This window comes from Podarcis raffonei, chromosome 13, assembly GCF_027172205.1.
Source record: "Podarcis raffonei isolate rPodRaf1 chromosome 13, rPodRaf1.pri, whole genome shotgun sequence".
NCBI classification, from domain to species: Eukaryota; Metazoa; Chordata; class Lepidosauria; order Squamata; family Lacertidae; genus Podarcis; species Podarcis raffonei.
The window spans coordinates 33,901,493-34,004,885 of record NC_070614.1 but is presented as its reverse complement, the minus strand read 5'-3'; the positions used below and the strand labels follow the sequence as shown (position 1 = coordinate 34,004,885).

Below are 103,393 nucleotides of genomic sequence, written 5' to 3'. Positions count from 1 at the left end.
GCCCATTTTAACCCAGTGCCAATCTCCTATGTTTATTCCTATGTTTTCTGGTCCCTACTAAGGTGCAGGCAGCCTAACAACTTTCTATTTTAAAAAACGTTTTGAAATTCAGGAATGCATTTATGGCATCTGTTCATTTTAAAAAAGGCATTCTTACTGACACTTCAGCTAAAAAAAGAATTGGAATGGATTGCAGATTAATACAGAAGCAATACCATAAAATAAAACAAAATAATAGCTCAGTTGGTAGCGCATGAGACTTTTAATTGATGTCTGTGTCCTGTGTCCTGATATTGTCATGTTAGTGTTAGCTAGCATGATGATACTGTTAGTGGATCTCTCTGTACATATGTATCTTTACTTCAAAGACTGTTATCTAGTAGATAACACTATTTAGCTTTGTATCTTGTATCTGGAGACAAGAAATACTTTAGTATTCTGAAGTGTGTGGGAAAAGAGTTTTCCCCTTATCCTGGGACTCTGTACAAAGCTGTATGCTGCAGCTGCTGTTGTTGTTTAGTCGTTTAGTCGTGTCCAACTCTTCATGACCCCATGGACCAGAGCACACTTGGCACTCCTGTCTTCCACTGCCTCCCGCAGTTTGGTTAAACTCATGTTGGTAGTTTTGAGAACACTGTTCAACCATCTCGTCCTCTGTCGTCCCCTTCTCCTTGTGCCCTCAATCTTTCCCAACATCAGGATCTTTTCCAGGGAGTCTTTCTTCTCATGAGTTGGCCAAAGGATTGGAGCCTCAGCTTCAGGATCTGTCCTTCCATTGAGTACTCAGGGCTGATTTCCTTCAGAATGGAGAGGTTTGATCTTCTTGCAGTCCATGGGACTCTCAAGAATCTCCTCCAGCACCATAATTCAAAAGCATCAATTCTTCGGCGATCAGCCTTCTTTATGGTCCGGCTTTCACTTCCATACATCACTACTGGGAAAACCATAGCTTTAACTATATGGATCTTTGTTGGCAAGGTGATGTCTCCGCTTTTTAAGATGTTGTCTAGATTGTCATTGCTTTTCTCCCAAGAAACAGGTGTCTTTTAATTTTGTGACTGCTGTCACCATCTGCAGTGATCATGGAGCCCAAGAAAGTAAAATCTCTCACTGCCTCCATTTCTTCCCCTTCTATTTGCCAGGAGGTGATGGGGCCAGTGGCCATAATCTTAGTTTTTTTGATGTTGAGCGTCAGACCATATTTTGCGCTCACCTCTTTCACCCTCATTAAAAAGTTCTTTAATTCCTCTTCACTTTCTGCCATCAAGGTTGTGTCATCTGCGTATCTGAGGTTGTTGATATTTCTTCCGGCAATCTTAATTCTGGCTTTGGATTCATCTAGTCCAGTCTTTTGCATGATGAATTCTGTATATAAATTAAATAAGCAGGGAGACAATATACAGCCTTGTCATACTACTTTCCCAATTTTGAACCAATCAGTTGTTCCATATCCAGTTTTAACTGTAGCTTCTTGTCCCACATAGAGATTTCTCAGGAGACAGGCACTCCCATTTCTTTAAGAACTTGCCATAGTTTGCTGTGGTCGACACAGTCAAATGCTTTTGCGTAGTCAATGAAGCAGAAGTAGATGCTTTTCTGGAACTCTTTAGCTTTCTCCATAATCCAGCGCATGTTTGCAATTTGGTCTCTGGTTCCTCTGCCCCTTCAAAATCCAACTTGCGCTTCTGGGAGTTCTCGGTCCACATACTGCTTAAGCCTGCCTTGTAGAATTTTAAGCATAACCTTGCTAGCATTTGAAATGAGCACAATTGGAGCATTATGTGGCACTGCCCTTCTTTGAGATTGGGATATAAACTGATCTTCTCCAGTCCTTTGGCCACTGCTGAGTTTTCCAAACTTGCTGGCATATTGAGTGTAGCATCTTAACAGCATCATCTTTTAAAATATTAAATAGTTCAGCTGGAATATCATCACGCCACAGCTGCTGCAAGGACTTTGATGGCCCAAAATTGGAAATCAAAAGAAGTTCCCACCATTGCAGAGTGGCAGATGAAAGTGACTGGCTATGCGGAATTAGCCAAACTGAAGGGAAGAATCCGGAATCAGGACGACCAGAGATTCCAAGAAAATTGGAGTAATTTTATGATATATTTAAAAGACAGTTGTACAAATTTAAGGACACTGGCAGTATTGAAGTAACTCCTATAATGTAGATTAAAAAAGTGAAAAGATAAAATATGTGAATGGATGTGATATGGGATACCAACTGAAGGGAGGGAGGGAAGTCACAAGCTTGGCAGAGCTAAAATGCTTTTGTGTTGATTAAAATATTGTAAGAAAGAATATATAAAGAAAACAATAAAAAATTATTGGGGGGAAAGGAATATCACTTCCACTGCCTTTGTTATTAGCAATGTTTCTAAGGCCCATTTGACTTCACTCTCCAGGATGCTTGGCTGAAGGTCAGCAACCACACTACCTGAGGTGTATGAGACCTCCATATCTTTCTGGTATAATTCCTCTGTGTATTCTTGCCACCTCTTCTTCTGCTGCTTCTGTTAGGTCCTTTCCACTTTTGTCCTTTACTATGGCAATCTTTGTACGAAATGTTCCTTTCATATCTCCAATTTTCTTGAACAGAACTCTGGTTTTTCCCATTCTGTTGTTTTCCTCTATTTCTTTGCATTGCTCGTTTAAGAAGGCCCTCTTGTTTCTCCTTGCTATTTTTTGGGAATCTGCATTCAATTTCCTGTATCTTTCACTATCTCCCTGGCATTTTACTTGCCTTCTCTCCCCCGCTATTTGTAAGGCCTCATTGGACAGCCACTTTGCTTTCTTGCATTTCCTTTTCGTTGGGATGGTTTTAGTTGCTGCCTCCTGTATAATGTTGCGAGCCTCCATCCATAGTTCTTCAGGTACTCTGTCCACCAAATCTAAATCCTTAAACCTGTTCCTCACTTCCACTGTGTATTCATAAGAGATTTGATTTAGAGTGTGTCTTACTGGCCCAGTGGTTTTTCCTACTTTCTTCAGTTTAAGCTGGAATTTTGGTATAAGAAGCTGATGATCTGTGCCACAGTCAGCTCCAGGTCTTGCTTTTGCTGACTGCATAGAGCTTCTCCATCTCTGGCTGCAGAGAATATAATCAATCTGATTTTCATGCTACCCATCTGGTGATGTCCATGTGTAGAGTCGTCTCTTGTGTTGTTGGAAAAGAGTGTTTGTTATGACCAGCTTGTTCTTTTGGCAGAAGTCTATTAGCCTTTGCCCTGCTTTGTTTTGAACTCCAAAGCCAAACTTGCCAGTTGTTCCTTTTATCTCTTGACTCCTTACTTTAGCATTCCAATCCCCTATAATGAGAAGAACATCCTTTGTTGGTGTCATTTCTAGAAGGTGTTGTAAGTCTTCATAGAACTGGTCAATTTCAGTTTCTTCAGCACCGGTAGTTGCTGCATAAACTTGGATTACTGTGATGTTAAAAGTTCTGCCTTGGATTCATATCGAGTGTTTGGTTATCGTTTATTCCCTCCTACCTGAGCACAAAGGGAAAATACATGGTGGCAGTGGAGATTTTCTCTATTTTAGCCTCCAGTGCTGGACTGCTGGGTTGCATCTTTGCACCCAAATGTTACATTATTATATTAAGGCCTGAACTGAACAGCAAGGAACAGCTAATTAGGAGAAAACCTCAAATAATGTAATTGTCCATTTTGTTTTTCTGTAAATTTCTCTAAATTATTAAGCTGAAAATGGAATCAAATATTCTGTAAGAAATCTACAAAATATATTTAGTTTCATAATAGTACAATATCGGTTTCTTCTGCCGTAGTTGCTACTGAATAGAGGAAACAGTTTTTGTCTTCCTGTAAATGTATCCACATCAGCCTCTGAATCACAAAAAAATGTATTGATTACTCTTCTTGGTTTGAGGAGATTTTTCATTCTTTGGAAAGTCCTTGCTTTGACTGAGACAAATATCCTCTGTCAAATCAAGAACCTTTCTCTGACTAAGGAAATACCCCTGGAGACAAGTCATTCTCTTAGATGTTTCATGGCAATGGGGCAATGTGTTCTAATGGTACCTTGCTCATCAAATATAGTGTCAGTTAAATGGTTAGGTATATGGTTCTGTGTTTCTGCTAGCCAATGGTCACATGGTGCTATAATTTGAGGATGACTAATCCCCTCATAACTTTTATTGATGGATAATCCCTTAGGGAAAAAATGAGAGACTCAAGGAAGGCAATACACATGGACTTCTTCCTTTATACTATACTATAAGACACAAAACTGAATGCTATTACATATAAATGAACTGAAAAAAATATAAACTACTTTCAGCACCATTTTCCCCATCCAAGTCTTTTCTGGGAATCCTTGTATCACCCCTTTCTCAATTCAAGTCAATAGAGGAAAGTAGCTCATTTTTAGAGTCCCCATTTCAGTGAAGGGGTGAGTGGGTAACAAAGCTGCATTTGTAATCATTCTAATTTTGTCCTGAATAATAACTTGAACTGGAAAGGTGCAGATCAGAACCACAGTCTCTGTTAACAATTTCAAGGCCCTTGGAGATTCAAGATTTGGTAGCATGTGGAAGAGCCTTTTCAGTAGCGACTCCCAAGCTCTGAAACTCCGTCCTTCTGGATGGGCACCTGGCACCTATGTTGTACACATTTTGGAGACATGTAAAGGTGCAACTTTTCATCCGGTGTTTTGGGAATGGCTGAATGTGAGCTTTCCCTTCAGAATCTGATGCTGTATTATATCTGTATTTTTAGATATGACTGTATTTTTATTCTTATTGTACCTGGTTCTGATAGGGAAAGCAGTAAAAATATTTATTTCAAATAAAAAAAAATAAACATATGAAAGATATACATTGCCTACTGCTGTTTTGAAGAAAGGCAGCCCTAACATCAAACACTTTTCTTTCCTGAAGCTGAATGCTGGAAAATACAGGGCTCACCCAAAAAATGCATTCCTTCAGACAGCACGTGTATTATTAAATTAGCTGCGAAAAGAAGTGGCGATGTCATCAACTTGAAAGGCTTTAAAAGAGGATTAGACAAATTTATGGAGGCTAATTCTTTCAATGGCTACTAGCCACAATTGCTATATTATACCACTGTCAGAGGCAGTATACCTCTGATACTAAGGGGAATCACACATGGGGAGAGGACATGTTATCCTCAGGTCCTGCTTACAAACTTCCCATGAGCATCTGGTTGACAAGTGTGAAAACAGGATACTGGACTAATTGGGCCATTGGCCTGATCCAGGACAATATTCTTATGTTTCTCTCTGGCTCAGGAGAAAATTCTAGTTACTCTTGTGTGATTTCCCTACTATGTGTCACTCCCAACCCAGGTGTCCCTTGGTATCTGAAGCGGCAATTTGAATGGGTCAAATCGGTTTACTTCTGCAACTCCAGAGGGAATGTTCAACTTTAAATCAGTGGTTATTTTTCCTTTGATTGTGAAAAGGATAGTAATTAACTCTGCTGTTTTCCAATACCCCAGGAAAATAGCAGTGGCCTTTAGCAAAGCTGAATAATACAGCTTATGAAGAATGGTATAAAAAACCCCCTCCAGAAATCAGAACTGGGTCTAAGGGGGTAAAATTAGACAAAGCTGTATCAGTCTGATCTCAGATACTTTATATTTTAGTCCTGGGCCTTTAGAGATGGATAAAAGAGGAGTATCTGGTGCTAGAGACAACAGATCTACCAGGATGGTGTTATTAATTGCCTTGCTTTTGTTATTGCTTCCACACATGGTATGTAAGTCTCATATCAATAACTGCATGCTTGCTGATCCACACCCTCCACTTCATGAGTATCATCAGAGAGGAGACTTCATCATTGGAGCCATTGCTTCCCAGGCTTTCATCATCTCTGGTGCAATAACTTTTACCCAAGAACCCCCACCACCTTTGTTTGAAGAGCTTGCGTAAGAATTTTACTTTTTCTTAATAAAACAACTTCCTGTGAACCTGTATTGCTTTTCTTCTTTTTGCTTTGTGTACTGAAGGGTGCTAAGAGAATAGTGAAGTGTAACAAGAAGTTGGGATTTACAAAAGAAATAAAAGAATTAAATTCAAAGAAGACAATAGTATGTGTTTTAACCTCTTCCCTGACAGCGTTGTGCTAAAGTGCATGCAGGAATATTAGGAGAGCGAAGAGTTAACAATAGAAATAGAAATTGAGATTGTACAGGGGAAATGGTAAGAAAAGTTGATGTATCATACCTTTGGATGGTGCAAAATATATTTAAAGATAGTGTTGTCTTCTAAACTAACTCTGAATGGAGAGAGGGTCTCCACCTCTTTGTCGACTGGCACAGAACCTGTGCTGTCTTGATGACTTTCTTAATGGACATCACCTTCTTTTTTTCTTCCTAATCATCCTTCTCCCAGGATATTCTCTTGTCAAGAAACTGACCTCACTTGTATGTTAAAAATGACTTGATCCAGGAATAAGTGGGGTCCAGGAATTAGAAGGAGGGGTGTTCAGGAATTCAGCCAACCCCCATAGCTCATAACCAGGGTTGTAGCTAGGGGGTGGTGAGGTGGGCCCCCACCAGGGGCGCAGGTGATGGAGGGGTGCAAAATCGGCTAAAATATGTCCATAAATATAAATGTTGAATATTGCCCCATAAAAATGGTTTTAAATAGAGGGTGAATTGAAATTGTGGAGGGGGGGAGTTCGGAGAAGTGGAAAGAAGAGCTAATTTGTACGCGGCTATGGGGCTCAATCTGGATGGTTCTGCCAAGGGCGCAAGATTACCTAGCTATGGTTCTGAAACATTATGTTCTGAAAAACACAGATATCATTTGGGCTTTTCCTTTATTACATATACTACCTTAGGGTATGGTTTTGCTATAAAGAAGTATTGCATCTAAATACCATAATAAAGAACAATGAAGTAGATGTAGAAGACCACTGCAAGATTTTACAAGACCTGGCATTTCCTTATTATTAAAAATGCATCTTTAATTCTAGTGTCATTCCTAAGAATTATCAACATATCCTGGCATTGGCATTTGCAGTAAAGGAAATTAATGAAAACCCTCAGATCTTACCCAATTTCACTGTGGGTTTTTATATCTATGATAGCTATTTCACTGCTAAATGGACATATCATGCCACAATTCTCCTAATATACACCCTGAGAAGATTTGTTCCCAGCTACAAGTGTGATGTTCAGAATAACTTGTTTGGAATCATTGGAGGGCTAGACCCCTTAACCTCACTTCATGTTGCAAACATTTTGGACATTTACAAGATTCCACAGGTAGGATGTATTTGTATGTTGTCCGTATGTCATATTTTTCTGATTTGTTGATTTGGGGAGAGAATGATATGGGTGAATTTGTAATATATACATGGGTGTTAATTTATGCGTTTTTGACCTTAGCAACCGGTCTATTGCATTGGAAATCTTGCACTTCCACTTATAGGGTTATTGTAAAGATTGTTGACAAAATATGTGTAAATGAACAGTGAAAAGTAATACATGTAAATGGCATTGTTATTGCATCTATCCCCCCATTTGCACCCATTTATCTGTAGCTCATATATGGTTCTGCTCCAGTGATGAATGACAAAACTCCTGGCCTTCCCTTCTATCAGATGGCTCCCAAGGAAATGCTTCAGTATGAGGGAATTCTGTCTATGCTCCTGCAGTTTAGGTGGATGTGGATTGGACTCCTTACTTTCAATGATGAGAATGGAGATAGATTTTTGCAAACTGTATTGCCACTTTTTGCCAAGAGTGGCATCTGTTTTGCCTTCATACAAAGGAGTCAAACATTTTCTTTTGTCACAAAAATTAATGATATGATGAAAAGGGGGGCAAAAATACATGATGCCATCATTGATAGTAATGCCAACGTAGTAGTGCTTTATGGCGAATCTTACACCATTGCACTTTTGAGGTGGTTTCCATATTTGTCAGAACAAGAAAATATAAGAAATAAACCCAAAGGCATAGTGTGGATAATAACAGCCCAGGCGGACCTCACTTCAATGGTCTATCAGAGAACATGGGATACAGAAATAATCCATGGATCTCTCTCATTTACAATTCACTCCAATGATTTGCCAATATTTCAACAATTTGTTGCCAGCAGAAACCCATCCAGCACAACAGGAGATGGTTTTATCAAGGACTTCTGGCAACAGACTTTTGGGTGTGTTTTCCTAACTGCAGATGCAGGGGAGGTGAATGGAGATATTTGTACAGGTGAGGAGAAGCTGGAGAGTCTTCCTGGGACCTTTTTTGAAACGATTATGACTGGCCACAGCTATAGCATCTACAATGCTGTCTATGCATTGTCTCACGCTTTGCATGCTATGTCCTCATCTAGAGTCAAACATGGTGCAATGGTGGACAAAGGACAGAAATATCAGAATCAACACTTGTGGCAGGTAAAGTGTCATATCTGTGGTTGTAAGAGCAGGATTTAAATTGCCTAGCCATCTTCCCAAATTCAGTATGGGTTCAAACACCATGTTAGACAAAAAGATCTCTGCATTGCAAGGGATTGGGCTACATGACCCTCATGGTCTCTTTCAGCTCTATGAATCTGTGATTCCTAAAAGCTCCTAATATGGCAAATAGTTCATGGAACCAAAATATACTGGGTGTTGTGTGTTTTTTGTCTATGAAGTTTTAAGACGTGTACAATGTTATTTTTTTATTCATGTGTTATCCCATGTGTGCTTAAAGCAGGTTCCCCCCATAACAATGAGTTTAGTTTTATTTTAATTTATTGTATTTCGATATCAATTCACTTTATGAAGTAAGAATGCAGAAAAATAAATGAAATCGTGCAGATTTTACATACTAAAAGTATTCATCTAGAGGACAAGTAATCTAAAACGGTATAAAATATATAGTAAAAGCCCTTGCTGGCTCCACCAAATATGAGTTGAATTTACTTTTAGCTTATTTCTCTCTCTCTCTCTCTCTCTCTCTCTCTCTCTCTCTCTCTCTCTCTGTATGTGTGTGTGTGTTTGTACTGTACACACGCGATCAATCACTCCACACATCCAGCACAAAATACACATGAAAATATATGCAATGAAGGGAAGGGAATTTTCAATCATCTAAGGCAAATATACCTAACTCTGTGCTTATTTTCTAACTTCACCTTTTTCTCTTCACTTCAGCTCCATCATTTTCTGAAAGGTGTATTTTTTAACAACAGTGCCGGGGATAGTGTCTCCTTTGACCAGGATGGGGAATTAGCAGCTGGATTTGATATTATTAATTGGATTTTTTCCTCCAACCAGTCCTTTAGTAAGTTGAAAGTTGGGAGGGTGAATCCGCAGGCTCCTCCAGATCAAGTGTTCACCATCAACAAGGATATCATAACATGGCACAGGGGCTTTAACCAGGTACGGTTGATTGTCAATGACTTGAGAAGCACACTGCATACTCAATTTTGAAGGAAGATTTCCCTAACGATAGACGTTCGGAATACCACTGGTTTAAAATAATTGAAATGAGCTTAGATTAGCCCAGCAGCAATATACTAACTCCTGACTACCAAGGATTCTCATTACAGTACTGCAACTTCCCCATCTTTTATCAGCTTCAGCTTCTTCACTGACCTTGTTTACAGCAAGTGCATAATTTATCTGGAGACTTGATATCAACAGCATAGTTTGCAGTGTAGCAGGGAACTCTTAGCAACTATACAACTACACCTTTCACACCCTTTGTGATACTGATCCATATTTCTATAACCAAGGGCATTCAGAGCAAATACAGGCCAAAGTGCCTGTTGCACTTCACAGTGGAAAGAGTTGAAAATGAAACTAGTTGGATGTATCTTTTACTCCCATCCTGTCCAGATGAGGAGCAATCAGGATTTCAACATTTCACTGCTGGGTGGGTTGAAGCCAAATAATAGCAGCCTTCATGACAGCTAGATAACATGTGGCAGGTCCCCCACATCTTGAGAATTCTTAGCTCATTTTCCTTCTGATTATTTTATCCCTTTTTATATTTGGAACATTAGGCCCAGCCTCTTTCTCTATGCACTGAGAGCTGCCATCCTGGTACTAGCAAGAAAGTGAAAGAAGGGGAGCCATTTTGCTGCTATGATTGCATCCCATGTCCAGAGGGAAAGATTTCAGACCAGCTGGGTAAGAAATAGCATGCAGAACCTTATCACAGAGATGCGCCTGACTGCCTTCCCTCCAATTTGATTCTTAGAAGCTTGGGTAGTTTCTAGAGCACCAGTGAGCAATAATGGATGAAATATTCATAAATCCTGCAATTTTAATATACAGTTCTCAACCAGGTATATGACCATTGTATTACACTTTATTTGGATTTGCATTTGAAGATAAAAGAACTGTTAAATAGTATGATTCCCCGAACCTTAAAAAGTTTCTGTCTCTACACACATGAATGCACTCCTCTGATTGACAAGGTATGGTGCTTGAGGGTGCTCTTGGACTCATCAATGCCTGGAGAAGTACAGGTAGTGATGGTGGCCAAGAGTGATTTGTTGCAAGCTCTGACTGGAATGCAGGTCAAATTATTTCCATGCCAATACACTTAACATGGAACTGGAGAGGATGCAAAATGTGACTAGAAAACCAAACACAAATCTAATTCAACACCACTAAGTTTCCAGGTCCACACAATGCAATATTCACATGGCTATTTTGCTTAGTGAATAAAACACTACTGGGTTGCTGCCACCAGAGCTAGATGTGGAACCCCATCAGATGACTATTTTGAAGACATTTTAGAAAGTTCAAGTAGTTTAGAAGGGTAATTATAGAGAAAGATACATTGGCCAGGTCTCCCCTTGATTCAACAAGCTGGTTTGGGCTATTAAAAAGCCTACATTGGATTTGGCTAGTGGGCTGGATTGTTTTCTGAACTACCTCCTTATGAGACAACAAGGACATGGGTGGTGCTGTGGTCTAAACCACTTAGCCTCTTGGGCTTGCTGATTGTAATGTCGTCAGTACGAATCCACATGACGGGGTGTGCTCCTGTTGCTCTATCCCAGCTCCTGCCAACCTACCATTTCGAAAGCATACCAGTGTGAGTAGATAAATAGGTACAGCTGTGGTGGGAAGGTAAACAGCATTTCTGTGTGCACCAGAAGTGGTTTAGTGATGCTGACCACATGACCCAGATAGCTGTTGGCAGACAAACGCCAGCTCCCTCGGCCTGAAAGTGGAGATGAATGGCACATCCCATAGTCAAGTTCAACTGAACTTAACCATCCAGTGGTCCTTACCTTTACCTTTTACCTTCCCTTCCCTTTTACCTTACCCTTCCCTTACGTGACAAGTTTGACAAGTGGGGGAGGGGGGAATTCATCACTCTTTTCTGGTCTAAACTTGGAGGACGAACTTGAAATCTGTCAGAGGGCAGCAATGTATAAAGCATAACCTTTTGTTATGCAACGGGCACGGTCAAGGGGATCAAGAGGGTTATTTTACTTTTATCTCCCCCAGAGGATTTACTAGCACCATAGATTATATCCTAACATCTAATAATGTGCCACTTAACCGAGATACCTTCAGGATAATTCCCAAAGCTGAAAGTGACCACTTTCCACTTGAGTTATCTCTGACATTATTCTTTTCTCCTGCCTTTCCTAAATTATTGGATGAAACAGAATATCTGATACTTGGAAATAGAAGGCTAAAATGGAATGCACAGGTCCAAGAAAAAATGATTCAGATCCTGGATTCCTATGAATTTGCTTTATTAAAGGGGGAAATGTTGTTAGAAACAGGAAACGTAATTGGACTTTATGAGAACATAATCAACCGAATGCGCCCACTGATGACCACAGCTAGGGTGATAAAAAACAAAAAGTTTAAGACACAGACTTGGTTTGATAAGGAATGTCAGAATAGCAAAAAATCCCTAGCTAGGGTACTTAGAAAATTGAAGTTAAAACAGGATAAGCACAATCTTGCCCTACAAGCTGAGGTAGCCCAGTTACGAAACAACTATAAATTATTACTTAAAAGCAAGAAACAAATATATTATGAACAACAGTGGAAAGAATTGGGAGATGCAGCACTTAAGGACTCACGGAAATTTTGGCATCTGGTTGCCCAAGGCACAAATGGGCTGGGCTACTCGTTAGAAGCATCTGTCCAAGGAAAGGATTGGGTGACATATTTTACAGGAATATATGGCCCCTGTCCTGACCTACCCCCACTAGTTTATTATACTCAGTTATCAGAACTGCCAGAATAAGAGGCTAATCGCAAGCCAACTAGCTAATAAAGCTCCAGGAGAAGACATGATCCCAATGGAGATCTATAAGATAAGACCTGATTTCTGGTCACCCATATTTGCAAAGTTGTTTTCATACATTAACAGCTCAGGTCGTATACCTGAAGGGTGGAAGTTGAGTATAATTGCCCCAATATATAAAAAGGGCGATAAGAAAAACCCTGCCAATTATAGACCCATTAGTTTGTTAGATGTAGCCTCCAAACTATATGCCAGGCTCCTTCTTGGGAGACTAGAAGAATGGGCAGAAACAAATAAGGTGATATCTGAAGTCCAGGCAGGTTTCCAAAGAGGGAAATCCACATTGGACCAGTGCTTTGTGCTGAACTTTCTGCTATGTAAATACATCCATAATTTGAAGCAAAAATTATATGTTGCTTTTATCGATCTAAAGTCAGCTTTTGATACGGTCCCAAGACATGCATTGTGGTAAAAATTGGAAAAGACAAATATAGACCTCCGTCTATTATTTCTCATCAAAACATTATATACTGACACATCAATACAAGTAAAGGTGGATCTGGCTGGCCATCTCACCACTAGAATTAAGACCACTACTGGAGTCAAACAGGGATGCATTTTGGCACCTTTCCTGTTCAATTTTTATATTAATGACATGGTTAAAGAACTGGAGGGCCCACAGTTTGCCCCTGTCACAATTCTTGACCAAAAACTCTCAGTTTTAATGTATGCTGATGACCTAGTACTGGTATCTAGAACCCAGGTGGGCCTGAGACGGCTGCTTGCAAAATTAAGTTCATATTGCATGAGGAATGCTTTATCTATAAACTATGATAAGACGCAGGTCATTGTATTTGGGAAGCGTTCTAAAAAGCATGTTTGGCACCTGGATGAACACATCATAAACCAAGTAAATACGTTTAAATATCTGGGATTGATTTATTCAGAAACGGCATCTTGAAATACACAGCTATCCAATATTAAATTGCAAGCCTTTAAATCAGCAAAAGCCATTCTGAAATTCGCTGCATGTAAAGGTGGAAATCTGGTCAACCCGGCTCTATCTGTGTATAAAGCAAAAACAATGGCCCAGATTTTATATGGTGCAGAGGTTTGGGGTACCTCAAAGGTCTCCGGTCTGGAACCCCCACAGAATTATTTTTTAAGAGTTCTTTTAGGTTTACCCAAAGACGTGCAATCTGCCATGGTCAGGTTGGAAACTCGCATGTTGAGCATAGAGAGCCAAATAGATAAAAGAATTCTCTGTTACTGGTTTAGAGTTCAACAGATGGATAACACTAGGCTACCAAAAAAATGCCTGATTGAGCTCTCAAATGGATTACCCCTTAAAAACTGGGTACATCATGCTGCCCAACTGATGGGCAAATATGATCTCTCAGTGACTGAGATTAAAGAACTCCCCTTATATTCACAGAAAAATATTTTTAAACGAACCATAAGGGCAGTGGCAACTAAAAACGATCTAAACTCTATGTGCACATCCACATGCGCCCCATTGTATTTTAAACTTAGAGAGGTCAATGAACACATATCTTATTTTAATGAATTGACTTTTGCACAGCTTCGAAAAGCTTTTACAGAGCTACGACTAAATACAATAAGCTCTGCTTATAGAGATGGGAGACATAGAGGCATACCAAAAAACGAACGTGTTTGCATTAGGGGATGTTCTGAAGTAGAGGACCTTATGCATTATATCTTGCACTGTCCGTTATATAATGATGCAAGAAAAAGATTTTTGGTACCTATAATGACAGGGTCCCCTGGCCAGAACCCCCTTGATATGATGTTATATCTCCTTGCAGACACAGATAAGTATGTGACCTGGCGGGTAGCACTTTTTGCAACTGCTGCTAGGAAAATTAGAGCAAATTATATAGACAAGGTAGCCATTAGCTGTAAAGGAGATGAATTTATTTGATCCTATCTATCTACCTCAGGCTATGCTCTATCTTTGTCACCAAACTCTGAGTATAAATTGCACACTGTATTAATTGATATTGTTTTTAACATTCGTGACCATGTGATGATTTTAGCTTATGAATTTTATTGTTTAATGTTTTTATTTGTACATTGGGGTACTTTTATAGCTTTGTTTAGAGTACGTAATGTTTTAACAATATAAATGTTTTAAGTCTTTTTTTACCAATTCAGTATATTTTCTTTTAATTGTCAAATAATTCTGTGTACATTGTGGCAGCCTTTGGCTATGTGCAATAAAACTGACTGAGACTGAGACTATTAGCTAATCCTCATTACAAAGCAGAGCACATGAAAGTCCAAACTATCAGCTCTGCATGGAACTGATTAGCACTGCTTACAAATTCTCATTGACCCAGCCTCATCTTTACCCGATTTATCTCAGATGTACGGCAGGTAGATAATAAATCATAGAATCATGGAGTTGGAAGGGACCATCAGCATCATCTAGTCCAACCTCCTGCAATGAAGGAATCTTTCACACAATGTGGGGCTTGAACCCATGGCCATCAGGTTAACAGTGAAAGTCCTGTGAACTAAACACAGAGGTCTGGTGAGCCAAGATGACCATGGGCGAGAGGTTCCCCACCCATGCTATAGATGAACTTGATCTCAATTCTATCAGAAAGAATTTAGCTCATATACAGTTAAGAACAGTAGGAAGAACATTGTATGTCATTGTGCTTTCTGATATTTTTACTTTTTGAGATGAAGACTATATCTTTTCTTTCTCAGATATGAATGACTGCCATAAATGCACAGAGGGAAATTATCCAAACAGAAACCAGAATTCATGCATTGTCAAGCATATAAGCTTTCTGTCTTACAAGGAACCTTTGGGGCTTACTTTAGCCTCTCTTGCTTTTTGCTTTTCTTTGATTGCAGCTTCAGTGCTTGTAATATTTTTCAAACTCCATAATACTCCAATTGTCAAAGCAAACAACCGGGAGCTCACTTATACTCTCCTCATCTCCCTCCTGCTCTGTTTCCTTTGTGTTTTGTTGTTCATTGGACAACCTAATAAGGTGACCTGTCTCATCCGACAAGCTGCTTTTGGCATCATCTTTTCAGTGGCTGTATCTTGTGTTCTGGCGAAAACCACCACAGTAGTTCTGGCTTTCATGGCCACCAAACCAGGATCCAAAATGAGGAAATGGGTGGGGAAAACACTGGCCAATTCTATTGTTTTCTCCTGCTCCCTTATTCAAGCAAGTATTTGTACTTTATGGCTAGCAACATCTCCACCATTCCCAGATGCTGACAGACATTCAATAATGGATGAAATTGTACTAGAGTGTAATGAAGGATCTGTGATTATGTTCTACTGTGTCTTGAGCTACATGGGCTTCCTGGCAATTGTCAGTTTAATTATAGCATTCTTTGCGAGGAAGCTGCCTGACAGTTTTAATGAGGCCAAGTTTATCACTTTCAGCATGTTGATCTTTTGCAGTGTTTGGTTGTCCTTTGTTCCAACTTACCTGAGTTCTAATGGAAAATACATGGTAGCCGTGGAAATCTTTTCAATCTTAGCCTCCAGCCTTGGTTTGCTGGTTTGCATCTTTTTCCCAAAATGTTATATAATTGTGCTGAGACCTGAGCTGAACAACAAGGATCAGTTAATCAGAAGAAAATCTGAAGGGGTTTAGTCATGTGTGCATTTTGTTAAATCTGTGTATTATGTGTGCATTTGCAACATTTTGCAAAAATTTTGCATCTTTACCTTGAGGCCTAAACTGAATAATAATAACTTGCATCTAATAGGAGGGAAGTATTGAAGAATGCAAATGTTTGTTCATTGAGCTTTACTTTGCAATCCAGGGAGGAGAGGCTAAAAGCCCTGAGTTTCCTCTTAACCATTGCTTGATACAACTTTCTCAAAGCTGACCTTTGTTTTAATGTCCCATTGGAAAACTGAATCAAAATTAAAGGAAAACTGTGATGTAAAAATATTGGTGCACACGTGTGTGTGCACACGCCTGGGCACGCACGCACGCACATGCACACACTACAGAAATTACCCTCAGGTGGTTTCTAGTGACCAGATGAGGGAAACATGCATTGCCTACTATTAGGCAAAGCGAGGTGGAAGTTTGCCATGTCTCCCTCTCATGCAAGAAGTAAAACCAGTCTTTCAATCTTTCCAGAAAAATCATTTCCAAATCAGTCAAATCCCATGTTCAAGGATTTAAATCTCCCCTCTGGCTCTATGGCAAGAACATTTAATTCTAATGTATTTTCCTTGCTTTGGGTCAATCCAAGCCTACATCACAATTTCCTATTCCAACTAGGTACAAAGTCAAAAATTCTGTTAACATACAACAAAAAAATTATTTTAGTAAGAAATGCTACATAGAATCCCTACGTTTGACTTGGTGGGTTCCTTAGCCTTTAATTATCATAAAGGTTGTAATTAACTTGGATGTTTGTCTCAAAAAGCAGACACAAAAATACCAAATCACTAGGGGCATTCAGTTAACAGTAAAAACAACTGTCAAAAAAACCCTCCCTCATGTTAAGGATAATTCCATAAATATATGCTCTATATTTCAGATACAGGTCTAGGGACTAGGGACAGGAGCACATATACCAATAATATCACCAGTAATGGGATCTAGATTTCATTATTGATAGAAGACTATCTGAACATTCAGATCAGAGCGTTGCAATCATAGAGATGTTCCTGAAAGTGTTATAGATGGAACTGGGAAATCTGCATATATAAAAGAATGATTAGCATATGTAATCAGTATGGTGATACTAGTGACTTTGCTTCTGGTAATGCTTCCTCAAATGGCATGCAAGGCTCACATTCTTAAGTGCAGGTTCCAATATCCACACCATCCTTTCCACAAATATCATCAGGATGGAGACCTTATAATTGGCGCCATTGCTTCTCAGAGCTTCATTGTCTCCAGTTCAATAGACTTCACAGAAGAACCCCTCCCAACACTACATGAAGAGTTTATGTAAGGAATTATAGGTTTATTTTCATTTTCATTTACTTCCTTTTCACCCTGTTTTTCAGGGGGAGTATCAAAGTGAGGTCAGATCCAGGACCTTACCTTAATTGTGTACAGCCCCATAAGATGTGCTAGTATCCCTGTTAAAGAATGGGTCTTTGGCACCAGAGAAAGGGCATCTATCCCTTCCTCACATGCCATTTTCTAAATCTGAGCTAACTACCCTTGCAGCATGTGAAGATGCACTATCTGAAAGGGGGGGCAGTGTTCTGAATCTGATTTCTCCATTTTAACTCCTATTAACATTTTAAAAATTAAATTAGAGTCTGCTCAAGGATATTGCCTCATACCCTGTAAGACAAAACTCATAAACAGTCGCATTTGTTGTAAATATCACAACTTTGTCAATGAGTGTAGAAGATCTGGAGAAAGGCAACAAGAGTGGGGAATGAACTCGTGGGGGAGACAAAGAGCATACTCATGCCTTTACTCATCACTGTTCAACAGCCCAGCTCACTTTCAGCAAATGAAAGCAGCTGCTACCATCTAATTCTTCATGTGAAAGACCTGTATATTAAAGTGTATTAGTTCCTCCATTCAGTTTTATTACATTTTCTTCAGAGGCAGATTTAGAGGGAGTGCAACTGGACTGTGAATGGGGTGCAGGAGGCAGTGTGCATGGCCTTTTACCAAAATTTCTGGGTGCCCAGCCTCTTTATGGGGAATTTTGTGGGTGCTTGGGCACCCAGGGAGTGCAGTAAAGGAGTTGGCACCTGTACCTTTTTGTTTTAGGGAAATTCAATAAAAAGAATTAAATAATAATACATTGGGTGATGAATGCTGCTAGTAGAATAGATCACAATTGCAAAGACTAGATATGTGTGAAATAGGTTAATTTCTTGCAGTCTACTCTAAATGGTAATTTGCTAAGTATCTATACCACACCACATCTTTTGATGAAATCATTGATACTATCATCTGCTCAATATTCTGATATATCACTTTAGAATAAGATTAATTCAATAAAGGATGTCTATAAATGCTATAATTGTAAAGGAAGGCAGATTTTAAAGAGTGGCATTTTGTCATTGTTGTTATATTTTTGTGATACAAAATTCAGCTCTCTTTTCCTAGCGTAGTACCAAAGAATTACCAGCACATCCTGGCCTTGGCCTTCGCAGTAAAGGAGATAAATGAAAACATTATGATCTTGCCCAATGTCACCTTGGGCTTCCACATTTATGACAGCTATTTCAATGCAAAGTCAACCTACCATGCTACAATGCTACTTACATCCACACTGGAGAGATTTGTCCCTAATTACATATGTGATGTCAGGAATAATCTAATAGCAGTCATTGGGGGACTGGACTCCCATATCTCCCTTCATGTGGCAAATGTTTTGGATATTTACAAGATTCCACAGGTAAAATGTATGTCTTGTGGTTGTAGTTGTTTTGTTCTAGCAGCACAGAGTGCATGGCAAATAACAGATAAGGCAAGTCCACACCCCAAGGAACTTCCTGTGCAAAATGGATACAGAGCAATGGGTTAAATTGTGACATAGTTAGAAAGGGGAATAATATGTGATGAACTCTGTTACTCATGCTTTTTCATAGTTGCAGTAAGGACAAGGGAATGTTCGAAAAGCTTCCTGGAAAAGGTGAAATTTGAGGATGAAATTACAAGAGATAAATAAAGAAGGTTGTTGCATGCAGGAAAGCACAAATGAATCATGGGGGGGGGAGAGTTTCAGTAAAGAATATTTTTGAATGACTGCAGGTGATGATGCTCGGAAAGTGATGGTCAAAGGAAGAAGCTGCTAAGAGGTCTTTTTTTTTGTACTTCAAACAAAACAAAACAAAAATCCCTGCAACTCCAACTACCTCTGTTCGTAGTCTTTTTGTTTGCTTGCTTGTTTCACTTCTTTCTTCCCCCCCCAAGAGAAAATATATTTTTATTTTATTTTTGATTTTGACAAAATAATAATCATAAATAAATAAGAATAAAAGTGTGCACCCCACCACCAAGACCATTCCATTGTAAGTATCCAGCCTCCCCAAATTTCAACACGTCTTGCGATGGTTTGACCCCTTTCCATTTTAACAATACAAATTCTACAAACACCTTCCACAGGTCCTCAAAATAATCTCTCCTGCGTATTCCCCGTCTTACCTTAATGGCACATGTTAATTTATCCTTAATAGCTACATCCCACACCTCTTTATGCCATTCTTCCATTTTATATTCTGCTTGCCCCTTCCACTTCCTAGCTATCATAATTCTTGCAGCTGTCAATAAATTTGTGAGCAAGTCCTTTACAGCCTGCAAACCTTCCACCCCATTGTAAATTGATAATAATGCTACCTCCGAACTTTCAGCCAGCTTTAACCCAGTGATTTCTGTTATTTCCTTAAATACCCTTTGCCAGAAAAATTGTACATATTTACACCCCCACCATATGTGAAGATAATTTCCAATTTCCTGGCATCCCCTCCAACATAACACCAAATATTCCTTGTTTATTTGATTTAATCTGACTGGTGTTAAATACCATCTCCAAACTAATTTATAATAATTTTCTTTTTTTCTTATAGGCAACATTTTCAATGCACGATTCTCCCATATTTCTCCATCTTTGACAATCTATCTGCCCTGTTGCCTCCTTTCCCCTCACCTCTATTAACTAATCTTCTTGATCCTCCATTTCTACTAATATTTTATAAATTTCACTGGTTACCCCTTTTATAACTGTATTTTCTTCTTTATCTCCCCCTTTTATAATCTCCCCCCCCAAATTTTGTGTATTCTTTGTAGTTCTTGTTTTCCCTTAACCACTTCTTTGACAATTGCTCCAGTTGTACAGTATACAGTTAAACCAAATTATTTTGCAGTGGTACCTCGCAAGACGAATGCCTCGCAAGACGAAAAACTCACAAGTCGAAAGAGTTTTCCGTTTTTTGAGTCGTTCCGCAAGACGAATTTCCCTATGGGCTTGCCTCGCAAGACGAAAACGTCTTGCGAGTTCTTGCGAGTTTGTTTCCTTTTTCTTAAAGCCGCTAAGCCGTTAATAGCCGCTAAGCCGCTAAGCTGTTAATAGCCGTGCTTCGCAAGACGAAAAATCCGCAAGACGAAGAAACTGGCAGAACGAATTAATTTCGTCTTGCGAGGCACCACTGTACTTTCTGTTAGAGCTTCTCTTATTTGTTTTCTCCACCCAATCCTTTATTTTAAATATTTTCTTCTCTTTCACTTCTTTTTCAATTTCCTTTTTTAAAATTTACTGGGAAGTCTTCTATCATCACCACCAGAGCTGGTGGGGAATTTGCTGATATCAATTTTCCTTTATCTTTTGCCCATATCTCAATGGTATTTTTTAATAAGGGATTTTTAATCTTCTGCCACTATTGCCTATTTGGGTTGATAAAAAAATATATTCACTAACTCCTCCCTCATTTCCTGTGTAAAACTATCTAACCATTCTAACACTCCTTGTTCTGTTATCCCATCTATGATATATCTTAACTGATTTGCTATATAACTTCATGTTGGGGAGGCCCAGTTCACCTGTTTTCTGGGGTTTATACCATCTTCTTTTATTAATTCAAGGTTTCTTATCCCCAATACAAAAATTATTGATCATACCTTGCCAACCCTTTATTTATGTCTCCAATATCTTAATGGATAACATTCTAAATAAAAAATATATATATTCTAGACAAAATTTTCATTTTAATTATTGGTATTCTTCCAAACCACGAAAGCTTAATTTTCTTATATTAAAATTCTCTTGTTACCTGCATATTTTCCAATGGATTTTTGATTGTTTACATGGTGGCATCTGCAAATAAGCTTATTCTCTCTTTTTCTTTATTGCTTATTTCTTTTATATTTCCACCTTCTCTAATTATATTGACCAGAGTTTCAATGACCAATACAAATAAAATTGGGGAAAGGGGGGCATCCTTGTCTTGTGCCCCAGGCTAGTGTTATTTGTTCTCTTATACCATCATTAACTATGATGTTTGTAGTCTTATTGGGATCTTCATGCACTGTCTCTGTCTCTCTGATTACTGCATTGATTTAACAATGAATAAATGGGACTAATAGGAGTGGTGAAATGCCCAATCCAAGTCTCCCTTCAATGTGGAACCAATAGATTGCCAAAGGGAATCCACAGCTCTCTTCATCTCAGTACCAAATATTTAGAAGAAATGTTTAAAGTGTACACCTACTTTGCAGGGTAACTGTAAAGACTATTCATATAAAGCTATTGAAGTTCTTTGGATACCTGAGAGTTTTACAGAAGTGTTATTATCTTCTTTTCAATCTCTACTCTTCATTTATCTTTAGCTAATATATAGCCCTGCTCCAGTGATGAATGATAAAACTCCAGGCCTTCCATTCTACCAGATGATCCCCAAGGAAGTCATTCAGTATAAGGGGATTCTCTATTTACTTTTGTATTTTGGGTGGAAGTGGATTGGACTCATTGTTATGGATACCTCAGATGGAGAAAGGTTTGTGCAAACTGTGGTTCCAATGTTTTCCCAGAATGAGATCTGTTTTGCTTTTATAGAAAGAATTCCAACATTGACTTTTGTCACAGACATTAAATATGCGATGGAAGATGGTGCAAAAATACACGATAAAGTGATGGGCAGCAAAGCCAATGTCATAGTGGCCTATGGAGAATCTTACTCCATGGCTTTTTTCAGATTTCTTCCATATCTATCACAGCAAGAAAGCATGGCAAATAAACCAAAAGTGTGGATAGCAACAGCCCAGGTGGAACATACTGCATTTGTTATTCAAAGGACTTGGGATGATGAGCTATTCTATGGTGCTCTTGCCTTCAAAATTCACTCCAGTGAACTCCCACTGTTTCACCAGTTTGTTCAGAGCACAAACCCATCCAGCACCACAGGAGATGGTTTCATAAGGGACTTTTGGCAAAATGCCTTTGGCTGTGTATTTCTAAATCAAGCTCCGGATGAACAGATGGAGGATATCTGCACTGGGAAGGAGAAACTGGAAAGTCTTCCTGATTCTTTTTTTGGGATCAGCATGACTGGTCACAGCTACAGCATCTACAATGCTGTCTATGTTGTGGCCCATGCTTTACATAAAATGTCATCATCTGTACACAGATCAGTGATGAAGGAAGGTGGACAGACCCTTCACAGACAACTGCCATGGCAGGTAATGAACTTAACATTGTCAGATAAAACACAATATTATGGAGATGTAGTAGTTCATGAACTGTGACTAAATGTTTGCTGGTTTCCCCCCTGAGGTCTCCATTTCATCTTCATTCCAGAAATGAATTTGTATTATTTTCCTTCCTTGAAATGACAAACAAATTAATTAATTTTTATGGTGGTTGGCTGCTCAAATATGTCTTAGAAAAATTAAACTTCATTGGAAAATACTCTACCTTTGAGGTTTCCCTGTTGAGGTGGAGGTAAAGTAATTGTGCACATTTGTGTGCCTGTGGAGCAGATATCTGTGGTATTTGGCATTAACTTTAAGATTAAGAATTGGCCTTTTCTCCTTCCATTTAACACACTCCCACCCCCCCAAATAGCAACAGACTCATAAACATGTAAGCATCATAAGGCATTTATACAAATCTAGAATGTGGCCAAACTTGGAATACTCTATACTCGAATTTGCTTCCAGAAGAAGTAGTGATTGATGTTCTTCTAACTGTAGGTCCATTATTCCCTGAGAAGTGTCTCATTTAACAACAGTGCTGGGGACAAGGTTTCCTTTGACCAGAATGGACAGCTAGTAGCTGGATTTGATGTTATCAACTGGGTTAGTTCCTCAAACCAGTCTATAGTGAAAGTTGGGAGGATGGATCCCGAGGCTCCTCCAGACCAAGTGTTTACCATCAACAAAGATGCCATAACATGGCACAGCTGGTTTAACCAGGTAAAAGGCATCCATCAGCAATTTGTTAGCTGTTCTTTGATACCTTTGTAAGTGCTAAGTCACCATCATGTTGTCTAAAATTTATTTTAAACATGAGCAAAAGAAATATATATGTATAGAAACATACAGCAACTGACCATCTGAAATAGAATTTTATTGATTTTGTATATGTGATGAGCCTGTTATAGTGTTCCAGGACTGGTACAATATTGTGGGATGAAGCCATAGCATAATCAACCACATGTAGTTTTCATATCAAAAGGCTTTCTCTCTCTTATTTATGATTAGGCACAGCCTCTTTCTGTCTGTACTGAGAGTTGCCATCCTGGTTCTAGCAAGAAAGTGAAGGAGGGGGAGCCATTTTGCTGCTACGATTGCATCCCATGTCCAGAAGGGAAGATTTCAGACCGTGAGGGTAAGATTGGGTACAAAGTTTGAATGCAGTCCAGGAAAGCTTAAAGACCTCATTTATTTTCTACTATTTGGAATGGATGTGAACTAGACAAAAAATAAATATGATCTGTACATTTTTGTGGAATCATACATTCCGCCAAATAGTCAAATAGGCGTTCTGCCTGGATACTTGAATGCAAACAAATTTATACAGGTGGGGGCATGTCTGTTGTCCCCTCGGAAACTTCACCAGTAAACCTCCTTCTCTCCTGACCTTTGTGTGATCAACAGGAAGCTCTAAAAGTGGCTTCTGAATACATGCTTAAAAACCATGCTTAAAATCTGGAACCCTCATAAAGTAGCATTCATTTTCATGAGGATACTTGAAACATAGGAGCCAACTCCAGGGGACTCTGGGTGCTTGGGCACCCACAATAATAAAATTGTGGGGGCCAGCCATCCACAAAGACAATGAGAAAAGTGGGAAGCAGCAGCAGTGCTTTCTTTGGGAGAGAAGCAGTTCAGTTCCACCCTCCACAGGCAGCATCTTACCCTGCCTCTGAGTCCAAGCTCCGTTCTTTGGAAAAGGGTGACTTGCTGTCTGCAGAGAGGAGGAGGAGGAAGAAGAGTCGGAGTCCCTGACTGCCAAAACGCAGATCCCAGATAGTTATAATGTGGTCATTTTTCTTATCCACACCCTGGGCTCAGAAGCAATAGGCTCCCTGTGCTTGGATACAATAGTGGTCTGAGTGTGACCTTTTCTTTTGACACATTTCACGCATGCTCAGAGGTGCCTGTAACTTATGCTATTGACATTTTGGTGAGATTGATAGTATTAACTGAGAGTGTGGATATAAATAATAACAACATTATGAACTCCATTATGAACTTTGAAAGAGCTACTCTCAGAAAGTTGGGCACACAAACACACACATACACAGTATACATATGGAATGTTTGTGTGTGTGTGTCACATAAGATATTTGGGAGATTTGTGACATTTATCCAAGACTGCTAGCAAATATTTTCTTTTTCAGATATGAATTATTGTTACCAATGCACCGATGAAAATTATCCAAATGAAAACAGAGATTTATGCATTCCCAAGGATGTAAGCTATTTGACTTTTCAGGAACCATTGGGGCTCACTTTAGCCTGTTTGTCTCTTTCATTTTGTTTGATCACAATTCTCATGCTAGGAACCTTTATGAAGCACCATGACACCCCTATTGTCAAAGCTAACAACCGGGACCTCACCTACACCCTCCTTTCCTCCCTGTTGATCTGCTTCCTTTGTGCTTTGCTATTCATTGGCCAACCTCAGAAGGTGACATGTCTCCTCCGGCAAACTGCTTTCGGCATTATCTTCTCAGTGGCTGTTTCTTCTGTACTGGCAAAGACCATCATGGTGTTTCTGGCTTTCATGGCCACAAAACCAGGATCCAGGATGAGGAAATGGGTGGGGAAAAAACAAGCATATTTCATTGTTGTTTCCTGTTCCCTTGTTCAAATGGGCATTTCTACTGTGTGGCTGGTGATATCTCCTCCATTCCCAGATGTTGATATGCAGTCAGTGACTAAAGAAATTATACTAGAATGTAATGAGGGTTCTGCTATGATGTTTTATTTTGTTCTGAGTTACATGGGCCTGCTAGCTATTGTCAGTTTCACTGTCGCTTTCCTTGCCAGGAAGTTACCTGACAGTTTCAATGAAGCCAAGTTTATCACTTTTAGCATGTTGGTCTTTTGTAGTGTTTGGCTCTCTTTTGTTCCAACCTACTTGAGCACCAAAGGGAAATACATGGTAGCCGTGGAGATCTTTTCTATCCTAGCTTCCAGTTTTGGGTTGCTGGGCTGCATCTTTTTTCCAAAATGGTACATTATTTTATTGAGGCCTGAGCTGAATAACAAAGAAATGCTAATTAGAAGAAAGTGTTGAAAAATTTATCAGTCCGTATCTTTGATTTAGTTTGTGCATTCATGAAGCATTGAATATTTTGTTGCTTTATGAACAAACAACATGTGTGTGTATCAAACTCTTTAGTTTCAAATTGGTTCAGCATTTTTTCTGGAGTTCCATAAACAACAAACCCACCTAAAAGCAACATTGTTTAGTCCACATTTTACCAGCTTCTCTGCAAGGATATCATGGGAGAAGTTTGTCAAAAGCCTTACTGAAATCAAGATGTGCTACATCCAGATCATTTCCCAGATCAATCAAGATTGTAACTCTTTCACAAAGTTGGTCAGAAGGAAGGAAGGAAGGAAGGAAGGAAGGAAGGAAGGAAGGAAGGAAGGATTGTCTGGCCTGACTTGTTCTTGTAAAACCTATGCTGGTTCTTGGTAATTACAGCATCCTTTCCTAATTGCTCAGAGACCAACTGTTTCATTATCTGTTCTAGAATAAATCTCCGTGTTGATTTCTCTGTTTCTTGGTTCTCCAATCTTATATTCAGTTTTCTTTCTTCCCTTTTTTATATAGTAGATTTTATATAGGGGGGGGGAGCTGCATTTTATATTATCAACTGGATTCCCCTGCCCCCCCACAAAACCCCCCAATCCTTTCAGAGAGTGGAATTTTGCAGGACTGATCCCAGGGCTTCTCCAGATCAAGCTTTTATGTTCAATAAGATTGCCATAACATAGCACAGCTGATCGGGTCAAACTGTCAGCAGTTTGAGTCCTGAGGTCTGATCCTTGAGTTCAGATTGAGTCACTGTCCAAAATTAAATTCTTTATATTCCTTTTAAAAATCTTGCTATATATAAAAACCTACAGTAAAATCACACATGCATTCTGAAAATTTAATATCAGTATTGAACCATGTGTAGTTACAACATGTGACATTATTTATGTTGTCACAATGAACCACATAATTTTGATAATGATGAGCAAGAGTTTAGATGAGCTGTTTTTTTCACCAGTAGAAATGGATCTATCAGTTTGTAGAGCTACTTTTTTATTATGGGCCGCTACAAAATTTATTCTCTTCTTCATGGACTATTGACAATTGACTATTTGGAAGAATGTATTTAAATCTGATGGTTTACTACTTTGAAACTATTTTGCTGGGCATCAACTATATCATCCTACCATTTATAACACTGGCTTGTATATGATGGTATAGAGTGACATCATGGATTAGTGGCTTGCATGTAGCTTCAAAAAAAGTGCAAAGATCCAAATCTGAAGGAATCCATGTCCATTATTCCCAAGGTTGCTATTGTTTCATATGTTGCTCAGGCCCAACCATCCTAGTTCTAGTAAGCAAATGAAGTTCTAGTAAGCAAATGAAGCATTTTACTACTATGATTGTATTCCATGTCCAGAAGGGAAGATTTCAGACCAAAATGATGGGAAATTTAGTATGAAGAGTTATCATGTTTGATCATTGCATATATATATATATTTTAAAAGATATTTATTTGAGTTTTACAAAATGAAAAAAGAAAAAAGAAAAAATACAAATAAAAAACAATTCCATCTTTCCATCACATTCTTTCATTTGCTTGATTCCCGAACCTCCTCAAACCTCCCTTTTTGTATTCCAATTTAATTTGTTAGTTCAGCAAATCCTTCCCCTCTTTACTTATCCTAATCTTTAATCTTAAAATAATGTAACATTAAATTTTTGTCTATTAATAATCCAATATTTTCATACTCCTTATAGCATTGTAACTAAAAACCATATAACTTTTCACCCAACATCCTTCTAACATTCATTAATTTTACAATATTTCCGTAAGTAGTCTTTAAATTTCTTCCAATCTTCTTCCACCGACTCTTCTCCCTGGTCTCGGATTCTGCCGGTCATTTCTGCCAATTCCATGTAGCCCATCACCTTCATCTGCCATTCTTCCAGAGTGGGTAGATCTTGAGTCTTCCAATACTTTGCAATAAGTATTCTTGCTGCTGTCGTAGCATACATAAAGAAAGTTCTGTCCTTCTTTGGCACCAATTGGCCGACAATGCCCAGAAGAAAGGCCTCTGGTTTCTTCAGGAAGGTATACCTAAATACCTTTTTCATTTCGTTATAGATCATTTCCCAGAAAGCCTTAATTCTTGGGCACGTCCACCAAAGGTGAAAGAATGTACCTTCAGTTTCTTTGCATTTCCAGCATTTATTATCGGGCAAATGATATATTTTTGCGAGCTTGACTGGGGTCATGTACCACCTGTAAATCATTTTCATAACATTCTCTCTTAAGGCATTGCATGCCGTGAATTTCATACCTGTGGTCCACAACTGTTCCCAGTCAGCAAACATAATGTTATGTCCAACATCTTGTGCCCATTTAATCATAGCAGATTTCACCGTTTCATCCTGAGTATTCCATTTCAACAGCATGTTATACATCTTTGACAAAGTCTTAGTTTTGGGTTCTAACAGTTCTGTTTCTAATTTTGATTTTTCCTCTAATTTTGATTTTTCCCATGTTTGATCATTGCGTATAGTGCAGTGATGGATATCTACACCATAGTTTCTTTACCTTCTTATTTCAAATGTGGTGGAAAATAAATGGCTGTGGGGAGGAAAATCTGCCACATACCCCTTTTGTAAGATATACTGTGAATTGGGCAAATGATTTCAGAGTTGTGGCATCAATTCTCTGGAATGTTATTTTCTTAGAAATGAAGGAACCATGGCAATACGTTTTTGACGTTTGTTTAAAACCTTCATTTTTCTTCTAAGATTTCCCAAATTAGAACATTTCATCCCCGCAGTTTTTAATTCTTGTTTGGTTTTATGTTTCAATACTGTTTTAGGATTAACTTTATACTTCAATTTCTGTACACCACTGTGGTATTTCTTGAATGCACTGCAGTTTATAAATTTGTTTGCTTATTCCTTCCTTCCTTTATATAATGATAGACCTGTCCAGACACTGCAACCTAATGGTCAAAGAAAGAGACAGACAGAGAGGCTGGCCTAAACTAGGGCCACTTTATTTCAGAATAAAACTCATTAAAAACTCCTGCAGAGGAAAAACAGTACTGGGGCAGGAGAGCGCCTGAACAGATGGGCGAGGTATAAATAATAAATTATTATTATTATAAATTATTATTGCAGCCTCTAAGGTGGCCCAAACCCCTGCCTGCAGGAATTGTAGGCATTGCTCTCCAGCCTGCCTCCCATTCCCAGGCCACATCATGAAGGTGTGTAGGAAAGCCTATGCTGCTACACTTCCCAAGGTTTCATAACTTCATGTCAATGAAGGGATTTAGCCTCAAGGGCTATCAAGCTGTATCCTACCCCAGAGTCCCAGACCAGTGAGCTATGCCCTAATTCCTTAGGCAAGGTTGGGTCGCCCATTGGCTATAGCTATCCAGTTAAGTTCATTCCCACCCCAAAGTCATCCCCCTTGGCTGATTTTAATTTAAGGTCTAAATACCAGTGACCCAGTTCAATTCCAGCTCATGTGTCTGCCTATTGGGACAGAATGTATGAACACAATTTCCCCTTCAAATTGTGTTTCAGAAACTGTTCTTAAATTGTATGAATGGCATTACAATGGATCTCCATGACAGACTGGGGTGGAGAGAGAAAAAAAATCTACCCATTTGAGCAAGTGCCATTTTTCTCCAAGGATCATTGAGGGTGGCACGCTTCTGCTTTCAACTATGCATTTAGGGGGTATTTTTTTCCTATGAAAAAGAGATGTCTATGTATACAGGGCAAGTTTTGAGGCAAAAATGTCCTTGTGACTGTTTGGATGTGACACCTTTTTTTTTTAAGCTGTCCAACTATCTTTGTTTAGGAATTCCACATGGAATCTTTAATTTTACTTGGTTATTACCTTCCCCTTTGATTATATTGAGGACTGTAATTAATTTTGCTGCTTGTCAAAAAATTCATAGGGATGTAATTGCAGCTTCCACTATTACAATTAATAACACAATACCTGAGAGCTACTATAAATATACCTCTTAGTTTTCAGAGACAGGGCTAGGCGTAGGAGCTGGTGTGTATATGACCACTGATTCTTTGTAATTAGGTTTGTAGATTTCAGACCTGGAACAGGGCTATCATGGAGACATTCATGAAAGACTTGTAAATTTGTACTTGTAGTCAGGATGCTGGCATTATTGGTCTGGCTGCTGTTTCTGCTTCCTCACATGACTTGCAAAGCTCACATGGCTAAATGCAGGCTCCAGTACCCACAGCAACCACTTCACAAGTATCATCAGAAAGGAGACCTCATCATTGGTGGCATTGCTTCTCAGAGCTTCATCATCTCCAATTCAATAGCATTCACTGAAGAGCCTCCTCAAGCACTGCCTGAGGAGTTTGCGTAAGGAGTTCAGTACTTTAATTTTTGTTTGCATGGATGTAGTGGCAGACTTTGGACTGTCAAATTTCAGCGGCACCCTGTTCATAAATGAATGAATGAATAAATAAATAAATAAAATCATTAAGTGCTGCCCATCTTTCCAAAGGTGTTACATAGGAATATTTCAAAGTAGCCGAATTTGAACAATTGTTTTAAGTTATGGGTCTCCAGAATCTATTTTCTAAATCTGAATTGCCTCCCTGAAATGTTATTGTCCTTTCATGTAAACGTACAGACACCACATACACATCAGGGACACAAAATTTCCTGAAGCTGCCTAGCACAGTGTTGTTCTGCAGTGATTTGTAGATTCCATGGTTACGTATCATTTGACCTGAATCTTTAACAGAAGAATCTCTATTTTATTATGGCCAATGTTGAAACGTCTTATATTTTATTTGTAACACAACTGTATACATGTCTACTCAAAGGTTAGTTTTCTTGAATTGAATAGAGTTATTCCCAGTCAACTGGAGGTAGGATTGTAGCCCTAAGATTTTCCGCTGTCCCCTTTACTAGTGCCCAAATCATGCCAAGTAGTTACACACCCTTCTCGGTTATCTTATAACTTTATTTTCACCTGGCTTTCCTTCTCATACTGTTTGAAGCACAGGAAAATAATTGCTTGCTTATTTTTAATGGCCATGTATCTGTTTGCTTTCTTTGATGTCATAATTTTGTTGAATACTATCACATTGAAAATGCCTTCTTAAGAAACTGAGGGGTAAGTTATAAGTACAAGTAAAATATGATTAGAATGTACTTGGAAATAATATTAATTGCTGAGGGTGCATAGAATGACATTTTCTAATGAGTTTGAAGCACATAGATCAGCTTTGGTAAGTACATTACCAAAGAAGTAGTCACAATTTCATGTTTTCACAATGTACACTGACTTTGTTAGTTGTTGAATCTTTTAGCAGACATTTCTTTTAGAATAAGTTCCCCTAATAAAAAAATATGTATATGGCAATACTTTTATTCAGGATAGAATCACCTTCTGATACTGAATGTAACTCTAATTTCAGTGTAGTGCCAAAAAATTACCAGCAAATCCTGGCTTTGACTTTTGCTGTAAAGGAGATAAATGAAAACTCACATATCCTACCAAATCTCACTTTGGGCTTCCAAATCTATGACAGTTATTTTAATGCAAAGAGGACCTGTCATGCCACAATGCTTCTGATGTCCACCCTGGAAAAATTTGTCCCTAACTACACATATGACACCCAGAAGAATTTAATAGCTGTCATTGGGGGACTGGATTCACAAACCTCCATTCATGTGGCAAATGTTTTGGATATCTACAAGATTCCACAGGTGGGATATACCTATATGTGTATTAAGTTCTGTGAATATGTGGTTTAGGAAGGGAACATATCCTTTGTCCTTCTAGATTGGTCCTGGTGTTTTGGGACAATCATCTGGCATGAATTGTATTATTTTTTTCTGCTCATTGTAAGTATAAAGTTTATCCACCCTTAAGAGCCACCATGCATGGTCAGTATGGGGACCATTGTTAGGATTTACACAGTCGGAGCTGTAATTAATATGTTAACAATTGCAAAATGATATTTTAAAAGAACCTCTAATGGCTACCAGTACAAACTGTGCTTCTGTCCTTTTTGTGAACATGTATTTAATCTTAACATAAGATAATGAGAAGTCCGTGAGAATCAACACAGTTTCATTTCTCCTTTTTATCTCCTAGTGAAGGGTAACAGTTGGCATGCCAAAATTTGCTTCAGTTCTAAAACTGAAATCAAAATGGCACAGATAAGCTGTCACATCCAGGAAGGAATGGAATGCCATGCAACCCTACCTTGCAATTTGTGCCTAAAAGGTGTATGCAAGAAAACTCTATATTGGATTAAAATTAACACTTTATTTTGTGCATACACAGCCATGTATCCTTGTCAAATCTATAGGTCTGACATCTTAAGCAATGCAAGAGTTAATGAATAGGAATTATCAGCCAAACAATCTCAATTTCAGGTATCTCACACAGCAGATGCATGCAGGCAAACCATTATCCAATCAATCAAAGATCTAAGGCTGTAGATTTATTTATTTTTTAAAAATAAATAAAATAAATAAACCTTAAAACTATAGAAATATTAATTCTTGTTTTGTTCCAAATCTCTCTTTAGCTTATTTATAGCCCTGCTCCAGTGATGAATGATAAAACCCCAGGTCTTCCCTTCCACCAGATGGTCCCTAAGGAAAATCTTCAGTATAAGGGAATTCTCTCTTTGCTTCTGCATTTCGGGTGGACATGGATCGGGGTTATTGTAATGGACAATAGCAATGGAGACAGATTTGTGGAAACTGTTTTTCCAGTGTTTTCCCAGAATGGTGTTTGCTTTGCCTTCATAGAAAGAATTCCCACATTAACCTTTGTCACAGATGTTAAAAATGTGTTGGAAGAGGGGGCAAAAATACATGATAAATTGCTAGGCAGTACAGCCAATGCATTGGTGGTTAATGGGGAATCATATTCCTTCACATTTTTTAGATGGTTGCCATATCTAACGGAACAAGAACTCATAACGACGACACTAAAAGGCAAAGTGTGGATAGCAACAGCCCAGCTGATGGTTACTTCATTTGTTTTTCAAAGGACTTGGGATATGAAAATATTCCAAGGTGCATTAACCATAACAATTCATTCAAATAATCTAGAAAATTTTCACAGATTTCTTGAGAGCAGAAACCCTTCCAGTGCAGCCGGGGATGGTTTTATCACAGAATTTTGGCAGAATGCCTTTGCCTGTGTTTTTCCAATGCAATTTCAGGAACAGGCCCAGGGCAATATTTGTACTGGTGAAGAAAAGCTGGAAAGCCTTCCAGGAACTTTCTTTGAAATGAGTATGACTGGCCACAGCTATAGCATCTACAATGCTGTTTATACCGTGGCCCATGCTTTGTGTGAAATATCTAAATCTAGAATGAGACACAGAGCAATGGTGGAGGGAGGTGGACTGAAGCTTCAGAAAGAACCATCATGGCAGGTAATGGACTTTATTTTGTTCTGTGACACAGCAGAATATTTTGAGTGAAATAGCACACCATGGAGCCATGGCCTCGATGCTTGACATCCCAATGCAGGGTAGGGTCACAAATCATAGTGCAACCTCACACTACCTGTAAAATCCCTGAATGTAATGTGGATTTTGTTCATGGAAAGACCATGGGGTGAATATTCATAGGTAAATGTTGAATGCTCTCAACCAATTGGGACAAGTGCTTGAAAACCATCAATATACCCATCCTCCAAATATTTTCTTTCATTGCCCATATTAAGAGGTCCCCCAGGGGCAGAGAAGAATTCCTGGTGGAAGGGGCAATGCCCAGGCTGCTGCTGTCATGTCTACCTGTGGCCTCTGCCAAAGGGTGACCACCACTGATGGCCATGGGAGCTGATTCTTCATGAGCTCCAGAAGCCACCCATGCAGTTATATTGTGAGGAAGAGCATCTGTGTCATCCTGGCAGCCATACTAGGCACTGTGAGTGCTGTAACAAAAGGCAAAGAGGCAGGAGTAACTAGTGACATGTTGTTGTTGTTTAGTCGTTTAGTCGTGTCCGACTCTTCGTGACCCCATGGACCAGAGCACGCCAGGCACTTCTGTCTTCCACTGCCTACTGCAGTTTGGTCAAACTCATGCTGGTAGCTTTGAGAATACTATCCAACCATCTCGTCCTCTGTCGTCCCCTTCTCCTTGTGCCCTCCATCTTTCCCAACATCAGGGTCTTTTCCAGGGAGTCTTCTCTTCTCATGAGGTGGCCAAATTAGTGACATAGCCAAACTGAAAGCAAGTTAGTTGTGAGTGTAGTGGAATACTCACTTGCAATAGTTACAAGTGAAGTCTCCACTGGACGGGGAAGGGGGTGTATGGACAGCTAAGTTCACTGCAAGCAGGTGCTGGAACTACTGCAAACCCATCTAAGGGTGCTGAACCACTGTGGGGTATTGCAGGAACTGGTGCAGGTGTGGAAAGTAAAGAAACAGTTACTGGTGTCTCCATAGCAATAGCTCAGGGGATGGGTACAGATGTCACAGCTAACCCTCAAGAACAGACACCCTAGCAAACAGTTCACAGTATAAATTGGATTTTGATGCTTTATGTGTGGATCTCTGCACACTGGGTTATCCATTAGGCTTCAGAATGAGTGGAATGGGCTTTTTCCAGTGCCCCTACCTTGGCCAGTAACACAAAGATGGTGGTGGGATCTGGCTGCAACTACTTGGGGGCTTTCTTGACCACAGAGACCCCCTTTTTGCAGCTTATGGGTGATAGCCTGTAAAGAAACATAAATAAAATACAGCAGGCAAAGCAACAGTAAAATTGGCATACAGGACAAAGGACTGTCTAACTGAGTATTGTTCATGTAGCAGGCCCAACTGAGAAGCCAGAGGAGAATACCAATGAGAATGCATGTGGTTATGCAAATGAACTCCTGTGAGAGATAATCCTTTCAAAGAAACCAACACAAACAAGGGGAAAGGGGTGAGGTGGGAAGTGAAAACAAGAACTGCAGTGAAAACTAAGGGAGTGGGTTAAAGTTGGTGGTTGGGAGAGCTGACATACAGTCTGCAGGAGAACTTGTGGCGCCAGAGATCAATAGCTTATGGGGTAGGAAGGCAATCTACTACAGCACAGTATTAAAGACAAGACTCTTGAGAGTCCCATGGACTGCAAGAAGATCAAACGCATCCATTCTTAAGGAAATCAGCCCTGAGTGTTCACTGGAAGGACAGATCGTGAAGCTGAGGCTCCAGTACTTTGGCCACCTCATGAGAAGAGAAGACTCCCTGGAGAAGACACTGATGCTGGGAAAGATGGAGGGCACAAGGAGAAGGGGGTGACAGAGGACGAGATGGTTGGATAGTGTTTTCGAGGTTACCAGCATGAGTTTGACCAAACTGTGGGAGGTAGTGGAGGACAGAGGTGCCTGGCGTGCTCTGGTTCATGGGGTCACGAAGAGTCGGACACGACTAAACGACTAAACAACAACAACAACAACAACAAAAGTAAAGAGAGTGGATTGCAGGTGGTGGGTACTCAGGTAGTTATCAACTGAAGCGCCTCCTCTTCTTGGAATCCCCATAAGTGACCCACTATGAAAAAGGTGGCTGCTGCTGATGGAGATGGACATAAATGCTTTGGCTTTGGCCTAGTTTGGGTCAATACGATACTGCACTCTCCCTATCTGTCACAAAGAAGATGGGGGAGTTGCTTAAGTAGCCTGATTTCCACTTCTCCCACCATAGGGCCAAATAGCCACACATGGTTGTACCACACTCCTCCCTGCTGGGGATGATATTTCTCCTTTTCTAGAGTGAGCAGGGTGGGGCAAATGTGTTCCTCTCCCACACACACACACACAAGGATGATACAGAATTGCCAGTCCTATGCTCAGTGCTTCGGAAGCAAGATTCAGAAAGTCCCGAAAGAATGCTTACAGAGTTCATGAAGTGCCATAGATTTCAATCAAATTTGTTTCTTAAGATATGTGTGCATAGAGCAACACAGCCTAAGTAAGCCTAAGTGGGGTTTTTTAATCCTCTTTCCCATTCCATATTAAAATAGCAAATTAATTGTCCTTAGTCTGAAAAATACAACTAGAGCATTTTATAAACTTTTTCCTTTCCCTCCCTAATCTAGCTACATCATTTTCTCAGAAGTGTCTCATTTAACAACAGTGCTGGAGATGAGGTTTCTTTTGATCAGAAAGGAGAGTTAATAGCTGGATTTGATATTATCAATTGGATTGTTTTCCCAAACCAATCTTTTCAGAGAGTAAAAGTTGGGAGGATTGATCCTCAAGCTTCTCCAGGCCATGCCTTCACAATCAACGAGGATGCCATAACATGGCACAGCTGGTTTAACAAGGTAGGATTGAGCTATCTTTAAGCAATAACAGGCAACACGTGGCTTATAATGTTCTCTCTCTCTCTCTCTCTCTCTCTCTCTCTCTCTCTCTATATATATATACTTATGCATACACAGTGGTACCTCGGGTTACATACGCTTCAGGTTACATACACTTCAGGTTACAGTCTCCGCTAACCCAGAAATAGTGCTTCAGGTTAAGAACTTTGCTTCAGGATAAGAACAGAAATCGTGCTCCAGCAGCGCAGTGGCAGCAGGAGGCCCCATTAGCTAAAGTGGTGCTTCAGGTTAAGAACAGACCTCCAGAACGAATTAAGTATTTAACCCGAGGTACCAGTGTGTGTGTGTGTGTGTGTGTGTGTGTGTGTGTGTATATATATATATATATATATATATATATATATATATTCTGTATTATTTCACAATTCTTAAACAGAGAATATATGATGGAGATACAAATAATAAAATAAATCAATATTGTATGAACAAAATTAGAGAAAGTAATCAATCAATATCACAGAGGCAAACAAGCCTTTCAATAGCCCCAATCCTGTAATCATGCGATAATAGAAGCTCCAAGCGTAGCAATTCTTATACAGAGAATATGTAATAGAATCACAGAAAATAAAAGTCTATCACTGTTGCACGAACAAAATTAGACAATATAGTCCACCGGTATTGAAAGAGGCAAACAAGCCTTTCAACAGTCACAATCCTGTACCTGTGCGATAATGGATGATCCAAAAATGTAGTACAGTTTTTCCAGGCGACAAACGGTTTTGATAGTAATTCTTCATCAGCTGGCGATGATGTAAAATAAAATCCATTATATTTGCATACAATATAAATATAAGAATGACAATCCTGTAAACATATAACTGGGAAAATCAGATATCTTCGAGGACTGGGGGAAATTTGTTGAATATCTGAAAAGAACGTGTGATGTGCAAACAACGCTAGTGGGGTTCCAAGAAGCACTGTGAAAGTTGAGATATGTTGTTTGAAAGAAATAGAAGTGGGAGGGAAGATTAATGGCAATATAAACAGAAGAAATGCGTAACTGGGAGGCAAATATGGATGATTGTCAGAGAAACTGAAGGAAGTCCAAATAGAGTTAAATTTGGGGAAATTCTGATATGATTGTTTATTTGTGTTGGAAAATTAATAAAAATTATTATTAAAAAAAGACAAACCTGTAAACATAACCAATCATAAATAATGAATATATACCATATGAATGGTCCTAACAGGTACCTCAAGTAGCATAAGATCAGCACTCACTAAGAAGTGTAGAAAGCTGATACTGAAGGCTGAGGCATTATATAGGCCATCCCGAGAGTACAAATCAGAAAATTTAAAGATACAGAATCCAACATTTAATGCAGTGAATGATAGCAGTAGCCATATAATCAGAACAATTAAATAAAACAATTGAAGTCTAATTTCATGTTCAAACACCCAGGATACAGGGATTTGAATAAGAAAAGTAATTTAGTTTCTTGTTGATGTAGCAATCTAATGTGATCTCTCCTCATTCTGAGTTATCTCTGAATTACCCAGAGAACCATGTAAAGAAGGTCTGTGTCTCTCTGCTGGTGTTTCACAAAAAGTTCTACCTGTGGTGAACCCATAACCCGATTTCTAATGCGGGAATGATGCTCTCCTATTTGAACACCGCTCAGTCATGTGGTTGATCCAATATAGAGTAGATTGCACTGGCATCTTATTAGATATACAACATCTTTAGTCTAGCAGGTGCTGAAATGACGGGTGGTAAATCTAAAATTAGAATGAGCATCATAAATCTCTTTTGTCTGTAAAACCAAAGGACAGGAGACACATCCACCAGGACTGAGCTATCAGCAGTTTGAGATCCTTGATGTAAAGAGTAATTTGCTTTCTTTTCCTTTTTAAAAAAAGACATTTGCTATATAAAAATAAACTAATTGGTCAATACACATATAAACATAAAGTATGGATCAGGTGTAAGCATTCTCTTTAAAACACACAAATACAAACCCAGGTATAGGATGAAGTCATGAATTAGTGGGTCTTGTGTAGTCTCAGTAACATCTGCTCCGCAAAGGTCAGAATCTGAAGGAACCCATGCCCTTTATTTATTTATCTATTTTATTTAATTTCTATACCACTTTATATTTCTAAGAAAAATCTCAAAGAGGTTTACAGCATATTAAATCAATAAAACAAAAATAAAACAATCTGAAGAAAGTCAAATATAGAGTATGCAGTCAAAGCAACATTACAAAAAACTAAAATATTATCTTAAAGATTTCAAAATAAAACATTACAAAGGCGGTTAACTACAGAATACATAGTAGGGCTGGTGAGTCTGGGCCCCGCCCCCTAGGCCAGGTGGAAAGGCCCTTGCAGGGAGCAGCCTTCACCCCTCACCTTATTCTCAAGGTTGCTATTCCTTCATATGTTGATTAGGTCCAACCCCTATCTTTGTGTACTGAGAGCTGCCATCCTGGTTCTAGCAAGCAAGTGAAGGAAGGGGAGCCATTTTGCTGCTATGATTGCATCCCATGTCCAGAAGGGAAGATTGCAGACCAAAATGGTGATAAATTTATTTATTTATTTATTTATTTATTTATATTTTTATTAACAGGCCAATCAAATCACATTAATTCCAAATCACATTAGTTCCAAATTATACAGCCAAATTTTTAAAATTTTGTTGGGGGTACCCATACTTCGAGCTCCGAAAGGGATCCAAACATCACTCTTGCTGCTGCTTTAATTACACAGTTCTGTCCAGTTCTGTCCAGATAGTCTCCTTGTTATTTTCCTCATCTTCTTGTTGTTATCATATATTCCTTTCTTTGTGATCTCTGATAATCTTCACAAGCGGGTTGAAAGCAAACATATCCTATGTGGATTTTACACTCTCCAAGAGCCATATCACATAAAGGACAGACGCCATTTCCACACCTCCATAAAAAACATTCCCACAGTCTGTCCGTTGATTTCCACAGGCCTGCCAATCTGTATCTCAGGAGGCCCTGCCAGGTCAAATTCACATTCTGATAACCATACATTCACATTCCGATGACCATGGCCCTTCTCCCCCTCGTCCTCCTGTGGGCAGGCCTGTCTTAACGAATCTCCATTTGTAACTGTGTCACAAAGCTTTCTTTCCATTCCCGATGTTTCCACCAGTCCTCTCTTTGATCAGTAATTCATTTCCACACAGTTCTTAATCTCCTGCTTGTGATTAGTAATTTGCAACGATTCTTTCTCTCTGGGGGAGAGGGTTATTGGGTACTCACATAAGACAAAAAAAGAAAAGTTTTTTCCACCCCCTTTCCATTTCGCTCCGACATACCAATCTTTTAATGATGAGTCTTCACTTGATTTATTGTCCAGCCCGTCGCTCCGCATCACAGAGATCCCATTAATTAGCAGTCTTTACTCCTGATCTTCACTTGAAGTATGTGCATTTGCTTCTTTTCCAAATATATATTTCGAACTGATGCAAACCAGTGCGCGATCAGAGACAGCGTCCGGGAGAGCCGACCCCACCCGAGGGCTTCGTGCCTAGTGCCCTCACCCCTGGCCGGGGGTGAATTATGGACACAGCAGGCAAGGCAGTGCCCCCCATTCCCTTGGGGGGTAAGGGAGGCTGCATACTCCCATATCAGCCTCTTAATTACCGCGTGTGGGTCAGAGAGATGTTATTGTCGGCCATCTTCCAATGCGCGCCCTGGTGGCCCTCAAAATGGTGAGAAATTTAGCATGCAGTTATCAAACAGTTTGCATGTGGCCCAGTTATGGATATCTACACCATAGTTTCTTATCTTTCATGTTTCAAATATGGTGGAATATTTATAAAAGAATGGGCTAGATGGAAATAATCTGACTAATATATGTTTGGGTTACCATTTCTCCCCGGTTTTACACCACATTTCAACCAATACTATCCTTTCCAGTTGTTTATTCCCACCCTTAAATATTTCATCTGCTTCCAGCTCTGAGGTTTTTAAAAATTGTTATTTTAAAGACATTTGTTATAAGGTGCCCTGATATTTTGTAAATGTAATGAAAATAATAAACATATAATAAACTTGCAACTGTCCAAGCTGTGGACTTGGGGTGAGATTTGTTGCATGTATTAGAATATCACCTCTTCTCTTTTTCAGACATGGGTGACTGCTATGAATGCACAGATGAAAATTATCCAAACAAGAGAAAGAATTTATGTATTCCTAAGGATGTAAGCTTCTTGTCTTTTGAAGAACCTATGGGGATTTTTTCAGCTGGTTTTGCTCTTTCCTTTTCTTCAATTTCAGCTCTGGTGCTTGCATTGTTTGTGAAGTACCACAACACTCCTATCATCAAAGCCAACAACCAGGATCTCAGCTACACTCTCCTCATCTCCCTCCTACTCTGCTTCCTTTGTGCATTGCTATTCATTGGTCATCCACAAAAGGTAACATGTCTCCTCCGACAAAGTGCTTTTGGCATAATCTTCACAGTGGCTGTTTCTTGTGTGCTAGCGAAAACCATCACTGTGGTACTGGCTTTCATTGCTACAAAACCAGGATCCAGGATGAGAAAATGGGTGGGAAGAAGACTAGCCAACTCCATTGTGATTTGCTGCTCCTTTATTCAAGCAACCATTTGTATTATGTGGTTGGCATTTTCTCCCCCATTCCCAGATGTTGATAAGCACTCAACTTATGGAGAAATTGTTCTAGAATGCAACGAGGGTTCTGCAACTATGTTTTACTGTGTCTTGGGCTACATGGGTTTTCTGGCTATGGCCAGTTTCAGTGTGGCTTTCCTTGCCAGGAAGTTGCCCAACAGTTTCAATGAAGCCAAGTTCATCACTTTCAGCATGATGGTATTCTGCAGTATTTGGTTCTCCTTTGTTCCAACGTACTTGAGTACAAAGGGAAAATATATGGTAACTGTGGAGATCTTCTGTATCTTAGCTTCCAGTGCTGGATTGCTTGGATGCATTTTTTCTCCCAAATGTTACATCATTTTGTTGAGACCAGAGTTGAATAACAGAGAACAGGTAATGCTGAGAAAATGTTGAAGTTTATGTGCAGTATATCTGTGTCCTTGCTATTTTCTGCTATCCAGAGCTGTATGTGCATTCACCACAGTTTTTATGATTTCCTCTCCCATTAGCTGTCTTACATAAATCTTCACCAACAGTATAGATCATAGATGATTAATTTGAAACCCTGTTAAAATAAAAAACATCATGTATGCATACTCAAGCTCTTCCCTTCAAATTGTGTTACAGCAGCTCTTCTTAAAATTCCAAAACATTTTTTTTAAAGAATCAGATGGGTTTATAGTCTTTGCTGATGCTGAGACGTATGCAGCTAGTAAATTCCTTATAGACCATAGCCATAGAATTTATTATCTCAGGGTACTCTCAGCTATACAATAGCAAACTACCACTAGTGGAATCTATTCTAGGAGAAGCAATTATTTTTTGTCTTTTGAACCATTGGTCTTGAATGTTCTGAGCTATACCTTAACTAATGCTGCTTTCACATCCCAGGAGTGAGGCATTTCAGGAGTCTTTATATTAAATAAGAAGTCTTGATAGCTTTAGCAATGCCACTTCTGCTCTTTTGAAGAAGGCATTTGCCACACAAATTCTCTATCTTGGAAGAAGAGATTAGTTGGTGTGTCCCATAGGGAGGAGATCTTTGCGAGCACATGGGAAGCAGTGCCCAATGGGCAGGGAGAGATCAGGCTGCTGTTTAAACTTGCTTTGCCCCTCCTCCTCCCTCTTTTGCTGCACCCACCCTCACTTGCTCTACAGCAGGGATGTCCAACAGGTCGATCATGATCTACTGGTAGATCCCCACGAGGTTTTGGTAGATCACGGTCGATCTCTGGCTCCCTTTTCTTAGCGCTGCTAAAACTGACTCCTGCCCCGCCCGCCATTGTTGTTTTATCTCTGGAAGGGAAGATGGAGCTTTCTCTGTGCTGCTGTTTTCATACATAGTGATCTTTTTGTGAGTGACTTTACAACTTTGTCTCTTGCCTTTACCCCCCCCAAAAAAGCTGACCCCCCCCCAAAAAACAGGGGTAGATCACTGCCAGCTTTTGATTCTGAAAGTAGATTGTAGTTTCTTGAGAGTTGGCCACCCCTGCTCTACAGTATGGAATTATTTTTCTTTCTTTTTTGCACGGCAGAGTTTGATGACAGTTGAGGAATTCTGAGTAGGGGCTTAGTAGGAACATTTGGTGAGCTCCTGATTGGTCATTGAGACTCCTCATTTTTGGCTACTCCACATCACATGGTGTTTTGATTTTCTGATCATATGTATACTTATTTGATCTTGTCATTCAGTGTGGGTAGGTAAGGGAATTTAATAATTGGCAGAAACCCTAAAGCATGATTGGGTTAAGAGCACTCTTGAGTTATCTTCCACAGCCTGTAGTATCCTTGGGCTGCCCTTTGGTGAACACTGGGCAGTAGGACGTGAGAGCACATGTTGTGTTCACAAGCCTGAGGCTCTTTTAGCTTTGAAGGAGATTTTTCTCTCAATCCCTCTAGAATGTGGCTGTTCACATGCCCAGTGAAGTAGAAGGATGCTTTGAGAGTACACATTTAACAATTTAGATTATTGTCGCTTTGTACATGAATATACAATGCAGCCAGTTCATGCACATACAGAGCAACTAGATTTGGACATCTGCTTTACTGATCAATAACACAGCATGCTCACCATCTCATGCTAACACTCTGAGCATGAGGGCCATCATTATTAAATGATGGATAAATTTGTATATTGAACCAAATTGGGGAGGATGTCAGTGGCATTACTATTTACTACTGAGGAGGGGGGTGTTGCAATGCCTAACGGTCAAGCAAGGGTTCAAAGCATTCATATAGTCAGACTCAAATTCAAAAGCAGGCCTATCTTATTATCAGATGTTAATTCAAGTATTTTTGGTATCCTTTACTCTTGACGGGTCATTCAAACCCCAAGCGTCTTACAACACCCTGTCAAGCATAAAAATGAAAGCTTTTGTTCTGATCTCGGAAAAATCCCCCCTCCTCCCTGAAATTCCCCAGAATGACTCTAACTTTAATTTGGTGATTATAGTACCCTGCAGTTAAAGACCTATAATTATTTTTGTTGTCTTTCAAAAACCCTTGGGGAGCTGTAGTTTCCACTAGTAACACAGCCTGCTAAATGTCAAATAAAATTACCTAGCATTCAGAAACAGGTCTAGTGATTAAGAATGGATGTACACTGTACTTTGAGATTTAAATTTCTGGTTTATCAGGCCATTGTAATAATGGTAACACATGTGGCATTGCTGTAGATGGAAATAAGAGAATCTGCATATAGAATGAGTATTTGCACTTGTGCTCAGAATGATGGTCCTTGTGGTGTTGCTGCTCATTCGGCTTCCTCATATGGCATGCAAGGCTCCCGTTAAACGCAGGGTCCAATATCCACACAGTCCACTGCACAAATACCATCAGAAAGGAGACCTCATCATTGGTGTCATTGCCTCCCAAAGTTTCATCATGTCCAGCTCAATATCGTTCACTGAAATACCACCTCCAGTATCAGCTGAAGAGTTGATGTAAGATTTTTTATTTTTTCCATTTTCTTCATTTGTGCAGAGTAAGAAGTGTCATGGTGTGATGAGATCAGTCCTATGAACGTTACTTACTTACTTACTTACTTACTTATTTACTTACTTCTCCAAGGAGCTCAACATGATTCTTTTCCTCCCCATTTTATTATCACAGCAACCCTGTGTGTTCACTGAGAGATTGTGACTGGCCCAAAATCACCCAGAGAGTTTCATGTCTGAGTGCATATTTAAACCCTTGCATCATAACACAGTGCACATCTTCAGTGATCTGAATCTGTCCTTTTCACTTTGTCTCCTATTAACTACTTAAATACCAAAGGAAATCCTGATCATGGATGTCTTCTCTCTCAATTGACCTTAACGTTTATGCTTGAGGAAAATATCTGCTTCTTATCATGGATGGGGGAGGCAGTACTAGAATCAATCTAAGCTCCCAACCACCCAAAAACTCTGACCAGTTACTACTTCATAGCAAACTTCTCTAAAATTACTGTATTCGAGCTCACATTTTTCTCTCTCACCTTAATTCTAAGTCCACATTCCTTCTGATATTGCTTCACACACAAGTAGTTTGTTTCTTTAGTCTGATTTATATCATAAAAATCTTTAAACATCTGTAATTGACCATTGTCACACATAGAAATAGATTGTAAATGTTAAGAGTATATAATAAGAAGGTTATTCGTATGAATGTACATACTGTAGGATTAGAACATAATTAGAAATATAGTTAGAAACATTGTTTATGTGTGAGGGAATCCAAGCTATTTTGAATCATATACCGGTAGATTACAGTAGAGCCTTCTCTACATTGGTAAATTATCAAGACATTATCCAGCATTCCAAATTTCCAACACTGATGATATTAAGCAACTGATACTATCAGTGTTCATCAAAATGCGAAATTCTACATACTGTCATGGTATTGTATCTATTATCTTCAAATATTATTTTTTGTACATCACATTATAATTAATTAGGCCCACAATAGTTGTATTCCTGTCAGGGACTGGGCAGAGGAGGAATGGTGGAGAAATAATGTTTTGCCATGTATATAGAGCAACCTGACTTGTTAAATAAGTGAAGATGCCTATAGATGTGTAAAATAGGTGGAATTGCTGAAAAGCAAATAAAAGGAAGGTAGCCTCCTCTTTAACAGAGTTGTTCAAAAAAACATTTATTGTAGCATCTTGCTTCATTCAGCACGTGTTGTTATTTTTATTCTTACTACTAAGTCAGTAGTAAGGGAATGTAATAAGGTAGAACTGTATATGCATAGCACACTCTACCACATTAAAGGGCATGGGAGTGAGTAATAAGAAGAAAGGGTCTGCCATTATAAGCCCCTGTCAGGGACTGGGCAGAGGAGAAGGGATGGTGGAGACTGGCTCCCCATTCTGACCCTTCCAGGAAGGAGGAATAGGAAGACAGCATAGTTTCACAACAGTGATTTGAGAGAGGTCACAGCTCAGAGGCAGATGAGGCAAAAGTGGTGAAATAATGGGAGAGGAGGAGGAGGAAGCACCGGGGGGGGGTGACAGCTGATGGACACAGGTCTTTAGAAAGCATTCCAGACCCCCCCTCCCAGAACCTGGCGAACCTTGAAAGTAGGAGACAAAGAGCTCAAAGACAGAGGGCACTTAGCAGCACCCGTAGAAGAGATGATGAGATTGATGTGGGAGAGATGTGTTTGTTTGTTTGTTTGTTTGTTTGTTTGTTTGTTTGTTTGTTGTGTGTGGAGATTCACTCAGCACAATGCCATTATCCAAAAAGCTGGGTTCTATAGCCCCTCTCTGTAAATACGTACTGAATAGAAAGTGGAGGGTAAGAAACATTTCCTTGTCTTTGCACATTCTGGGGCAACCTGCCGGGAATCACAGAGAGCAGCCTGACAATTCCTCAGTAAGAAATATTGTAATTAATATTTCTGATGAAGATATTTTAGATCAGAGTGTTAATTTTATTCAGTGTAGAATAACTGGTACACTGATATAGAATAAGTAATAAGTGATGAATGTGAGATATCCTTCTTATACAGAATGTAACTCTTGTTCTAGAGTAGTACCTAAAAATTACCAGCATATCTTGGCCTTGGAATTTGCAATAAAGGAGATCAATGAAAACCTTCAGCTCTTACCCAATGTCACTTTGGGTTTCGACATCTATGACAGTCATTTTACTGCAGTGAGGACCTATCATGCCACCATGTTACTCATGTCCACATTGGAGAGATTTTTCCCTAACTATGTATGTTACACCCCGAATAACCTAATAGCTGTCATTGGAGGACTGGACTCTGAAACCTCCCTTCATGTGGCAAATATCTTGGATATCTACAAGATGCCCCAGGTAAGATGTTTATGGGTATATTTTTGTGTACATGTCAATATATGTAAAAGGCTATCATAGAACTGTAACACTTCTGCACACATGCACAATCCTTGCAGATTACACGTCATGTTTGAAAATAGAAATAGGTGCATTTCATGTACTCAATATATATTTGAATGCTATATGTCAAGTCAAGGACACTTGTACATTCACAATGGAGAGGAAGAAAAATTGTTGTGAATTTAGACTATGTTGGTGACTTTTTTGAAAAAATGACCAGAATGCTTACCACCCCACCCTGTTCACATTGTAAAATGATAGATTAGAGCTGACCTTTCCCTTATATGTTTAAGTAGCTAATGTGTCAGAACAAAAGATCCAGCCAGAATCTATCTCTGATTCTTAAGAGTAATGTAGCTGTTAATGAATGAACATGATCCTCAGCAACTGGTATCCAGAGCCATACTGCTTCCAATGCTGGAGGCAATATATACACATAATGACCTAAGAAATATAATGTTTAATGAATTGACATTATGAGCTGGGTAATCCCCATTCCAATACTTCCCTCAGAGATAAATATATGGAGCAGAGGTATTTCAAAAGGCAATATGGCAGTTGTGTTGCAAAATTGGACCTAGTGGTCTTCACACTCTTATGTGTTCCCCACCTGATGGAAGAGTGGAGCCCTATGAGAATGTGATTTTTCAGTGGTGAAATCATATGTGGGGAATACTGTCCCTAGTGTGACCTGCCTAGCACCATCCTTGTCTGCCTTCAGTCTTCAAGACCACTTTCCTTACCTTGGGCTTTGGTTAATTAATGTTGCCTCCAATGGTAGTAGTGGTTACCTTTTATTTTTTTCATAATTCTTTTTATATTATTTTCCCCCATTTTAACAATATAGGATATTTATATACTCCCAATCTGAAAAATACAAGAACAAATACATACAGTGGTACCTCTGGTTACAAACGGGATCTGTTCTGGAGGCCCGTTCACAACATGAGCAGAACACAACCCACGTCTGTGCGGGTCATGACTCACCGCTTCTGCACATGCGTGTGACGTCATTTTGCATGTCTGCACATGTGCGAGCAAAGAAACCCAGAAGTAACCCTTTCTGGTACTTCTCGGTTGCCACGGGACACAACCTGAAAACACTCAACCTGAAGCAAACGCGACGTATGACTGTATAACAAATACATTATTCTTGGTTTTGTTCAAGTGCTTACATTTAAGTGGGGTGGGTAGGACTTCTACTTGTTAATATGTTACTAGATGAACATTTTAAGCATTCTATTGTATTGTTTATTAACTTAAATTGTTATGTATTAAATTTATTTATTTTTTATTTTTTCCCCCAAATTTATTTTACGTGACATGTTTTTTTCTGTGCAAATCACTTTGAGAATTATTATTGTATAACGTGACTGATAAATGCAAACAACAACAATTATAATGATTGCTGTTATAAAGAAAGCAAATGCCTCAGAATACTGGAAAGGCCCATGGAAATTGTATAGTAGGGTGGTTGACAGAGGGACGCGCATGGCGCTGTGGTCTAAACCACTGAGACTAGGGCTTGCTAATTGGAAGGTAAGCAGTTCGAATTCCCACGACGCAGTGAGCTCCCGTTGTTCAGTCCCAGGTCCTGCTAACCTAGCAGTTCGAAAGCACGCCCCAAAGTGAAAGAAGATAAATAGGTACCGCTCCGGTGGGAAGATAAAAGGTGTTTCCATGTGTGGCTCTGGTTTCGCCAGAAGCGGCTTAGTCATGTTGGCCACATGACCCGAAAAAACTGTGGATAAATGCTGGCTCCCTCTGCCTGTAAAGTGAGATGAACTCCGCAACCCCAGAGTCGTTTACCTTTACCTTTACGTATAGTTATTTTATCTTCATTTCCTTCTCTCTTAAATCTTCTTTTAGCTAGTATATAGCCCTGCTCCAGTGATGAATGATAAAACACCAGGCCTCCCTTTCTATCAGATGATTCCAAAGGAGACCATTCAGTATGAGGGGATTCTGTCTTTGCTTCTGCATTTCAAATGGACATGGGTTGGGGTTGTTCTTATGGATACTACAGAAGGAGAAAGATTTGTGCAAACTGTGGTTCCAATGTTTTCCCAGAATGGCATCTGTTTTGATTTCATAGTAAGAATCCCCACACTAACTTTTGTCCCCAACATTAAAGAGATGTTTGACGAAGGGGAAAAAACATATGCCCAAGTGATGGCCAGCAAAGCCAGTGCTATGCTGGCATATGGACCGTCTTATTCCATGGCATTTTTTAGATTTTTCCCATTTTTATCAGAAGAAAAGCAGGTGTCAGATTATCCAAAAGGCAAAGTGTGGATTAGAACAGCCCAGGTGGAGCTCACTTCATTTGTTTTTCAGAAGGATTGGGATATGCAAATTTTCCCTGGAGCCATATCCTTACAAATTCACTCCAGTGATCTCCCACGTTTTCACCAATTTGTTGAGAGCAGAAAACCCTCTAACACGGCAGGAGATGGTTTCATCAGGGACTTCTGGCAAAATGCCTTTAGCTGTGTGTTTCTGCATCATGATATGGATGTGGTGGAAGGGGACATTTGCACTGAGGAAGAGAAGCTGGAGAGCCTTACAGCACCATTTTTTGAAATGAGTATGATTGGCCACAGCTACAGCATCTACAATGCTATCTATGCTGTGGCCCATGCTTTGCATGCCATGTCCTCCTCTAGACTCAAATACATGTGGTTGTTGAATGGAGGGAGACTGAGGCTTCAGAATCTACATCCATGGCAGGTAATGTAGGAAATCGTTGCCAACTTGGGCTCTTTTGGGAGGAAAGGTGGAGTATAAATGTAATAATAAAAACAAAATGCTTAACATCCTCATATGGCAGTAAACACCTTTTTTGGGGGGGATGAAACTACACCTTCATCCATGTACTAAATGTCTCCCCAAACTGTATCAGTGTTCACATTTTTAGCTTCCTTCTACTCTCTACAATTAAATTATCTGTTTCCATTATCTCTGCGTGTAACATAAGCACAGTACAGTGTATATGTCTGCACAGGGCTTTTTTCAGCAGGAACTCAATGGAACGTAGTTCCTGCACCTCTCTAGTGAGCGTGATTGCCATTGAGTTGGGTTCCAATATTTATCATCAAAAGGGGTCCATTTTACATTTTGGCCAAAAGGGATGTATAAATAAACCATCCATTGAATCGAACCCCTAGTTTTCCTGGGTTCACCTCTTCAAAGCTGCTTCAAATAGAAGAGCCTGAGAAAACCTTAGCTAGGAGCAGAAGCCCAAGCACAAAGAAAGCACAGTGATCAGATAGGTATGAGACGATCAGAACTATACATAGAGAGGCCAGTTTTACTTAGTTCAAAGAGAAATAGCAGCACTGGAATTAGGGCAGTGCAGGCAGTTCCCACACACAGCAGCAAGCCGATGGGGGCACAAAATAATAATGAAGAAAAATGAATTGTTGTTAAAACAAGAAATATTTTGGGGGCACCAAATTTTGTCCTTGCCCAGGGTACCATATTACTGAAGTCTGCCCCTGGACATAGTCTTAGATAATCGTGTGTGAATTTGCAATGAAGATATGTAACAGCATTTCTCCCAATCTACCCTTTCCCTTTTCAATTTAGGTCCATCATTCCCTGAGAACTGTCTCATTTAACAACAGTGCTTGGGACACAATTTCCTTTGACAAGAATGGGGAGCTAATGGCTGGATTTGATGTCATCAACTGGATTTTTTCGTCAAACCAAACTAAACAGAAAATTGGCCAGTTAGATCCTGAGGCTCTTCCAGACCAAGCGTTCACTATCAATGAGGATGTCATAATTTGGCACAGCTGGTTTAACCAGGTAAATTGCTGCTGTTGAGGAACTGAGCTGTTGAGGAACTGAGCTTTGATCCCTATGTGGCTGCTGACCTCCTGTGCAATGTGAATTTCCTGGGAGTTTTCTGGCTTTGTTTATCTCTGAAGTAACAATTTATAATTCCCCAGCCTCCAGCAACTTGTGATAACCTTGATGGTTTCACTGATGATATGAATAATTATTCTACATGTTTTATGCTGCATTGGTGGTGCTCTATTAAGTTCTATCATGTTGTTATTATTTATCGTTTGTAAGGCGCTTTCAGATTCATTTCAATGAAAAGCTGCATAGAAATATAATCAAAGAAATAGTGGATTAGTACCTTCTCAGAACTTAACAATCTTTTCGGGGCTTACGAAAGCGCATTGTTTTCAAAACTGCTATTCTCTTTCATTTGCCTTCTTAGACTCGTCCACTCTCAGTTTGTACTGACAGCTGCCATCCTGGTTTTAGCAAGAAAGTGAAGGAGGGGAAACCATTTTGCTGCTATGATTGCATTCCATGTTCAGAAGGGAAGATTTCAGACCGTGAGGGTAAGAAATACACTCTACCTAGAATCGTTGTAATTTGGCAAAACATGAATTCTGGGGTTGCTTTTCTTTGGTATTTACATTGGGTTGCCATACATAGGGAAAACCCAGACGTATGGCAGCCCTAATTTACAAGTTCCATACAAATCTTTGTTTAATAGAATGATTTAGTAGGTCTGGATGGAAATTTAAAGAAAAATATAATTCTGATCATATTTGAGGACAGAGTACAATATGAAATTAAGATCCTGTCCAGCTGTACGAAAAGTTCAAAACCATTTCAATTTAGATTCAGGTCAAAGAATTAATCCCTTCTTTTTTTCTAAGCCATTTTGAATGGTTGCTGAGACTCATTGGTAAGTTGACAACAAAAAGAGGGATGTTGGGTAATGTGGAAGGCACCTCTGTTCAGTGTTGCATATTCAGTTTTACTTTTGACTTTTGCTTTGAACACCATCAGTAAAATGATGAGTCATTGCCATTTGCAAAAGCTATCATTTTTTTTAAGTCTTCAAATACTTTAATTGAAATATCAAACTCAAAGTGCAAAACAGTAATGTTCATTTCGATAAGAAGCTAATTAATTGTTTCCCATGTTTTGCTTGTATCTGTCTGAACATTTTTTAAATGGAAAGGTGGAATATAAATGACAAATAAATCCCTTGTATCTACACAAGAGGAACTGTTATGGCATGTTGAATAAATTTAGTACACATATCTGAGAGTGAGAGCACACCTTTATTTTTCAGACCTGAGCGACTGTTATGAATGCACAGATGAAACTTTTCCAAATAAAAATCAGGATCTATGCATTCCCAAGCGCATCAGCTACTTGACTTTTGAAGAACCTTTGGGGATCATCTTAGCCTCTTTTGCTCTTTGCCTTTTTTTGATCACAGCTTTGGTGCTGGGAATATTTGTGAAGTGGAAGGATACTCCCATTGTCAAAGCCAACAACCGGAACCTCACCTACACCCTTCTTGTTTCACTTCTGCTCTGTTTCCTGAGTGCTCTACTATTTATTGGCAAGCCTCACATTGTGACATGTTTCTTCCGGCAAACTGCTTTTGGCATCATCTTCTCAGTGGCTGTTTCTTGTGTGTTGGCAAAAACCATCACAGTAGTTCTGGCTTTCCTGGCCACCAAACCAGGATCCAGGATGAGGAAATGGGTGGGGAAAGGACTGGCAAACACCATTGTGTTTTCCTGCTCCTTTGTTCAAGTAGGACTCTGCATCACGTGGCTGGTAGCCAATCCTCCATTCCCAGATGTTGACATGCACTCATGGACTGAACAAATTGTACTAGAATGTAATGAGGGATCGGTGACTATGTTTTACTGTGTTCTGGGCTACATGGGGCTCCTGGCTTTTGTGAGCTTTACTGTGGCTTTCCTTGCCAGAAGGTTGCCTGACAGTTTCAACGAAGCCAAGTTTATCACTTTCAGTATGTTACTTTTTTGCAGTGTTTGGTTATCCTTTATTCCATCCTACCTGAGCACTAAGGGGAAGTACATGGTAGCAGTGGAGATCTTTTCTATCTTAGCCTCCAGTGCTGGGTTGCTGGGTTGCATCTTTTCCCCCAAATGCTACATTATTTTGCTGAGACCTGAGCTGAACAACCGGGAACAGCTAATAAGAAGGAAGCCTTGAAGAATGCATATTTCTGAGTCTTTGTTGTTTGCTGTTAAGTGGTGTTTCCACAGCAAAAAACAAAATAAAAAATTAGCTAAGATATATAATGCATCAAATTACATGTGAACGTTTGAAAGTCGCCCACGATCCTGTCAGTGTCGAAAACATTGTATGAAAAGGATGCATGTATGTATATGGAAAGTTGGCACAGCTTAAATGCAAACATATATACATACAATGAAAGAAAAAAAAGAAGGCTGTTGTGAAATTTATTAAGATTTTTTAAAAAATTTTTTAATTAATTTTCTAAATTATTTCAAATCAAACCAAATTACTTTAATTTAATATAATTTCTCAAAATCAGGTCTCCTCCTCCTGTTGCAAACATAAGTCAATAATTTCCTCCCTTAGCCGCATCATCTCTTATTTAATGTCCAATTGATCCTTCACTTGTTGTTAATCCATTCTTCCAGCTGACCACATTATTTTCCCTCCTGACAAACAGTGCCTTTGTTACATCTTTTAAATAAAAAAATCCATTTCATCTGTGTAGTCCTTCACATACGTTGTTGTTTCAGACCTGGTGTGCTGGAAGAAGCAATCTTCCATTGTTCAGTTCTTTGCAGTGCTTATCTAGATGGGACAAGGTCACATTCCATGCCTTCTGCTGTTTACATGTCCATGTCCATGTTCATGCCCACTCTCCGCCATTAAAATTCCACTGTGGAGTTCTTTCTTGGCACACAGTTAAAAGCAAAATCTTTTCTCAAATTCAGCCTCTTGACAGACTTATTCAGCAGCCATTCAATCTTCTTGCTCTGCATTGTTCCTTCACACTCCTGCTCCAATCCAAATATAATTTTCAATAAAGTCCATTCAACCTTGGTCGAGGGGGAAGGGCATAATAAAACCTTGTTAAATTCCTTGTTGAGCATAAATCAAAAGCCTCTCCCCTCTTTTCCATGGTAGCAGCCAGAATAACATAGCTACAGGTTCACACATCTCTTTCATTTTATAGGGGAGGACAAGAAAAAAGAGCATTTGAAAACCATATGAAAGCAAAAAACACCTTGTCCCCCCGCCTCCTTCCCTGGCTGTTGTGAGGCTAGTCAAGCTTCAGAAATAAACATTCAAATGCCTTCAAAGAGCCAAGCCCAGTCCTTTTGGCAGCTGCTTGATTGCAGCCCATTATCATGTCAGTCCAGGAGCACCTCTTGATTAAACAACAATATTCCAGATTAAGGAGGAACCAACCACAAATCATGCTGGAGACAGAGGCTCGTACCTGGCAGGGGCAGACTCCCAGGTCACACCCACTCTTTCTTTCAAGTTGGCAGACACAGGCTTGAGCAGCACAGTGGGAAGCAGCGAGCTCCCCAGACCCCATTGGGGAACATTGCTGGGATTTTTGCCTCATAAATCCAGGCGTTCCCCTGCCTGAACCTTCCTGCTGCCTGTGGAGGGCAGTGGGGAGCTATCGCCATTGACTTGTGACATAACCAGAAACTGAAATCTATTAAAACTTTAGCTGCTCCAGAGACACTGGCCTCAGCATGAATGTTGAAATATTCAAACCAGGTTTTATTCACTGGTTCTTCGTTCCAGCTCTGCTATACACATAGCAGGAAAACAACCATGAAAATAGAATTTCTAAGCCATATAGAGCCAGTGAAAATAAATTCAGTAATTTAAAAAGATTGTAGACTCCGGAATAAAAAATATTAATGTACAGTCGTACCTCGGAAGTTGAATAAAATCTGTTCTGGAAGTCCTTTCAACTTCCAAAATGTTCAACTTCCAAAGTGTGGCTTCTGATTGGCTGCAGGGAACTCCTGCAGCCAATCAGAAGCTGCGGAAGCCCCATCAGACATTCGGATTCCAAAAGAATGTTCGAAAACCGTAACACTCACTTCCAGTTTTTGATCGTTGGGGAGCCAGCACGTTCGACTCCCAAGGTGTTCAGGAGCTGAGATGCAATTGTATCTTCATATGTGGCAGTTCTGTCACAAAATAATATATTTATTATCTCTTGCCCCAGAACCAAGTGTTTAGCTGCATTCCTTGCAATGATTCAAGACTATCCAATTACTGAAGATGTGGCAAACATTATTCAGCAGGATTACAGGGAATACACAACTTTGTGTTAAGTAATGTGTGATTATTAGAACAACTACAATGAATTGGGCAACCTGCTAATTTACCTGTGGAGTACTCAGACATTGAAAAATAAGGCATATATAACCCATTACTATTTGAATCAGAAACCTAGAAACAGAGAAAGCATGCAGTAGAGGTGAATAGAAGACTCTTCAGTCAGATGTAAGATTTCTGTTCAGGATAGGGATAATAGTGATATGTGCTGTTGCTGATTCCACACATGGTGTGCAAACCTGTTTTGATATCTGCAGAATGTGGGCTCCCCACCCCATTCATCACTAGTACTTTCAACCAGGAGAGCTCATCTTCAGTGGCCTTTTTTATCATACTTTCTTTATGAGCACTTCAAAGGCTTTGAATGAATGCCCTCCAGAGCGAGCACATGTTGCGTTCACATGCCCAAGGCTCGCATAGCACGGAGGGGGATTTTTCTCTCAATCACTCTAGAATGTGGCTGTTTACATGCTCAGTGATGTAGAAGGATTCTTTCAGAGTACACACTTAACACTTTACATTATTGTCTTTTTGTACATCTGCTCTACTGATCAACAACACTGCATGCTCACAGTTTCATGCTAACATTCTGAGCATGAGGGCCATCATTATTAAAACATGCTGGATAAATTTGTATATTGAACCATATTGGGGAGGATGTCAATGACATCACTAATTATTACTGAGTAGGGGGGTGTTGCAGTGCCTAACTGTCAAGCAAGGGTTCAAAGCATTCACATTGTCAGCCTCAAATTCAAAAGCAGGCCTATCTTATTATCAGATGTTAATTCATCTACTTGTGGTAGCCTTTACTCTTGATAGGTCATTCAAACCCCAAGCGCCTTTCAACACCCTGTCAAGTATAAAAATGAAAGCTTTTGTTCTGATGTCGGAAACATCCCCCCTCCTCCCTGAAAATCACCAGAATGGCTCTAACTTTAATTTGATGATTATCATACCCTGCAGTTAAAGACCTATAATTATTTTTGTTGTCTTTCAAAAACCCTTGGGGAGCTGTAGTTTCCACTCATAACACAGTCTGCTAAATGTCAAAAAAATAATTTCTAGTATTCAGAGACAGGTCTAGTGATTAAGAAGGGATGTATAGATATATATACAGTGTATTTTGAGATTTAGATTTCAAGTTCATCAGGCCATTGTAATAATGGTGGCACACGTGGCGTTTCTGTAGATGGAAATAAGCGAATCTGCATATAGAATGAGTATTTGCACTTGTGCTGAGAATGATGGTCCTTGTGGTGTTGCTGCTCATTCGGCTTCCTCATATGGCATGCAAGGCTCCCGTTAAATGCAGGGTCCAGTATCCACACAGTCCACTGCACAAATACCATCAGAAAGGAGACCTCATCATTGGTGTCATTGCCTCTCAAAGTTTCATCGTGTCCAGCTCAATATCGTTCACTGAAATACCACCTCCAGTATCAGCTGAAGAGTTGATGTAAGATTTTTTTATTTTTATTTTTTCCACTTTCTTCATTTGTGCAGAGTAAGAAATGTCATAGTGTGATGAGATCAGTCCTAGAAACGTTACTTACTTACTTACTTACTTACTTCTCCAAGGAGCTCAATATGATTCTTTCCCTCCCCCTTTTATTATCACAGTAACCCTGTGTGTTTATTATCACACTCTACCCTTATTATAGTATATAATAAGAAGGTTATTCATATGAATGTACATACTGTAGGATTATAACATAATTAGACATATAATTAGAAACAGTGTTTATGTGTAAGGGAGTGCAAAATAGTGTTTCCAAGCTATTTTGAATCATATAGATTACAGTAGAGCCTTCTCTACGTAAGTAAATTATCACAACCTTATCCGGAATTCCAAGTTTTAACACTGATGGTGTTAAACAACTGATAGCGTTCATCAAAATGTGAAATTCTGCATACTGTCATTGTAATGTATCTATTCTAATGCAGAATGTAACTCTTGTTTTAGAGTAGTACCTAAAAATTACCAGCATATCTTGGCCTTGGAATTTGCAGTAAAGGAGATCAATGATAACCCTCAGCTCTTACCCAATGTCACTTTGGGTTTCGACATCTATGACAGTCATTTTACTGCAATGAGGACCTATCATGCCACCATGTTACTCATGTCCACATTGGAGAGATATTTCCCTAACTATGTATGTTACACCCCGAATAACCTAATAGCTGTCATTGGAGGACTGGACTCTGAAACCTCCCTTCATGTGGCAAATATCTTGGATATCTACAAGATGCCCCAGGTAAGATGTTTATGGGTACACCTATGTCTGTGAACAGACTTTTCCCCGAATGAAACATCTGAAATCTCCAGCCAGAGCCAGATCCAGACTAACTGATGAACACTTGCATCACTTGCTACGACTAGCAGTGATAAATATGGAACCGGATATTGACCATCTCATTTGCCAAAACCAGGCCCATACTTCCCATTGAAATACTTATAAGTTCATGTTGATTAAAGTCGTTCTTCATTTTAAAAATTGTATTGATTTTCCTGTTTTTTGTGCACTACAAATAAAATATGTGCAGTGTACATAGGAATTCATTCATATTTTTTTCAAACTATCGTCTGGCCCCCAACAGTGTCTGAGGTACAGTGAACTAGGCACCTGTGTAAAAAGTTTGAGGACCCCTGCTTAAGAGTAATGTAGCTGTTAATGAATGAACATGATCCTCAGCAACTGGTATCCAGTAGTATACTGCCTCCAATGCTAGAGGGAATATATACACATAATGATGGAAGAAATGTAATGTTTAATGAATTGGCATTATGAGCTGAGTAATCCCCATTCCAATACTTCCATCAGCCCGATGAAGCAGGGGTATTTCAAAAGTGTGCTGCCAATACAGCAGTTGTTTTGCAAGATTAGACCTAGTGGTCTTCATCAGAGTTGCTTCTATGTGATCCCCACCTGATGGAAGTGTGGAGCCCTATGAGAATGTGATTTTTCAGTGGTGAAATCATATGTGGGGAATACTGTCCCTAGTGTGAGCGGCCTAGCACCATCCTTGTCTGTCTTTAGTCCTCAAGTCCACTTTGCTGACCTCGGACTTTTGTTCATTAATGTTGCCTCCAACGGTAGTAGCGGTTACCTTTTATTTTTATTTTCTTCATAATTTTTTTTATTCACCCCCCCATTTTAACAATATAGAACATTTATATACTCTCAATCTGAAAAATACAAGAACAAATACATATACAAATACAAATACATATACAAATACATTATTTGCTCTTGGTTTTGTTCTAGTGCTTACATTTAAGTGGGGTGGGTAGGACTTCTACTTGTTAATATGTTACTAAATGAACATTTTAAGTATTGTATTGTTTATTAACTTAAATTGTTATGTATTAAATTTATTTTATGTGACATATTTTTTCTGTGCAAGTCACTTTGTGACTTTTTATTAGATAAAGTGACTGATAAATTCAAGCAACAACAATGATGATGATTGCTGTTATAAAGAAAGCAAATGGTTCAGAACACTGGAAAGGCCCATAACAATTGTATACTTACTTTATATATATATATATTATCTTCATTTCCTTCTCTCTTAAATCTTCTTTTAGCTAGTATATAGCCCTGCCCCGGTGATGAATGATAAAACACCAGGCCTCCCATTCTATCAGATGATTCCGAAGGAAACCATTCAGTATGAGGGGATTCTGTCTTTGCTTCTGCATTTCAAATGGACATGGGTTGGGGTTGTTGTCATGGATACTACTGAAGGAGAAAGATTTGTGCAAACTGTGGTTCCAATGTTTTCCCAGAATGGCATCTGTTTTGATTTCATAGTAAGAATCCCCACACTAACTTTTGTCCCCAATGTTAAAGAGATTCTTGCCCATGGGGCAAAAATATATGTCAAGGTGATGGCCAGCAAAGCCAGTGCTATGCTGGCATATGGACCGTCTTATTCCATGGCATTTTTTAGATTTTTCCCATTTTTATCAGAAGAAAAGCAGGTGTCAGATTATCCAAAAGGCAAAGTGTGGATTAGAACAGCCCAGGTGGAGCTCACTTCATTTGTTTTTCAGAAGGATTGGGATATGCAAATTTTCCCTGGAGCCATATCCTTACAAATTCACTCCAGTAATCTCCCACGTTTTCACCAATTTGTTGAGAGCAGAAAACCCTCTAACACGGCAGGAGATGGTTTCATCAGGGACTTCTGGCAAAATGCCTTCGGCTGTGTATTTCTGCATCAAGATATGGATGTGGTAGAAGGGGACATTTGCACTGAGGAAGAGAAGCTGGAGAGCCTTACAGCACCATTTTTTGAAATGAGTATGATTGGCCACAGCTACAGCATCTACAATGCTATCTATGCTGTGGCCCATGCTTTGCATGCCATGTCCTCCTCTAGATTCAAATACATGGGGCTGGTGAATGGAGGGAGACTGAAGCTTCAGAATCTACGTCCATGGCAGGTAATGTAGGAATTCTTTGCCAACTTGGGCTCCTTTGGGAGGAAGGGTGGAGTATAAATGTAATAATAAAAACAAAATGCTTAACATCCTCATATGGCAGTGCACATTTTTGGGGGGTGAAACTACACCTTCATCCATGTACTAAATGTCTCCCCAAACTGTATCAGTGTTCACGTTTTCACCCTCTTTCTACTCTCTACAATTAAATTATTTGTCTCCATTATCTCTGTGGGTAACATAAGCACAGTACAGTATGTATGTCTGCACAGGGCTTTTTTTCATCGGGAACTCAATGGAACTTGAGAACCAAGCTATTCCTGATTAAATTGGAAAATAGTTTCATTTGTTGCTGAAGGAACCCAACTGTTTCGGTTGTTTGCTATGGAGTTGATATGGGCAACTGCCTATAGCAAAATTGAGTTGGGTTCCAATATTTATCATCAAAAGGGGTCCATTTTACATTTTGGCCAAAAGGGGTATATAAATAAACCATCCATAGGATCGAACCCCTAGTTTTGTTGGGTTCACTACTTCAGAGCTGCTTCTAATAGAAGACTATGAGAAAACCTTAGCTAGGAGCAGAAGCCCAATCCCAAACAAAGCACAGTGATCAGTTAGGTATGAGATGATCAAAACTATACATAGAGAGGCCAATTTTACTTAGTTCAAAGAGAAATAGCAGCACTGGATTTAGGGCAGTGCAGGCAGTTCCCACACACAGCAGCAAGCCGATGGGGGCACAAAATAATAATGAATAAAAATGAATTATTGTAAAAACAAGAAATATTTTGGGGGCACCAAATTTTGTCCTTGCCCAGGGTGCCATATTACTGAAGTCTGCCCCTGGACATAGTCTTAGATAATCATGTATGAATTTGCAATGAAGATACGTAACAGCATTTCTCCCAATCTACTCTTTCCCTTTTCAATTTAGGTCCATCATTCCCTGAGAACTGTCTCATTTAACAACAGTGCTGGGGACACAGTTTCCTTTGACAAGAATGGGGAGCTAGTGGCTAGATTTGATGTGATCAACTGGATTTTTTCGTCAAACCAAACTAAACAGAAAATTGGCCAGTTAGATCCTGAGGCTCTTCCAAACCAAGTGTTCACTATCAATGAGGATGTCATAATTTGGCACAGCTGGTTTAACCAGGTAAATTGCTGCTGTTAGCAGTTGAGGAACTGAGCTTTGATCCCTATATGGCTGCTGTCCTTCTGTGCAATGTGAATTTCTTGGGAGTTTTCTGGATTTCATTTATCTCTGAAGTAACAATTTATAATTCCCCAGCCTCCAGCAACTTGTGATAACCATTCTAGCATCTTGTGAAATAAGCTGTAGTCCACAAAAGTTTGTGCTCAAATACATTTGTTCATCTTTAAGGTGTGAAAGACACTTTGGTGTTTTTGTTGCAAGAGAACAAATTTGCACCTCTGGTAATTATATCAAATACCATTTTGAATTCTCCAGCCCTAGGAGCCTTCATAAGGGAGCTATTCCCAGAGGAAGAACCTTAAATGGAGAGAGATTCTGTGTTGGCCATCACCTGTGGTTCTTCTGCTCCAGCAGAAGAAGCCTTCAGAAGAGAGTTGCTGCCATGGGTGTTATGTGTATCTTAATGAGATGAATAGGGTGAAAGATTATGAGTCCTGATGGTATGGAGAGTGTGTATGAACTTAGCAGTGCTTAGTTTATTATTTGGTTGCTATTTGGTAATATTGTTAGTATGGTTTTCAGATGCTGTATTGATTAGTTAATCATACAATACGACTTTTCCTTTAATTATGATGTTCAGCTTATTTTTTTAGTTGTTGCTTTGTTAAGTCTTTTCTGGATGGTTTCACTAATGATATGTTAATTATTCTATATGATTTATGCTGCATCGGTGTTCTATCATGTTGTTGTTGTTGTTTGTTTGTAAGCCACTTTCGGATTCATTTGAATGAAAAGCTGCATAGAAATATAATCAAAGAAATAGTGCATTAGTGTTTTTATCAGCTCAGAACTTAACAATCTTTTCTGGGCTTACCAAAGCGCATTGTTTTCAAAACTGCTATTGCATGTCGAGACCCCGCAGCCACCCCCTCGTTGGGAAATAACTCACACAAGGACATGGATATTAGGTTTATGTTACTGGGCAAATTTGGGCAGAACTTTATTGAATTACAGAATATAAGTGATATCGGCTTAGGCATTGATTGGACCTGACTATATCTGACTCCTGCCCACTGCACAGAAAGTCTGGTAAAGGTAAACTACCGGAAGGGGGAGCTCCCCCTAGTGTTCCCATCTGGGTTGTGTCATGGCCCTAGCCCCTGACTGGGCTTCGGACAAGATCAACACCCCCAGATTCCTTTAACAGGATACCTTTAAGCATGGAGGGGCAGGTGATGGCCACACCTCCCCTCCCCCACACAAGGTCAAACAATGCCTAACCAACACAATTCTCTTTCATTTGCCTTCTTAGACTCGTCCACTCTCAGTTTGTACTGACAGCTGCCATCCTGGTTTTAGCAAGAAAGTGAAGGAGGGGAAACCATTTTGCTGCTATGATTGCATTCCGTGTCCAGAAGGGAAGATTTCAGACCGTGAGGGTAAGAAATACATTCTACCTAGAATGGATGTAATTTGGCAAAACATGAATTCTGGGGTTGCTTTTCTTTGGTATTTACATTGGGTTGCCATACATAGGGAAAACCCAGACGTTTGGCAGCCCTAATTTACAAGTTCCATACAAATCTTTCTTTAATAGAATGATTTGGTAACTCTGGATAGAAAATTAAAGAAAAAGATAATTCTGATGATATTTGAGGACTGTTCAGTGTTGCATATTCAGTTTTACTTTTAACTTTTGTTTTGAACACCATCAGTAAAATGATGAGTCATTGCAATTTGCAAAAGCTATCATTTTGTTTAAAGTCTTCAGATACTTTAATTGAAAAGAAATGTCAAACTCAAAGTGCAAAATAGTAACATTCATTTCAATAAGAAGCTAATTAATTGTTTCCCATGTTTTGCTTGTATCTGTCTTAACATTTTTTAAATTGAAAGGTGGAATACAAATGACTAATATATCCCTTGTATCTACGCAAGAGGAGATGTTATGGCATGTTGAATAAATTTAGTACACATATCTGAGAGTGAGAGCACACCTTTATTTTTCAGACCTGAGCGACTGTTATGAATGCACAGATGAAACTTTTCCAAATAAAAATCAGGAGCTATGCATTCCCAAGCGAATCAGCTACTTGACTTTTGGAGAACCTTTGGGGATCATCTTAGCCTCTTTTGCTCTTTGCCTTTTTTTGATCACAGCTTTGGTGCTGGGAATATTTGTGAAGTGGAAGGATACTCCCATTGTCAAAGCCAACAACCGGAACCTCACCTACACCCTTCTCGTTTCACTTCTGCTCTGTTTCCTGAGTGCTCTGCTATTTATTGGCAAGACTCACATTGTGACATGTTTCTTCCGGCAAACTGCTTTTGGCATCATCTTCTCAGTGGCTGTTTCTTGTGTGTTGGCAAAAACCATCACAGTAGTTCTGGCTTTCCTGGCCACCAAACCAGGATCCAGGATGAGGAAATGGGTGGGGAAAGGACTGGCAAACACCATTGTGTTTTCCTGCTCCTTTGTTCAAGTAGGACTCTGCATCACGTGGCTGGTAGCCAATCCTCCATTCCCAGATGTTGACATGCACTCATGGACTGAACAAATTGTACTAGAATGTAATGAGGGATCGGTGACTATGTTTTACTGTGTTCTGGGCTACATGGGGCTCCTGGCTTTTGTGAGCTTTACTGTGGCTTTCCTTGCCAGAAGGTTGCCTGACAGTTTCAACGAAGCCAAGTTTATCACTTTCAGTATGTTACTTTTTTGCAGTGTTTGGTTATCCTTTATTCCATCCTACCTGAGCACTAAGGGGAAGTACATGGTAGCAGTGGAGATCTTTTCTATCTTAGCCTCCAGTGCTGGGTTGCTGGGTTGCATCTTTTCCCCCAAATGCTACATTATTTTGCTGAGACCTGAGCTGAACAACCGGGAACAGCTAATAAGAAGGAAGCCTTGAAGAATGCATATTTCTGAGTCTTTGCTGTTTGCTGTTAAGTGGTGTTTCAACAACAATAACAACAACAACAACAACTAGCTATGATAAATAAATAATGAATCAAATTACATGTGAAAGTTTGCAAGTCACCCATGATCTTGTCACTATCTAAAAGTATACATATATTTATATGGGGAGTTGGCACAGCTTAAATGCAAACATATACACATACAATGAAAAAAGAAGAAGGCTGTTGTGAAATCTTTTAAGACTTTAGCTGCTTCAGAGACACTGGCCTCAGCATGAATATTGAAATTACTCAAACCAGGTTTTATTCATTTGTTTTTCATTCCTGCTCTGCTATACACATAGCAAGAAAACAACCATGAAAATAGAATTTGTAATCTATATAGAACCAGTGCAGATACATTCAGTAACTGAGAATAAATCTTGGTTATCTGTATGTTTCCTGAATCATGATTTTACTTTAGGAAGGTTTCATTGTCTGTGCAAAACTCCATTCTTTCCTACGGGAAACTTTACTGATAACAGAGGATTAGTGTGCTGATCTGTACTGCAGGTATTAAGAGGTCCAGATACTTAGTTATAACTTCCTGGTCATGATTAGGATAAAGACAAGTACCAGGTTCAAGATCGTTCATTGAGTGTCTTCTGTATAAACTACAGAAGAAGTTCAGATTGGCATGCACCATTACAATTATATTTGTTAACACTGCAGTGGTACCTCTAGTTGTGCTTCGAGCCCCCAAACCCATCCTGAATGGAAATAAAGACACAGTGGAGACAGAATTTAGTTTAAATGTTAATGGACAAATTTTGGCCACAACTTTATTAAAATACACAAATATGACTGGTATTGGCTTAGGCATTGGTATCAAACTATATCTGGCTCCTGCCACACCCTACAGGAAGTCTGGAAGGGTAAACAACCAGCAGGGGGATCTCCGTCAGTGTATATTGACTGGTTCTCACCCCTGGGGTTCCCATGGGTCCTGGCATGGCCCTAGCCCCTCTCCAGGCTTCAGATGAGATCCAGACCCCCAGATTCCTTTAATGGAATACACTATTCATTGGAGGGACAGATGATGGCCGCACCTCTCCTTCCCACATTTCCCTAAACCAATGCCTAACCGCTAAACCTTACAAAGTTGTGACGATTGCTAAGAGGTAGGCGAAAACCAAGTGGCCACAGCCAATCTGCCACATTGGAAAAAATTCCTACCTGGCCCCCATTCCAAAAACAGGTGACCAACCGAAGTCCAAAGCAAGGCCAAACACGACCTAATTAACGGGTGGGTGGGCGGGTGTTCGGCAGCGTGAAGCAAAAGGAGGTCCCTACATTGTGCTGCCAAATAGATACCCCTAACCCCCAATCTTGCCATTCCGCTGATTGGCTAAAGGCCATTGGCATAACTGTGGCACCACCGGCTTGGAGTGGGGCAAGCCCTGCCCACAAGCTGGTTAGGGAAGAGTTTCAGGGCCGAGCACAACATGGACCCTCTGTTAGGAGGATCCAATTTATGAACTTAATTCGTTCCGGAGGTCAGTTCTTAACCTGAAACTGTTCTTAACTAGAGGCGCGCTTCTGCTAATGGGGCCTCTTGCTGCTGCCACTATGCTGCTGGTACACAATTTCCGTTCTCATCCTGGGGCAAAGTTCTCAACTTGAGGTAACTCTTCCAGGTTAGTGGAGTCTGTAACCTGAACCGTTTGTAACCTGAGTCATTTGTAAATTGAGGTACCACTGTAGTTGAATTATGGTTGCTCCTGCTGCTGTTTTTAAAATAGGATGTAGTTTTTTCTTAAGCATTTTTACCACTTGAACTTCATTAACGCTACTTAATCTTTACAAGAGCCTTCTTCTGTATGTTTAAGCTCAGTCTCTCCATATACTTAATGTCTGGATTCTAGAGCCACTGGGTAATGTGGGAAAGACATTGGCCTAATGTCCACCTGTGGGGTAATGGGAGTAATGTCACTACTTGAGTAGCATGATAATATGGTAGAGTTAGGAGAGTATTCATTGCAATGCTGCTCCTATCGTTGAGTGGGGGTAAATCTGCCACATCCCAATTTTCATATGGAGATGACATAAGTTTATTTATAATATATTGCCTTTCATCAGGGGATCAGAGAGTGGTTTACAGTAAAAGGTGATGTGTTCCAGCGGAGGAACATGGATAGGCATGCAGATCCCAACTGGCCAATCAAGAAGGGGGAGGAACCAGATTGGCTCCACATCCAAACTCTTCCAGGCACAATTCTTTTTTTAAAAAAATAATTTTTATTAACAGGCCAATCACATCACATTATCCAAATCACATTAGTTCCAAATTATACAGCCGAATTTTAAATTTTGTTGGGGGTACCCATACATCAAACTCCGGACAAGTCCAAACATCACTTATATTGCTGCATTAATTAAACACTTCTATCCAGTTCAATCCAGATAGTCCTTTATTACTTTCTTCATCTTCTTGTTGTTATCGTATATTCCTTTCTTTGCGATCTCTGATAATTTTCACAAGCAGATTGGAAACAGACATGCTCTGTGCGGGTTTTGTACTCTCCAAAGATCATATCGCTCAGGGACAGCCACTGTTCCTCACTTCCATTAAAAAAAAAAAAAAATCTTCGGTCTGTCCTTTACTTTTCTCAGACTTGCCAGTATATCAGGAGGCTCTGTCAGGTCAAAATTACATTCCAGAAATCCTTCTCATTCCAATGGTCCTGATTCTCCTCCCCCTGTCCTTCTTTCTCCGGCAAGCCTGTCTTAGTGAGACACCATTTTCTGACTGCGTCATAGAATTTTCCTCCGTTCTCATTGTTTACCAATCCTTTCTTTGGCTATAATCCATCCCACACAGTTTTTAACTCCTGCTTGTGATTAGTAAAACGCAACGATCTTGTTTCTTTCTGGGGTGAAGGGTTATTAATATCACATAGTACAAAGAAAAAAGTTTTTTTCCTCCACCCCCCCTTCATTCCAAACATACAGTCTCTTAATGGTGATTCATCAGAAGATTTATTTATCCGTCCATCACTCCCGGTCACAGAGATCCATTAATCAGCAGTCTTATCTCTCGAGCGTTACTTGATGTATGTGCTTCAGCCTCATTCCAATCATATATTTCCAATTATAATTCCGAGCTGAAGCTAACCAGCACGCACTGCTTGGAATCGGCGTCAGGAAGAGCTGACCGCATCTATCTATCATCTATATAGATATAGATATAGATATATGTATACATATATACATATATACACAGTAGGACAATGACTATAGCTTTTCTAGATCTATAGGGTAGGAGGGAAAAACATTTTGAATAATTAAACATGGCAGATGGCCATCTCAGTTACGAAGATGCAAGCAAGAGAACAAGGGAAAAGGTGCACCTCAAAAAGCAGAATAATACTTGAAATTTATTTAAATATGAGGTGACTGAAGTAGTACTTTCTGAATGTCCTGAATCATCATCAGATGTCTATGAGTTCCAGTGTTATGAGAGAGGGAGAAACACTTTTCTCTATCCACCTCCCCTATGCCAAGCTTAACTTTGTAAATTTCTACCAAATCACCTCTCATTCATTTTTCATTTAAATTAAAGAAGTCCCAAACCTGTAACCTTTCTTTGTAAGGGAGTCACCCCATCCACTTGATTGTATTAGTTCCCCTTTTCCGAACTTTCCCCAACTCTACAATGTCCATTTTGAGGTGATCTGAACTGTACACAGTATTCCAAATGTGGTTGCACCATAGATTTGTGTAATGGCAATACGATTTTGGAAATTCGATATTTTATATTTTATTAGCCTTGGTGTCACAGGTCTATTTTTTCATGTGGGTAGGGCTGCCCACCTCTTAATCATATGACATCATTAGGATATAACATGATAGTTGGACAGCTCCACTGCCCACTTCTCAAAATCTCTTGTGCAGGGATGGGAAACCAAATGTGGCCTAGAAACCCTCCCCAATTTGCACCTGAGGCAAATTGTTTTGAACTGTGTTTTGTTCAGAGCATGCCCATTTGTCCCAGACCTCATATCATATATATCATATGTGGGAAATGTAGAGATTTACCTGGATCCAACCCACCTATTAAATTTGGCTTCTTTTTTGGTAAACAAAGATCTGGGCCCCCTCTGCCCTACAACCTCAGAACTTCCAAGGTAATAATATTAAAATATAATTGTTGTCCTCTTTCATTTGTGGATTAGACACGACCTCTTTCCCTATGCACTGAGACTTGCAAGCCAGGTTTTAGCAAGAAAGTGAAGGAAGGGGAGCCATTTTGCTGTTATGATTGCATCTCATGCCCAGCAGGGAAGATTTCATATGAGGGTAAGACCCAGAGTTTTTTTAATATGATTGGCTATATGTAAAGAAATAGGCCTCTAAAATAAGGAACACAAAGTGATTGTGGTAAGTCTGAGTCAGAGGGACTTGTTGGAGATGCAAAAATCCAATATGGTTTTCTTGGTGGAATCATTTGACCTTGTTTCGAATGTGAGCTGGTCGCCCATGGCCTCCTTGCCTAAACTTCATCCCAAGACCTCAGAACAGGTAAAGAGAGGGGTTGGTCTCATCTGACATCCTTGTATGAGTTTCTGTGTTTATGAGCAATCTCCTCCTTGAAGTCTCATTCAGGTCCACAAATGCAGTGTGGCTAGTTATTTATCGACTCAACAATAGGGAAGTTGGGATAGGCTTGGAAGATTATGGCCTCTGTGGTTCATATTTATCTTCCAAAATCCTGTTGTCTCATTATTGGCAAACAAGAGGGTTGGCTTCTGGAAATTTTGTTTATATGAAATACAGTTGCATATAAATGTTGGCTGTTTGCAGTATGGTAACGCTGCAGAGAGCTTGCTGGGGAGACCATGCATTAAAAAAAAATAAAGGACTCAAAAATAACTTAAACAAGGCTTTAATAAGAAAAACAAAAACTCCTTTTACACTAAGTACATTAACAACCAAACCAGACCCAACCACCAACCCATCCCCCAGGGTAATGGGAGAGCTAGGTGCTGCTCCTTATATACTACACCCAAATGCTGACACACCTTAATCAAATACAACTCAGCAGCACCTGCTACGTTTCACAGCTGTAAAGCTGGGTCTCGTTATCTTGCTCTGACCCTTGCTCTGGCCCCTTAAAGACATACACATTGGGTGCAACAATGATGAACCTTTACATTTAAATAAACCATTCAACATTTCCCCTGCGGTTCATCATTGTGGAACAAAAACATAAAGCATATTTTGTACATGTCTTTCATGTGTAACCTTTGGAAGTGCTTTAGTAAAAATGTCCGCAATTTGATTGTCACCTGGAACATATTCAAATACAATCATTTCGTCAGCAATTAGTTTCTTTACAAACTGCAAACGTAACCTTAAGACTCTAGTGCGCTGCGTATTGGTCTCTGAACACAGGATAGCAAGTCCGCTCTGGGAATCAAGGTAAACTTTTACTGGTAGTGTTACTTGCATCTGTAGGTCTGCGAATACTTGCAGATACCATTCTACATCACAAGTGGCCTGAACGCATGCACATAATTCACTCTCTGTTGTGGAGAGACAAATAATGGTTTGTGTCTGGGACTTCCATTCAAATGGACAACCGTTATAACAAAACACCATACCAGATACACCCCTGCAATTATTTTGTTCCACTGCATGAGATGCATCGCAGAAAATTTCAAAACCTTTGTCAATACATGTTGTAAACTGCAACCTATAATGTTTGGTGTGTTTAAGGTAATTTCTGAACATCATTGTAGCTTTTTGGCTCAAAAACTGCCTTATTGGCATACACAGTATTAAAATGTTCATCTGCAAAACGTTGGGGCTTCTGTCTCTTTCTATCTGAACGTCTCAGTCCGGAAGGAGAGTCAGACTCCTCAGACTTAATGGGACTAAGTGAACCACTAGTTTCAGGTTGTAAATCATTGTCAGATTGAAGAGATGCCTGTAGGCTAAGCTCACGGTCAGAAAACTCAAGAGAATCTAACCTCCCCTCGGGTGCCTTTAACTTTAAATCATCAAACAAATCAGATTCAACAGACTTTTTGTCTTTTTCCATTAATTCAGAAGCACCATTTCCTGCTGCTGCTGCTGCTTCTTCCTCTTCTTCCTCAGTATTATCTATACCATCAGTATCTTGGAAGACAGCAACTCCATTCCAATTTACAGTTTGTATTATGCTTCTGGTAATATGAAATTTGCCAGTTGCTGGTATGTAAATTCTGTACGCCCCCTGCTGGTAGCCCATTAATTTTCCCTGGACACTACGTTCACCCAATTTCTGCTTAGCGGGATAATGCATAATTACATCTGAACCCCAAATGCGTAGGTATTTCAGATTAGGGCATTTTTTAAACAGCTTCTCATAGGGGGTGACATCTAAACCAGAATGATAACTGCGATTTCTAACATAACAAAACGCATTAAGCGCTTCAGCCCAAAAGTCTTTGGGCAGATTAGCATCGTGCAGATACGTTTTAACCCCTGCCTGTAGGTCACGCTGCACAACTTCAACAAGCCCATTTTGCCAGGGACTTCGGGGGCAAGATAACTCATGAGTAGTCCCCTGCGCTTCCAGGAATTTCTCAAAATCCTCAGAAACAAATTCCCCGCCCCGGTCAGAAAACAGGTTCTTAATTGATTTGTTAAAGTGCGTTTTTACCCAGTTGCAAAAAACTTTGTACTTCTCAAATGCTTGGGACTTCTCAGCTATTGCATAAGTCCAACAATATCTACTATACTGGTCTATCAGAGTAAGCCAGTACTTAGAACCTCCTAATGATGGTGGGAGTGGCCCAACTAAATCACAATGTACATGCTCAAATGGCTCAGTTACTTTCCTATCTGAGCACCTACCCTTGCGTGCAACCTTAATCTTATTCTTGCAACAGGATAGACATTGCATAAAGAATTTACATGGTTTTAAGTTGAGGCCATTAACAATATTCTTTGTCTTAATTACATCAGCAAAATTCAGGTGTCCCAGAATTCTGTGCGCCTCATGGACACACCCGGAATGTGGCCTTACATTCCTCAACCCCTGGCTTGACTGTGCTGCTCTGCAATTTATAGGCGATTGGGAGTAGGTGCGAAAATACAGTCTATATAAACCATCAGATTCCCGGGCATATAATAGACGTTTGTTCCCATCAAAAAACTCACACATTGACTTTAAGAAACACACAGTTATGCCTTGACGAGCAAAACACCTTACTGATAATAAATTGTCCACTGACGGGCAGTAAATGCAGTTCGCTATCGTAATGTTTAAAGAGTCAAGTTTAACAGTACCCCTGCCAAGCGACTGCAAGACTTGTGAATTAGCTAAATGTACATTACCAATTTCCTCTTCGAAAGAAATAAACAAGCTTCGATCGTTGCAAATATGCTGAGATGCTCCTGAGTCCACAACAAAAGACTTCCACTTGGCACGTTTAAGTCTTTTACGATCTGTTGTCCTAGCATGGAAAACTCGCGGCTCGTTTCTGTCTCTACTATACGATGTCGGCTGCTGGGCTGACAACCGTGACTGACGAACAGAAACAGGCTTGGGAGTACTTTGCTTTCTTTTGGATCTGCAGTCCTTTGCAAAATTTCCTTGTTTATTGCAGAACCAACAACGCTTTGCAGCTTTAAATGTAGTTGTATCACCACAGGTTTGCATATGGCGTTCCTCATTCTTTCTGGAAATAGGAGTGCTTATGGCACAAGCCTCCCTTCTGTCCAACTCGCCCATTAATCTTGCCGTCACCCCTTCCACAGTTAATTGTGCTTGTGGAACGGCAGATATCTGGCTAGCTATGCCATCAAAGTCGTCATTAAGGGAACATAGAATGATAAAAACATACTGAATATCAGGTATCTCCATGTCCCTTCGAATTAATTCGCAGCGTATTGCCTCCAGACGTCTCAAGTGTGCTGCCAAATCACCACCAGGCTGCAACTTCGTCTGGTACAACTGCTTGAAAAACGTCAATGCAGATGCTGACTCTTTTCTAACATGCACTGCTGCAAGACTGTCCCACATTTCTTTGGCAGTTTTCTTATTTCTTATATAGACTACTTGCTGGTCGCTGACTGCCAAATTAATTATCGCCCTGGCTTTTGCATCTCCTTTCGACCAAGCATCAGTCACAGGGTCAGGAGGGTCATCAGTTACATAGGTCCATACTTCTCTAGAGGTCAAAAGCGCCTCCACCCGAAAAGACCATAAACTATAGTTCTCATCTGTTAGCTGTGGGAAGACCAGAGCCTTCTCAGCTTCAGGAACCCGGTCAACCATTCTGGAACTCTTCCAGACCCACAGAACTACGCTAACAGGAGAAGGAGTTTTCAAACCTTTCTCAGAGTCCAAAAATATGCAGTCATCCACTCAGCAGCTGGGCCCATAACCAAAGATGTTGGCTGTTTGCAGTATGGTAACGCTGCAGAGAGCTTGCTGGGGAGACCATGCATTAAAAAAAAATAAAGGACTCAAAAATAACTTAAACAAGGCTTTAATAAGAAAAACAAAAACTCCTTTTACACTAAGTACATTAACAACCAAACCAGACCCAACCACCAACCCATCCCCCAGGGTAATGGGAGAGCTAGGTGCTGCTCCTTATATACTACACCCAAATGCTGACACACCTTAATCAAATACAACTCAGCAGCACCTGCTACGTTTCACAGCTGTAAAGCTGGGTCTCGTTATCTTGCTCTGACCCTTGCTCTGGCCCCTTAAAGACATACACATTGGGTGCAACAATGATGAACCTTTACATTTAAATAAACCATTCAACAATAAAAATATGCAATATACATATTAATCGGCTGGGTGAGGACTGCAGGGCCTGCTCCCTTCCAGGGCCTTTTCCAACTGGCCCAGGGGGCGTGGCCCAGGCCCTTTTTGGAACAAACTTTTTGGGAAGGGTGGGAAGTGTTCTGCCATTGCTTCCCTGTTCCAGGTGGTTAATGTGCTTTAAAATGTCCTCAAGCAGTCGGTGGCAATTTAAATTTTTATTTCTTTTTTCCTTTTTTCCTTTGTTGGGGGTGGGTGGGATGGATATTTGGTTGGGGATTAATTTTAGTATAATTGTTCTGTTCTTTTTTGTTGTTGTTGTTTTATTGGTTCTGTATAGTTTGCGTTTTGTTTTTAAGGGGCGGGATCAGGGCTGCCTGGGAGTGGGGCCCCAGCCAACACGATGGCTGGGACAAGTTCCACAGGGGGGGAAGCACTGGGACATCCGATCTCGGTGATCATGGGCAGGAGGCGGAGTTACGCTAAGACCAGATCATGTCATTACCGAGGAGGCAGGTTTAGTCGTTGTCTGAAGACTATCCCTGCCTCCGGGTCTGGCCTTGACCGGATGGATACTGGAATCAACAGGGGAAACCTACATGACCTGAAGGTGTTGCTGTGTAATGCCAGGTCAATGATGAATAAAACCACTGCCATCCACGACCTGATTGTGGATGGAGGATTTGACCTGGCATGTGTGACGGAGACCTGGTTGGAGGAAGCAGATGGGCCTGTCCTTGCCGCTGCTTGCCCACCAGGTTTCTCTTACACACAGCAACCCAGGTCATGTGGGCGGGGAGGGGGGGGTTGCAGTGATTTTTAGGAAGTCACTAGCTTGCACCAGGCGTCCTACTGGGAAGATCCAGTTTTCTGAGTGCATGTTCTGGAAGTTGGGCAATAGGGGCAGTACAGGATTCCTTTTGGTGTACCGACCTCCCCGCTGCACCAAGGATTCCCTGTCTGAGCTGCTTCAGGTCGTGGCGGATTTTCTCCTGGAGACACCTAGTTTGGTTGTCCTAGGGGATTTTAACATCCATGCCGACACGACCTTACAAGGGGCCGCTCGGGACTTCGTGGAAAGCATGGCCTCCATGGGGCTGTCCCTGAATAAGTTTGGCCCAACTCATAGTCATGGACATGCCTTAGACCTGGTGTTCACCTCTAGTGACGTGGGTGATCTGACACTAAGTAAAAGTGAAACAAAAGAAGTGCCATGGTCAGATCACTTCCTGGTGCAACTGGACTTCTCCGCGACCCTTCCCCTCTGCAGGGAGGTGGGACCAATTCGGATGGTCCGCCCCCGCCACTTAATGGATCCAGATGGTTTCCAGAGAGTGGTAGGGGATGCTTTATCCCATGTTGATGGCCTTTCAGCTGATTCCCTGGTGGCCCGCTGGAATGCGGAGTTAACCAGGGCTATCGACTGTCTGGCTCCGAAGCGCCCTCTCCGATTGCATGGAGCCCGGACAGCCCCGTGGTTTTCTTCGGAGCTGAGGGCGATGAAACAATCGCTGAGACGGCTAGAGCGTCGGTGGCAAAAAACTCACTCCGAATCTGACCGGACACAGGTTAGAGCTCAACTTCGAGCCTACCAAGTGGCGATAGCGACGGCGAAGAAGACTTTCTTCACCGCCTCTATTGCATCTGCAGAAAATAGTAGCAGGAGACTCTTTCAGGTGGTTCGCAATTTAACGGAACCACCTTTACCACCGGGGCCTTGTAAAGACCCCAAGATCTCCTGCAACGATTTTGCAAAGTTTTTTGCAGATAAAATCACTCATATTCGGAAGGAGCTAGACACCACCGTGGGAGCAGGGCTGGGGCGGGAGAGTGCTAGAGCTCTGTCTGGTCAAGTTGCATGGAATCAATTTCAATCCGTTACCCCCGAGGATGTGGACAGGCTGCTTGGACGCGTGAAACCAACCACCTGTCTCCTTGATCCTTGCCCATCCTGGCTAATAAAAGCAAGCCGGGAAGGGCTGGGCGATGGGCTCTGCGGGGTGGTGAATGCTTCCCTCTGTGAGGGAACATTCCCAGATCCGCTGAAAGAAGCGGTCATTAAACCGCTTCTTAAAAAACCATCTTTAGACCCGGCCAGTATGGCCAACTATCGCCCAGTCTCAAATCTTCCATTCTTGGGCAAGGTGATTGAGCGCGTGGTTGCTGAACAACTCCAGGCACGCCTGGAGGATGCGGACCATTTGGATCCCTTCCAATCAGGATTCAGGCCTCATCATGGGACTGAAACTGCCTTGGTCGCGCTGGTTGATGATCTCCGGCGAGCTAGGGACAAAGGTGAGAGTTGTTTCCTGGTTCTGCTGGATCTCTCAGCGGCCTTTGATACAATCGACCATAACATCCTTCTGGACCGTCTAGAGGGGCTGGGAGCTGGGGGCACTGTTATGCAGTGGTTTCGCTCCTTCCTCCTGGGCCGTGTTCAGAAAGTGGTGGTGGGGGATGAGTGTTCAGACCCCTGGGCCCTCACTTGCGGGGTGCCTCAGGGTTCCGTCCTCTCCCCCATGCTTTTTAACATCTATATGAAGCCACTGGGAGAGATCATCAGGGGGTTTGGACTGGGTGTCCATCAATATGCAGATGATACCCAGCTCTACCTCTCTTTCAAATCAGAACCAGTGAAGGCGGTGAAGGTCCTGTGTGAGTGCCTGGAGGCAGTTGGAGGATGGATGGCGGCTAATGGATTGAGGTTGAATCCTGACAAGACAGAAGTACTGTTTTTGGGGGACAGGGGGCGGGCTGGTGTGGAGGACTCCCTGGTCCTGAATGGGGTAACTGTGCCCCTGAAGGACCAGGTGCGCAGCCTGGGAGTCACTTTGGACTCACAGCTGTCCATGGAGGCGCAGGTCAATTCTGTGTCCAGGGCAGCTGTCTACCAACTCCACCTGGTACGCAGGCTGAGACCCTACCTGCCCGCGGACTGTCTCGCCAGAGTGGTGCATGCTCTGGTTATCTCCCGCTTGGACTACTGCAATGCGCTCTACGTGGGGCTACCTTTGAAGGTGACTCGGAAACTACAACTAATCCAGAATGCGGCAGCTAGACTGGTGACTGGGGGCGGCCGCCGAGACCATATAACACCGGTCTTGAAAGACCTACATTGGCTCCCAGTACGTTTCCGAGCACAATTCAAAGTGCTGGTGTTGACCTTTAAAGCCCTAAACGGCCTCGGCCCAGTATACCTGAAGGAGCGTCTCCACCCCCATCGTTCTGCCCGGATGCTGAGGTCCAGCGCCGAGGGCCTTCTGGCGGTTCCCTCATTGCGAGAAGCAAAGCTACAGGGAACCAGGCAGAGGGCCTTCTCGGTAGTGGCGCCTGCCCTGTGGAACGCCCTCCCATCAGATGTCAAAGCGATAAATAACTACCTGACATTCAGAAGGCATCTTAAGGCAGCCCTGTTCAGGGAAGTTTTTAATCTGTGATATTTTAGTGTATTTTTGGTTTCTATGGAAGCCGCCCAGAGTGGCTGGGGAAACCCAGCCAGATGGGCGGGGTACAAATAATAAATTATTATTATTATTATTATTATAATTTCCCTTCTGACACACTCCGCCTCCCAGCCTCTGGGTCCTCATGTAGGGTCCAAACAAACTCTCAGCTCACCCACAAAAGTCTTGCAATGAGAAGAGTTCCTGGAAACAGTGGGCATCACCCTAGTCTCTTGTTTCTTATGAGCAGGCACAAGCGGGATGGTACTTCCTCAGCCTGCCCACAACTATGTCCCATTCAGTTGCACTCTCCACAACCAGTTCCAGGAGCAGCAGGTTTGTTGAGTTTCTCAGGTGGTCCAAAGAATGGGGAAGGGATCCCCTCACTCAGAGCCCCCCTTTTGTATTATTATTGAATTTATATACCGCCCTATACCAGAGGTCTCTCTCTTCACCTCTGTCCTTTTCTCCTCCAGCTGCGAGAGAGAGAGAGAGAGAGAGAGAGAGAGAGAGAGAGAGAGAGAGAGAGGTGTGACATGAGAAGCGAGCACAATGTACTAGTTGAGAAGAAAGTATACATTTTAATTCATTTTAGATTAAAAAAATGAAAATAGCATAAAGAGTAAAACAAAACAAAAAACAGCATAACGGTTTACTAAATTGTCTTCAACATTGATTATAAACTGCCTTGGAAAAGGAAAATCAGGACGTGGTGTAACATTGTCCTTGGTAATAAACCACATTTGAGGTTTTGTTGTATATATTCAAAAATGCCCAATTCTCATAGATAAGTCATTGCTTGGAGTCTCTTGGGATGACAGGATTACATAAACTTTAATCTATGCAAGATTAGCATGGATTGCATGGTTTGGGACACCAGTACAAACCTCATAACTCACTGCTTCCTCTTCAGATATGAATGACTGTTTTAAATGTCCAGATGAATATTATCCCAACAAAAAACAGGATTTGTGTATTCTGAAGGAAATCAGCTTCTTGTCTTATGAAGAACCTTTGGGGATCAGTTTAGCCTGTTTTTCTCTTTCCTCTTCAATCATCACAGCTCTGGTGCTAGGGACGTTTCTGAAGCACCACAACACTCCCATTGTCAAAGCCAACAACCGGGACCTCACCTACATGCTCCTCCTCTCCCTCCTGCTCTGCTTCCTTTGTGCATTGCTATTCATTGGACAGCCTCAGAAGGTGACATGTCTTCTGCGACAACCTGTTTTTGGCATCATCTTCTCAGTGGCTGTTTCTTGTGTGCTGGCAAAAACGATCACAGTGATTCTGGCTTTCATGGCCACCAAACCAGGATCCAGGATGAGGAAATGGGTGGGGAAGAGGCTGGCCAACTCCATTGTGATTTCCTGCTCCTTTATTCAAGTAACCATTTGTATTATGTGGTTGGCATTTTCTCCCCCATTCCCAGATGTCGATAAGCACTCAACTTACGGAGAAATTGTTCTAGAATGCAATGAGGGTTCTGTAACTATGTTTTACTGTGTCCTGGGTTACATGGGCTTTCTGGCTATTGCCAGTTTCTGTGTGGCTTTCCTTGCCAGGAAGTTGCCTGACAGTTTCAATGAAGCCAAGTTCATCACTTTCAGCATGTTGGTCTTTTGCAGTGTTTGGTTATCCTTTATTCCCTCCTACCTAAGCACTAAAGGAAAATACATGGTAGCTGTGGAGATCTTTTCTATCTTAGCCTCCAGTGCTGGGTTGCTGGGGTGCATCTTTTCCCCTAAATGCTATATCATTGTTTTAAGGCCTGAATTGAACGATAAGGAACAGCTTATAAGACAAAAGGCTGGATGAATGTGTGGGTGGGTTTTGCTCTAGTCTGCACAACCAATGGATATTTGGTTGTTTGGGTGTTTATAAATTATTCTCTTGGTAAATTTGTTCTATCTCAATTTTCTGTGGACCTCTCTATCTTTTAAACATGTATACACACAATCTCTTTCCTAAAAAACAAAACTCTTGCACTCTGTAGCAAGATCTCCTTATGTATTTACATGTGGCCATAAACCTGAATTATTTAGAGCAAGTCATCTTGCAACCCATGAACCTATAATATATCTTGAGCAGAATTTTTCAACTTATACTCTAAGAGTAAGGGTTTGAATTTAGCCAAATAATAATTGTGCATAACATATTACACAGTAAAAATGTTATAAAGACCAAAGGCCTGGTTATACAGGAAAGATTTTGCCTGGTGCCTAAAGTTATATAATGACGGTACCAGGTAAGCCACCCTGGGGTGAAAACTCCACTGCAGAAATAGGAAGAAGGGCCTCAGATGATGAGCACATGGTCTGGGTCAGTTCCTTTGGGGAGAGGCAGTCCTTGTGGCATTGTGGTTCTGAACAACTGAAGGATTCATGGTCAAAACCAGCACTTTTATTTGGCCAGGAAACTAATTGGCAGCCAGGACAGTTGTGCCAGCATTGGTGTTAGATGCTCAAACTTTCTTGCACAAGTGAGCAACCTGACCACTGAATTCTACACCTGCTGTAGTTTCCAAAGCATCTTAAGAGGCAGCCCTAAATATAACACATTGCCGTGATCTCACCTGCAAGTTACCATCCAAGTCCTCATCCAAGCCAAAGCATCCTTTGATACTCAAGTAGGTGGAAGGAAAGAGGGAATCTTCAGATGTAACAAACAAGTTTCCTTCTGCAATCACACAGAGGAACCTCAACATTGACTTTGGAATTATTTTCCTCTGTCATTACAGCAATTACTATTATTAATTATCTTGCATGCTGCACCCCTGTGGAATCTGAACTGGAAATAAATTGAAAGTTGTTTTTTAGTCAATATACCCATTAGAATTTATAACTACTGCTAGGGATTAGTGGTATTTATGCTTCAGGGTTCTGGCCTATTTGAAAACTGAAAAAACATTTAAATCAGTCATTGCAACTGGTGACATTGAAATAAGGGAGTTTTCTGTGGAAAGAATGTCATGTTTCTCAAGTGAAGACTTGCCCTCACACTCAGAATGGCGACTTTTGTTATGTTGCTGCTGGAAATGCTTCCTGAAATGTCATGCAAGACTCACATGGTGAAGTGTCATGTCCATGATCCACATCCTCCACTTCACAAGTATCACCAGTCAGGAGACCTCATCCTTGGTGGTCTAGCTTCTCACAGCTTCATCATTTCCAATGCATTAGCCTTCACTAAAGAACCCCCACAGGCATTGCCCGAAGAGCTTGCGTAAGGAGTTGCTCTTTTTTTATCTCTTTCTGTTTTTCTTAGCTTCTTTCTCTGAATATTGAAAGCTATGGCATATGGATTTTTAAACATAGAAAGTATAAAGAATGCAATTAAAGATATGTCCCTTGTTCCCCATAACAAGATAATAGAATATGATAAAGATAAATTTCTTTCACTGACTAATGTAGGCTTGCATAGACTAGTTCCATATCTATTTTGAAATCTGTTGTGGTCCATCTTAACAGGGAAAGGAATTGTGTTGCCTGCCATATTTCACCTTGTGGTGCAGAGGCCAAAATATGTGAACTGGTGGGGTGAATAAAGCATAAGCTTAAATAGCACAGCGGGACTCTTATACAGGGGATGTGATTTTCAATTTATTGATACAATTTGGAAAAACACACATGAAATAAATACTTTTAATTTGAAGAGAGGCTAATGATGCAGGTCTCTCGTTTATCAAAGGACTTGGGATAAAGAAATAATCCACGGGGCTCTGTCCCTTGCAATTCACTCCAATGACATATCAGGATTTCAACAATTTACTGCTGCCAGAAAACCTGCCACCTCAAACAAAGATTATTTCATCAAGGACTTCTGGCAGCAGGCCTTTGCCTGTTCATTTCCAGGTACAGGTGCAGAAGATGTGGATGGGGATATCTGCACTGGAGATGAGAACGTGGGGACTCTTCCTGGGCCTTTCTTTGAAATGAACATGATTGGCCACAGCTACAGTATCTACATGGCTGTTTATGCCATGGCACATGCTGTTCATGACATGTTCTCATGGAGACTGAAATCAAGAATGTTAAAAGACCAAGGGCAGTTGTTATTACAAAATCAAGAGCCATGGAAGGTAATGAAGCCAATTTTCTCTTCCAGTACAGCACCGTATCATTGGTGCTGAAATAGTCCATGGTTTGTTCAATAAATTATCTTCCTGAGTTTTGTTTGTTTGTTTGTTCTTTTTTGAGACTGTTGCCACTGAATATATTTCTAAGACTGATACACATCCTCTTCTTCTGATTTCCTTTTTCAAATATAGTTCCATCATTTCCTCAGAGCTGATAAGACGAAAGGCTGGATGAATGTGGGTGTGTTTTGCTCTAGTCTGCACAACCAATGAATATTTGGTTGTTTGGGTGTTTATGAATTATTTTCTTGGTAAATTTGTTCTATTTCAATTTTCTTTGGACCTCTCTATCTTTTAAACATATGCACACTCTCTTTCCTAAAAAACAAAACCTTTGCACTCTGTAGCAAGATCTCCTTATGTATATACATGTGGCCACAAACCTGAATTATTTAGAGCAAGTCATCTTGCAATCCATGAACCTAAAACAGATCTTGATCAGAGTTGTGCAATTTAAACCCTTAAGAATAAGGGCTTAGGGAATTTAGCCAAATATTGCATGGCCTGGTTATATAGGATTTTGCCTGGTGCCTAAAGATATATAATGACGGTACATTGCTGACACCAGGTGAGCCACCCTGGGGCAAGCACTCCTCAAATAGAGAATCACAGCAGAAAAGGCCTGTTCTCGTGTTGCCACCCTCTGGACCTCTTGTGGAGCAGGCACAGTAAGAAGCGCCTCAGATGATGAGCACACAGTCTGGGTCAGTTCATTTGGGGAGTGGAAGTCCTTGTGACATTGTGGTTCTGAGTAACTGAAGGCTTAATAGGTCAAAACCATTACTTTTATTGTTCCTGGGGAACCAGTGCAATTGTGCCAGGATTGGTATTGGTAAACTTTCTTGCACCAGTGAGAAACCTGGTTACTGAATTCTACACCAGCTGTAGTTTCCAAACCATCTTCAGAGGCAGCCCCACATATAACACTTTGCAATAATATAACTTACAAGTTACCAAAGCTTAGACGAATTACATTAGGCCTTACTTGTCCAGATAGGAGCACAACTGGGCCACCAAGGCCACCTGAGCTTCAAGTGACAGCAGTGAATTGATAATTATTCCCAGGTTGTGTACAATTTCCTTCAGAGGGAGTGTAACAATCAAGAGCAGGCCACCTTCCATCCATACAGTCTAAGGAGCCCCCCACTAATGTCCTGCAATGGTAGATACTGCCATACACTAGCTCTTCAAATACACTAAGAATTGCATTACATGGTAAAGAAATATGGGCCATAAAGGCTGCAGATTAAAAGAAACCCAGAAGATCTGAAATTCATAGAGTAAGCAGTAGTATAATCACCTGGTGTTAAGCACTAAGGCAAACACAGTGACTTGCTGGGTTGTCACCTCTCAAGGCTCCAGAGCTCTGGTGGAATCCTCATTAACTTGTGCATGGTGCCCAGTGCCAAATCCCTGAACTGTTCCAAGTGAAACAGAGAAGGTACTGCATTATACAACTTTCAGCAGTTGCTGGTCTCATCTCTTTACCCTGGCTTTCGACACTTGATATGCCAATTTCTACCACCCCCATATTTACTAAATGCTAAGTTGTTTAAAATACTGCTTCATTTGTTGTAACCCGCCCCTGAGTGGGAGGACAAGAAATGTAATAGAGGGAACAAGCAAAACCCTTGTGAAGCTACAGACATGGGCAAGCTTCTTGGGACCCTACATCAGTGCCCTCTCTGTCTTCCCAAAGGCTAAGGGGTTCTTTCTCTGGCATTCAGAAGCAAGACAAGAAAGAAGTGGCAAAGGAGGAATTTGAGGCTACAGATTGAAAGGACTCAGCAGCTGGGTTGCTACCAATTAGGCCTTGCTCTTGTAAAAGTAAGACTCGCTCTGCCTTCCAACTTCATTGATGAGCCCGCCCACCACATTTCCTAATTAGAAAATGCCTCCCTCCCCACAAGCTGCGGTATGTGTTGGTAGGTAAAGGTAAAGGGACCCCTGACCATTAGGTACAGTCGTGGCCGACTCTGGTGTTGCGGCGCTCATCTCGCTTTATTGGCTGAGGGAGCCAGCGTACAGTTTCCAGGTCATGTGGCCAGCATGACTAAGCCACTTCTGGCCAACCAGAGCAGTGCACGGAAACACCGTTTACCTTCCTGCCGGGGTGATACCTATTTATCTACTTGCTTTCAAACTGCTAGGTTGGCAGGAGCAGGGACCGAGCAACAGGAGCTCACCCCGTTGCGGGGATTCGAACAGCCGACCTTCTGATTGGCAAGTCCTAGGCTCTGTGGTTTAACCCACAGCACCACCCGCGTCCCTATGTGTTGGTAAGTTGCCTTTAAATCTTCAGCACAGTGCTCCTAATACAAGTTTAAGTGTACATTAATGCCAAACTATGATGTTATACGTCTGAAGCCTTGTTGCCTCCCTCATCCAAGCCAAAGTATCATTTGATACTCAACTAGGCGGAAGGTGTGGGGGAATCTTCAGATGTAACAAACAAGTTTCCTCCTGCAATTACACAGAGGAACCCCAACGTTGACTATGTAATTATTTTCCTCTGTCATTACAGCAATGACTATTATTAATTTTGTTGCACGCTGAACCCGCTGTGGAATTCGAAAAGGAAAGAAAAAAAGAAAGTTGTTATTTGGTCAATATAAACACTAGAATTTATAACTACCGCTAGGGCTTAGTTGTGTTTATACTGCAGAGTTCTGGCCTATTTAAAAACTGAATAAGCATTTAAATCAGCCTTTGCAGCTGTTGACATTGAAAAAAGGGAGTTTTCTGTGGAAAGAATGTCATGTTGATTTGCCTTCACACTCAGGATGGCGTCTTTGCTTATATTGCTGCTGACACTGCTTCCTGAAATGACATGCAAGACTCACATTGTGAAGTGTCGTGTCCATGATCCACACCCTCCACTACACAAGTATCACCAGTCAGGAGACCTCATCTTTGGTGGCTTAGCTTCTCACAGCTTCATCGTTTCCAATGCATTAGCCTTCACTAAAGAACCCCCACAGGCATTACCCGAAGAGCTTGCGTAAGGAGTTGCTCTTTCTTTATCTCTTTCTGTTTTTCTTAGTTTCTTTCACTGAATACTGAAAGTTGTGGCATATTGATTTTGAATAGAGAAAAATATAAATAATGTAATTAGGAATGTTCCAGTTTCTACATAACAGGATAATGCAACATAATAAAGATAAATTTCTTCTCACTGACTTATAAAAGCTTGCATAGCCTAGGTTCATATCTATTAATTTTGAAATCTGTTGTGGTCCATTTTTCCATGGAAATGAATCTCAGTGATATGTGATGGATTTTGTTTTCTTCTCTTTGTATGTACCAGAGTTTTTAAAATGTTGTTGTCAGGGGCTCAGGAGCAGAAGCACAAGGGAAAGAGGAAATGGAGAGCGAAGGGGAAGAATCTGAGGGCAGCGTAGGGGAGTATGACAGTGACCCGAGAGATTCCATGAGCTTCTCCAGCGAATCAGAAGATTCCCAGAAGGGGGCGCCGATGGTCAGGGCAAGGGGGGTCCCAGGGGGGACGCACCAGAAACAAGGGGACAGCGGGGACTCCCAAAGCAGCAGTGGGAGATCAGGACCAGCTTCCCCGCCACAGCGTAGTGGGGAAGAGTCACATGTGTCAGGACCAGCGTCTCCTCCAGCGGGGAGAGAAGATGAGTCAGGGCTGACCATGCCTCTATCGGAGAGTGGGGGAACGGAGGGGAGGTCAGTTCCAGCTAGCCTCCCCGAAGGGGGGAACAGTGACAGCAGCAGTGTAACGGTCAGGAGGAAGGTTGCCGGCTGGGCGCGCGCGCCAAGTTCGAATGTACAGGCGCGCGGGACAGCAGAAAACCCGGATTGGGAACCAGGTCCCAAAGCCCGCCGGAGGCAGGGGGAAGACTCAGGGGACTCAGTGTCAGAAGAGTCTAGGAAGGGCGAGACCCCGACGGACAGGCGGAACCAGAGGAGGAGAGAGCAAAGGAAGAGGTGGAGCAAGGCTAGAGTCTTAAACTGGTGTCTGGGGGGAGGAGATTCAGACGGAGCTTCAGCGGTCTAGAGTTTGAGACGTAGAGCTGCACGCTGCGGCTGTGAAAATGAAACTGAACTTCAATAATGACTTTCGTACTTAACAACGAACCGGCGTTGGTCCTTTGTGAGCTGGGACCTCGGGCAGCTCTGACAGTTGTTAATGCATATTTGATCACATACTTACATCATTTCCCTATCATTGGAGTTTTGTTGGGTTCTTTTTAGTCTTCAGTAACTCCTTTATTAAATGCTCATTTATGACCCATAATGATATGCTAACAAGAACTGCTTTCACTTAAATAATTTATAGTGGAGAGAATCACAGCTTTAAACAATGAATGTGCTGCCTCCAGTATATTTCTGGTCTGCAATAGGTTGATTGACTGAAGGGCTTCATGGCTCACACAAATACGTACTTACTAAAAAAGAAAAAGAAACAAAAAGCCAAGGAATTTTGTAAACCACCCTAGATTGCTTCCAGAAATGTTTTTTTAAAATACTGTACTATTTCATAATGCAAACAATGATGAGCATACAGTAATTATAATTTTATAAAATGAGAGTTTTCTGTGGAAAAAATGTCATGTTTCTCAAGTGAAGATTTGCCTTCACACTCAGGATGGCGACTTTGCTTATGTTGCTGCTGGCACTGCTTCCTGAAATGACACGCAAGACTCACATTGTGAAGTGTCATGTCCATGATCCACACCCTCCACTTCACAAGTATCACCAGTCAGGAGACCTCAACCTTGGTGGCTTAGCTTCTCACAGCTTCATCATTTCCAATGCATTAGCCTTCACTATAGAACCCCCACAGGCATTACCCGAAGAGCTTGTGTATGGAGTTGCTCTTTCTTTTATCTCTTTCTGTTTTTCTTAGCTTCTTTCTCTGAATATTGAAAGCTATGGCATATGGATTTTTAAACATAAAAAGCATAAAGAATGCAATTATTTCCCTTGTTCCTCATAACAAGATAATAGAATATGATAAAGATAAATTTCTTTCACAAGTTCCATATCTATTTTGAAATCTGTTGTGGTCCATCTTAACAGGGAAAGGAATCTCAGTGATATGTGATAGATTCCGTATTCTTCCTTTATATGTTCGAAAGTTTAAAAAATGTTTTTAACACATAAAAGGGGGGTTATCAGACTTACTAGAAAACAAAATCCAAGCAATTTTGTACACTACCCTGGACTGTATCCACAAATGTGGTTTAAAATACAGTACTATTTCATAAAGCAAACAATGATGAGAATGCAATAATTGTGATTTATAAAATGAGAGATATTTTTTTGATACAGAATGCAATTCTCATTTCAGCGTGGTGACTAAGAATTACCAGCACATCCTGGCCTTGGTATTTGCAGTGAAGGAGATTAATGACAACCCTCAGATCTTACCCAATACCACCTTGGGCTTCCACATATTTGACAGCTATTTCATTGCAAAAGGGACCTATCATGCTACAATGCTGCTAATGTCCAGCCCAAACAGATTGGTCCCCAACTACAAATGTGACATCCATCATCATTTGATAGCAGTCATTGGGGGACTGGACCCCCTAACCTCTCTTCATGCTGCAACAGTCTTGGATATCTATAAAATTCCACAGGTATAATGTATCAATCTCTGTGCGGAGCATCATGGATTTGAAGTTGTTGTTTTCCTCCCATGGTTGCATTGCCTGCCATATTTCACCTTGTGCAGAGGCCAAAATATGTGAACTAGTGTGGTGAATAAAGCATAAGCTTAAATACCACAGCAAGACTCTTATACAGGGGATGTGATTTTGAATTTATAGATACAATTTGGAAAACACACACAAAATAAATACTTTTAATTTCAAGAGAGGCTAATGATGCAGGTTGATTTCCATTCAGTCACCAATCTTTTGGGGGGAAATGTACAAAAGTCTCAGGGTTTGGGAGTGGAAAATGGCAGCTTTTGGATTGTGCTTCTCAGAAGTGGAGTGAAAAGTTATGGAGCATAAATCCCACCGAAGGCAAAATTAGATGAGAGTTCATGGGACTATGCTAAAATTAACCCACATGTGATATTGAATATCAACTAGACTGTACTATATGAAGTTGATTTTATGCCCACATTGTGTTTGCAGGAATCAAGGCAGAAGGGTGTATGTATGTCTTTATGAAGGATATTTGCATTTACTAAGGATTTGTGGTGCCGTAGCATAGGATCAACATGGGCATGCATAATGTTGGCAGAAGGGTGTCTGTATGCCTTTATGCCGGGAGTACAAGCCCATGTTATAAAAGAAGCTGGGAGATGTGTTTTGACTGAAAAAGAAAGCTACAGCAATGTAGAGTGTCAAGGGTTTAAATACAGCAGGACACTTCCTTTCTTGGAAACATGCTACCTTTCTTGTTCTTCTTTATACTGACAGACTTCAACCTCCAATTTTCACTTTTATTTGGTGTGTACGCTTAATTGGCTACAGTAACACAAAAGACTCAAGACGTATTTCAGTATTATTATTTTAAGCATCTTGTATTGAGTGATGGAGCAACATGGTCCTTACTCCAAAGGTAACTTGAAATGTTGAATAAAAATGACTGAATATATTCATAAAACTATTCCTATTCTTTCTTTCTTCCATTTTTCTGCAATCCCTTTTAGCTCATATATAGCCCTGCTCCAATCATGGAGGATAAAACTCCAGGTCTTTCCTTCTACCAAATGGTCCCACAGGAAGCCCTTCAGTATAAGGGGATTCTCTCCGTACTTCTGCATTTCAGGTGGACATGGGTTGGACTCCTTACCATGGATCTTGAGAATGGAGAAAGATTTGTGCAAGCTGTTGTTCCAATGTTTATTTCTGGTGGCATTTGTTTTGCCTTTATAGAAAGATTCCCCAAATTATCTCTTGTCACTGATCTAAAAGACTTATTCCAACAGGGTGCAAAAATATATGATAAAGTAATGAGTAGCAAAGCCAATGTGATGATCTTCTACGGAGAATCTTATTCTATGATATTTCTGAGATGGCTTCCATATTTATCTGAGCAAGAACATGTGAATATTAACCCAAAGGGTACAGTGTGGATATTGACAGCCCAGGTGGAGCTGACTTCTCTCGTTTATCAAAGGACTTGGGATAAAGAAATAATCCATGGGGCTCTGTCCTTTGCAATTCACTCCGATGATATATCAGGATTTCAACAATTTACTGCCAGCAGAAAACCTACCACCTCAAAAGAAGATTATTTCATCAAGGACTTCTGGCAGCAGGCATTTGCCTGTTCATTTCCAAGTACAGTTGCAGAGGATGGGGATGGGGATATCTGCACTGGAGATGAGAACGTGCGGACTCTTCCTGGGCCTTTCTTCGAAATGAACATGATTGGCCACAGCTACAGTATCTTCCTGGCTGTTTATGCCATGGCACATGCTGTTCATGACATGTTCTCATGGAGACTCAAATCAAGAATGTTAAAGGACCAAGGGCAGTTGTCATTTCAAAATCAACAGCCATGGCAGGTAATGAAGCCAATTTTCTCTTCCAGTAGAGTACCATATCATGGGTGCTGAAATACTCCATGGTTTGTTCCATAAATTATCTCCCTGATTTTTTGTTTGTTTGTTGCTTTGTCTGTTATTTTTTGAGACTATTGCCACTGAATATATTTGTAAGACTGATACACATCCTCTTCTTCTGATTTCCTATTTCAAATATAGTTCCATCATTTCCTCAGAGGTGTATTATTTAATAATAGTGCTGGAGATGAGGTTTCCTTTAACCAGAATGGAGAGTTGAAAGTTGGGTTGGATGTTATTAATTGGATTGTTTCCCTAAACCAATCCTTTCATAAAATTAAAGTTGGGAGGATGGATCCCCAGGCTTCTTCACATCAAGTGTTCACCATCCATGAAGATGCTATAACATGGCAAAGGCGGTTTAACAAAGTAGGAACATATCCATTTTGGAATGAACATTGACTTCAGTACTGTTTGTAAACATCATTTCACTTGACCACAATGATTTTGTGATGTATGAAAAATTCTTGAGCTGGTCAGGGAAATTACACTTCATGAACTTATTCACCACGGTAGTGTTACAGATAATTATTATTTTAAGAATTATTATTTTTTTGAGAAATTGATAGATGACCTAAATATATTCATCTTTTGCTTTGAATATATGTCAAATGATGATCTTTGGTTGAGATCCAAAGTTTGTCATGCACAGTGATTTCATTGTGTCAGTTAAGAGCACTCCATCTTTGAATATCACTTAAGATCGTTTTCCTTCAAAACATTTGAAATGCCATCATTAGGACCAAAGGACAGTAGTACCTTGGGTTAGATACACATGGGGCTACAAACTACGCTAACCCAGAAATAGTACCTTGGGTTACAAACTTTGCTCCAGGATGAGAACGGAAATCGTGTGCCGGCATTGTGGCGTCAGTGGGAGGCCCCATTAGTGAAAGCACACCACAGGTTAAGAACGGACGTCCTGAACGAATTAAGTTCGTAACCCGAGGTACCCCTGTATATGTAACCTTTATTCATTTTATTTATGAAATAATCTTCGGCAGTGTGGTTGAAACCAGCTCTATGAAAATGAAGGAAGTGAGAAAACCAATTAGAATCTCCTCTTTTGTTACCCACCTTTCCATCATGTGGAAAAAAATATTTCTTGCTTGCCTCTGTCAAACTGGGTGTTAGACATGAACCTCTAGAAAACATCTCAGTTACAAAAAATGTATTCATATGATTGTACCATCCTTGGCGATTGGGGAGGGAATTGGAATCTTGTCAGGTCTCTGCCCACTTTTCTAGGAATAGGAGTCATCTCTACTGGAACCATAAAGATTCCCATCTCTATATTTTCCTTTGTTTCATGGATTAGGCAAGGCCTATTTCTGCATGCAGTGAGAGTTGCAGTCCTGGCTCAAGCAAGAAAATGAAGGAGGGGGAGCCATTTTGTTGCTACGATTGCACTCCCTGTCCAGAAGAGAAGATTTCAGACCAGATGGGTAAGCAATATCACATACAGAAATAGGAAGCAGATGGCCAGTAATTCAGAGGAAGGGGAATAAGCATAAATATATGCATACAATATGGTTACAGGTTTTATTCTTCTTCTTTTTTTTTAAAAAAAAAGATTTTTTGGGGGGTGGGGAATGGTAAATCTGAGTGATGCAGAGGGCCTTGTTGAAGATGCAAAAATCCAACCTGGTTTCCTTGGTGGAATAATTTGCCCTTGTGTTGAATGTGAGCTGATTGGTCCACGTCCTCCTTGCCTCATCTTCATCCCGTGATCTCAGAACAGGCAAAAAGAGGGGTTGGTTTTACCTGTCTTCCTTGTATGAGTTTCTGTGTTTATAAGCAATCTCCTCCTTGTAGTCTCATTCAGATCCACAAATGCAGTGTGGTTAATAGTTTATCCGCTCAACTATAGGGAAGTTGAGATGGGCTTGCAAGATTATGGCCCCTGTGGTTGATATTCACCTTCCCTAATCCTGTTGTCTCGTAATAGGAGAACAAGGGGTTTGGCTTCTGGAAACTTTGTTTATATAAAATACATAGTTGCATATAAAAATGTTACATTTACACACACACATTTTTCTTCTGACATACCCTGCCTCTCAGTCTCTGGGTTCTCACCTAGGATCCATACAAGCTCTCAGCTCAATTAAAAAAGTCTAGCAATGAGAAGAGTTCCTGGAAACAGTGGATATCACCCTAGACTCTTGTTTCTTATGGGCAGGCATAGGGGAATTGGTTCTTCTTCAGGCTGCCCTCCCCTGTGTCCCATTCAGCTGCACACCCACTTCCAGGAGCAACAGGTTTGTTGAGTTTCCCAGGTGGTCCAAAGGGTGGGGAAAGGGCACCTCTACACTCACAACCCATTGATTGATTGATTGATTGATTGATTGATTGAATCTGTACACCCCCCCTTTACCCAGAGGCCTCTTTCTTATTTTATTTATTTATTTTTCTGTACCACTTTATATTTTTAAGAAAAATCTCAAAACGCTTTACAGCTTTGTAATTCAATAAAACATAAATAAAACAATCTGAAGAAAGTTAAATATAGAGTATGAAGTCAAAGAAACATAACAGAAAACTAAAATATTATCTTAATAGTTTCAAAGAAAACATTTCAAAGGAGGTCAACTACAGAATACATATTTAACATAGTAGGGCTGGGTGAATGTGGGACCAACCTCCTAGGCCAGGTGGAAAGGGCCTTGCAGGGAGCGGCCTTCACACCTTCTTCACCCTCTGTCCTTTTCTCCTCCAGCTGCTGGAGGGAGACAGAGAAAGGTGTGACATCAGAAGAGACCACAATGTAGTAATTGAGAAGAAAGTTTACATTTTCATTCACCTTTGATTAAGATTTTGTTTTAATGGCATAAAGAGTAAAGCAAAACAAAAAAGAACAGAATGCTTTATTGAAATGTCTTGAACCTTCATGATAAACTGCCTTGGCAGAGGAAAATCAGGACCTCGTGTAACATTGTCCTTGGTAAAGCACTACATTTGAGGTTTTGTTGTATATATTCAAAAATGCCCAATTCTCATAGATAAATAATTGCTTAGAGTCTGTTGGGATGACAGGACTACATAAACTTTAATCTATGCAAGATTAGCATGGATTGTATGGTTTGGGACACCAATATTAACCTCATAACCCATTGCTTCTTCTTCAGATATGAATGACTGTTTTAAATGTCCAGATGAATACTATCCCAACAAAAACCAGGATATATGTATTCTGAAGGAAATAAGCTTCTTGTCTTATGAAGAACCTTTGGGGATCAGTTTAGCCTGTTTTTCGCTTTCCTCTTCAATCATCGCAGCTCTGGTGCTAGGGACGTTTCTGAAGCACCACAACACTCCCATTGTCAAAGCCAACAACCGGGACCTCACCTACATGCTCCTCCTCTCCCTCCTGCTCTGCTTCTTTTGTGCATTGCTATTCATTGGACAGCCTCAGAAGGTGACATGTCTTCTGCGACAACCTGTTTTTGGCATCATCTTCTCAGTGGCTGTTTCTTGTGTGCTGGCAAAAACGATCACAGTGATTCTGGCTTTCATGGCCACCAAACCAGGATCCAGGATGAGGAAATGGGTGGGGAAGAGGCTGGCCAACTCCATTGTGATTTCCTGCTCCTTTATTCAAGTAACCATTTGTATTATGTGGTTGGCATTTTCTCCCCCATTCCCAGATGTCGATAAGCACTCAATTTATGGAGAAATTGTTCTAGAATGCAATGAGGGTTCTGTAACTATGTTTTACTGTGTCCTGGGTTACATGGGCTTTCTGGCTATTGCCAGTTTCAGTGTGGCTTTCCTTGCCAGGAAGTTGCCTGACAGTTTCAATGAAGCCAAGTTCATCACTTTCAGCATGTTGGTCTTTTGCAGTGTTTGGTTATCCTTTATTCCCTCCTACCTAAGCACTAAAGGAAAATACATGGTAGCTGTGGAGATCTTTTCCATCTTAGCCTCCAGTGCTGGGGTGCTAGGGTGCATCTTTTCCCCTAAATGTTATATCATTGTTTTAAGGCCTGAATTGAACGATAAGGAACAGCTGATAAGACGAAAGGCTGGATGAATGTGTGGGTGTGTTTTGCTCTAGTCTGCACAACCAATGGATATTTGGGTTTTTTAGGTGTTTATGATTTTTTTTATTGGTAAATTTGTTCTATTTCAATTTTCTTTGGACCTCTCTATCTTTTAAACATATGCACACTCTCTTTCCTAAAAAACAAAACCTTTGCACTCTGTAGCAAGATCTCCTTATGTATATACATGTGGCCATAAACCTGAATTATTTAGAGCAAGTCATCTTCAAACCCATGAACCTAAAAAACATCTAAAAAGCAATGCACAAAAGAAGATTCCACCTAAACATTAGGAAGAACTTCCTGACAGTAAGAGCTGTTCGACAGTGGAATTTGCTGCCAAGGAGTGTGGTGGAGTCTCCTTCTTTGGAGGTCTTTAAGCAGAGGCTTGACAACCATATGTCAGGAGTGCTCTGATGGTGTTTCCTGCTTGGCAGGGGGTTGGACTTGATGGCCCTTGTGGTCTCTTCCAACTCTATGATTCTATGATTCTATGATTCTATGATCTTGATCAGAGTTGTGCAACTTATACTCTAAGAGTTAGGGCTTAGAGAATTTATTCAAATAATGAATGTGCATGGCCTGGTTATGTAGGAAAGAATTTGTCTGTTGCCTAAAGATATATAATGATGGTAGTAGGTGAGACACCCTCGGGAGAGGACTCCACAATCTGGGAACCACAGCAGAAAAGGCCTGTTCTCATGTTGCCACCTTCTGGACCTCTTGTGGAGCAGGCACAGGAAGAAGAGCCTCAGATGATGAGCACACGGTCTGGGTCAGTACATTTGGGAAGAGGCAGTCCTTGTTGCATTGTGGTTCTGAGCAACTGAAGGCCTACTATGTCAAAGCCATTACTTTTATTTGGCCTGGGCAACCAGTGCAATTGTGCCATGATTGGTATTATATGCTCAAACTTTATTGCACCAGTGAGAAACCTGGTTACTGAATTCTATGCCAGCTGTAGTTTCCAAACCATCTTTAGAGGCAGCCCCACATATAACACTTTGCAATAATCTAACTTACAAGTTACCAAAGCATAGACGAATGATATTAGGCCTTACTTGTCCAGATAGGAGCACAACTGGGTCACCAAGGACACCTGAGCTTCAAGTGACAGCAGTGAATCGATAATTATTCCCAGGTTGTGTACAATTTCCTTCAGAGGGAGTGTAACAATCAAGAGCAGGCCACCTTCCATCCATACAGTCTAAGGAGCCCCCCACTAATGTCCTGCAATGGTAGATATGCCATACGCTAGCTCTTCAAATACACTAAGAATTGCATTACATGGTAAAGAAATATGGGCCATAAAGGCTGCAGATTAGAAAAAACCCAGAAGATCTTAAATTCATAGAGTAAGCAGTATTATAATCACCTGGTGCTAAGCACTAAGGCAAACACAGTGACTTGCTGGGTTGTCAACTCTCAAGGCTCCAGAGCTCTGGTGGAATCCTCATTAATTTGTGCTAAATGCTAAGTTGTTTAAAATACTGCTTCATTTATTGTAACCCACCCCTGAGTGGGAGGACAGGTAATGTAATAGAGGGAACAAGCAAGCAAAACCCTTGTAAAGCTACAGACATGGGCAAGCTTCTTGGGACCCTACATCAGTGCCCTCTCTGTCTTCCCAAAGGCTAAGGGGTTCTTTCTCTGGCATTCAGAAGCAAGACAAGAAACAACTGGCAAAGGAGGGATTTGAGGCTACATATTGAAAGGACTCAGCCGCTGGGTTGCTACCAATTAGGCCTTGCTCTTCTAAAAGTAAGACTCGCTCTGCTTTCCCACTTCATTGATGAGCCCGCCCACCACATTTCCACCACATTTCCTATTTAGAAAATGCCTCCCTCCCCACAAGCTGCGGTATGTGTTAGTAAGTTGCCTTTAAATCTTCAGCACATTGCTCCAAATACATGTTTAAGTGTACATTAATCCAAACTATGATGTTATACGTCTGAAGCCTTGCTGCCTTCCTCATCCAAGCCATAGTATCATTTGATACTCAACTAGGTGGAAGGTGCGGGGGAATCTTCAGATGTAACAAATAATTTTCCTTCTGCAGTTATACAGAGGAACCCCAATGTTGACTTTGTAACTATTTTCCTCTGTCATTACACCAAGGACTATAATTAATTTTGTTGCACGCTGAAACCCCTGTGGAATTCGAACTGGAAAGTTGTTATTTGGTAAGTATGCACACAAGAATATATAACTACCGCTAGAGATTAGTGGTATTTATACTTCAGAGTTCTGGCCTATTTAAAAACTGAATAAACATTTAAATCAGCCTTTGCAACTGGTGACATTGAAATAAGGGAATTTTCTGTGGAAATAATGTCATGTTTCTCAAGTGAAGATTTGCCTTCAAACTCAGGATGGCGACTTTGCTTATGTTGCTGTTGACACTGCTTCCTGAAATGACATGCAAGATTCTCATGGTGAAGTGTCATGTCCATGATCCACACCCACCACTTCATAAGTATCACCAGTCAGGAGATCTCATTCTTGGTGGCTTAGCTTCTCACGGCTTCATCATTTCCAATGCATTAGCCTTCACAAAAGAACCCCCACAGGCATTGCCCGAAGAGCTTGCGTAAGGAGTTGCTCTTTCCTTTATCTCTTTCTGTTTTTCTGAGTTTCTTTCTCTGAATACTGAAAGCCGTGGCATACTGATTTTCAACAAGGAAAAATATAAATAATGCAATTAAGGATATCTTCCTTGTTCCCAATAACAAGATAATAGAACATAATAAAGATAAATTTCTTTCACTGACTTTTATAGGCATAGCCTAGCTTCATATCGATTAATTTTGAAATCTGTTGTCATCCATCTTATCATGGAAATGAATCTCAGTGATGTGTGATAGATTTTGTATTCTTCCTTTATATGTTCCAGAGTTCTAAAAATGTTTTTAACACATTAAAAGGGGGCAAATGGACTTACTTAAAAAAAAACAAAAAACCAAGCAAGCAATTTTATACACCACTCTGGACTGCATCCTCAAATGTGGTTTAAAATACTGTACTATTTCATAATGCAAACATTGATGAGAATGCAATAATTGTGATTTATAAAATGAGAGATATCTTTTGGATACAGAGTGCAATTCTCATTTCAGCGTGGTGACTAAGAATTACCAGCACATCCTGGCCTTGGAATTTGCAGTGAAGGAGATCAATGACAACCCTCAGATCTTACCCAATACCACCTTGGGCTTCCACATATTTGACAGCTATTTCATTGCAAAAGGGACCTATCATGCTACAATGCTGCTAATGTCCAGCCCAGACAGATTGGTCCCCAACTACAAATGTGACATCCATCATCATTTGATAGCAGTCATTGGGGGGCTGGACCCCCTAACCTCTCTTCATGCTGCAACAGTCTTGGATATCTATAAAATTCCACAGGTATAATGTATCCATCTCTGTGCTGAGCATCATGGATTTAAAGTTGCTGTTTTCCTCCCATGGTTGCATTGTTTGCTATATTTCGCTCTGTGGTTCAGAGGCCAAAATATGTGAACTGGTGTGGTATTTAAGAATATGCTTAAATAAGTCAGCAAGACTCTTATACAGGGGAAGCAATTTGAATTTATTGATACAATTTGGGGGAAACCAAATAAATACTTTTTAATTTGCAGAGAGGCTAATGATGCAGGGTGTTTCCCAAACAGTCACCAACCTTTTGGGAAAATATTTACAAAAGTCTCAGCATTGTAAACGTCATTGCCTGACACATTTAAATATGAGGATTGATTTTTCTGATGGTGTGCGGTGAGAGTTGAAAATGGCAGTTTTGGATTGTTCTTCACAAAAGTGGAGTAAAACATTATGGAGCATAAATCCCATCAAAAAACACTTTGATGAGAATTCATGAGGCTATGGTAAAATTAACCCACCTGCGGCATTTAATACCTACTAGACTGTACTACATAAATTTGATGTTATGCCCACATTGTGTTCGCAGGAATGAAGGCAGAAGGGTGTATGCATGTCTTTATGAAGGAAATTTGCATTTACTAAGGATTTGTGGTGCCGTAGCATAGGATCAACAGGGAATGCAAAATGTTGGCAGAAGGGTGTCTGTATGCCTTTATGCTGGGAGTAAAAGTCCATGTTATAACAGAAGCTGGGAAATGTGTTTTGACTGAAAAAGAAAGCTACAGCAGATATGTCCAGGGTTTAAATACAGCACGACACTTCTTTTCTTGGAAACATGGTACCTTTCTAGTTCTTCTTTATAGTGACAGTCTTCAACCTCCAATTTTCACTTTTATTTGGTTTGTACGCTTAATTGGCAACAGTAACACAAAAGACTCAAGAAGTATTTCAGTATTATTATTTTCAGCATCTTGTATTGAGTGATGGAGCAACATGGTCCTTACTCAAAGGGTAACTTGAAATGTTGAATAAAAATGACTGAATATATTCATAAAACTATTCCTATTCTTTCTTTCTTTTTCTGCAATCCCTTTTAGCTCATCTATAGCCCTGCTCCAGTCATGGAGGATAAAACTCCAGGCCTTTCCTTCTACCAAATGGTCCCACAGGAAGCCCTGCAGTATGAGGGGATTCTCTCCTTACTTCTGCATTTCAGGTGGACTTGGGTTGGACTCCTTACCATGGATCTTGAGAACGGAGAAAGATTTGTGCAAGCCGTGGTTCCAATGTTTACTTCTAGTGGCATTTGTTTTGCCTTTATAGAGAGAGTATTCAAATTATCTCTTGTCACTGATCTTAAAGACTTATTACAGCAGGGTGCAAAAATTCGTGATAAAGTAATGAGTAGCAAAGCCAATGTGATGATCTTCTACGGAGAATCTTATTCTATGATATTTCTGAGATGGCTTCCATATTTATCTGAGCAAGAAGATGGGAATATTAACCCAAAGGGTACAGTGTGGATATTGACAGCCCAGGTGGAGCTGACTTCTCTTGTTTATCAAAGGACTTGGGATAAAGAAATAATCCACGGAGCTCTGTCCTTCACAATTCACTCCAATGATATATCAGGATTTCAACAATTTACTGTCGGCAGAAAACCTACCACCTCAAAAGAAGATTATTTCATCAAGGACTTCTGGCAGCAGGCCTTTGCCTGTTCATTCCCAAGTACAGGTGCAGAAGATGTGGATGGGGATATCTGCACTGGAGATGAAAACCTGGGGACTCTTCCTGGGCCTTTCTTTGAAATGAACATGATTGGCCACAGCTACAGTATCTACATGGCTGTTTATGCCATGGCACATGCTGTTCATGACATGTTCTCATGGAGACTCAAATCAAGAATGTTAAAGGACCAAGGGCAGTTGTCATTTCAAAATCAACAGCCATGGAAGGTAATGAAGCCATTTTTCTCTTCCAGTAGAGCACCGTATCATTGGTGCTGAAATAGTTCATGGTTTGTTCAATAAATTATCTCCCTTAGTTTTGTTTGTTTGTTTTTTCTTTTTTTTAAATGTTGCCATTGAATTTATTTGTTAGACTGATGCACATCCTCTTCTTCTCATTTCCTTTTTAATATATAGTTCCATCATTTCCTCAGAGGTGTATTATTTAATAATAGTGCTGGAGATGAGGTTTCCTTTAACCAGAATGGGGAGTTGAAAGTTGGGTTGGATGTTATTAATTGGATTGTTTCCCTAAACCAATCCTTTCATAAAATTAAAGTTGGGAGGATGGATCCCCAGACTTCTTCACATCAAGTGTTCACCATCCATGAACACGTTATAACATGGCATAGGCGGTTTAATAAGGTAGGAAGATATCCAGTTTGGAGTGAACATTGACTTCAGTACTGTTTGTAAACATCATTTCACTTGACCACAATGATTTTGTGATGTATGAAGTGATTTTTGAGCTGGTCAGGAAAATTACACTTCATGAATTTATTAACTGGGGCAGTGTTCTAGATTTTATTTATTGAGAAATTGTTGAATGAGCTAAATATATTCATCTTTTGCTTAGAATATATGTCAAATGATGATCTTTGGTTGAGATCCAAAGTTTGTAATGCACAGTGATTTCATTGTGTTGGTTCAGAGCACTCCATCTTTGAATATCACTTAAGATGGTTTTCATTCAAAACATTTGAAATGCCATCATTAGGACCAAAGTACACTAGTACCTTGAGTTACAAACACCTCGGGTTAGAAACGCTTCGGGCTACAAACTCCGCTAACCCAGAAATAGTACCTCGGGTTACAAACTTTGCTCCAGGATGAGAATGGAAATCGCATGCAGGCATTGCGGCGTCATTGGGAGGCCACATTAGCGAAAGCACACCACAGGTTAGGAACGGACGTCCAGAATGAATTAAGATCATAACTCGAGGTACCCCAGTATATGTAGCCTTTATTCATTTTATTTATGAAATAATCTTTGGCAGCATGGTTAAAACCAGCTCTATGAAAATGAAGGAAGAGAGAAAACCAGGTAGAATCTCCTCTTTTGTTCCCCACCTTTCCATCAAGTGGAAAACATTATTTCTTGCTTGCCTCTATCAAACCAGAACTTCACTATTTAGAACACTATCACCTTCCTAATGCCCAATGAAATGCCCTAACTCTATCATCTTCCTAAAGCCCAATGAAAAAGGCAATTAGAAGCATTTCTTTTTACTTCTTTCCTTCTGAAGTAAGAAACCGATTCAGAATTCTTCTCCTGTCTTGTACCTTTTGGTTAAAAAAGGAAATAAAACCAATCTCTTACACACACTCTCTCTCTCTCTCACACACACACACAAACACAAACACAAACACACACACAGAGAGAGAGAAACACAAGCTAGGGATGGGATGATCTATGCAAATTTGCAAAGAGGAACAATCATCTGAAGAACGCATGGGTCTATTTGCTTGTGGTTCGAGGACCCGACCCCCGCGAAGTGAAATGAAGACACAAGGACAAGTGATATAAGGTTGATGGGCTAGAAAAGGCCACAACTTTATTGATTACAGCAATGAAAAGGTATTGGCTTAGGCATTGGATCGAAACAAGTGGGTTTATTCACCAGTAGGTGGAGCCTGTTGATGCTAATCCAACTATAGGCTCACCCCTGCTGTCACCGAGGGTCGTGCCATGGCCTCCCGCCAAGCAGGCATCGGACAGAATACACGACCGCCAGATTCCTTTAACGGAATACCCCTAAAAATTGAAGGCATAGGCGATGGCCACACCTAGCACTTCGACACACAACACATTATTCCAATGCCTAACCGCCACCCGAGCCAAAGGCTCGCCGCCAATACCCTCAAAGCTGCAACCAATCCCAGATACTTTTAATGACACTAGCTAACTAAATGTCGTTCCCCAAATCCGATAGGTGGACACCGTCATTCCGGTATAAAGCTTGGTCGCCGATCCGGATACGGTCATGATAAATGACTTGGCCATACATAAAGCGCACTCAACGGGCTACCGCCCGGTTTACGAGTTTCCTGGTTCTTTCAATGGCCATACAGCTTTGCGCACCGCGCCAAACAGTTCTTTTCAGGAAGGAGGACCAGAACACCGTCGTTCTGGGACACAAGGCTGCAAATGCATTCAAGTCTCTTTTTATGCTCCACAACAAGTCCACACTCCTTCTGTTAGCAAGGTCATTCTCCCCCAAATGAATCACAAGGATGTCGGGAGGGCCGAACTTGGCTACTTTCTCCCACAGCAATGGCATCAGCTCCTCCCAACGCATGCCTCTTCTCGAAAACCAGGAAACTCAAACACCATGTGGAAGGCCAAGATTGGATGCAAGACCGCAGCTCACCGCTTGTACGCGGGCCCACAGGGAGAGGCTGGCACTGCAGCAAAAGGCTGCTGAACACGCCCCCTCCACGGCACCTGGTTGGGTGGCCATCGGGGGGGCGTGAGTGCCAGCCAGGTGAGCTGGAGGCAGGGGGCAACGCCCCCTGCTGGGCGGTGCTCGGGCTCCCGCCCACAACCACTCCCCTCTCTTTCAGGGAGGAGAGTCTTTAGCAAAAGGCTGCTGAACACGCCCCCTCCACGGCACCTGGTTGGGTGGCCATCGGGGGGGCGTGAGTGCCAGCCAGGTGAGCTGGAGGCAGGGGGCAACGCCCCCTGCTGGGCGGTGCTCGGGCTCCCGCCCACAACCACTCCCCTCTCTTTCAGGGAGGAGAGTCTTTATCATGGGCAGTCAAAAGCCTGCCATGAAACTGCTTTTTTCTTGTTGTGCCTTGAGGCTTCTCCTGCTTTAGTTTCTAAGGGAGTAAAAGGAACTGACAATTGCTATGCCTGTCATACTTTAAGGTCTTTCTTTTTTAAATTGTCTTCCCTCTCTGCAGACAAAGTTAGAATCTGCTGCTTGTGGTTTTTATTACTGGGTGTTAGACATGAACCTCTAGAAAACATCTCAGTTACAGAAAATGTATTCATATGATTGTACCATCCTTGGTGATTGGGGAGGGAATTGGAATCTTGGCAGGTCTCTGCCCACTTTTCTAGGAATAGGAGTCATCTCTACTGGAACCATAAAGATTCCCATCTCTATATTTTCTTTTGTTTCATGGGTTAGGCAAGGCCTATTTCTGTATGCAGTGAGAGTTGCAGTCCTGGCTCAAGCAAGAAAATGAAGGAGGGGGAGCCATTTTGTTGCTACGATTGCACTCCCTGTCCAGAAGAGAAGATTTCAGACCAGATGGGTAAGCAATATCACATACAGAAATAGGAAGCAGATGGCCAGTAATCCAGAGGAATGGGAATAAGCATAAATATATGCATACAATATGGTTACCAGTTTTATTCTTTTAAAAAAGAAGAAAGATTTATTTATTGAATTTATATACCGCCCTATACCCAAAGGTCTCTTTCTTTTCTCCTTTTCCTTTTCTTAAAAATTTCCCTACAGCTTTGTATTTTTGAGAAATATCTCAAAGCGTTTTACAGCATATTGAATCATTAAAACATAAATAAAACAATCTGAATAAAGTTGACTATAGAGTATGAAGTCAAAGAAACATAACATAAAACTAAAATATTATCTTAATGGTTTCAAAGAAAACATTTCAAAGGAGGTCAACTACGGAATACATATTTAACATAGTAGGGCTGGGTGAATGTGGGACCAACCTCCTAGGCCAGGTGGAAAGGGCCTTGCAGGGAGCGGCCTTCACACCTTCTTCACCCTCTGTCCTTTTCTCCTCCAGCTGCTGGAGGGAGACAGAGAGAGCACAATGTAGTAGTTGAGAAGAAAGTTTACATTTTCATTCACCTTTGATTAAGATTTTGTTTTAATGGCATAAAGAGTAAAGCAAAATAAAAAAGAGCAGAATGCTTTATTGAAATGTCTTGAACCTTCATGATGAACTGCCTTGGCAGAGGAAAATCAGGACCTCGTGTAACATTGTCCTTGGTAAAGCACTACATTTGAGGTTTTGTTGTATATATTCAAAAATGCCCAATTCTCATAGATAAATAATTGCTTAGAGTCTGTTGGGATGACAGGACTACATAAACTTTAATCTATGCAAGATTAGCATGGATTGTATGGTTTAGGACACCAATATTAACCTCATAACCCATTGCTTCTTCTTCAGATATGAATGACTGTTTTAAATGTCCAGATGAATACTATCCCAACAAAAACCAGGATATATGTATTCTGAAGGAAATAAGCTTCTTGTCTTATGAAGAACCTTTGGGGATCAGTTTAGCCTGTTTTTCGCTTTCCTCTTCAATCATCGCAGCTCTGGTGCTAGGGACGTTTCTGAAGCACCACAACACTCCCATTGTCAAAGCCAACAACCGGGACCTCACCTACATGCTCCTCCTCTCCCTCCTGCTCTGCTTCTTTTGTGCATTGCTATTCATTGGACAGCCTCAGAAGGTGACATGTCTTCTGCGACAACCTGTTTTTGGCATCATCTTCTCAGTGGCTGTTTCTTGTGTGCTGGCAAAAACGATCACAGTGATTCTGGCTTTCATGGCCACCAAACCAGGATCCAGGATGAGGAAATGGGTGGGGAAGAGGCTGGCCAACTCCATTGTGATTTCCTGCTCCTTTATTCAAGTAACCATTTGTATTATGTGGTTGGCATTTTCTCCCCCATTCCCAGATGTCGATAAGCACTCAATTTATGGAGAAATTGTTCTAGAATGCAATGAGGGTTCTGTAACTATGTTTTACTGTGTCCTGGGTTACATGGGCTTTCTGGCTATTGCCAGTTTCAGTGTGGCTTTCCTTGCCAGGAAGTTGCCTGACAGTTTCAATGAAGCCAAGTTCATCACTTTCAGCATGTTGGTCTTTTGCAGTGTTTGGTTATCCTTTATTCCCTCCTACCTAAGCACTAAAGGAAAATACATGGTAGCTGTGGAGATCTTTTCCATCTTAGCCTCCAGTGCTGGGGTGCTAGGGTGCATCTTTTCCCCTAAATGTTATATCATTGTTTTAAGGCCTGAATTGAACGATAAGGAACAGCTGATAAGACGAAAGGCTGGATGAATGTGTGGGTGTGTTTTGCTCTAGTCTGCACAACCAATGGATATTTGGGTTTTTTGGGTGTTTATGAATTTTTTTATTGGTAAATTTGTTCTATTTCAATTTTCTTTGGACCTCTCTATCTTTTAAACATATGCACACTCTCTTTCCTAAAAAACAAAACCTTTGCACTCTGTAGCAAGATCTCCTTATGTATATACATGTGGCCATAAACCTGAATTATTTAGAGCAAGTCATCTTGAAACCCATGAACCTAAAACACATCTTGATTAGAGTTGTGCAACTTATACTCTAAGAGTAGGGGCTTAGAGAATTTAGTCAAACAATGAATGTGCATGGCCTGGTTATGCAGGAAAAGTTTGCCTGGTGCCTAAAGATATATAATGACAGTACCAGGTAAGACACCCTGGGGGGAGCACTCCACAATCTGGGAACCACTGCAGAAAAGGCCTGTTCTCATGTTGCCACATTCTGGACCTCTTGTGGAGCAGGCACAGGAAGAAGGGCCTCAGATGATGAGCACACGGTCTTGGTCGGTACATTTATGGAGAGGCAGTCCTTGTAGCATTGTGGTCCTGAGCAACTGAAGACTTTATAGTTCAAAACCAGCACTTTTATTTGTCCTGGAAACCAATGGGCAGCCAGGGCAGTTGTGCCAGGATTGGTGTTATATGCTCAAACTTTATTGCACCAGTGAGCAACCTGGCCACTGAATTCTAGAACAGGTTTAGTTTCCAAACCATCTTCAGAGGCAGCCCCACATATAACACATTGCCATAATCTAACCTACAAGTTACAGAGCATAGACGGAAGATCTCAACAGTGACAGTGTCACCTATTTGCCCTGGCTTTTGGCACTTGATGCCCATTTCTGTTACACCCATATTTATTAAATGTTAAGTTTAAATACTGCTTCAATTGTTGTAAACCACCCCTGGGACCTTAGAGTGAAGGACAGATAATAAATTATGGTAATAACAGGAACAAGCAAAACCCTTCAGAAGTTGCTGGCAGAGGCAACCTTCTGCAGACCCCGCATCAATGCCCTATTTGTCTTGCCAAAGGCTAAGGGGTTCTTGTTCTGGCATTCAAAAGCAAGAAAAGACACAAGTGGTGAATGAGGGATTTGAGGCTACAGATTGAAAGGACTCAGCAGCCAGATTGCTGCCAATTAGGCTTTGCTCTTCTAAAAGTAAAGGAATCACTCTGCCCTCCAACTTCATTGATGAGCCCTTCCACCACATTTCTGCCACATTCCCTCTTTAGAAAGTGCCCCCCTCCCACAACCTGCAGTATGTGCTATTAAGTTGTCTTCAAATCTTCAGCACAGTGCTCCTAAAACATGTTTAAGTGTACATTAACTCCATACTATGATTTTGTACATCTGAAACCTTGCTGTCTTCCTCATCAAAGCCAAAACATCCTTTGATATTCAACTAGGTAGAAGGCAGGGGGGAATCTTCAGATGTAACAAACAAGTTACCTTCTGCAATTACACAGAGGAACACCAAACTTGACTTCGCAATTATTTCCCCCTGTCATTACAGCAATGATTATAATTAATTACGTTGCATGATGTGCAATTTGCAATTTGAACAGGGAAAAATAAAGAAAGTATCTATTTAGTCAATATAGCCATTAGAATTTATAAGTACTGCTAGGGATCAGTGCTATTTATCCTTCAGAGTTCTGAATGGACATTTAAATCAGTCATTGCAACTGGTGACATTGAAATAAGGGAGTTTTCTGTGGAAAGAATGTCGTCTTTTGCAGTGTTTGGTTATCCTTTATTCCTTCCTACCTGAGCACTAAAGGAAAATACATGGTAGCTGTGGAGATCTTTTCTATCTTAGCCTCCGATGCTGGGGTGCATCTTTTCCCCTAAATGCTATATCATTGTTTTAAGGCCTGAACTGAATGATAAGGAACAGCTTATAAGACGAAAGGCTGGATGAATGTGCGGGTGTGTTTTGCTCTAGTCTGCACAACCAATGGATATTTGGTTGTTTGGGTGTTTATGAATTTTTTTTATTGGTAAATTTGTTCTATTTCAATTTTCTTTGGCCCTCTCTTTTAAACCTAAAAACAAAACATGAAAACAACACCCTTGCAATCTGAAGCAATATTTGCTTATATATATAAATGTTGCCATAAACCTGAATTATTTAGAACAAGTCATTTTGAAACCCATGAACCTAAAACAAATCTTGATCAGACTTATGCAACTTATACTCTAAGAATAAGGGCTTAGAGGATTTAGCCAAATATTGCATGGCCTGGTTATATAGGATTTTGCCTGGTGCCTAAAGATATATAATGACGGTACCAGGTGAGCCACTCTGGGGAGAGCACTCTACAAATAGAGAATCACGACTGATAAGGCCTGTTCTCTGTTGCCACCCTCTGGACCTCTTGTGGAGCAGGCACAGGAAGAAGGGCCTCAGATGATGAGCACACAGTCTGGGTCAGTTCATTTGGGGAGTGGCATTCCTCGTGACTACACCAGCTGTAGTTTCCAAACCATCTTCAGAGGCAGCCCCACATATAACACTTTGCAATAATCTAACTTACAAGTTACCA

The 103,393-nt window shown here is 40.6% G+C and overlaps 7 protein-coding genes across 7 annotated transcripts; all 7 read left to right on the top strand.

Moving 5' to 3' along the window:
• The first annotated feature begins 5,763 nt into the window (after positions 1-5,763).
• Positions 5,764-15,853, top strand: LOC128398844 (vomeronasal type-2 receptor 26-like). Its single transcript, XM_053360103.1, has 6 exons — positions 5,764-5,909; positions 6,962-7,253; positions 7,532-8,389; positions 9,134-9,361; positions 9,988-10,114; positions 14,943-15,853. Exons 1-6 carry the CDS (start codon positions 5,764-5,766, stop codon positions 15,851-15,853), a joined length of 2,562 nt encoding a protein of 853 aa, XP_053216078.1.
• Positions 15,854-16,955: 1,102 nt separating this feature from the next.
• Positions 16,956-25,436, top strand: LOC128398843 (vomeronasal type-2 receptor 26-like). The gene is made up of 6 exons (XM_053360102.1): positions 16,956-17,173; positions 18,302-18,593; positions 21,521-22,369; positions 22,883-23,104; positions 23,393-23,519; positions 24,535-25,436. Exons 1-6 carry the CDS (start codon positions 16,956-16,958, stop codon positions 25,434-25,436), a joined length of 2,610 nt encoding a protein of 869 aa, XP_053216077.1.
• A 4,196-nt stretch (positions 25,437-29,632) lies between these two features.
• On the top strand, positions 29,633-40,786 carry LOC128398842 (vomeronasal type-2 receptor 26-like). Its single transcript, XM_053360100.1, has 6 exons — positions 29,633-29,790; positions 30,816-31,149; positions 32,345-32,475; positions 35,535-35,724; positions 38,176-38,302; positions 39,885-40,786. Exons 1-6 carry the CDS (start codon positions 29,633-29,635, stop codon positions 40,784-40,786), a joined length of 1,842 nt encoding a protein of 613 aa, XP_053216075.1.
• A 2,316-nt stretch (positions 40,787-43,102) lies between these two features.
• LOC128398841 (vomeronasal type-2 receptor 26-like) lies at positions 43,103-51,738 on the top strand. Its single transcript, XM_053360099.1, has 6 exons — positions 43,103-43,314; positions 45,387-45,678; positions 47,590-48,009; positions 49,309-49,530; positions 49,952-50,078; positions 50,825-51,738. The coding sequence occupies exons 1-6, from the start codon at positions 43,103-43,105 to the stop codon at positions 51,724-51,726; spliced, it is 2,175 nt and encodes a 724-aa protein (XP_053216074.1). The 3' UTR covers positions 51,727-51,738.
• Positions 51,739-55,106: 3,368 nt separating this feature from the next.
• Positions 55,107-76,451, top strand: LOC128398840 (vomeronasal type-2 receptor 26-like). Its single transcript, XM_053360098.1, has 5 exons — positions 55,107-55,318; positions 55,826-56,117; positions 59,244-59,465; positions 60,778-60,904; positions 75,547-76,451. The coding sequence occupies exons 1-5, from the start codon at positions 55,107-55,109 to the stop codon at positions 76,449-76,451; spliced, it is 1,758 nt and encodes a 585-aa protein (XP_053216073.1).
• A 10,163-nt stretch (positions 76,452-86,614) lies between these two features.
• LOC128398839 (vomeronasal type-2 receptor 26-like) lies at positions 86,615-90,353 on the top strand. The gene is made up of 3 exons (XM_053360097.1): positions 86,615-86,692; positions 87,642-87,768; positions 89,449-90,353. Exons 1-3 carry the CDS (start codon positions 86,615-86,617, stop codon positions 90,351-90,353), a joined length of 1,110 nt encoding a protein of 369 aa, XP_053216072.1.
• Positions 90,354-92,735: 2,382 nt separating this feature from the next.
• Positions 92,736-100,816, top strand: LOC128398838 (vomeronasal type-2 receptor 26-like). The gene is made up of 5 exons (XM_053360096.1): positions 92,736-92,953; positions 93,480-93,771; positions 94,842-95,702; positions 98,891-99,017; positions 99,912-100,816. Exons 1-5 carry the CDS (start codon positions 92,736-92,738, stop codon positions 100,814-100,816), a joined length of 2,403 nt encoding a protein of 800 aa, XP_053216071.1.
• Positions 100,817-103,393: the final 2,577 nt, after the last annotated feature.

What these genes read in the sequence shown, in the direction of transcription:
- LOC128398844 (XM_053360103.1), top strand. Translation starts at nt 5,764, where the DNA reads ATGCTTGCTGATCCACACCCTCCACTTCATGAGTATCATCAGAGAGGA. An exon ending in CCTTTGTTTGAAGAGCTTGC is followed by an intron (nt 5,910 to 6,961) that starts GTAAGAATTTTA and finishes CTTTAATTCTAG; the next exon opens with TGTCATTCCTAAGAATTATC. An exon ending in ACATTTACAAGATTCCACAG is followed by an intron (nt 7,254 to 7,531) that starts GTAGGATGTATT and finishes ATTTATCTGTAG; the next exon opens with CTCATATATGGTTCTGCTCC.
- LOC128398843 (XM_053360102.1), top strand. Translation starts at nt 16,956, where the DNA reads ATGGTGATACTAGTGACTTTGCTTCTGGTAATGCTTCCTCAAATGGCA. An exon ending in ACACTACATGAAGAGTTTAT is followed by an intron (nt 17,174 to 18,301) that starts GTAAGGAATTAT and finishes CTCTTTTCCTAG; the next exon opens with CGTAGTACCAAAGAATTACC. An exon ending in ACAGACAACTGCCATGGCAG is followed by an intron (nt 22,370 to 22,882) that starts GTAATGAACTTA and finishes TTCTAACTGTAG; the next exon opens with GTCCATTATTCCCTGAGAAG.
- LOC128398842 (XM_053360100.1), top strand. Translation starts at nt 29,633, where the DNA reads ATGGCTAAATGCAGGCTCCAGTACCCACAGCAACCACTTCACAAGTAT. An exon ending in GCACTGCCTGAGGAGTTTGC is followed by an intron (nt 29,791 to 30,815) that starts GTAAGGAGTTCA and finishes ACTTTTATTCAG; the next exon opens with GATAGAATCACCTTCTGATA. An exon ending in GAAGATTGCAGACCAAAATG is followed by an intron (nt 38,303 to 39,884) that starts GTGATAAATTTA and finishes TCTCTTTTTCAG; the next exon opens with ACATGGGTGACTGCTATGAA.
- LOC128398841 (XM_053360099.1), top strand. Translation starts at nt 43,103, where the DNA reads ATGGTCCTTGTGGTGTTGCTGCTCATTCGGCTTCCTCATATGGCATGC. An exon ending in GTATCAGCTGAAGAGTTGAT is followed by an intron (nt 43,315 to 45,386) that starts GTAAGATTTTTT and finishes CTCTTGTTCTAG; the next exon opens with AGTAGTACCTAAAAATTACC. An exon ending in GGCACAGCTGGTTTAACCAG is followed by an intron (nt 49,531 to 49,951) that starts GTAAATTGCTGC and finishes TTGCCTTCTTAG; the next exon opens with ACTCGTCCACTCTCAGTTTG.
- LOC128398840 (XM_053360098.1), top strand. Translation starts at nt 55,107, where the DNA reads ATGGTCCTTGTGGTGTTGCTGCTCATTCGGCTTCCTCATATGGCATGC. An exon ending in GTATCAGCTGAAGAGTTGAT is followed by an intron (nt 55,319 to 55,825) that starts GTAAGATTTTTT and finishes CTCTTGTTTTAG; the next exon opens with AGTAGTACCTAAAAATTACC. An exon ending in ATATCTACAAGATGCCCCAG is followed by an intron (nt 56,118 to 59,243) that starts GTAAGATGTTTA and finishes TTTTCAATTTAG; the next exon opens with GTCCATCATTCCCTGAGAAC.
- LOC128398839 (XM_053360097.1), top strand. Translation starts at nt 86,615, where the DNA reads ATGGATCCCCAGGCTTCTTCACATCAAGTGTTCACCATCCATGAAGAT. An exon ending in GGCAAAGGCGGTTTAACAAA is followed by an intron (nt 86,693 to 87,641) that starts GTAGGAACATAT and finishes TTCATGGATTAG; the next exon opens with GCAAGGCCTATTTCTGCATG. An exon ending in GAAGATTTCAGACCAGATGG is followed by an intron (nt 87,769 to 89,448) that starts GTAAGCAATATC and finishes CTTCTTCTTCAG; the next exon opens with ATATGAATGACTGTTTTAAA.
- LOC128398838 (XM_053360096.1), top strand. Translation starts at nt 92,736, where the DNA reads ATGGCGACTTTGCTTATGTTGCTGTTGACACTGCTTCCTGAAATGACA. An exon ending in GCATTGCCCGAAGAGCTTGC is followed by an intron (nt 92,954 to 93,479) that starts GTAAGGAGTTGC and finishes TTCTCATTTCAG; the next exon opens with CGTGGTGACTAAGAATTACC. An exon ending in ATATCTATAAAATTCCACAG is followed by an intron (nt 93,772 to 94,841) that starts GTATAATGTATC and finishes AATCCCTTTTAG; the next exon opens with CTCATCTATAGCCCTGCTCC.